Source organism: Zootoca vivipara, chromosome 4, assembly GCF_963506605.1.
Source record: "Zootoca vivipara chromosome 4, rZooViv1.1, whole genome shotgun sequence".
Lineage (NCBI taxonomy): Eukaryota > Metazoa > Chordata > Lepidosauria > Squamata > Lacertidae > Zootoca > Zootoca vivipara.
Window position 1 is genome coordinate 89,186,498 of NC_083279.1, and position 107,044 is coordinate 89,293,541.

The 107,044-nt window shown below is 46.5% G+C and overlaps 1 protein-coding gene across 2 annotated transcripts; it reads left to right on the forward strand.

Moving 5' to 3' along the window:
• Positions 1 to 10,051: 10,051 nt before the first annotated feature.
• On the forward strand, positions 10,052 to 98,454 carry NOX4 (NADPH oxidase 4). Of its 2 annotated transcripts, none has more exons than XM_035116490.2 (18): positions 10,052 to 10,155; positions 14,185 to 14,280; positions 22,111 to 22,221; positions 24,315 to 24,399; positions 25,822 to 25,919; positions 27,013 to 27,040; positions 28,635 to 28,707; positions 29,888 to 29,968; positions 38,174 to 38,396; positions 39,403 to 39,570; positions 41,843 to 41,905; positions 52,721 to 52,781; positions 68,470 to 68,551; positions 85,807 to 85,926; positions 87,524 to 87,632; positions 88,725 to 88,793; positions 90,285 to 90,385; positions 97,047 to 98,454. In XM_035116490.2, the coding sequence occupies exons 1-18, from the start codon at positions 10,099 to 10,101 to the stop codon at positions 97,165 to 97,167; spliced, it is 1,746 nt and encodes a 581-aa protein (XP_034972381.2). In that variant the 5' UTR covers positions 10,052 to 10,098; the 3' UTR covers positions 97,168 to 98,454. The 2 variants fall into 2 exon arrangements, with proteins under 2 accessions (XP_034972381.2, XP_060129869.1); XM_060273886.1 differs by having other exon boundaries at positions 22,115 to 22,221.
• The last annotated feature ends 8,590 nt before the right edge of the window (positions 98,455 to 107,044 follow it).

Sequence of the window (107,044 nt, forward strand, 5' to 3'; positions counted from 1 at the left end):
TCTCCTGGAAACAAACACATAGCTGCCAAGTCTCCCGTATTCCCCGGGAAACCCCCATTTTTCCAGCCGTTTCCCGCTGGCAGCCCAGATTTTAAAAAGCCCCGTAAATCCCCCGGATTCTTACCGGCCTGGGGAGGCTCCTTCTGCGCATGTCTGGAGTCTCTAGACATACACAGAAGCGATTTCTGACACTGCAGCCATTTTGGAAATGGGCAGAGCATGCGTAGAAGCAACTTCCAGTGCTGCTCTGCCCAGTTCCAAAATGGCCGCAGTGCGACTTCCGCTGTCACGCCGCAGCCGATCCCGGATTTTTCAATCTGGGAGTTGGCACCTATGAACAAACAATACAGCTGCGTCCTATTCTTCCCTTTTGTTCTCATCCTTAAGCAACAGGAGAATGTTAGCTTGTTTGGATAAGGAGGATTTGAAGGGATGGAAGGTACTTGTCAGGAATGCAACGGGCAATCTGCTGCATTGTCCAAAGCCATTCCAAATGGTTGCCTTTGGATTGACCTTTGATGGTGAAGCATCCTTGCAAGTTTAAGCCCGGAGAGACACTTTTTGAACCCTTTGATCTAGAGCATAGATTAATGATTCTAGACACCTTGAGCCCCAAAGATGTGTCAAATGCCCTCTTTGGCTGTGCAGTTTTGCATGCTGAACACATTCTTGTTTAGATCATAGAAATATGTTGGAAGATTACATTGCTCCAACAGCTCTTACCGACTACTCCTGTAGGAAGCTCAGTGGGAAACTCAAGATGTACTCAACCCTCCCAATTAACTAAAAAGGAAAGCCTAGATGAGGAAGCATCTAAATGACAAGAGTCTAAATCTCATGGGTATTCTTGGCCATGCTTTGTCTAGTGATACCTGAGCAAGCTCTTCCTGCTTGCTTTTAAGGGTGTATTATTATCTGCACTGCCACTTATATCAGTTTGATACCAGCTTGTCATGGCTTTGCCTCCAAAGAATCCAGTGGACATGCTGATAATTATCTGTTAAAGGTGACTTGCCCTCCTCAGTGAACTACGGAGTGATGTTAAAACTACTTTAAACAAAGTAGGAATGCCCCATCAGAAGACACTTAAGTTACAGCAAAGAGGCATAGCTTCTCCACCCCCCACCCATCTTATCGGATCTGCCCAGGATATTTTTTCGCTTTTGGCATTTTAGACCCAGACCAGAGATTCCCCATCCTTTCGGGATCTGGGGGGATTCGGGTGCAGGCCAGGATCAAAGCGAATGAACCACAAGGAGGGAGAGCAGGGATCCTGAAGTTGCCAGTTAACACTTAGCTCTCGGACAGCAGTTTGATCACTTTGCTGAGTTGTGTTTTATTTATATTTAAGGCTTAATCATCATTTTTTAATTTTGCATATATGCATATAAATCAGCAAATGAAAATTCAATTCAAATCAATATCCTGTTTTGTGCTCTTTTTGGGTGCCAGGGCTAAGAATAGAATCCGAGAGTTGGGAGGGACAGTGCAGGAATCACAGCAAATGAATCCCATCTAACCTCTGAGAGCCAGTGTGGTGTAGTGGTTAAGAGTGGTAGACTCATAATCTGGGGAGCTGGGTTCGCGTCTCCGCTCCTCCACATGCAGCTGCTGGGTGACCTTGGGCTAGTCACACGTCTCTGAAGTCTCTCAGCCCCACTCACCTCACAGAGTGTTTGTTGTGGGGGAGGAAGGGAAAGGAGAATGTTAGCCGCTTTGAGACTCCTTCGGGTAGTGATAAAGCGGGATATCAAATCCAAACTACTACTACTCCTCCTCCTCCTCTTCTTCTTCTTCTTCTTCTTCTTCTTCTTCTTCTTCTTCTTCTTCTTCTTCTTCTTCTTCTTCTTCTTCTTCTTCTTCTTCTTCTCTTCTCTGTTATTAGAAACCTCTAATAAAGGAGAGCCCCACACCTTCCGAAGTAGTCCATTCCATTGTCAAACAGCTCTTACTGTCAGACACGGGTGGCGCTGTGTTCTAAACCACTGAGCCTCTTGGGCTTGGCAATCAGAAGGTTGACGGTTTGAATCCCCGCAATGGAGGCAGTGGCGGAGAGCAGGTGCGCTGCCCCCAGTGACGTGGCGTGCATTTTGGGGCAGGGCGGGCAGTGGCGATGGCGCCCCTGGGATCGCGTTGCTCGGGCTGCACCGCCCCCACCACCCCTATCTTCCTACGCCCCTGGGAGTGAGCTCCCATTGCTCTACTAGCTCCTGCCAACCTAGCAGTTTGAAAGCACACCAGTGCAAGTAGATAAATAGGTACCACTGTGGCAGAAAGGTAAACGGCGTTTCCATGCGATCTGGCACTCGTCACGGTCCTCTGTGTGCCAGTAGCGGTTTAAGTCATGCTGGCCACATGACCCGGAAAGCTGTCTGCAGACAAATGCCAGCTCCCTCGACCTGAAAGCGAGATGAGCACTGTACCCCATAGTCGCCCTTGACTGGACTTAACCATCCAGGGGTCCTTTACTTTTACCTTTTTTACTGTCTGAAAGTTCTTTCTGATGTTTAGCCAGAATATCCTTTCTTGTCATTTGGATCCATGGGTTTGAGTCCTTACCTCTGGAGCAGCGGAGAACAAGCTTGCTTCATCTTCTACATGACCAGCCTTTTAGATATGGTATTTGAAGATGATGTCACTTCTCAAACTTCTCTTTACTAGGCTAAACATACTCAGCTCCTTCAGTGTGCGTAGCTACACAGTACTATCCAGAAACCAGACCCCACCCAAATAATCCTTTTAGCACATGCTCAGAGTCCCTCTTTCCCCCTTTTTACATTGCTTAAGCTGTTCCAGAGTTGTGCTTGGGCAGCAGGAACCCAACTTCCAGACCTGACCTGTGGCTCAAATTCAGGTTTGGAATTGCGTAACAATGATCAACAAAAGATAACATGCAAAACAAAACCATAACAAGAGGCCACGGTAATGGAGAAATTAATGTCATTTCCTGGCTATTCTAGTTTACACAGCATTCATAATATCTTAGAGAAAGAAGCGTGAGCAATAGGGTAGGAATTTTTATTTTGGAAGCGGACGCAACAGTTTGCACCAACCTCCTCTCCAAGGCCATATAATTATGATTCTTCCCCTCCAATGAAATGAAAACAGGAATAAGTGATTTATAATTCATGGTAGATTTTTATGAGTTCAGAAATCAGCCCTGCTGTTTATAGGTAGTTGCCAGGGAGATGTTTGGAGTTCTGAGCAATATTATGAAGGCAGAGTGGCAAGTGTGCAATAAGTGTGCATTATTCGAGGCCAGGGGTGCAGCCCAGGGGACCCTAATGTCATCTAGACCCTAAAAGCCTAGGTGAGAATAGCAGAAAGGAATTCGGAGAGAGAATTGTCCAATATGCCCATGTTTGGCTCTGAATCTCCCCACCCACTGTCAGCTTGTGGCCCCCAACAGATTGTCTCTGAAGGAACGTGTCCCTCAACAAAACAAAAAGGTTTCACACTCCAGTTTTTAGGCTAGAATCTTGACATAGAGATAGGGGAAATAGGGCAATAGCAGTGATAGCAGCTGGTAGGATGAAAGGCAGGGAGCTGAACAGTAGGTGGCGCTAGTGCCAGTGACAAGCAGAGCCAACAATATCTAATTTAGTCCCCCCCCCCTCCTCCTCCCTGTTGCGTTCTACAAGGGCAAGACCTGAGACTAAAGAGGAAGGGAGCTGGCAGGCAGTGCACTGGTTGTAAGTAGGAGGAAAGGCAAGTGGTTGCAGGCTGAGGGCAGAATGAGGTTGATGGGACAGTGCCCCATTTGCCATAATGGACCAGCCTCCACTGGACTGAGTTAATGACTGGAGATGAAGGACATCCTCTGATGGCTCTAGAACTCTTGAAGAGAATGAGGTGATGGAGATGGAATGTACCACTTCAGGCTGAAGGTGGGGGACTCCCCTTTTCGGAGTCTTTCCCCATTGTGAGAATGTATGCAAGGGTGAGAAAAAGCTGCCACTCGGCGCTTTCACCCTGCATGCATGTATACATGGGACTATGCACAAACAAGGGAGGACTTCATACTATTATGGATACCGTGTTAACTCTGAGAAGGCACACATCTAATTTTGGGTCCAGGGATATGGTGAAGGTGTGGAACCAGAGCGGTAATGAGCCAGGAAAATTGGGAAGGGGGAAGTCAGGAGAAGAATAGAGGTCGTAGTGATTGTTGCTTCGTTTTGGTAGTTTTCTCCACTGGAAATTTGGGGGAATGCTGATGGAAAAACCCTCAGCTGTCAGGGCACAGAACAGTGTGCAAAGAGTTCTGTTGCGCTCAGGTCCTGCTGCCACTCTTTGCACATTTATTTGGGAGTGAGGCCCATTGAATAAATTGAAATTGTTGTGTGAATATGCAAAGGACTGCATTTTGATGGGCATGATTTTCTCTTTGGAAAGAGCTATTTTTTCAGTGTCCCCCCCCCCACTCCTCAGCTTTCATTCTGGCACAATTCCTTCTCCCGACTTGCTTCCCTGCTCCTGTTATTGCTTTGTTGTAACTTAACGTGATCGTTTTCCTTTCCTGGTGATGTGAGACTCTTCCTGTGTTTTGCAATTAATTTAATTATTTTGAGCATTTGTACTCCACTCCTCAGCGAAAGGGCTCCCATACAATCAATTAAAACAATACAATCCCTGCCTGCAGGCAAACAATCTTAAATAGCAACAGCAGCAGCAGCAGCAGCAACAGCAACAGCAACAACAACAGCACAACACACAAGGGGAAAGGGACAGGGAGGGAAGAGGAAAAAGAAATCAAACTCAGGCACAGAGTTTTATAGTACTGTTACTGTTATAGTACTGTTACTTAGGGACCCAGGTGGCGCTGTGGTTAAACCACTGAGCCTAGGGCTTGCTGATCAGAAGGTCAGCGGTTCGAATCCCTGTGACGGGGTGAGCTCCCGTTGCTTGGTCCCAGCTCCTGCCAACCTAGCAGTTCGAAAGCACGTCAAAATGCAAGTAGATAAATAGGAACCGCTACAGCGGGAAGGTAAACGACGTTTCCATGTGCTGCTCTGGTTTGCCAGAAGCGGCTTTGTCATGCTGGCCACATGACCTGGAAGCTGTACGCCGGCTCCCTCGGCCAATAATGCAAGATGAGCGCGCAACCCCAGAGTCGGTCACGACTGGACCTAATGGTCAGGGGTCCCTTTACCTTTACCGTTATAGTAACTACCAGCTTGTGTAGCTCAGTGGTAAGAGTTTCCCAATAGAACTGTCACACCAAAGCTAAAGGAGTGTTGTTGTTGTTGTTGTTAATTAATTATTTATACCCCACCCACTCTGGGCGGCTCCCAACAGAATATTTAAAATATGATAACGAGCTCTGCTTTCCATCTCTCCCACTGACAGTTGAGAGAGAGGAGACATCAACTGATGGGCTACATGTATTTATTTTTCTTTTTTTAAAAAAATTTTTTTTCTTTTTTTAAAAAAAACCCAATAAAAATAGTTGGGGTGGAGCGTAACCAGTCTTGGAAGTGACTGTGACTATAAGCAGCAAGGCAGAGAAGAATGTTCTTTTCCTATTTCTACCTTTGGGGGTGGGGGAATCTGTCTACATTTATGTGATCTGGACGAGAACATGTCAGAACAGAAGGTTAATTGCATCTCCTAATGTTTCCCCAGAGGAAGAATGTGCACATTTGAAATGTGTTGCAAATCAGCTAAGCAATAAATTATTTTCTGCACCCCACATGAGCCTTGTGCATGGATCTATGATGGCCAGCTTGCAAACTGCATATTCCAGTTCATTTCATCACAGCAGCTTATAGACGAGTTGACTAGGGCTCAGCGATAGAGCTCCAGGTTCCATCACTGGCACCTGCAGCTAAAATATTATTATTATTATTATTATTATTATTATTATTATTATTATTATTATTTTACACCCTGCCCATCTGGCTGGGTTTCCCCAGCCACTCTGGGCAGCTCCCAACAGAATATTTAAAAAATATGATAAAACATCAAACATTAAAAACTTAAACCCTAAACAGGGTTGCTGTCAGATGTCTTCTAAAAGTCACATAGTTGTGCATTTGCTTGACATCTGATGGGAGGGTATTCTACAGGGTGGGCGCCACTCCTGAGAAGGCCCTCTGCCTGGGTCCCTGTAACCTCACTTCTTGCAGGGAGGGAACCACCAGAAGGCCCTCAGAGCTGGACCTTGGTGTCCGAGCAGAACGATGGGGGTGGAGACACTCCTTCAGGTATACTGGGCCGAGGCTGTTTAGGGCTTTAAAGGTCAGCACCAACATTTTGAATTGTGCTTGGAAACATACTGAAAGGATTGGAGAGCAGGGAATGATGGGAATGGCCCCAGCCAGAGTCTGTGGAGAGCTGCCATCAGTCAGGGAAGACAACAGTGGTGGCTGCTGCCCATTGAGACTGGTGGGGCAGAAGGACCAACCGTACGTAGGTGAAGCCAGAACCAATGGCAGGTGGAGGCAACTTCAGTCTTGCCCGCATCCTCTTCTTGGAAACAAAGTGAATCTGGTCCTACATGGAAGGCTACCAAAGGACCATCTACATATAAGCTGGTTTTTGGTCCTGGGAAGAAGAGGCCATCCTCTGTGCAACTCAAACACTGTCGTTGCACATTTGACTCAGGGGGTAAAGGTAAAGGTAAAGGTAAAGGGACCCCTGACCGTTAGGTCCAGTCGCGGATGACTCTGGGGTTGCGGCGCTCATCTCACCCTATAGGCCGAGGGAGCCGGCGTTTGTCCACAGACAGTTTTCCGGGTCATGTGGCCAGCATGACAAAGCCGCTTCTGGCGAACCAGAGCAGCACACGGAAACGCCGTTTACCTTCCCGCCGGAGTGGTACCTATTTATCTACTTGCACTTTGAGGTGCTTTCGAACTGCTAGGTTGGCAGGAGCAGGGACTGAGCAACGGGAGCTCACCCCGTCACAGGGATTCGAACTGTCGACCTTCTGATCAGCAAGCCCTAGGCTCTGTGGTTTAGACCACAACGCCACCCACGTCCCTAAGCAATCCATAAGAATAATTGTGTTTAATGTCAGACCCTCCAAATGTCCCTGTTTTCCAGGGACAGTCCCGGATTTACAGAATCCCAGTTTCTGATTTGATCCTGGAACGTCCCGCTTTTCCTTCGGACATCCCTATTTTCATTGGCGAAATGTTGGAGGGTATGTAATGTTCATTTCTTATATAATGTGTTGGGGGGGTCTGTGTTGATTTCCTAAAGCTATACGCTGGGAACTGAGATGAAATGTAATATCACCCGGACAGCAGGACCAAATAGATCCAGTTGATTCTTTTTAGCCATTTGTCCTGGCTTGCTGATGTCATGTTGTTCCCACGCACACATGCTCCTTGCATTCCCATCCCACTCTGTTTACATTTGCCAGCCCTGCTGCCATGCATGGCAGCCACTGCCTCCTCGCTTTTCATTTTCCTTTAAGGTAGGAATGTTTGGGAGGGGTTATTTGAGGACATCGCTCTGGGTGACCTTATGTTATATTTTGAATGGAACTCTGGCGAGGGAAATTGGCCTTCATGCTTCAAAGAGGAAGGGAGGGAAATGAAACTCCTGGGGTGTGGAATCCGGGGGCTGGAGTTTCACACTCTCCTGCTGGTGAATTCAGATACTGCAAAATATACAACAGAAGATTTCGGCCAATTTTTTTTTGACTCGGTATATAACATTTTTTTGCCTATCCCTCCTCCACATTTATTGGCCTAAGATCAGGGAAACACCTTAGAGCAAAGGCCAGTTCGGGCCCTTATTTGTTTGAGTGCATTAGACTGGGGAAAATAATATATATTAATTGCTTGATGGGTACTGTTCTCTCTTCACTTTTGAAAATGATAATGTTCTTGGGAGAACGATTCAAACTGAATTTAAGCAGAGTGGCAGACTAGAAAAAACTTCAGACAAGAAGCTTGGACTCTCATTTTATCCCACTTAATTCCATTTGACCCTTGTTTTTTCCTTAAAAGCACTCAGTTACCCACCCAGCTTTCTGCTCAGATGTTAAAATGTGGCAGTATATCTCTGGTCTCGTTGCTTCAAGCACTGTTACTAAAAACAGAACTTATCAGATGATAAGAGTTACATTTTCATCCATGCTTGCATGGGTTTCTGCTATTGCACAGTATTGTTATGGTACCACCCTCATTTATGATGTCTTTACACCGCCCGAGAAAGCTGAAAGCAAGCTCACCTTTTCTTTTAGGCTGTGAAGATGTTTTGGTCATTCTCCTCATTTTCAGTCTTTCAAATCAGCATGTGTGGAATGCACTTGTCCCTCACCCTTAAGGAACTACAGTCATACCTTGGGTTAAGTACGCTTCAGGTTGAGTACTTTCAGGTTAAGTACTCCACGGACCAGGAAGTGTTTACTTCCGGGTTCTGCTGCACGCACATGCGCAGAAGCGTTCTGCTCACTTTGTGCATGTGCAGAAGCGCTCTATCGGCACTTCGCGCACGTGCCCTATTGCCGCTCGGGTTAAGTACTTTTCGGGGTGCGAATGGCACCCTGGAAACAATTAAGTACTTAACCTGAGGTACCACTGTAAATCTTCATTTTTAAAATCTACAATACTGTTTTATTCATTTTATAGTACAGTACATTGATTGTTGCCTTCATTTTATGGATCAATGGTCTCATTAGGCAGTAAAATTTGTGTTAAATTGCTGTTTTAGGGGGTGTTTTTCATTGTCTGGAATGGATTAATCCACTTTCCATTGCTTTCAATGGGAAAGTTCGCTTCAGGTTAAGTATGCTTCAGGTTAAGTACGGACTTCCGGAACCAATTAAGTACTTAACCTGAGGTACCGCTGTACAGTCATAGAATTGTAGAATTGCAGAGTTGGAAGGGGTCCCTGAGGGTCATCTTACAGGGTGGGAAATGGGGCAGGGGCTTCTCAGGGGTGACACCCTTTTAAATGGTACTCTCTTCCTAATGAGAGATTCATCTGTTTCCCATACTAGATACACTCAAGGATTTGAGATGTAAACAACACTTCTGTAGACTTGGCTGTTGTTCTTCATCACCATTGCCGTGTTGTGGTATTATAGCTAAGAGCTGCCTTATTACTTTTTCAGTTTTTTCACTAGATTCTTTCTATTGCAAGGTACTCCGTACTCCCCATGAGGTGCAAGAAAAGCATGAGACTATTAATCTCTGGGTCATCACTTCAAGCCCCAGATTGGGCGGAAAAAAAATATGCTGCTTTGCAGGGCATTGGACTAGAAAGATGATCCTCTATCATTTTAAGAACAATTAATTAATTAAGCAGTCGATCAATTAAATAAAATCTATTGACTATGCTTGGAGAAACTGCGGCTGGTGTGATTACAAAACAAAACTGAGCCAAATGCAATTTCTTTCTTTTCCTTGAAACAGAGGTCCTACTGCTTCTCTTTCTTCTTTAAAAAAATAGTTGGATTGCAAGCCTAGGCAACCAACTGGGAGAGCTTTTCGCAAGTCTGGAGATAGAGGCGCTTTGCAGTGCAAGACGGTAAGAGCTTCACCTGCTGAACTTCTTTTTCTTTGTGTTGCAACTGTTTAAAAAAACAAAACAAAAAAACCCTGTTGAAGCTGTTCTTGTTGTTCGAAGTAAAATCACAACTTCGCACTCTGGCATCAAACTACTAATAAAGTTCCAGGGTGATGGGACGGGTGTGCAAAAACACAGGGAAAACGTTGCACGCGCAAAGAGGGCCCCCCCCCCACATCAAAGAGCGAGCGAGCGAACGGTGAATTCATCGAAGCACAGGAGACCCCCCAACTCCAAGCGCGGAGCAAACTCGCTCCTCCTTGTCCCAGACAAAGGAGCCCGTCGGCGCCATCCTGGAGCTGTATGCTAGGCGCAGGGAAGGTGGGGAGGGAAGGAAGAGGGAGGGAGGGAGAAGCGACTAGATTTCTTCCCCCGGGGCAGGAGGGGAGGAGGGGAGGGGGTCCAGGGAAGAGGAGAGAAGGAGGGAGGGGGGGAGGCCGGAAAGAGGGGAGGGGGGAGGCTTGGCTTTCCAGCGGCTGAAAAGGAAGCCAAGCCTCTCCCTCCGGCCTCCCCCAAAGTACAAAAGCAGAGAGAGAGAGAGCCGGTGGCGGGACTCCTTCATCGGCCGGGACCATGGCTGCCTCCTGCCAGAGCTGGCTCGCCAACGAGGGCAGCAAACACCTCCTTTTGGTAAGAGAGACCTTTGCCTTTCGGGGGTGCGCGCAGCCTTGCCGCCTCCATCGCAAGGATGTTGCTCTCGCTGCGCTTGCGCGCGTGAGATGCTCAGAACCTGCCCATGCTCAGGAGCGCTCTTGCCCGCAGGGTTCCCCGCAGGGTTGGGTCTCTAAGCCTTGCTCGGGAACGCCGAGCTTGGAGCCGTCCTGTGGGAAAAGGCCAGGAAGAAGAGGAAGGGGAGAGGACGGAGAGAGCGCTCCTGAGCATGGGCAGGTTCTGAGCATTACGCGCAGGGTCACAGGGTGAGGATCAATTCTTTTGATTCAGATATACAGTAATGGAGCAAACCATATTTGCCTCCATTCTGGAAGGCTCATAGCTCAGTGGCAGAGCAGTTGCTTGGCATGTAGAAGGCCCCAGATTCATCTCCAAGTAGGGCTGGGAAAGACTTCTGAAACTTTGGAGAAATTCTGCCAGCCATGATATTGAGCTAGATGAGCCAAGACCTTACTGGATATAAGATATGTGTTTATTTCCCCACATAAATCAGCTTGCATTATTCCCACAACAGCCCTGCAAGGTAGGTCAGCGTTACTGCCCCTCACATTTCCTCCCTTTTTACCCTGGTCTTTGACACCGGAAATGTCTGTTTTTAGGACCCACCCTGTAAGTTGTTTAAAACTGTCTTTAACATTGTATCTCTTTTTTATTGTCATCTGCCCTCAGACCTTAGGGTGAAGGGAGGTTATTAATAAAGTAAAATCATCACCATCCTAATTGCGATGTCAGAATGACAGGCTTGCCTAACAACACAGTCCTAGACAGGGCTGCTCAGAAGTAAGTCAGTGGGCTCATTGGGGTCTACTCTCAGATGCGAGTGTAGGTTTGAAGCCTAAGTAGTGATTTTGTGACAGATTTGCTGTGTCAATTACAGTGCTCTGTTTGGGAGGTGGCACGAAATGCGAGGTTCGCGGCACAAAACTAGCACTAAACTTTGGCATCAGGTTTTTTTTGGGGGGGGAATCCAAAATTTTGGGGTCACACATTAATGGAAGCTTGGAATTTGAGACAGAGGTTCCTGTTAACTGTCTCCTTTGTTGAACTGCGCTGGCTTTTGCTACAGAGAAACCCACATCAACCGGACGACCTCACTCACCTAGTGGCTGGGGTGAATTTCACCCTGTGCCCTGCTGATGCTGTCAGCAGGCCCTGCGCCCCTCTGCAACATCTGACAGCCCTGATCTACTAGGTGTTGTGGTGGATTGCACCCTGTGCCTTGCAGAGTCAGGCCCAAGCTGCCACCGGCCCCAGCACTGGCAGCAGCAACAAGCAGCTCTGGCTTACCCAGCCCTATCCATTGCCACCCCACCACCGCACTTACATGACTTGGGGTTCTGATTGTGGGCTCTACTGGTCAAAACGGGAGTCTCAGTGATGGCCCTCTGCTGCTGGAAAGAAACCAGGACTGTTCAAAAAAAAGCACATGTGCCAAAAATGGTGGGTCACCTCCTCCTTACCCGATTGTGATTGGCCAAGTGGTTGGGCAGCCAATCAGGATTTTTTAAAAAAATTATCCCCCCCCCCGCTCACTTCTCACTTCCCTCTGTGGCCCCCTAGCCTCATGCTGTGGCCCCCCATTTATGCAATTTTTATCTGTGGTCCCCTTGGAATATCCTGGGGGCCGCAGTGGGCCATATGACCCCCAGTTTGGAAACACTGGGCTAGACCTTTGATCTTATCATAAGAACCAAAGAAGAGCCTTTCAGAGCAGGCTAATGGCCATCTAGTCCATTGTTCTCACAGTGGTTAAACAGATACTTGGGGATGCAGGTGGCACTGTGGTCTAAACCACTGAGCCTCTTGGGCTTGCTGATCAGAAGGTCGGCAGTTCGAATCCCTGCGATGGGGTGAGCTCCCGTTGCTCTGTCCAAGCTCCTGCCAACCTAGCAGTTCGAAAACATACCACCATTACCTTGTTTCCTCTGAAGATTTTCCCATATCTGGCAATGGCAATTTTCCCAGAGCAATTAATTCCGAGCTCTCGCTCTAACCTGTGGAAATCTATGCTTCCATAGTTCACGTAAACCAGATCTCCCTGGGGTGTAAGAACAAAAGAACGTAAGAAGAGCGCTCAATAGCAGAGGTTTAGTGCTCAATTCTGTATTACTTGCACAGATCAGAAGGTCAGCAGTTCGAATCCGTGCGACTGAGTGAACTCCTGTTGCTCTGTCCCACCTAGCAGTTCGAAAGCACACCAGTGCAAGTAGATAAATAGGCACCACTGCAGCGGGAAGGTTAACGGCGTTTCTGTGTGCTCTGGTTTCCGTCACGGTTTCCTGTTGCACCATGAACGGTTTAGTCATGCTGTTGACATGACCCGGAAAGCTGTCTGTGGACAAGACGCTGGCTCCCTCGACCTGAAAAGTGAGATGAGCGCCGCAACCCCATAGTCGCCTTTGACTGGACTTAATCATCCAACCTTTACCTTTTACCTAAATAGATAGTTATGGGATGCCTGCAAGCAGTGCCTGAGGGAATTGCACTCCCTCCCTTTGTGGCTCTCAGCAGCTGGCATTCAAGGGCATATGTCCTTTTGACAGTGGAGGGAGAACACAGCCATTATGACAACTTCCTATCAGGTCTCCTCTTAGTTATCCACACACACACACACACACTCCAGCCAAAACTTGAAGATCTTGCCTAAGGGTGCATTCTTGGGATGGCTGAGACTGCATGATTGCCCTGTTATCATGTATTGCAGCTGGCAGGTCCATTTAGAGCCACCTGAGCTCATCATGTTTGCTAGCCTCAGCGCCAAAAGCGATCTCTTATCATTTTTAATTACAGACCCCACTGAAACAAGTTGCTTGGGACAATATGCTTGCTCCCCCCTCCCACTCCCCGCCATCGTGGCTCCTTATTTGTAAATTCTGTTGGGTTGAATACACACTGAACTAGCTGCACTTAGTTCCCACTGACATCTATACCCCTTAAGCCATGACTACGTTGGGGTGAAAACTAAAGCGCGAACCTCTGCCTGGAAAGAGCGAGGTGAAAGCTAAGTGTGGATAAGCCCTTAGTTGCACTTAGTGTCCACTGAACTCAACGGGACGTACGCTGCTATTGTCTCATTGCTTTCCGTGGGACCAAAGTGTGGCCGATCCAACCTGGATCCAACCCTATATTTGTGGTGGGAGTCCAGTGTGTATTGGGGATTCTCAGTCACACAGGATGGTTCTTCCAGACAACCCATTTACTGAGCATTCATTTTGATTTGTTAGACAGTGTTGGTTATTTATTGAATAATCATTGTGAACACACACACACACACACACACACACACACACACACACACACACACAGACCTCTGAGGATTGATGACTTTCCATCAAGAGAGTTATCCCCCACTTTCCAGTGCATTTTCCTGTCCCTTTCCTTATTGCAAAAAGCCTGATTATTTTGAGAGGGGGGTGGGGAGGGGAGTGGCTTTATTGCACAAGAGCTCCCAATCAGCTGAAATTGAGAGAGGCAGGGTGGTGCAGTGGTTAGAGTGTCGGCCTGGGAGACCAGGCTTCAAAACGTCCCTTGGCCCCATGACTGGGTGACCTTGGCCCAGTTGCTGCCTCTCAGCCTAACCTACCTCGCAGGGTTGTTGTGGGTGTTAAAGGAGGATCATGTACACATTGGGGGGCGGGGGAGATAGAATTTAATCTGAATTCTCTGATATGTGAGAGAATCCCACCAGAAAATAGGGAGAGTCTGAAAGCATCCCGTGTTACAGTGAGATCATCGCTGTTGGAAACCTTCCAAAAACACAGCTGGTGGGGCCCAACTACCCCCCCATTTTATTTCTTAAAAGCCTTTGTCTCGTTTTCTCACTCAGCTTTTGAGCCTCCCCCTGCCCCGAGAGTTTGTTGCCTGTGTCTTCTCTCTGACGGAGAGAGTTCTGGTTTTGCACATGCCGTTTCTACATGTAATAAAAGTAATAACTTCTTCCTTGTTCTCTCTCTCTCTCCCCCCCCCCGCCTGTTTTACTTCCTTCAGCTGCTCTGGCTGTCTCTCAACGTGGGGCTGTTTTGGAAAACCTTCCGGATGTATTATCGGGGGCCTCAGTATTACTATCTGCATCAGATGCTGGGGGTAAGTGGTAGATGCTTGCTTCTCCCCGCTCCCTTCCTCTCCCCTGCTGTCTTTCCTTGGGGCTCTGGGAACAAGAAGGAAATGGAAAGTTTTGGCTAACCGGGCAGATTCGAGGCTTCTTGGTGACTCATGAGAAGGAGAAGGGGTGAATGGGTTTTTTTGGGGGGGGGTAGAAGAGGGGTTATGTAAGGGCAGGGATGGATGGGAGGGAAAGGAATAGGCTGGAGACTCTGTTTCTGTGTCTGAATGAAGGGAATGACTCTGTCCAGGGTCTGGGAAAAGAGAGATCCCGGTTTGTCCGTTCTTCCCCAGCTCCCAGCTGCAGGCATCATTTTTGGACTCTGGCATGTGAACCCCACTCAGCGGATGGCTGGGCTTGCAACTGTTAGTCATGGTAACTTTAACCAACCTCGTGGGCCTGTTCCGGCGAGCGCTTACATGCCAGCTTTTCCTGATGTGCATTTCTCAAGGGAAGGGATTTTCTTTTCTTTTCTTGGAATAAAATGAACCTTCCCGTCCTTTCCATCGTACTCTCGTGAGTCCTGGTGCGGTTTTCTTTCGGAAAACTCTGTCAGCCAAAAGAAAAAAAATTGGGGGAAGGGGAGAGTCTACCCAGGATGTTTTAGCTAAAGGTGGGGAAGAATTTTGACACAGCTTACATTTAAAGGTGGATGCACACTTTTCTGAAACAACAATAATAGGGCAACATTATTCCCATTCTGCAGTCGGAATCAAGACCGAGAGACGGCTATTTGCACCCCAGGCAAGATTCTCCCCTGATTGCTGTTTTTGCGTGTGTGTTTTGCAAGGAAACCTAGATGTTCAAATGTGCACGTGTTATTTGTGCTGTGCATGTGTTTTACACTTCAAAGTCTCTTTGTTTATTGCACCTGTATTGAATAAAGCAGCGAAGGCATTGCTCGCTCAGTTTCAAACTCATCCTTTCACCCATTGGGTGATGCCTTCTTTTCAATTGCAATGTTCCTTTAAAACCTCCAGGGCAGGCAGAAATCCAGGAAGAACAGCTATTTCTTATGTGGAGGTATAATAATGACAGCATCTTCACATGCTGGTTTTCTCCCTGTCGCAAGGTGGCTCAAGACACTTAAAAAAAACACCCTGCCTTTAAAATGCAATGGCCGCCCATGTCATCGTAAGGTCTAGAAAGTTGATTTCTGTTTTTAATAATGGAAGTAAAAGTTCTGATGCATTTGTTGCACTCTGCAGCTTTTATGAGGCACAGATAACAAGGATAGGGGAATGTATCCTGTAATATTCAGATGCAGAAAATGTTTCTGGTTTTTGTTTTTCTTTCTCATTGTGGATTTGTCTCTGGGGAAATGATGCTTTAGCCTCAGCGGCTAAGGTGCTCTGCTATACATGCTTGCTTTGGAATCCACTGTGTGACTTACTTCTGAGCAAACACTCCTAGGAGCGGGTTACACTTCTCCCTTTCTTTAGGAAGCGAATAATTGCCCCTGTTTTGATTTCAGGCATTCCAAAACCTTCTGAAATTCAAAGAGCCATTTCTGTTGTCATCCCTTGTGGGGGGTTGAGGGGAGAAGAAGGCAGGGGGCACTCTTTTTAATGTATGTTGGGATTTCTGTTCAAAACAGGTTGTCTAAAGTAATAAAAATTAAAATGGGATGGAGGGCTTCCTATTCAGATCAAGCTGGTTTATAACTGAGGGTGCTTTTGGACTGTATTTCCGGCAAGCTCCGGTTGTGCAATTATAGAATTAAAGAATTGTAGAATTGGAAGGGTTGCAAAAGGTCGTCTAGTCCAACCTCCTGCAATGCAGGAATCACACATAAAGAATCTGTGATGGCGGCTGTCCGCATTTGCAATCGCGTTACATGAGATGGGAAAGGTGAAAAGCAGCTCAGCTTTTCTTTTAGGTTGTGATGATGTCCCTTTCCTTTTCCCACTTTTTTTGGTCTGATGATGATGCTGATGGCAATAATAATAATAATAATAATAATAATAATAATAATAATAATAAATTTATTTATAACCTGCCCATCTGTCTGGGTTTCCCCAGCCACTCTCGGCGGCTCCCAACAGATATATTAAACAGAATAAAACTTCCCTAAACAGGGCTGCCTTCAGATGTCTTCTGAAGAAGACATCTGAAGTCAGGTAGTTGTTTATTTCCTTGACATCTGATGGGAGGGTGTTCCACAGGGTGGGTGCCACTTCCGAGAAGGCCCTCTGCCTGGTTCCCTGTAACCTCGCAGTGAGGGAACCATCAGAAGGCCCTTGGAGCTGGACCTCGGTGTCTGGGCTGAACGATGGGGGTGGAGACACTCCTTCAGGTATACTGGGCTAAATCAGCATGTGTGGAATGCACTTGTCCTTCAACTCTAGGGAGATAAAGTCCTAGAGTTACAGAACTGTAGAGTAGGAAGGGACCCCAATGGTCATATTGTTCAACCCCCTGCAATGCAGTAATCACAGTTGAACCTCTCTTTTAAAATCTCCAATGAAGGAGAGCCCACCAACACACAAGGTGATCTTTTTCCACTGTCAAACAGCTCTGACCATCAGAAAGTTCTTCCTGATGTTTCGCTGGAATTTCCTTTATCATTATTAGAATCTGTTGGTTCAGGTCCTGCTCTCTGGAGCAGGAGAAAACAAGCTTGCTTCATCTTCCTTTAGATCAGTGGTTCCCAATTGGTGGTCCACAGAGCCCAGGGGGTCTACGTAACACACCCAGGGGTCCGTGGCACCGTTCACATAACAAACACTATTACAGAGATATCAAAATTTTCAAAAGTTAGGGGCTCCATGGCTTGGCTTTTTGAAAAACAGGGGTCTAATTGGGAACCATTGCTTTAGATATTTGAAGATGGCTACGCTATAACTATAGCTGTGGTCTTGTGCAGCAAGCCAACTTCGCCGAAAGATCAGGCATTGTGCAATAAGGACAGTTATGGGAGAAAATGTGCTTGCTGTGATATAATGTCATCGAACCTCCCTGAAAACAAATAAAAATGAATGCTCATGGAATAGCCAAGAGGGAAGAGGGATCAGTTATTAGACCACTCTGGGAATTGTAGCTCTTCGAGAGGAATATGGGGTCTTCTAATAACTCTTAGCAGCCCAAGCAAACTACACTTCCCGGAATTCTTTGGACAAAGCCATGGCTGTTTAAGGCCACATCATAGTGCTTTATCAAAGTGGCCATTGATGTAGCAACATGTAAAAGAAGACCGGGAGACAGTCCTTTGGCTGAGGACAGTGGGATAGTCAAAGTCTGAGGAAGGAGGTTTCTCCTTCAAAAGGGGCAGGAAAAGCAGCAAGAATCTTGTCTTTCGTTCTGGGTTCAGCTCAACTGCATTTGCTTGTGTGTGATTTTCCTGTACAAGCTGAAGAACAGACTTGGCTTGGCGGGTAGAGAGCATAGGTTTGCAGTAGAGCCTTTTCCTTAGAGGCAAAAGGCAGTGAGAAAGAATGAACCAATTTGCTGGGTTTTCTCTTATTTATTTTTAGCCATGCTGGCTGGGGGCTGATGGGAGCATCTGGAGGGCAACAGATTCCTCCACCCTCCCTTTACAGGGTCCTCAAGCACATACCGGGGATAGCTCAGTCAGCAGAGCATGAGACTCTTTTGGGTTGGACTGGATGGCCCTTGTGGTCTCTTCCAACTCTATGATTCTATGATTCTATGATCTCAGGGTCATGGGTTTGAGCCCCACGTTGGGCAAAAAGATTGCTGCATTGCAGAGGGTTGTGCTAGATGACCCTCATGGTCCCTTCCTATTCTATGATGAAATATAATCTCAAATAAATAATCCTATTTCAGATGCTAATGGAGGGAATTACCTGCTTTGCTTCAAACCCTCATTGCATGCCGGAAGGACACTTTTCAGGAAGCGATGGCACATATAGCTCTGCAGTTAGGAATGAAAGACCTTCCTTTGTTTACACCACTGTCTTGCCGCTTCTCTGGAGAAAGCTTTCTCATTGCGTCACAATTGCATCCTTTATAATTTTCTCGCCTGCAATATGGCCCAGATGTCCCATCAGTTTGCTGCCGCTTGATGGGATAGATAATAAGGAGGCCTCTGTACGTCCTTTGCTCCAACACGAGAGGAGACTCAATCTTCTCTGAGACCTCCACATCATGGTAGTGGAGGGGGGGTATAAATGCTTTGTTCCTTGGTCCCTGTAGTACAAGGCTGGCTTTTGAAACAGTGGGGTGAAGGAGCGCAGACCTAGACCCTCCCTCATTCTGCCAAATGAAGATAGGGACCTGCTTGCACTGCCCAGATTCTCACACCGAGAGAAACACTCTCACACTGCAGAGTCATAGACTAGTGTTGTAGAGTTGGAAGGGTTCCCAAGGGTCATCTAGCTCAACAATCTGCAATGCAAGGAATCTCAGCTAAAGCATCCATGACAGATGACCCTCCAACCTCTGCTTAAAAACCTCCAAGGAAGGAGAGTCCACCCCCTTCCGAGGGAGACCATTCCGCTGCCGGACAACTCTTACTATCAGAAAGTTCTTCCTGATGTTGAGTCGGAATCTCCTTCCTTGGGGCTTGGAACCATTGGTTCGAGTCCTATCCTCCAGAGAAGCGGAGAACAAGTTTGCTTCATCCTCCATGTGACAGCCCTTGAGATATTTGAAGGTGGCTATCATATCTCCTCTCAGTCTCCTCTTTCCCAGGCTGAAAGACTCTACTCCAGTAGTCTTTGACCTTTGCAGACCCGAGAGCCACTTTTAGCCCCAACATGAATGGTGGGACCAACTTCCTAATTTGTTACTGTATGTGTGATGGTAAAGCCATTGGGATAACCCACCACAGTTCGGACTCTGAGGCAGATGCGTGTTTGGACCCACCAATTGTAGACTAATGCTCGCTCTCCTCTTTCTGTTTCTGGAGGGCAAGCCATGCAGCAAAAATAACAGAGCCTCGTGGCACCTTAAAGATTAGCACAGTTGTGAACATTAGAAAGGCCCTGCTATAGCAGCCCAAAGGTCCATTCGAGTAAGGTCTGTAGCTTAGTGGTAGAGCATCTGCTTTGCATGCAGAAGGTCCCAGGTTCAATCCCAGGCAACCCCCTGGGTTTTAAAAACAGACATCAATTAACCATTGTGGAAGGATATATTCTTAATTGCCTGTATGTGCCCTCGGATGATTGACAGGTGGGTGACCCTGCAGATAGAAAGTCAATGTTTCAGGGGAGAGGTCCTTCTTCCTGACATAATGCTTTTCTGTCTGCACGGATTGCTATGTAAAGCCGTCAGTCAGGCAACCAGCAGCCCCTCCCCACTTCACAGTCTGAAATAACACAGCCAAGCTGGTTGCATTGCAGGATTCTGCCGAGTGCGTGTTTCGGCTCCGAATCTCCGAGAGGGTTGCATGCCTGCTGAACTTCTCCCGTTGATGTTGGGAGCAGAGAGCGGCTGCAAATGCCATTTGGAGGTCCCTGGAAAGCGGATACGCAGGATCGCTTGTGGGTGGTGCAGACATGTGCTCGGACGCTGGGAATGCAAACATCCACGCGGAGCCTTCAGAGCAACAGTTTCCAGAGGAGGAACGAGCTTTGCCATTTGGCTTTCGGGCTCCTCCAGGCAGCAGCTGTCCGTGGGATGCCGCGTGATCTCCCTTGGCCTCTGTAGACCATGCTCTGAAGTACAGGAAGTTGGGCCACTGCTGTGTGTGCCCTAGGACCTCTCCCTGAGATTTTAGCATTCATTAAGAAAAAAAGAGAAAAAGATTAAGCCTCTGTAGCCCTTTTGCTTTCCAGCGATCTATGGCAGGAATGGGGAACCTAGCGGATCAGATTATGAATGGCTTCTAGCTGTGCTTTGCTTCTATAGTTAGAGGTAGTTGTTGTTGGCTTCTGTCCATCTCGAGATATAATGGAGTGCACCTCTGGGGGTGAAGTCAAACCGTTGTGTTAGCAAGACCAAAGTGACCTCCCCTGGGCGCAAGCCTAGGCAGTGTGTATGGAGGTCCTGGGCTGCCCAGACAACAAGACCCCCCTCTCGGCCTCGCTGATATGGTCCAAAAGAAAGCAGAGCAATACGTTTGGCACCAGCCTCACTGCAGGAGTTGCTGGAATGAGGCATACAAGATGATATCCAACCTTCTAAGGGACTCCACTCTGGATTTGTGTACGATTTATTCCTTAGCCCGAGGTAGTCATGCTTCTGAATTCCAGTTGCTGGGAATCAGAAGCAGAGAGAGTGCCATTGAGCTCAGATCCTGCTTGCAGGCTTCCCACAGGCTGGCCACTGTAAGAACAGGATGCTGCACCTGATGCGTCATTGGCCTGATCCAGCAGGCTCTTCTTGTGCTCTTATTAGATTCCTATTTAAGTATCAGCTCTTATGTAGGCACCGACTAATGATGGGTACATAATAATAATAATAATAATAATAATAATAATAATAATAATAATTTATTATTTATACCCCGCCCATCCAGCTAGGCCTACCCAGCCACTCTGGGCAGCCTCCAACAAAGATTAAAATACATCCTGGAGGGTTAAGTCCAGTCAAGGGCAGCTATGGGGTTGTGGCACTCATCTTGCTTTCAGGCCAAGGGAGCTGGTGTTTGTCCACAGACAGCTTTCCGGGTCATTTGGCCAGCAGGATTAAACTGCTTCTGGTGCAACGGGACACCGTGACAGAAACCAGAGTGCACTGAAACACCGTTTACCTTCCTGCCACAGCAGTACCTATTTATCTACTTGCACTGGTGTGCTTTCGAACTGCTAGGTTGGCAGGAGCTGGGATAGAGCAACCGGAGCTAACTCCGTTGCAGAGATTCGAACCACCGACCTTCCGATCGGCAAGCCCAGGAGGCTCAGCGGAGTAGACCATAGCGCCACCCGCGTCCCTTAACAGAACATAGTGTGAGTTAGTCCCATATGGGGATTGAGCCCATGTGCTGCTGGCTGAGAGCCAACAGACAGTAAAATACATGAAGAGAACAGCATCAAGAGAGCAAAATGGCTGCAGGAGAGCAGCATGGCATCAAGAGAAAGATGGCTGTGCGACCTGGCTCTTTTGTGGAGTCAGCCAGAGCCATGCCCATCTCCCAGATCACATGCAGGGGGAAAAATTCTCCAGACCAATGGAACAGGAAGTTACCTGCCTGTGCCCACTCTAGGGAAATAAGGAATGTTGTATTTGACTGCTCCAGTGGATTACACCCCACAATTTCTGACTATGGGCCTGATGCAAAAGGCCCCAGAAAAAAGCCAGAACTGTCCTTCATCCTATCCCATAATGCAAGCTCCCTTCGTACTGGAACAGGCCTATAAAAAGCATGAGCTACCCAGCTGAATGCAGCTCACTTACTGTATATGGCAGCTCACTCCCCCTCCCCTGTTAGGCGGGGGCTGCAATAACAGAGGTATTGCCAAGCATGGTTACAAAGGAAACTGTCTAACTCAAGCTGAAACTGTTTTGTCCACCCAGTCCAGTATTTTCCTCTGTTGTGTGAATGACAGCAGCTCTCCAGGGTCTTGGGCAGGGAAGTGTCTATTCTAGGGGTGAGAAAGCTGCTGCTGCTGCTGCTGGACTTCCAACTACCATCAACTCCACCCAGCATGCAGAATGGTGAGAGGTGAGGGGAGCTGGATTCTGGCAACATCTGTAGGACCATAGGTCCCTCACCCCTGGTCTGTTTCATCACCTGCTACCCTGAGTAACTGGAAATGGCTGGGATTGAACCTGCACCTTCTGCATGCAAGACAGATGTTCTGCCCCTGAGCTGCGGTCTCTCCACAGGTCCCAAGATGGGCTCTTTTCAGCTTGGTGGCTTGGGAGCCTGAGCAGGCCTGCTTCTAACCCTTGCTGTTTTTGTTTAGCTAGGATTGTGCCTCAGCAGAGCTTCTGCGTCGGTCCTGAACCTTAACTGCAGCCTAGTCCTCTTGCCCATGTGCCGGATTCTCCTCTCCTTCCTCCGAGGATCTCGGAAGGTAAGAAAGAACTGTGCAGGTGTGGCCAGTGAGCTAGCACAAAGCCAATGGGAGGCTGCAGGCGACAAGCTCCCCTTCTGACCTTTGCTTTCAGTTCCTTGTGGGGTGGCAGGAAGGTTGTATCACCACATTTAATGACAGGTAGGTAGCTGTGTTAGTCTGACGTAGTCGAAACAAAAAAAAAATCCTTCCAGTAGCACCCTAGAGACCAACTAAGTTTGTCCTTGGTATGAGCTTTTGTATGCATGCACACTGTGTATGTGAAGAAGTGTGCATTAGGGTGGGTCATAAAAAAAACTTTTTTTGGAAAATGTTTCCTCCCTTGTTCTTATATCAGGAGTTTGGTATAAACATAGTCAAATTTCAAATTTGGGACAAATCGGTTAATATTTAGACCCTGCTCCTACAGACTGAAATTTATACCTAAGTAATTAAGTATAATGTGATGTTTTGATGCAACACATAATATGAGTGGTGTTTTATTGTTTAATGTTTATATTTACTTGTTTAGTACACCGTTTGCTTAATTGTTCCATATAATTTGTTCAAAACCATTGGTTTTTCATGTAAATTATCAACATGTTTTATCTTAATTAAATAAATATTGCAGAAAATAATAGTATGCAACTATTATTGCTCTACATAAAATCTAAAATTTATGTTTATTAGTTCACAATTTAACATACTGAGAATAAATGAGTCAAATTCCTATGTTTTCATCACTTGTAGTGAGGCAAAATTTCAATCTGTAGGAACAGGGTCTAAATATTAACCGATTTGTCCCAAATTTGAAATTTGACTATGTTTATACCATACGCCTGATATAAGATCAAGGGAGGAAACATTTTCCAAAAAAAGTTTTTTTATGACCCACCCTAGTGTGCATGCACACGAAACCTCATACCAATAACAAACTTAGTTGGTCTCTAAGGTGCTACTGGAAGGAATTTTTTAATTTTTTATTTTGTTTCCACATTTAATGAGTCACTTTAATTGCAGTCGTATCCCATCCCTCCTCCAAGACACAATTTATGAGACACCTGAATACCCAAGGCTGAAGATGCTATGTGTGAGCTAATTGGAGATTAAAGACACACTCAGAGGGCAGGGATGGGGTTCCTGTATCCCCCCCCAAAAAATATCCCTGGACTCCAGTTCTAATCAGCTACAGCCAGGAAGGCTAATGATCAGGGAAGAGCTTTTCTGACAATGATCTCTGTGGTGGGGAACTGGTGATCCTCTTGAGCAGAGCTGGGGGACCTTTGGCCCTCCAAATGTTCTCCAACTGTCTCCATCCTTGACCATTGGGTCTGCTGGTGGGGCTGATGGGAGTTGGAGTCCAGCCTTGCTCCAGAGCAGTGTCCCTCAACCATTAGTCCTCAGATGTGTTTTGACTACAACTCTCATCATCCACAAACAACTTAGCTAGTGGTCAAAGAGGATAGGAGTTGTAGTCCAACAACACCTGCAGTCCCAAGATTGGAAGACTCTGCTCTTAGAGCAAGGTTGGGGAACCTTTGGCCATCCAGATGTCATTGGAATACAGTTCTCATAATCCCCATCCAATGTAGCCACTGGTCTACAGCTGACAGAAGCTGTAGTTCAACAGGGAGCAGGGATGTGGCCTTCCAGATGTTGTTGGACTCATCCCTGACCCTTGGTCTTTCTTGTTTATACTGATGGGATCTGTTTAGTCCAGCATCTGGAGAGCCACAGGTTAGACCAAGAGTGTGTGGGCTTCAGACTCGTTTTGTCCAAGAGCCTTGGGATCCACCAGCGAGAGACATACACTGAGAATTCACTGTGCCCATGAATTCCTTTTGAGCACCAGAGCTGAAGAGAACTCACAGCCCTCCTGTAAAAATAAAATAAACCCAAGCTTCCTTTGCTTCATCAATATAATTTAAGGTGCAGTGGTGGGGATTCGTTTTTTATTGTTGCTTTAGTTGCACAACCGGGACTCAGAAATCCTTGCCGATCTACTGCAAATCACTCAGTATTTACCAGGAGAGCTGGGTCTGTCTTCTTCCCACAAACTGCTGATTCACTTTGAGGCGAGAACCACTGGCTCACTTGCGGACTTCTTTTTCCAGGTGGCAAGCCGAAAAACCAGGAGGCTTCTGGACAAAAGCAAAACGTTCCATGTGACATGTGGTGTGACGATATGCGTCTTTTCAAGTAGGTTCCTCCGTTGACATAAGCAGCAAGTGCTCTGTGGCTTTTCTTCAGATGTACACAATGCGGTGGCCTCTTTCCACACTTCTTCTTACCCACCTGTGAGAGTTTTCTCAGATTTGTCAGTGTCTCGGAGGAGGAGTAGGAGGTCTACGCTTGGGTGCATGGGGAGTCCAAGCTCTGCAGAGTTGTCTTTGATACTGCACATGAAATCCCGCTGAAAGCTTGCTGGTGTAGAACGGATATCAGGTTGAGCGTGCATCCAATTTAAATCATGCAGCGTGGATGCCGGTTCACTTTCGAATCGAGGACGGACAGCTCTTCAAAATCGTGGACCAAAGTAGGAGACACGGTTACCCTCCCTGATAGGCCAGGGGTGGGGGACCTCAGCCCTGGGAGAGCCCCAGTTTCCGAGCCCAGTTCAAAGTGCTGGTGCTGGAGCCTTACACGGCTCAAGACCTCAATACCTTAAGGATCACCTCTCCCCATACAAACCGACCCAGTCCCTGTGCTTGTCGTCTGAGGCCCTTCCCTATGCCCCCTATCCCTGAGAGTTTCAGAGGGTGGCAAGATGAGCATGGGCCCTTTTGGTGGTGGCTCCCTGACTGTGGAATGCTCTCCCCAGAGAAGCTCCCCTGGTGCCATCATTACATGTCTTTAGGTGGCAGGTGAAAACATTCCTTTGGCCTTTGGCCATTAAATAATCTATGACCTGTTAAAGCTAGGGTGGGGGGCTGTTGCTATGATTGTTTTATTATTATGCTGCCTATAACTATGCTTTTATTATGTTTTTATCATTGTGCTCCATAAAATGTGTTCTTAATGTTGGATCTTTTGATAAAGGGCAGTACAGTGGTACCTCGCAAGACGAATGCCCTGCAAGATGAATTTTTCGCAAGACGAATGCGTTTTGTGATCTGATGGTGATCTGATGGTGACTCGCAAGACGAATTCGTTTTGCGAAAAATTCGTCTTGCGAATTGCGGTTTCCCATAGGAATGCATTGAAATTTAATTAATGCGTTCCTATGGGCAAAAAAAGAAATGTCAATGCATTCCTATGGGAAACCGCGATTCGCAAGACGAATTTTTCGCAAAACAAATTGACTCGTGGAACGAATTAATTTCGTCTTGCGAGGCACCACTGTATATAAACTTAATAGATGGTGATGGTGGTGATGATGATGAATAGAGGGAGGATGGTGGAGTGTATGAGAGAGAGAGTATGCAGAAACTATCCAGGTAAAATGTGCATGTGTTGTTCCGCCCACTTCTGCCTCTGGCCCCGCCCACTGCTGGCAGGTGTCCCACAAAAGGTTGCCCAGAGGGAAACGTGGACACGAAAGAAAGGTTCCCCTACCCGTGCTTCAGGGGATGAAACCTTCCGAGAGCATTTTGATGAGCTGAGCTGTCCTCTCTTTTCTAGTGATCCACGTTGCTGCTCACCTGGTGAATGCTCTGAACTTCTCTGTGAACTACAACGAAGAGTTCCTGGCACTCAATGCAGCCAGCTACCATGGCGAGGTGGGTGGGCAGGACTTCTTCTTTCCTCCCTGAAATTGCTGCCTTTCATTCTGCCATCATTAGGTGGCGCTTTGAAGCAGTGAGCTCAGGTGGTCGGTGGAGCAGGCTTTGTGGCATCTGGCACAAAGGTCAAGCTGGAGACTGCTTCCTTCTAGCTAAGGAAGGAGGCACAAATTGGATGGTGTCCGTTCCCCATTCATTGGCCACCTTTGCACCAGGGTCACACTACTGACATAGCTCACTTATGTGTCGTCGATCGCAATGCCAGTATGACCACAATAGGGGGATTGGAAGGGGCTGAGCCGTAGCTACTGGGTTTTTGCCCTGATTGAAGCCCCCAGAAGGGCACCATTGAGAAGGGCTCCTCGCCTGTGTGTGTGTCTGTGCTAATGTGTGCAAAGCGCATGCCCAACTGAGTCTTTGACCCAGGTGAAATAAAATAGGAACAAGTTTCTATTTAGGTTTTAAGTGGCTTTTGTTTGTTTTGTTCCGGCACAGTGGCAAAAAAACATTTTTTCATGTTCCTGTGTCGGGATATAAATCAGGCATAGGCCCTCGAGATATTTTGGGACTACAATTCCCATCATCCCTGACCGCTGGTCCTGTTAGCTAGGGATAATGGGAGTTGTAGTCCCAAAACATCTGGAGGGCCGAGTTTGCCTATGCCTGATATAAATGAAAAGCTTTTGGGGACCAGTGCTATGGATCCGACACGAATTCTAAGAAAGCGTGGGAGAAACGAATGTGTGGACAGGCCCCCACTTTTCTTTCTCATCCCGGATAACCCATCTTTCCTAACTGACTTTCCTCATTGCCCTTGCCCAGCCTTTGCTCCCTGTTTGGCTGGGGATGCTGCGAGTTGTAGTCCAAAATATCTGGAGGGCACCAGGTTGGCAAAGACTGCTGTGGTCTATCACACACACACAGAGAGAGAGAGAGTGTGCTCCTGATCAGCATTCTGAAAGTGCTTGGATGTTACATATGATTTGAGGAAGTCAGCATTTCAAAGTACCAGCTCTTTCTCAGAATACAGATTAAGTTATCCCTGGGTAAATTTGCTAAATAATTCATACTGTCTGTCTCTGGTTTCTAGGATCCCAGGAAACTCCTTTTTGCTACAGGTAAGTCAGCAAAAGCTACTGCAGGATTGTGTTGAATCAGCTAACTTTCCAGGCTACGCTTTGAAAAACAGAAATGGACTAGTATTATAAATTACTAGATATTGCAGCAGCATCGCTGTTCTTAGCTGGAACAAAGAATAGAATTTCTTTGTTGAAATGAGCAGCGACGTCTTGTCTTGTCTTTGTAACTTTGATTTTTTTAAAATAAAATAAAAAAATCACAGTAACATTTGTTCCATTCCAAAGATGTGACACATAATTGCTCCGTACAGAAGATGGATTCACAGTGTCTTTTTGCTATAATCTTCACTCTGTTGAATGGTCATGGACCATTCCTAGACATTCCTAGTTACTTGGAAGAAAGTCCCCCTGGGTTCACTATAACTTGCTCTCAGGGTTTAGTTACATAGGATTACATAGGATTGCAGGCCTGTCCACACACACGCAGGCAGGCAGGCAGGCAGGCAGGCAGGCAGGCAGGCAGGCAGGCAGGCAGGCAAAAACTTAAATTTAACTAATGCAGTAAATAATAATACTGCTGGTTTTCCCAATACCTGCCCTCCTTATTTTGGGAATTAGACTTTTGTTCCCATTTGCAGAGTATGTGGAAGACAGCCTTTCGTTCTCCTTCGCCTCATATAAAAACTACGCAAGACACTCTCATTCTTTAGTTTAAAGAATATATAGCTTTTTCTTAATGTACTTGCAGTTGCAGATTAATCTTCCTTGGAAGTTTTTAAGCAGAGGTTGGATGGCCATCTTGGATGCTTTAGCTGATGTTCCTGCATTGTAGGGGGTTGGACTAGATGAACCTTGGGGTCCCTTCCAACTCTAAAATTCTATGATTTGATGATACAATGCAGGTGGATCTTTCTCTTACATAGGTAAAACTGTTACAGGCTAACATTTACAGGCTGACTAAGGCTGGATCTAGACATGTAAAAAAAAGCATTTCAGGAAAATGCGTTATTAACTTCATAATGGGAAATTAGCTTCCCGTAAGACAGAACTCTATATCGCCATCTGGTGTCACTGTGTTAGAATTAATTTAAAATGCTTTTAAAATAATGATAATAATTTTTTTTACTAGTTGTTGGGTTACTAATGCAGCACAACACAAAATACGCCTGCTGTTCTAGCTGTTAAAACTCACAAGACTGTTAATCACTGAACTGTCTGAAATAGCTACCCCAGAGTGTTTGACCTCACAGGGTTCTACAGCCCTTTCAAACACTAACCTTTCACAAATGCATTTTGGATGCTAACATCCCACACTGATAAAATTCTGACCACTCTTGCAGTAGAATTACTGCCAGTTTTTATCCTGGTAGATAGATACCCCAACCAGAACAGCATAAACTGACTAGGACCGATTGCAACCAAGAAAACTTATAATACCTCCATGGGGAGAGAACATTCTGTAAGCAGGGAGCCACCACTGAAAAGGCCCTTTTTCGTGTCCACACCCTCCACAAAGAGTGTACACAGAGAAGAGTCTGAGATGATGAATTTTGTTTTTGTTTTTAAGCAGTGCTAAGACTGGTGTACTTTCCCCCAATACAACCTATGACCACCGTTCTTATTTCTTTTTCAGTTCCTGGATTAACTGGGGTTCTTATGGTGTTGGTGCTCTTCCTAATGTCTACAGCCTCTACTTATGCCATTAGGTAATTTTTATTTTTATTTTATTTAATCTGACCAAATGACTCTTAGTGAAGTGAGTACGGCTGTGTACACGCAACATTATTTTCTGCGTTCATTCCACACGGAGATCTCGCTTTTATTTTCCTACCGAGCCCACCCACAATCTGGACCTGTTTCATATTTTATACCCCTGAAAAGCGCCTTTTCCCAAACAAGTTTCACGCCGGAAAGGAAAGCTCAGTACAGATTGAGCCTGCATTTCCACCCCCGGCGCGTCCTTTTGAAAATGGATGGAGGCGGTAGGTCCCAGCGCTGAAAGGTTTATCCACACCTGCAGAACTGCATATCCCATAATATCGCAATTGCCACTTCCTTCTTCCTTCAGCTGGGACATGTGCTGGGCGGAAAAGGCATGGGTAAGCAGGGGTAGCCTGGCCTGTTTCGCCCCCTGAGGGGAAACAGGAAGGTGCCATCCTGCACTCATGCCACCCCTGCTGAAGCATCACTTACCAGGATTGTGTGACTGCGACTTCCGGGTTTTGTTCAGATTGTATGAGAGCCCTGTGAGATTGTGAGGAGCCCTCAGATCTTGCAGGGCCATAGCGAGTCCTTGTCGAAACTGGAAGCCACCACAACCATTTCCCCTTGCTTCTCTCTCTGTGTGTGACACTCTGGGCAGCTCCCAATAGAATATTAAAAACACAATAAAGAAACCAGACATTAAAAGGGCTGCCTTCAGATGTCTTCTAAAAGTCAGAGAGCTGTTTATTTTCTTGATGGGAGGGCGTTCCACAAGGCGGGCGCCACCACCGAGAAGGCCCTCTGCCTGGTTCCCTGTAACCTCACTTCTCACAGGGAGGGAACCGCCAGAAGGCCCTCGGAGCTGGACCTTGGGGGTGGAGACGCTCCTTCAGGTATACTGGGCTGAGGCCTTCTTCCTTTCTTTCTCAGTCCTTCTTCCTTTTCCTCTCCTGGTCCAGTCCTTCAGCGATCCAGATCATGCTCACTCCCCATCCCCAATCTCCCCTGGGAGTCAACCAAATCTGTTTTTGCTTGCTCCAGATTTAAAAATAAAAATCTAGGATGTATCCAGATTTAAGTTGAGCAGCAACTACTTGGAATATGGCCTCCTCAGCATAAGTTACTTCAACAATGCAAAATGCTTTGATTGCCTAACATTTAACTGTACTTTGTTCCTTTCAGGGTTTCTGATTATGACATCTTCTGGTACACCCACAACCTCTTTTTTGTCTTCTACTTTCTGCTGATGCTGCATGTTTCTGGGTAAGTTATTGCCCCTTTTGATGAAGCCTAGCCACAGAAGCATGCCATAAAAACTGAAGCACGACAGGGCAGGACAGACAAAGCTCTGGAGCTGCGTGGATTTAGCAGATTTCAAAGGAAAGTTTTGAAATGAAAGATGAGTTCAGTACCCATGCTAGGGGCATTGCTGCTGGGATTTTACTACTGGTTTTAAGACACAATGTTGGTTGGTTTTAATGAGGAAACAAGCTGGGAGAGACGGCTTGAACGCAAGTGGAGGAAAGATCTGAATGAATGCAACCGAAACCTGGTAAGGGCTCATTATTGAGCCTACTTAGTGGCAGTGAAGGCAGCAAAGAAGACATACTTTGCTACCTACATTGCATCCTCATTATGTCGTCTAGCAGAGCTTTTCCAGATTGTACGGGGCCTTTTACAGGCTGTCCCAAAGGAGGTGATAGAACCAACAGTAGCTCGCTGTGACTTGTTTGCAAAGCATTTTGAGGATAAAATTGCTTTCATCCACCAAGACCTTGACTCAGCTGCTTTGTTGTTTAGTTGTTTAGTCGTATCCGACTCTTCGTGACCCCATGGACCATAGCACGCCAGGCACTCCTGTCTTCCACTGCCTCCCGCAGTTTGGTCAAACTCATGTTCATAGCTTCGAGAACACTGTCCAGCCATCTCGTCCTCTGTCGTCCCCTTCTCCTTGCGCCCTCCATCTTTCCCAACATCAGGGTCTTTTTCCAGGGAGTCTTCTCTTCTCATGAGGTGGCCAAAGTATTGGAGCCTCAGCTTCAGGATCTGTCCTTCCAGTGAGCACCCGGGGCTGATTTCCTTCAGAATGGATAGGTTTGATCTTCTTGCAGTCCATGGGACTCTCAAGAGTCTCCTCCAGCACCATAATTCAAAAGCATCAATTCTTTGGTGATCAGCCTTCTTTATGGTCGAGCTCTCACTTCCATACATCACTACTGGGAAAACCATACCCAGCTGTTATAGCTGTTGAATCTCATGGGGTGTCCAGAGCACAGTCTAGTCCTGTTGTGTTGGATGAGTTTCAGTTGGTAAGGCTTGAGGATGTGGACAAGGTGCTCGGATCAGTCAGGGTGACCACTTGGCCTCTAGACCAGGCATCCCCAAACTTTGGCCCTCCAGATGTTTTGGACTACAATTTCCATCTTCCCCGACCACTGGTCCTGTTACCTAAGGATCATGGGAGTTGTACGCCAAAACATTTGGAGGGCCGCAGTTTGGGGATGCATGCTCTAGACCATTGCCCCTCTTGGCTGATAAAAAACAGCAAGGAGGGAACAGCTGGCTGGGCCAGGGAGGTGATCAATGCCTCTTTATGAGAGGGGGTGGTCTGTGCCTGTTTGAAGGAGGCGGTTTGAGCATATTACACCAATTTTGGTCCCACTGCACTGGGTATCAGTTAGTTTCCAGGCCCAATTCAAAGTGCTGGTTTTGACCTATAAAGCCTGAAACAGCTCAGGACCACAATACCTCAAGGACTGCCTCTTTCCATATGGACCTACTTGGACCCAGAAATCATCTTCTAAGTCCCTTCTCAGTGTGCCTCCTCTTAGCAGGAGAGTCATAGCAGGATCTGGGTGCAAACTAAGGGTAAATAGTAATAGTAATAGTAGTAGTAGTAGTAGTAGTAGTAGTACTGTAGTAGTAGTAGTAATTTATTATTTATACCCTGCCCATCTGGCTGGGTTTCCCCAGGTTCTTTGGGCGGCTTCCAACAAGATATTAAAATACAATAGTCCGTCAAACATTAAAAGCTTCCCTAAACATATTATTATTAATAATAATTTTTTATTTATACCCCGCCCTCCCCAGCCAAGTCCGAGCTCAGAGCGGCTAACACCAAATATAAAACTAACTAGTTAAAATACAATTCAACAACAAGACTAAATACAATTAAAATTAAAAATTTAAAAACTGAAAATTGAAAATTAAAAATGCAGCCTCATACAAAAGGGGAAAAGAAAGGGGAAATGGGGGAGGGGATCAGGTTGGCTCCAGGCCAAATGCCACGCGGAACAACTCTGTGTTACAGGCCCTGCGGAAAGAAATCAGGTCCCGCAGGGCCCTGGTCTCAGGAGACAGAGCGTTCTACCAGGTCGGGGCCAGTGTTGAGAAGGCCCTGGTTCTAGTTGAGGATAATCTGATTTCCTTCGGGCCCGGGACCTCTAAGGTGTTACTATTTATGGACACAGGTAGGTAGCCGTGTTGGTCTGGATCGAAGTAAAATAAAAAAAATTCCTTCAGTAGCACCTTAAAGACCAACTAAGTTTTTATTTTATTTTTATTTTATTTTATTTTGTTGGTCTTTAAGGTGCTACTGAAGGAATTTTTTTTATTTTACTATTTATGGACCTTAAGGTCCTCCGTGGGGCATACCAGGAGAGACAGTCCCGTAAGTACGAGGGTCCTAGGCATAGCTGTCAAGTTTTCCCTTTTCTCACGAGGAAGCCTTTTCAGCATAAGGGAATTTCCCTTAAAAAAGGGGAGAACTTGACAGCTATGGTCCTAGGCCTGCATTTCAAGGAATGATTCCTGACATACAAGCTAAGGAGGGTCATTTTTGTATTATTTGTCCATGTATGTCTTGTCCAAAATATTATTAATAATTATAAAGAGTATCTATGTATTTTTCAGGGCGAGTTTCTAGTCCTTAAGGCTATAAAGTTATGCCTCAAAACTTGCGATCATTTCGAGTGAAATCTCCCAAACTAGCAGGATTTTCAGTGGATGGGGCTCTCTGCATAGTTCTTTGCCTCCCCCACCCCCATGGCTAAGAAGAGCACAATGAATTGATGTGCAAATAAACAGATTACATGGGTTTACACAATGTAGGCCACATGCAAAACATTAGTTCCGCCCCCCCCCCATCCGAGCTTAGTACATGTAGCTCCATCAAGACTTGACTCCACTTGTTCTCCCTGACCTCTTTTTTTGGCTGTTTGAAAGCATCCTTCAACTTGGCCGCCTATGTCATGCATTCCATCCCCTTTTGATATTTTTGCAGTTTGCCTCTGGGTCTTCTGAACCCTGGAATGGTAAACCCCCCCCCCAAATGCTCCTATGTTCTCTCACTCCGCTGTTTCAGTTTCTGAAAAAGAAAAAAAGTGCAATGGGTGACTAATGTTTGGTCGAGCCTAAACTGGCTCCTCCTCTGAGTTTAGCCAACAATAGCCAAGCTGGCCAGGGCCCAAACACATGCTCTCAATCAATGACATAGCAGACGTTGGACTTATGGGAGCCTCTGGGACCACGTCCTCAGCTGGTGTTAATCACCTTTGTTCTCTTTGGTGCGATGGAGTTTTGCCAGTTGCCAGTTTCTCTGCCTGGATAAATGGCCTATACGTTGATGGCTGAGTCATTGCCACAACGAGAGCCAGATGGGCAAAACACTTCCTAAGACTTCATCTGCTCTGGCTTTGATCTAGTCCAGAACCGCCGGAGGAAAATGAATACTTGGACATCGAGAGTGTGGAAGGGGAGCAATTAGTGGATCTGCAATAAAGTTGGGATGGGGAGCAAGTTCGTAACAATACTTCCCCCTCCTTCCTCCCCATGGAGAAGCAAGTTGATTTCTTCAGTTCAGGTTGGGGAAATGTGTAAGCCCATGTGAGATCAGGGATCTGTCCTATACTCAGACCATTGAGCCATCTAGCCAAGAAGAAAGGGCAACCAAGACTCCTCCCTGTGAGGAGAGGTTGCAGTGTTTCAGTTTAGAGAACAGGTGACATGATAAAGGTAAAGGGATCCCTGACCGTTAGGTCCAGTTGTGACCGACTCTGGGGTTGCGCGCTCATCTCGCATTATTGGCCGAGGGAGCCAGCGTATAGCTTCCAGGTCATGTGGGCAGCATGACAAAGCTGCTTCTGGCAAACCAGAGCAGCACATGGAAACGCCGTTTACCTTCCCGCTGTAGCGGTACCTATTTATCTACTTGCACTTTGCCGTGTTTTCAAATTGCTAGGTTGGCAGGAGCTGGGACCGAGCAACGGGAGCTCACCCCGTCCCTAAATGATACTAATTCATAAAATTATTCATTTATAAAATTATTCATGGTGTGAATCTCACAAAGCACTGGAACTGATGGACCATGAGTGAAGCTGAATTTTGAAAGATTCAGGACAGGGTGGGGGGAGAAGTACTTCTTCACATAGCACATAGTTAAACTATGGGCATAGCTGCCAAGTTCTCCCTTTTTTAAAGGGAAATTCCCTTATGCTGAATAGGCTTCCTCGTGAGAAAAGGGAAAACTTGGCAGCTATGACTATGGGACTCTCTCGCACAAGGGGCAGTGATGGCCACCAACTTGGAAGGTTAGACAAATTCATGGAGGAGAGGGCTACCAATGGACGCTTGCCATGATGGCTCTGCTCTGGCTTCACGGTTGGAGGCCGTATGCCTCTGAACGGCAGTCTGTAGAAGCCACAGGGAGGGATTGTGCTCTGGTTCTCAGGTCTTGCTTGCAGGTTTCCGAAGGATATTTGATTGGTCACTGTGAGAAGACAATACTGAATTAGATCCAGCAGGCTCTTCTTGTGTTCTTAGGGACGTGGGTGGCGCTGTGGTCTAAACCACCGAGCCTCTTGGGCTTGCCGATCAGAAGGTCGGCAGTTCCATTCCACAGGACAGGGTGAGCTCCTGTTGCTCTGGCCCAGCTCCTGCCAACCTAGCAGTTTGAAAGCATGCCAGTGCAAGTAGATAAATAGGTACCGCTGCGGCAGGAAGGTAAACAGCGTTTCTGTGTGCTCTGGTTTCCGTCATGGTGTTCCGTTGTCCCCAGCCTTGCAAAAGCTTAAAAATGAATCAGATTTCCAATGCCTGAAAGCCTTGGTAGAAGACAAGGTCCCTGAAATCACTATCAATGCTGCCAAATTATGTGTTTCTGCTATCAGACGCAGGAAACAAGAGTTTTCCAATGTCAATGCGCAGGCGAATACGATTATCTAATTTTATCTTGGTCCATTATATTAAAGTGTGGTTTTGGCCAAATTGTATTGAATTTGTCTTCTGTTTATTTTTGTGCTATCCTTGTTGAATAGCTGTATGAGTTGATTTGGTCTATGACCGTAAATAAACTTTGATTTGGTGTTCCATTGTGCCAGAAGCGGTTTAGTCATGTTGGCCACCTGACCCAGAAAGCTGTCTGTGGACCAACGCTGGCTCCCTCGGCCTGAAAGCGAGATGAGCTCTGCAACCCCATAGTCGCCTTTACTGGACTGAATTGCCCAGGGATCCTTTACCTTTACTTTTTTTTACCTCTTGTGTTTTTATTGTCTTCACTCATTGGTCAAAGCTCTCCACGATTTCAGACAGTGGATATTCCAAGCCCTGCCTACAGATGACTGATGATTGAACCTGGGATTTGTATGCCTGTGTACCACCCCAAATTTGGTCTCTTTACTCTTGCAATTTTCAAGGTTAAGGAGGCTGCAAAGAGATCTTTTCCTGGAATCAAATAACACGGAAATATCCCGTTCCTGAAAGCACAAGGAGCAACTTCCATGCCTGCTCAATGGGGAACAAATCTTGTTTGCTAGAGGTGATCTGTGATATGAGTGGCTGCTGTATGCATGTGTTTGAGGTCAACAGCCAATATGTGTCGTTAAATCCTTAAATATAAACCCCAGCTTTCCTTCAATTGTTTTGCAAGTCGACTCATTCACACGGCCTGGATAATATGTGTGCACTTGAGTCCCTACATTCCTAAGATTTTGGGGAGGGCCATTGCTCAATGTTAAAGCACCTGACTTGAATACAGGCTGCCCCAGGTTCAATCCTTGGCAACTCCAAACAGGCCTAGCAGAGAACGTTGTCTGAAATCCTGGAGAACGACTGCCAATCATTGCTGGCCATTCTGAGCTAGATGGATCATTGGTCTGGCTTGGTTTAAGGCAGCTTCCTAGGTTCCTATCCCAAGCCCCCTCCTCACAATTCCGTCAATGTACACAAACTAACTAGAGTATCCTACTCACACCTCTGAGAAAATATATCCGTGATTACTTAGCATGGTTCTCACGGGTATTCTGGGGGAAACAAAATGGCACCCACAAGCCACGGAGCAAGAGGAGCGCCCATGAGTTTTGACCCCATGTCTCCCTCCTGATTTTGTGAATGGGGATGCAAAATTAGGCGAGGGATTTCAGCCCAGCACTAAGCAGAGCTACTGTATTTTTTGGCATTTTTAGGTATAGTCTCCTAAGTCAGCGCCGGCGATGAAAATGAATAATGTAGCACTGCTTCTGCTGTCAAGTGCTTTGTGCGTTTCTAAATTTGCAATAATAGATTGTATATCTTGGCAGAGGATCAGGGCATTAGTAGAATGATTCACTGCAACGTGTCCCTTTCAGGAGAGTATGTCTTGTGTATATACTCCTGCATCTGAAAAAGGTTTTCATTTTCCTCCTCTCCAGCATGTAAGGGTAAGGGTGGTCTATCTCCAAGAAGTCCCAAACCAGCTCCCCACCCCCTGAATAAATCACTAGCCAGAGTATCCCTCCTGATTGGTAGCAGATGAGCCCTGAGAAGCACCTCATACAGAGACAGAACAGGGAACCTCTTTGGCCAGGAATGTTGGGAGTTGTAACCCAGCAACAGCTGGAAGTCCTTGAATTAAATTCTCCCACCTGCCCAACCCATCTCCCGGGTTTCGAACATGCATTTTCCGTAGACCTGCAGATACCAGGGATTGCCTTCTGACTGCATATGCTACTGCTAAGTTGTAAACTGCCCTGAGATCTATGGATGAAACATAGGGTTGCCAGACTCAATAGAGGACAGGACTTCTGTGCCTTTAATTGCCCTGCTCTCTTTTGAGTCTGGAAACCTTAAAGAGAAACCAGCAGACCCTTTGTTTAATTTCTAAGCATAGGATCTGCTGGTTTCTCTTTAAGGTTTCCAGACTCAAAAGAGAGCAGGGCAATTAAAGGCACAGAAGTCCTGTCCTCTATTGAGTCTGGCAACCCTAATGAAACACGATGTACAAATTTAATAAATAATAGAATGGCTGTGGTCATTTAGCTTTCAAAAACAAATCAGGTAGTTTTAAGTCAGTTATTTCTTTTCCTTTGTTTTATTTTTATTGTGTTTACTCCAGCAAAACAGAAGTTAGAAAACTTATTTGATCGTACAAAACAGAAGCCAAACAGAGGAATATTTGCCTTTGAGTCATTCCCTCCCTCCTTAAGAGGGATAACACAGGATGTAGTTTATTACATTTTTCCAGTGTTGCTTCACATCTTCTTCAATGAAGAGTGTTGTTTATTATATGCAATAACATCTATTGGAAAAGGAGGGGAACCCAGAGGAATTTCTTACCTTGGCACCTTACTATTTTTAACTATTCATGTGTGTTTTATGGGCAGAACTGGATTTCCTTGTATTGCCCCCCCCCTTGATTCCTAACTGTGTCTTCAAATCCCCTTCATTTTAATATAAATGCAGGTCTGAAACCAGGGCTCTCAGGCATATTATTTCTGCAAAGGCCAATATTGGCCTTGTTTCAATAGAAGACAAGTTATTTCCCTTCCTTTCTCTCCCGCTGAAGCATAATATGCCGCTAACCATAAAATTAATAGGAGGACAGGATCGTTCCCTAAAGAATTGATACTATAAAGCTCTGCTCTGCGGTGGGTTCTGCTGATGGCTGATTTTCTGAGCTGAGGGCTTAGGTCAGGGGTCGGCAAACTAAGCCCTGGGGGCCGGATGCAGCCCACCCGGCTTGTTAATCCGGCCCGTGAACCTTGTGGACCCTGCTGCCCACTCGGTCAGTCCCCATGCTAAACCGGCGTGGCGTGGCGGCATTGCTGCGTGGGGACTGACTTCCACGATGCTGGCGCGGCTTCGGATTGGCCGCAGGAAGCTCCTCTGCAGCCAATCCGAAGCCGCGGGTGCCTCTGGGCAATGCCCCTCCCTTCCCGTTGAGACAGCTGCGTGTGGCCAAGAGCCAAGCGGGAGGAAGCAGCGGCAGCGAGGAGGCTGCCTCCGCCGCCCAGGCCAGCGGAGTGGGGAAAACAGGTGTAGAGTGTACTGAGGATCTGGCTCGCACAGGAAACTGCAAGATATGCATGGCTTATGATGATCAAGGTTGTGCATTTTGATCAGTTATTTTTTGCACATCAGAACTTCAGATGGAGAAAGTGCACATTTTTAAAAAGGAGAAGAAAACAAAACATTTCTCTCTTTGTATTTCTCTAGGGGAGTTCTGAAATACCAAACTAATCTAAAGGAGCACCCACCGGGGTGTTTGAACCCTAATGCAACAATTCAAGAGGAAACACAATTTGCGGCTGGTTTTGAAAAGCTGCCCCCTGAAAATGCCCTGGAGCCTCTCCCTGGAGGGTTGGTGGAGCTGGAACCGCTTCTTCAAAGCAGCTTTGTGTGCACCGAGGAACCGAAATTTCAAGCCCATTTCCCCGAGGTTTGTATGGACATCTTCGCTGTGTTTTGCTCGTGGTGGCGAAGAAACCAATTGGCTTTGCTGATGTGAAAGCACGGAATGCTCCTAAACATTCCAACTCCTGGGGGTGGGGGGAGCTGTTTCCAGATAAGTTTGAGGAAAGGAGAAATGGTCATTTAGGCCAATATTTCAAAATTCCGTATGTGTGCCTTTGTGGTTCTGTTTCACGTCTGAGGAGATGGTTCGGAAGATAAAGCAGAGGGACTAAGGGGCATACAAGCCGGAGGCAATCTGGCTAAACAGAAGTCTGCCGCAACGTTTAATCAGTGAATAGGGATTGCTGCAACTAAAACAGCTGACTAAAGGTTGTCAGTTAAACTAAAGGTTGCTGGACTACAGTGGTGCCTCGCTAGACGAATTTAATTCGTTCCACAGGTCTTTTCTTATAACGGGAAATTCGTCTAGCAAATCCCATAGGAATGCATTGATTGGGGGGGGATTTTGTTTTGCCCATAGAAACGCATTAATTGAATTTCAATGCATTCCTATGGGAAACCACGATTTGCTAGACAAATTTTTCATAAAACGAATTCGTCTAGCGAGGCAACCTCCGCTTGAAAAATCCTTTCGTTAAGCGGAAATTTCGTTAAGCCGGGCATTCGTTAAGCGAGGCACCACTGTAAATGTATTTTGTTAGCAGACTTTTTAAAGTTTTATTTTTAATGCAGGTATTTATAACAACTGCAAGTGCAAAGCACAATTCTAAATGGGGACTTCCCTCTTTTCTTGGCAAGAGATGGCAATGCCTCTTCTAAGATGAAGTGTTTTGCTGTAACTGCGGTGTAGTGCTTAGAGTGTCAGAGAAGGCCTGAGTGGACCCAGATTCAAATCTGTGACTCCATGGAAGCACATCCCGATAGTTTGTGGCTTCTCCTGTGGCCTACAGTAGTGAGCCTGGGTTTTGAATACTGGCTTACTAGCCGATGCTTTGGCTTAGAAGACTTTTGTCCTGTCCCCCACTTTTCAGACATGGCTCTGGATCTCTGGACCGTTGTGTTTGTACTGTGCCGAAAGGCTTTACCGCTACATCTGCAGTAGCAACAAACCTGTCACGATAACGGCGGCCATCAGCCACCCCTGCGATGTCCTTGAGGTGCGGATGGTGAAGGAGGACTTCAAAGCCAGACCTGGACAGGTGAGCTAATGGCCGGATGCTATTCCCGGCCACTGAACTCTTGTGTTCTGAACATCAGAAGAGCCTGCTAGATCAGGCCAGTGTTCTCACATGCGTCTGGGAAAGCAGCAAGCAGGACCTGAACTCGAGAGCATTTCCCCCCTCCTCTGGCTTCCAGGAACTGTATTCCAAAGTGTTGCTGCCTCCAACTGTGGAGGCAGAGAATGGCCATCATGGTTAGTAGGCATTGATTCCCTTATCTTCCTTGGATTTGTCTAATCTCCTTTGAAAGCCACCCACGTCAGTGACCGTCATTGGTTCCTGGAGGTGCAAGTTCCACAGTTTAGCACTGCACGGTGCGGAAAAAAATCACTTCGTTTTGCATCTTCTGAGTCTTGGTAGACCACAGACTTGACATGAGTCAACAGTGTGATGCAGCAGCTAAAAAAGCCAATGCAATTCTGGGCTGCATCAATAGGAGTATAGCATCTAGATCAAGGGAAGTAGTAGTACCACCACTGTATTCTGCTCTGGTCAGACCTCACCTGGAGTACTGTGTCCAGTTCTGGGCACCACAGTTCAAGAAGGATACTGACAAGCTGGAACGTGTCCAGAAGAGGGCAACCAAAATGGTCAAAGGCCTGGAAACGATGCCTTATGAGGAACAGCTTAGGGAGCTGGGTATGTTTAGCCTGGAGGAGAGAAGGTTAAGGGGTGATATGATAGCCATGTTGCAAAATATATAAAAGGGTGTCATATAGAGGAGGGAGAAAGGTTGTTTTCTGCTGCTCCAGAGAAGCGGACACGGAGCAATGGATTCAAACTACAAGAAGGAAGATTCCACCTAGACATTAGGAAGAACTTCCTGACAGTAAGAGCTGTTCAGCAGTGGAATTTGTTCCCAAGGAGTGTGGTGGAGTCTCTTTCTTTGGAGGTCTTTAAGCAGAGGTGTGACAGCCATCTGTCAGGAATGCTTTGATGGTGTTTCCTGCTTGGCAGGGGGTTGGACTGGATGGCCCTTGTGGTCTCTTCCAACTCTATGATTCTATGATTCTTCAGGCTTCATCTTTGTTAGATGTCCATGAGGTCTAGTATTACATATGAGTGAGAAGATGCAGGAGAGTGGGGTAGGAGCGGAAACTGGAATTAAGGTTAGGCTGCAAACCCAATCCATGTGTTCTCAGAGAGAGCCAAACTCAGTAAAAACTGAGTGTATAAGACCATAGCTGGATCAGGCCAGGGGTCCGTCTCAGCTAACCCCCTGCTTCCAAGAGTGCCAACCAGGGGCTTCTGGGAAGACAACAGGCAAGGCAAGAAGACCATCTCTTCCCAGCAACTAGTATTTGCTGGGTTGGGACCCATTTACACTATACATTTAAAGCGATATCATAGAATCATAGAGTTGGAAGGGATGCCAATGTTCCCAAGTGCAGGAATCTCAGCTAAAGCATCCATGACAGATGGCCACCCAACCTCTGCTTGTAAACCTCCAAGGTAGGAGAGTCCCCAACCTCCTGAGGGAGACCGTTCCACTGCTGAACATCTCTGTCTTGATGCAAATGCATCAGCAGAGCCAATTCCATACTCCTGCTCCAAAAAAACCAAATGCCACTTGGTGATCCCCCCAAGTATGGAGCAGATGAGCTTTTGTGGCTGAGCACTTCCAACATTTAAATCACATCTCTGAATAAATGCTGTTAAGCCTAGCTGTACCATAGCAGCAGTTTATACTGGGCTCCTTGTATTGATACTCAAAATGTGTTGGTTTTTTTGCCGCATATTTGGATAATACAATCCAATGGTAATCATGTTGCAAAGAAGAAAACAACTACCAGACTTTTAGAAGACATCTGAAGGCAGCCCTGTTCAGGGAGGCTTTTAATGTTTAATAGATTACTGTGTTTTATTTTTCTGTTGGAAGCCGCCCAGAGTGGCTGGGGAAACCCAGCCAGATGGGCGGGGTATAAATAATATATTATTATTATTATTATTATTATTATTATTATTATTATTATCCACCCCACAAACTCCAGTGCCAAATATCGCTAGAAACACCAGCCATCTAATAAAACAACAGCTTGAGAGAAAGCAATTGGAGTGGGCACATTATGTATGAATGCTTAAAAGGAACTATGCTGCAACAAAGCAATTTACAAATGAGGTCAGAGGAATAAAATCTGCAGAGCTAAAACAAACAGGGTTGGGGGATCTGATTGGGAGTCTAAGTTTCTGGAGGGAAGTGCTTAGTGCATATTAGAAGCAGCATCTCTAAGAGACATCTTTGCCATTTCAGTACATCATTCTGCATTGTCCCAGCGTGTCATCGGTAGAAAGCCACCCATTCACCCTAACTCTGGTAAGGAATAACTTTTAATATTTGTGCTATTGGTATTTGCTCTCTACGCATCTGTGGCAAACGAATGCGCCGATATTTTCCTTTGTCAAATTTGCTGGTTCGTTTTGTACCCCGTCACCAATTAGAACGTTGTTGCTCAGAGCTGTTCACATGCACCATCTTCTTGTGAGGTTCACAATAACCCTGTAAGGCAGGGCAGTATTTTCTCCCCACCCCCACTGGGAATGAGCCTGAGAGTGTGTGTCTCCTGTGAACTAACATGGTGGCTTTAGGAAATAGGTGAGATTGAACACGGATAAAACCTTGTTGTGTTACACCGGAATCATATCTAGGTATGCCCTACCTGAGTCCTGGGCAGGATCTATATAGATCTGCTTAATGTTATTAGAACAGTATTAGCTATATTGTTCTAAAACATCACAGGGCGTACTTGTAAAAATAAAGCTTTTTTTAAAACCTTTGTTTCTTTCGTCAAAATGCTGTCTCCCTACTGCCGGTTGCCGGTTGCTCTGCAGCAGCCTGTGGTGTCCCATTTTTATAATGCATTATGAACGTTAAAAGTAGGATGCCATGTGTCCATATGGTTATCGAAACCCTTTCTTAACCCTTCCTTAACGTTAAAAGCCATGAGTGGCACAATAGCAGTGTCCCAACTTACATGACATGGCTGTGATAGTTTGACGGCCCTGCAGGCAGTGGTGGAGGGTGTCCTTTGGGACTAATAATAATAATAATAATAATAATAATAATAACAACAACAACAACAATAATAGTGGCAGCAAATGTGACGGGAAGAGTTAGAGGCCAAACAAAACAAAAAAGTCCACAAGGAATGGAGAATATTTAAAGAATATTTGAAGAATCATGGTCCTGGCAGACCTAGACTGAGCCTTGTAGTATATAAAGGTAATTGACAATCTACATAGAAATACGATAAAAAATAGAAGAAAAAAGTTACTGTGCGGTAAAAGTGTATTTAACTGTTAACATATAATGAGAATGTTTGGAAGTCTTTTAAAACCTCAACTACTTTTTCTTCTTTATCTTTATCTTTTCTTTTCTTTCTTTCATTCTTTCCTTTTCTTTCTTTCCCCCCCTTTTCATAAATTGTAGTGCCATGTGTATTGTGAGTTATACAAAGTATCCTTGCTTCAGTTGCCATCATTTTCTTTTTTGTTACAAACAAAAACAGAGTGTTGTATAGACGTATATTTTTAAAAAATATAAAGATTGAAATGAATCTCACTAATAATAATAATAATAATAATAATAATAATAATAATATGCCACCCATCTGACTGGGTTGCCCCAGCCACTCTGGGTGTCCCCCAACAAATATTAAAAACACAATAAAACATCAACCATTTAAAGCTTCCCTGTACAGGGCTGCCTTCAGATGTCTTCTAAAAGTCATATATAGCTGTTTATTTGCTTGACATCTGACAGGAGGGTGTTCCACAGGGTGGGCATTAATACTGAGACGTCGCTCTGCCTGGTTTCCTGTAATCTCACTTCTCGCAGGGAGGGAACCGCCAGAAGGCCCTCTGAGCTGGACCTCCGTGTCTGGGCAGAACGATGGGGGTGGAGATGCTCCTTCAGGTATACAGGGCCAAAGAGATTCCATTTGGATAATTTGTACTTCTGTTCTTCAGCCAAAAAGTCCAATCAAAACGAGACAATCCTTAGCCACAGGCTCACAACCTAAAAAGGACACGTCCCTCGAGAGATGCAAGCCTTTGCCATTCCCTCTCCGAAGCTGGCTGGCAGATTCCCCAGTGCGTACCTTCTATGCCACTACAGTAGTAGGAGTCAGTGCTTGGGGAAGAGAAGCCTAAATGTGTCGCTGGAATTCTGACCTCCTGCTTTGTATTTCCGGCAGTACTGTGAGCCTCTTAATTGCATGTCTGCTACTTTTGAACAAAATACAATTTTGTTGTTGTTTTTAATGGCATTCCAATGACGGGTGAGACTTCAGAAACCTCTAACCCCTTTTTTTCTGCCCAGCCAAAGGAACGGACAGAAATTTTCCTCTAAAAAAAATCCTAGGTCGTGTTGTGCCTGGGGCTGCTCTTTTGCCTAGAGATGTGTATGTGTGAGTGCCCCCTGCTTTGAGTGTAATGCGAGACTTGGGGCTGCGCTCATAGAAAATGTAGGCAATATATTAATACTGTCGTCTGCCTCCCCTCCCACTCCTGTCTGACCTACTTGCGCTGACTAAGTAGCAACACTGGCAGCATGAGAATTTTTGCCAGCTTTCTCAGCATACTTTAGTTTCTCTTGTATCCCACTATTTCCCCCCGAAAAATGATGTGATGCTGACTCAGTCTCTCTGCCATCTCCAGCCTGGTGCTCTCTGGATGCTGCCTACAACTGATGGGATTTGTAGCCCCGAAACCTCTGGAGGGCACCAGGTTGGAGAATGTTGTGATAGAGGATGCAAGTTGGTAGCAAGGGTGGATAAGCACCACTGAAGATGGAGTTGTAGTCCTATCAGCCCTGCTGGCTGCAGCTGATGCAAGTTAGGAACATAGAACCATAGAATTGTACTCCCAAGAGCGGTACCATTTATTTATTTTTAAGTTGGCAATCCTGCTGCTGCCATGTAGTTTATATAAAGATGCCTCAGGTTATGCAGGTTATGCATTTGCAGTAATGTGTAGCATTGGGTTTGGTTTAGGTTGGTTTAGGTCAGGCATCCCCAAACTTCGGCCCTCCAGATGTTTTGGACTACATTTCCCATCTTCCTCGACCACTGGGTCTGTTAGCTAGGGATCATGGGAGTTGTAGGCCAAAACATCTGGAGGGCCGCAGTTTGGGGATGCCTGGTTTAGGTTGATCAAATTTATACACTGCTTCTTACTTAAAAAGAAGGAGCGCCAAAGTTATTTGCAACCCCCCAAAAACAAAAATACTGTACAATAATGCCACCATTTCTCCTCATAGGGCTCAGTGCCTTTCAGGACCCCTACGTATGATTCTCCCCAGCAAAGTATTTGATAAAATTACAAATACCTAAATATAGACGGGCATTTACCCTTGTATTGCCATCTGCCTTATTGCAGGGAAGATTCGCAGGTAAACCATATGCGGAACGAGTCTGCCCCTGCGGCCTGCCGGCGGTAGAATCTGCCTCTCACGTTTTTATAATGACATACGCTGGGCTTTCATTTACCCGGTTATACAAAATTCTTTAAATGAATTCCAATGTCTTAAACTCCTTGTAGAGGATACGGACCCTGAGATTACGCTAAAAGTGGCCAAATTCTGTGCAGCAGCCATGAAGCTCAGAGAACAAGCGGTGCTACCGCAATGAATAAGACCCCAAATGGTAATCTTTAGGCTATATTTTAGTGTCCTAGTTCCAATTTATACATTTTTAATGCTGCTGTGCTGTATACATATATATGTGTGTGCAGGCGCGATGCTAGGGCTTTTTGCGCCCTAAGCAAAACACTTTCTGGCGCCCCCCGGGCGCATGCATCATGACGCACGCACACACGCCGCTGATGCCCCTGTGTCCCCTCCATTGGTGGGAGGAGCACGGGCCAAGGGGGGAGCTCGGCGCCCTCCCGCCTGTGGCTTCTCAGCAGCGGCGGCTGCAGCAGCGCCCATAGCTGAAGGCTTCAGCTGCGGGCGCTGCTGCCGCTTGCTCACTGCAGCCTCTGGGGAGCTCACAGCATCCCCTCCGTGGGCAGGAGGGCACTGAGCTCTCCTTTTGGCTCACGCTCCTCCCGCCTATGGAGGGGACGCTGGGGGCTCCTCGGCGAGCGAGCGGGTGGGCGACGGCGGCAGCGCCCATAGCTGAAGGCTTCGGCTGCGGGCGCTTGCCGCCACTACCGCCGCCGCTCGCTCGCTGCGGCCTCCGCCGCTGGGGAGTTCTAGGTGTCTCCTCCATAGGCGGGAGGAGCACAAGTGCGCGCCTTGGGAGGGCGGCGGTGGCACGGGGGTTTTGCGGGGCAGGCTCGGCAGCGCCCCCTCCATTTTCGCGCCCTAAGCAATGTCCTAGTCCACCTAAATGGACGCACCGGGCCTGTATGTGTGCATTGTTCCTGTTGTGTAAATTTTAGTGTATTATCTTTGTGTTTTATGATTTTTATGATTCTTCTGATTTTGTAAGCTGGTCTGTGACCGTAAGAATAAATTCAATTCAATAAGCCTTTCAGGACCCCTATGTATGATGTATTTTCACTTCTTTTAGCTTCCATTCTGAAGTGACCATTAATGGCCCTCCAGATGTCGCTGAACTACAACTCCCATCATCCCTAGCCATGGCCCATGCTTACTAGTACTGATGGGAGTTGTAGTTCAGCACCATCTGGAGGGCCCAAGGCTTTCCATTCCTGCAGTAGTGCATGCATGAATAACTTGTTTCTGAGTACCAAATTATCTCCTAAGAAGTGGCTCTGAGATTCCCGAGTACCTTGTCCCCATTGGCAATTAGTGTGGTGATTCTTCCCACCCCAATTCCCCCATGCAGCGGCTGATAGTTCTCCAGCATTCATTTTCAGAAAGCAATCCTCTACTTACAGGCTTCCCCAACCTAGTGCCCTCTAAGCTGTTTTGGCCTGAAGCTTCATGGCTATGTTGTCTGGGGCTGATGGGAATTGTAGTTCAAAAATAATTGGAGAGTACTAGGTTGGGAAAGGCTGATCAGTTTTAACAGGTATCCAATAGAGCATCCTTTTTTAAAATATAAATAGCTTCAGCCTTATAGCCAGTGACAAAGTGCATATGACTCCCATCACAGCTGTGAGTTTTCTTTTGTGTGAACGTCAGGCTTGGCTGCTTGCTGGCTGTTTGGGCTCTGTGTGACCTCAGCAGTTGCTGTGAATCCTGAGAGTTATTTTAGTAACAAAGAAGCTCATTTTATATCATGGGAAATCTCTATATCTATATCTATATCTATAAAGGTAAAGGTAAAGGTACCCCTGACCATTAGGTCCAGTTGCGGACGGCTCTGGGGTTGTGGCGCTCATCTTGCACTATAGACCGAGGGAGCCGGTGTTTGTCCACAGACAGGTTCCAGGTCATGTGGCCAGCATGACTAAGCCACTTCTGGCGAACCAGAGCAGTGCACGGAAACGCCGTTTACCTTCCCCCCCAGAGCGGTACCTATTTATCTACTTGCACTTTGACGTGCTTTCAAACTGCTAAGTGGGCAGGAGCTGGGACAGAACAACAGGAGCTCACCCCTTCACGTGGATTTGAACCACCAACCTTCTGATCGGCAAGCCCTAGGCTCTGTGGTTTAGACCACAGCGCCACCTGCGTCCCTTCATCTATATTTATATCATCTATATCATCTATATCTATATATCGATGCATAAAAATCACCCCTGCCTTCATCCGGCTACCGGAGCAACAGATGGAAGGAATCAAGCACAAATTTTGTATAATCGAAGGGGCACACCAGATCAAGGTGAAGATGTTTGGTCCTTATTTGTGGTGTGCCTTGGTGGGAATGAAGTGCTTCTTCCCTCATCTTTTTCTGTCTGTTCTGTGACCTTCATAAGCAGAGTTAGTTGTAGAAAATGCAGGTGTTTGTACATCCCTTGTTTTCTGCTGCCCCAGAGGGGAAGGCCCTAACCAATGGATTCAAATTACAAGAAAGGAGATTCCAACTAAACATTAGGAAGAAGCTTTTAATGGTAAGATCTGCTTGACAGGGGAACAGACTACCTTGAAAGTGGTTGGCCCCTTCTTCACTGGAAGTTGGATGTCCATCTGTCTGGGATTCTTCAGGGGATCAGACTAGATTATTCTACAGTTTTATGATCTACAGTAGTTGGTGGGCTGCAGACTTCAGAGTTAGCTTGAATATTAGTTTTGCCACTCTCTTCCCTCATGATAGGCATTTGTTTGCAGGAGCTGCGTTAAACAAGTAATTTGGGATTAGTTTCTGAAACTAAACTCTATTATTTTTGTGTGTTGTTTATTTAGAATTGATATTACCTGACACTTGTTGGAGAACTGGCTGTGTGCATGTTTTATTGACAACGTTGCCAACTTATCAATTGGCCTCTGTAGCTGTGCTGCTAGTAGTAGCTTGACAAGTGTAAAGGTAAAAGGACCCCTGACCATTAGGTCCAGTCGTGACCGACTCTGGGGTTGCACGCTCATCTCGCATTATTGGCCGAGGGAGCTGGCGTATAGCTTCCAGGTCATGTGGCCAGCATGACAAAGCCGCTTCTGGCAAACCAGAGCAGCACATGGAAACGCCGTTTACCTTCCCGCTGTAGTGGTTCCTATTTATCTACTTGCATTTTTGACATGCTTTCGAACTGCTAGGCTGGCAGTAGCTGGGACCAAACAACGGGAGCTCACCCCGTCACAGGGATTCGAACCGCCGACCTTCTGATCAGCAAGCCCTAGGCTCAGTGGTTTAACCACAACGCCACCTGGGTCCCACAGCTTGACAAGTGACATTTAGCCAAAGTTGATCATGTTTATGGCTATACTGTCAACAGCTGATTCGTACACATCCAGCCGCTCTCTCACAAGCAACGAGAGCGGAACACGACCATTTTTGTGGCAAGAGGTGCGTGAAACTATCCTAAGACAGCATGTTTTGTTTTGTGGGCTTAAACAAATATAAAAATAAATCTTGGCCTGCATGGATCTTAAGGATTTCCATGGAAATTTGGCAGTGCAAGCTCTCTATAAACAGAGATGTGCCGTATATAAACACATAGCAGGTCTTTATACATTCACCAGCTGAAACCTTATTCCCTTCATAAATGAATATTCCCTGATTGCACAGAGACAGCCTGTGAATACAAATTATATGTGCATCAACTTTGTTCAGCAAGAACTATGGGTGAAAGTGAAGCATTCTGGCGGTGGGGCCAGAAGGCAAGAGCTCTTCCGCCCCCACTGGCCTGCTCCAAGCTTTCAGATTTATCAATATATTGACCTGGTTCAAAGCTATAGAGAATCTCTATAGCTCAACAGTGTAAGTGCAGGCTTTGAATGCAAAAGGTTCCTGGTTCAAGCCTACATCAAGCTTGCTAAAATGTAGAAGACTGAATCAGATAAGTGCTGGAGATACAAAGAGGTGAAGGGAACATTCTTTCATATGTGGTGGACTTGTAAATGGGCAAAAGCGTATTGGGAAATGATTCATAATGAATTGAAAAAAATGTTTAATAGTACTTTCCCCCCCAAAAACCCACAGAGTCCTTTCTGTTGAGGATAATTCAGACTGATATTTCGAGGTGTCAAAAAAAAAGGTTATTTTTGTATGCCACTACGCCGGCCTCTGTTTCGTTAGCCCCCAAATAGAAAACGAGCGAGGGCCCAACTAAAGAAGAGTGGCAACTTAAGCTCTCGCAGAATATGCACAGCTTGCAGACTTAGAATAAGATATCAGGAAGAACATATGTTTAGAGAAGATTGGAAAACGTTTTTTGAATATATGGGAAAAAATTGTGTACAGCTGAAAACGCTGGCAGCATTAAGATAAATTCAACAGTGTGAATAAGTTTTGATGGATGCAATAATGGAATGCTGAATGACATAGTTTTTTGTAAAATATGCAGGGATTTATGATATGTAAAATGAACCATGGAAAGAGGAAAGGGGAAATCACTGATTTCTTAAGGATGTAAAAATGAGCATTTTAAATTGTAAAACATAAAATTTAATAAAAAATAAAAATAATAATTTATATTATACACACACACACACACAAAAGTTCCTGGTTCAATCCCAGCCAGCTCCCTATAACAAATTTTAGAAAGGGACAAAGGAAGCTGTGTGTTCTCTTTGCTGTTTGGATTGCCTCGTGTGGTACAATGGATCAGTGTGTCTTGCTGTTAACCAGAAGGTTGGTTGTTTAAGCCCAACCAGGGACGGCTGTGGGCAGGACCACTGCATTGCAGGGGGTTGAGCTAGATGACCCATAGGGTCCCTTCCAACTCCTATGATTCTATGCTATAATGCTGAACTACTCTCATCCTCCTAATGTTAGAACCAATGTAAGCTTCCCTCCTGCATGCACACAAGGGGAATTTAAAGCTTTCCGCCACAGTTTCCTGTTACATCTAAATGCAGGAAACCGTGGTTGGTTTTAACCCTATTTAGTGTGAACGAACCAAGATCTAGCCAGGGTTTCTGATCTAACGGTTGGGAGATTCACAAAACACACCCCCAACACATATGTTAAATGGCTGCAATGGGGTTGTGTGGGGTAGCCTAACTTCAGCCAGTGGCACACACCTCCCAACATCCCACAGGGGAAATGTACCTGAATGGGTTACTTCCGGGTTTCGGCGCTCACACATGCGCAGAAGCACTAAATTGCACTTTGTGCATGCGCAGAAGCGCCGAATCACGACCCGTGCATGCGCAGATGCAGCGCTGCGGGTTGCGAACATTGCGGGTTGTGAACGTGACTCCCGTACGGATCATGTTTGCAACCTGAGCATCCACTGTATGGTATATATATCTTTGTGTTTTTATATTGCAAACTGCCCTGCAATCTTTGGGTGAAGGGCAGTATAGAAATGTAATCACTTGACGGGCTGGTGGCTGCAGTAGTCTTGATGGGACGCAGTTGGTACAGCATTACACAGATGAAAGATGCAAGAGAACATGGCACATGTGTGTGTATGTGTTTACACTGTATTAGCCAAAACTTGGATTCTCCCTGTCTAGTTTGTAGATGACATTTCCTTCTGCGGGATTTATCAGCAGAGCAAGGTATCCAAGAATCCCCGAAGGAGCCCTGAGGATCTGTAGACAGTGTTGAAATATGCTTCCTAAACTCCGAAGGGGAGAGGAGGGGAATCTGGCTTTTTACGAGTAATTTGTTAAAGTGATGCCACTGGAGTGTTCCGTGGGAATCGGGCAAGCAGGGTTAGTGTGGCGTGCATGTATTTCAATTAGCAATATCCTGCCTTAGAAAAAGCACTAAACTATGTCAAAAAATAACAATCAACATCTAAAAAAAAAGTGTTGATGGCAGACAAAGTGTTGAGAAAAAGGCTTATAAATGCTCAAATGCAGTCCTTGCAAACCATAAGCATAGCTGCCAAGTTATCCCTTTTTTACAGGGATTTTCCCTTATGCTGAATAGGCTTCCTCGCGAGAAAAGGGAAAACTTGGCAGCTATGACCATAAGAAAGGCAAGAGTTTGGCAAAAGGGGTGTTGGTGGTGGTTTCAACTAAGCTTTACATGTTGTAGACCCATTGGAAGTAATGAACCTGACCAAGTCCATTAATTTCAATGGGTTTACTTTGAGTAAAACATAGTTGAATTTCACCCAGGTTGTCTGGTACCTTTAGGTAAGCCACTGTTCTTTCAGCACCATCTCCCTCCCACCATTCGCAGTACTGAGGTTGATTATACTGGTCTACCTTACAGGGCTGTTGTACTTCTTACTATGTTTTATTATGTCTTTATCATTATTGTTCTGTAATATGGTTTTAATGCCCTGGGATCTTTTGATAAAGGGTGGTATATCAATCAATCAATAAAATCAACAAAATAAAAATATGATGATGATGATAATAATAATAATAATTGCTGAAATGGTTATAGCAATCTTAGTCAATTGGCCATGTGCTTTTGTCAACTGATAGCTCCATTAATTAAGTCTCCATTTATTGAATGATGATGATGATTGCTGAAGTGGTTATAGTACTGTAATCTTAGTCAATTGGTCATGTGCTTTTGTCAACTGATAGCTCCATTAATTAAATCTCCAGGCGAGAGAAGGAAGAATAAATAATAATAATTAGGAAAAAAATCACACCCGGTTTGCTTCTATATGATACATACAGAGGCATCCCCCCCATAGCTGCCAAGTTATCCTTTTTTAAAAGGGATTTTCCCTTATGCTGAATAGGCTTCCTCGCGAGAAAAGGGAAAACTTGGCAGCTATGATCCCCCCTCCTCTCTTTCCCAGGAGGGCTCTGTCTTTAAAATGAAAACAAGGGACTCTTAAGATAATTGATGCTATGTCCCAAAGGAAGCTACCTTACATTAATCAGGATGCTTGTCTATCTAGTCAGTGTAATCTGACTGATGACAGCTCTCCAGGGTCTCAGGAGAAGATAGATCTTTCCCATCACCTAGTACCTGTTGGTCGCTGTTTTTTATTGGGTACCTGGGACCTACGGTTCTTCCTCCCATACCAAATTCTGCATTTCTGCATAATTCTCTTTTCTGGCCAGGCAGCTCTGGTTTTTGTGGGCTCTTTCGTCTTGTGCCTTTTCAGGGGGATCTCTCTCTCTCTCTCTCTCTCTCTCTCTCTCTCTCTCTCTCTCTCTCTCTCTCTCTCTCTCTCTCTGTGTGTGTGTGTGTGTGTGTGTGTGTGTGTGTAACCAAGCATCCTCTCATTCATTCAAATAAATGTCCAGTATCCCATTTCCATTTTTTAAAAAGACCCTGTAATTTAGAGGAAATATTGTTTAACAGAAAGTAGAGTAGATAGTTCGTATTGATAGATGGTTTGAAGTAATATTTTCTTCTAGTGTGTGACCAGCAAATTAGAATAGAAATGATAGAATAGAAATCAGAAGTCTCTCTTTTGTAATTTTTTTGCTAATGTTTCTCTGTTTCTGCTTTGCTTCCCCCCATCTCTTTTTCTCTTTTCTCTCTCTTTTTCTCTATTATCTCTTTTCACTTTCGATTCTCTTTTGTTTTGTTTTGTCTCAGTTGTAATCTTATCTCGTATTACAGGGAAATCTAAATAAAAATCTTATTGCAAGAAAAGAAGAGGCCTTCACATGTTATTGATGTATTGCTAATTACTCCCCCCCCCAACAACTGCATATCAACATGCTTCATTTTATTCCCCCCTCCCCCCCCAGTGCCCAACAGCTTCCGAAGCAACTTTTGGAGTCCATGTTAAGGTCGTTGGCGACTGGACAGGTAGGTGAATGTTGGTTTAATCTCTCTCTTAACAGATGACTTTGACCTGAAACCCCCTTTCCTCAGCAGCTTCCATCTAGATGAGGAACGGCTTAGGGAGCTGGGTATGTTTAGCCTGGAGAAGAGAAGGTTAAGGGGTGATATGATAGCCATGTTCAAATATATAAAAGGATGTCATATAGAGGAGGGAGAAAGGTTGTTTTCTGCTGCTCCAGAGAAGCGGACACGGAGCAATGGATTCAAACTACAAGAAAGAAGATTCCACCTAAACATTAGGAAGAACTTCCTGACAGTAAGAGCTGTTCGGCAGTGGAATTTGCTCCCAAGGAGTGTGGTGGAGCCTCCTTCTTTGGAGGTCTTTAAGCAGAGGCTTGACAGGCATATGTCAAGAATGCTTTGATGGTGTTTCCTGCTTGGCAGGGGGTTGGACTGGATGGCCCTTGTGGCCTCTTCCAACTCTATGATTCTATGATTCTAGATGGCAATTCCAAATCATACACTGCTTAGAGCATGATTGCAAGGGGCTTGCCCCCCACCCCCCCGGGCAATTTCTATTGTGGTTGTGCTGATGGCTTCATTCAGCTGTGCTTATACATATCTCTTTGTTGTTGTTGTTGTTGTTTTGAGTCCTGGCGAATTGTTCTGATTGTCATGCTAATCGTTAATAATACGTCCATGTCTTGGATATTTTCTTTCTTCCTTTCAAAATATTATTTTCCGTGTGCAGCAACCTGCTTGCCTTTGGGCCACATGCGGTGGCTGCGGAAGTCATTGCTGAAATGTGCATTTGCTAGATAAGGGGATTTTTAATGCCAGCCGCTTGGTTGGCTTCCAGGTTAGTTAACACCTATGTCATGCTGAGATTACGGAGTTGCTTTCATGTTCCGATATGCTTCTCTCGGGCTGTGAGAACGTCACTGGGGTCCACTGGGCCTCTGCAGAAATTGAGGAATTTTCGTATAATCGTAGAGGTGGAAAGGACCCCAAGGGTCATCTAGCCCAACCCCCTGCAATGCAGGAATCTCAGCTAAGGCATCCATGACAGATGACCATCCAAACTCTGCTTAAAAGTATCCAAGGAAGGAGAGTCCACAACCTCCTGCGGGGAGGGGAATTCGAAAGGCTGGATAGCAAGGGGAGTATGAAATGAAATTTGCTCAAACTTGAGTCATGGGTGAGTGTGTGGTGGTGGTGGAGGAGGAGGATGAAATTGGGTGGTGGTGGGACCCACATATATAAATGGAGGCCAACAGCCTCAGTGGCTGATTGTATTCTCATTTTCCTTGGCTAAGATGATTACTATATTACCCAGGGGTCGGCAAGGTTTACCTTGGCTGGGCCGCATCACTCCAGCAGAGATCCCTCCATGGGCCAGATCGCACGCGCCCCCCCCCCCATGATTTTCAGTGCCTGCGTCTGCGCAGACGCAATTTCCGGTGCCGCGGAAGCAAGTCCCTGTTTAGCACAGTGTGCAGGGACTCACCGAGCGGGTGACTCAGTTCGGAGGCAACTCGTGGGCCAGTTAAACCACCTCCGCAGGCCGCTTGTGGTCCATGGGCCTTAGGTTGCCAACCCCTGTTATTACCGGTTGCAGTGAAGGGTCGGTTTGCACCCTTTCAAGCTCTAATTGAATTGTCATAAACTGTGCTTTTACGCTGCTGTTCAGAGTAGTGGGTGGAATTCAACACAAACCTGCCATCGGCAGAACCATCTCTGCTTGGTCAACAGCATGATCTCCCATTTTCTTCGCCTGCCTGCTGAACTGGGGGTTGTCCTGACCCTGCAGAGCCAATTTGGGGGAGCAGGGACATGGGGGGGGGGATGCACAGAGGGAAGGAGGGGGCAAGTCCTGTTGCACTAGCGGGACTCGTGCTGGCTCCCACTAGCACATCGACTTTGCTGTATCCAGCCCAATATTTATCTGTCTGTAGATGTATCTATCTAGTTTCTAGTTCAAGAAAAAGCTTACATCAGGTTTTGGGCAACCTGTGGCCCTCCAGATATTCCGGGCTCCAATTCCCATCATCCCCAGCCAGCTTGATCCATAGAAGCTGGAGTTCAACAACTTCTGGAGTTCTACAGAAAAAGGTCCCATTGAAGCAAAGTTCCCATTGATCAGGCCTGGCATGGGGAGCAAACAGATTAATATATGCATATTAGCACCACAGCATCTAGAGGTCCACAGTTTGCTCATTTCTGGCTTAGCACATGACACAATTCATTAGTCCTTAAGGTGACACAAATCTCTCTTTGTATCTTTTTGCTGCGGCAAACTCTGTGTGGGTAACCCTCTGTAAGGGTTGACAGAGGAGGGTGTTCAAATAACAGGTTTTACTTACCGGTAGGTCAGTTACTCTGGCTGTGTGATAGCCCTGAGGGCATGCACAGCACACACACCCTGACACACACAAACACACACAAATCATGCTTGCCATGTGACCAGGTCCTGCATCACTTTGATGAGATAGGCTCATGGGACCACTTGGATCAAGGTATTCCTACTCACCTGCCCTGCCTCCCAGTCTGGGGAGTGGTGTGGGCAGGAATGAGGATATGAAGAAGAGCCTCACAGGGCCTGATACCCCATAAATTGCTACAACAGCCTGGGAGCTGACTGCAAAACACATGTGGTTTGTGTACCATGAAGGTGCTAAGTACCATCATTGCATTCATGAACATGACCTGTGCTACTTTCTTCTGCCCATGAAAGCTGCTTCTTCTTCTTCTTCTTCTTCTTCTTCTTCTTCTTCTTCTTCTTCTTCTTCTTCTTCTTCTTCTTCTTCTTCTTCTTCTTCTTCTGTCGTTCAGTCGTGTCCGACTCTTTCTTCGTGAACCCCTGGACCAGAGCATGCCAGGCACTCCTGTCTTCCACTGCCTCCCGCAGTTTGGTCAGACTCATGTTGGTGGCTTCGAGAACACTCTCCAACCACCTCGTCCTCTGTCGTCCCCTTCTCCTTGTGCCCTCCATTTTTCCCAACATCAGGGTCTTTTCCAGGGAGTCTTCTCTTCTCATGAGGTGGCCAAAGTATTGGAGCCTCAGCTTCACGATCTGTCCTTCCAGTGAGCACTCAGGGCTGATTTCCTTCAGAATGGATAAGTTTGATCTTCTTGCAGTCCATGGGACTCTCAAGAGTCTCCTCCAGCACCATAATTCAAAAGCATCAATTCTTCGGCGATCAGACTTCTTTATGGTCCAGCTCTCACTTCCATACATCACTACTGGGAAAACCATAGCTTTAACTATACGTACCTTTGTTGGCAAGGTGATGTCTCTGCTTTTTAAGATGCTGTCTAGGTTTGTTATTGCTTTTCTCCCAAGAAGCAGGCATCTTTTAATTTCATGACTGCTTAGCTGTGGTAAATATTTTGTAGATAACGTCACTTGTTTCCAACTCATTTTGCACCTTTATTTGATCTGCATCCCTTTGCGGCACCTTTTAGTACCATGTAATGTTTGTTTTAAGGCTGGCATCCTTAGAAGACAGCTGTGGCCAGAGGGCTTGTCTTTACTTTCCAAGAATGCAACAGCCAGGAAAACACTACATAAAAAAGCATTCTGCAAATCTGAGCAATATTCTAACCTCCCTCCTGCTTCCTTTTCTAAATATATTTCAGGCTGACATTAATACTATAAGGTATGTTTGTACGACATTGCACAGTCTACTACAATAGAAACTATATAGTACACAGAATAATTAGGATGGGTGCTAATCTGATAGTTTTGCTTGCAAGACTCGCTTCATGCTGCGTGGAATAATTCCCCAGGTCCTTCCCTATGTAACACATATGTTCACAGCAAAATTTGTGCCTGGGGTCAGCATCTGAGCTGTGTGTGAGAGCACGAGTTTGTGCTGCAGCTTAGTCCTGGGACATCAACAAATGTTCCTCAACTGAGCATGTGCAGAGTGCACTTCTAATAGCAACAAATAACTGCAACTGGGACCAGTAGACTCTGGAGGAGGGCTTCTAGGCTATAGGAGTTTAAACCCTACTACCCATTTTAAAAAAACAAACAAATCTTGCTAGTCATGTATCATGCTACTCCTACTCAGAGTAAACCCACTGAAATTGGTAGGCATAACTAACTTAGGGCCATTTATTCCAATGAGTCAACTCTAGCTGGGTACAGCCCTGAAAGATTGCCAATATATGAGGCAGAGTGGCAGAGCACAGATTTTACATCTAGAAGTTTTCTTGCCAATTGAAAGTGTGGTACACCTTAATACTGAATACTGAATCAGCCATTCATTTGCTTAGCCCACTCTTCTCTCTCTGTCTCAACTGATGGCAACTCTCCAAATCACGGACGTTTCCCAGTTCTGGCTGCTGACTAGCACCTCTGAACCATCAATGACAGAACTTGGCGTCTACCATCTGAATTTCCCACAATGCACTTCTCTGGAAGTGCCAGAGTTCTGGTGCATTGTGGGTAAAAAAACCACCCCAACAACAGCAAGCATCTGCCACAAATCACGGTGGCCAACAGTGGCCAGTACCTTTCTGAGGGACCCCTCAACCCTGGGGCTGGCTGGCCCTACTGAGTAGGGGCTGTGCTTGGAAGGCTACTGAGGTCCTTTGCTGCTTGCACTGATTTAGCGATAAAAAGTCAGAGCTGTTCGCTGAGCAATGCATCATCCTCCGCAACCCAAGAGATGTGATTAGAGCTGCTGAAGAACTGAAGCACGTAATCGATAGTGACCACAGTTTGACAGCGTTGGGATCCAAGCTGGTGGGGGTCCAGGAGTTAGTGGGCGGGCAGGGGGTCCGAGAAATAAGACTGTGGCTTCAGAATGAGGCCTGCTCATTAGCCAACTTTCATTAATTGCTTGTGATTTTTTAAAGGAGAAAAAAAACTTCTAATGAACGGTGGTAAACAAACACAGATCAAGCAATTATCACCTTAATCTGTCTTCGAGCTTCCTTCTGCAAGAGCTTCATTTTTCTTTCAGTGTTAAAAACAAAACAAAACAACTTTACAGGAGTTACTCCCAGAGAGGGAGAAGAATAGAGTAAGAGGCATAAATAAATAATTGTATCTCTGTTGTTTATTGTCAATAATAATAATAATAATATCATTGTGAGAAGTGAGGTTACAGGGAACCAGGCAGAGGGCCTTCTCGGTAGTGGCACCCGCCCTGTGGAACACCCTCCCAGCAGATGTCAAGGCAATAAGCAACTATTTTACTTTTAGAAGACAACTGAAGGCGCCCCTGTTTAGGGAAGTTTTAAATGTTTGATGCTGTACTGTTTTTAATATTCGGTTGGAAGCCGCCCAGAGTGGCTGGGGAAACCCAGCCAGATGGGCGGGGTATAAATAATCAATTACTACTACTACTACTACTAGTAGTAGTAGTAGTATTTATATCCCATCTTTTTCTCTAAGCTCAAGGTGGTGTACCTGGTGCACTCACTCCCAGGGCCGGCTCGTCGTAGACCCCCGGTGGCGCAGGGCACCATGGCGCCGGCCTGCCAGGAGGGCGCCGTGAGCTGCGCCCGCCCGCTGGCCGGCTGGTCCGCCGGTCCGCTGCGCAGCTGCGGGCGGCGCCCACCTGCCCACCGCGCTGGGAAACGGGGCGGGAGGGCGCCGGAGAGATCGCGCTGTGCCTCCCCGCCCGCCCGCCGCGCACACCCGCCCACAGCGCTGGGAAACAGAGCGGAAGGGTGCCAGAGAGATCCGGCGCACCATGGCGACAGGGGCGTTTAGGACGGCGCTGCTCGCTCCTCATTTAATCCCCAAAACAACCCTGTGAGGTAGGTTAAGCTGAGAGGCAGTGACGGTCAAAGGTCACCCAGTGAGCTTCATGGCCGAGTGGGTCAGCTTGTTTTCACAACGAGGAGCCATGAGTTACGGAAGTGCAGAGGGTAAAATGCATGGCGCCCGTCCTGGTGGCCTATTTTCCCATTGCGGTGCCTCTGGAATGACAGGGTGTCCCCAAGCATTGCTCAAGGGGGATTGTGCCGGGGCAATGTAAACAACGGGTTAGATTGCACAGTGCTCGGTCTCGTGTCTTGAGCAGCACATCCCCCATGTCTGGATGCTCTGAGATAAGGGTGCCAGGTGCACTGGGTTACCCACCCATTGGTTCAGGAATGTTGGTTCAGCAGAAAAACCTATATAGGAAAGCTTGTCTAGACAAAACTGTTTTAACCAGAATGATGGAACGCAGGGAAGGGGAGGGGTTCGACAAGCCTCTTGTCAAAGATTCACCATGGAATGACTCATGTGATTATGCAGTTATATTTTATGGGTATTTGGGAGAGGGGAGGAAATGGGGGGTGGCAGCTCCGAACAACTGTTTCAGCTGCTGTAAGAAACAAACAAACAAACAGTGGAACATTTGCAACTCCTGGTTTGAGGCTTGAGCATTTGCTTTGCATGCAGAAGGTTCCAGGTTCAATTCTTGGCATTCCCAGGTAAGTCTGGGAAAGACCCCTGCTTGAGTCCCTGGATAGCTGCTGCCAGCTAGTGCAGGCAATATTGAGTTAGATGGACCAGTGACCAATGTGGGAGGCCCCAGGTTTAGTCCCAGGCATCTCCAGTTTCCAAATGGATCAGGTAACAGGTAATACCCCAAATTTAAAGAAGAATGGAAGGTGTTTATTGTATATATACAAAAGCATTGTACGCAGCTTAATACATTAGCAGGGTTTTAAGATTACTTGTAATTTTGTTATGAATGGATAACAGACAATTTAAACAGGTTTTAAATTTAATAATGGGCATGCAGTAAGTTGGTAAATAATAGAACCAAGGAAGGGACTAGAGGGAAGTCATTCTGTTTTGTTTTGTTTTTGTATTGTTTTTATTTTTTGGAAAAATCAAAACAATGTTATTAAAAAAAAGGTAGCAGGTGATATCAAAGGTCTCTGCCAGAGACAAGGCAGAGCAGGCAAGTAAAGGCTCTTTGGAACGATAACTTGACTCTGTATAAAGCAGCTTCCAGTTTTCTGTTTGCACCTCCTTCCCCCCAACAGCATTCATGTAGAGCAGGGGTCCCCAGACTTACCGGCGTTTGGGCCGGTTCCCACCGCGCCGATCGCGCGGCGGGCCGGAGGGCGGGGGGAGTGCGCTTCCAGGGTGGAAAAAGCGCCGAAAATCCGTGGTGCACATGCGTATGGGCCTCCCCCGACCCGGAAGTGCACCAGAAATGACCTCTTCCGGGTCGGGAGAGGCCCATACGCATGCGCACAAAGGATTTTCGGCGCTTTTTTCCTGACCCGGAAGAGCGCTGCCGCGCCGCGCGCCATAAGAGCGGGCGGCGGGGGGGCGGCGGGGGTCCTCGCGAGCCGGATTGGCAGGCCAATTGGGCCGCATCCGGCCCCCGGGCCGTAGTCTGGAGACCCCTGATGTAGAGGGTTCACTTTCCTATTTTTGGATCTTAAGTTTAGTTTTCCACATTTCCACATAAATTTGTGGGTGTTTTTTTTTAAGTCCTCTTGAAAATTCATCAGTATTTTGGATGATCATTTCTCCTAATACTGTCATTTTTGTATGCACTCTTGCCTAAAATGCTCATTTCTTGCAAAGCAGTTTTCACTAATGAGATGTATACTTGCACGCTGTTTTCACTAAGATACGAATTTCTATGCACACTTAACCCTGGTATATGCAATTTTGTACCCTCTTCTTGGCCGGCCGGCTGCATTGCAGCATCATAGCTTCCAAGTTCCGGCCTGAGAAATAAGGGACTGGACCAGAAGTAGCAGACCGGAAGTAGCGCTGCCGCCATTTTGGAACTGGGCGGAGCATGTTCAGAAGCTACTTTTGATGCTGCTCTGCCCTGTTCCAAAATGGCCACCACACCAGAAGTCACGCTGCAGCCATTGTGGAACTGGGCAAAGCAGCATCAAAAGTCGCTTCTGAGCATGCTCCGCCCAGTTCCAAAATGGCCGCCGCGCCAGAATAAACCGGGGAAAAACAAAAAAAAATCCGTTTTTTCGGCTGGGGACAGCCGGAAAAACGGGCGTTTCCCGGGGAATACGGGAGACTTGGCAGGTATGTGCAGCATCCAGAGAAGTGCTGATTGCGAAGGATGGCTGCGAATTCCAAAGGATGGCAGTTGGCAGATGGTTTCAGAAAGTGCAAATTAAATAGGTTCACCTTTGAATGCAAATTGAATCGATCCCCCCACTCCCCAATCCCAATGCTCGGAGAATGAGAAATGTAACACACACCCATAGCTGAGGTGGATCTGCAAGCAGTGAATTCTCCCCCCTCTGTGTGGCAGATGCCTCTTTGCATATTTACACCTGTGGGATGGCAGCCCGGTGGCCCCCTTGTGCCTTTCATGTCCTCATCTTGGACCTTGCCAGCGCCCTAAAGACATGAGCAATCCCACACACTGATGCCCTTCAGAAATAAGGCATTGGAAGGCAGCCTCGCGACAGGAAGGGAGAATGGCAGAAAGGTGGGCTTAGGTGCTGCTGAATCCAAACATGGAAAGGGTTTGCTGTGTGTGGCTGCCAGCTGGGCCACCCCTGCTGCTTATTAGTGCCGCTGCGCCTCCTGGCACATCTACTAAAGGAGCTCTGCAGGGTGGCACAGTTCTGCTGCGATTCCACCAGATTAGCCAGAAAAGCTTTGCGCTCTTTTGTTATGGCACTGTGGGAGGACTGAGAAGTTGGGGTTTCCAGCCTCTCAATCACCCCAACTTCTCGATATCCCACCTTTTTTTATTCTTTCTTTCTCTTCTTTTTCTCCTTCCCTTCCTTCCTTATGTCTCCTGTCTTTGTTCCCACCCCGCTTTGGAGTCCTATGTCTGGGGTCTGTTTTAAGGTTCAGGGATCACATACTCCTGCGGGTGGTCGGTGGTTGATGGAGAGCACTGGACGGGAGACAGGGAAATGTTGATCTCCCTGGGTGAGAGGCTGGGAGGAGAAAGGAAAGGAGGAGCTACGATCTTCTGTGGGTGGTAAGGGCTAAGAAGTCCCTTTAAGAGAGGACTCTATATGCTACTCAGTTTATTTGTGTGTTTTTTTGTATTTATTTGTATTTTGTGGCAGTTGTTAGCTTATTATATTATGAAAAACTTTAATAAATATCCTATTACAAAATAAAATAGGAGCTGGGTTTTCCAAGCATGGGGCAGCTCTTTGGAATGGCCTCTCTCTGTGATGGCATCCTTGGTCACAAGTTATGGTCCCTGCAAGAAATCTTCATGTCTTCCACTTCAACCATGGTTCCAGGCTCCAATAGATATTCCCCCCATGCATAAAGTGTTGGCTCATTAACATTCCCTCAGCAACCCTTCACAGTGGTGGTCCTCTGCCCCAATAAGGTGCACTGGCCCTTGGTTGAGAAAAGTTTCTGCTTTGGCTGATGGGAATTGTAGTTCGGTTGCACCAGGCAGGTCAAAGGCCCTGCACACCTCTGCTAATGGAAGGGCCAAAGCTCTATGGTGTCAGTGTTTCTCAAACTTGGGTCTCCAGGTGTTGTTGGACTACAACTCCCATCAGCCCTAGCTAGCAGGACCAGTGGTCAGGGGTGATGGGAGTTGTAGTCCAACAACAACAACTGTTTTCGCAGTAGTGATGTATGGAAGTGAGAGCTGGACCATAAAGAAGGCTGATCGCCGAAGAATTGATGCTTTTGAATTATGGTGCTGGAGGAGACTCCTGAGAGTCCCATGGACTGCAAGAAGATCAAACATATCCATTCTTAAGGAAATCAGCCCTGAGTGCTCACTGGAAGGACAGATCGTGAAGCTGAGGCTCCAATACTTTGGCCACCTCATGAGAAGAGAAGACTCCCTGGAAAAGACCCTGATGCTGAGAAAGATGGAGGGCACTAGGAGAAGGGGACGACAGAGGAGGAGATGGTTGGGCAGTGTTCTCGAAGTTACTAACATGAGTTTGACCAAACTGCGGGAGGCAGTGGAAGACAGGAGTGCCTGGCGTGCTCTGCTCCATGGGGTCACGAAGAGTCAGACATGACTAAACGACTAAACAACAACAATAGGTTCTGCTTTGCATGCAGAAGGTTCCCCTCACTGTCCTCGTAACTGTCCTGGATAGTACTAGCTACCTCCAAAATAGAGGAAGGAAGTGGAGAATGTTGCATGCCTCTTGACTTTGTGCTAGATTGGTCAGCTAGTTGCCATCTGCCTTTTTACTCCCTGCCTCCATCTGGTTTTGTTCCTTCACTGATCCTGCACTGGTTCCCAGTGGGGCTTCTTCCAAGGTGTACACTCAAAAAGCAATTATCTTTTTAAAAAGGAATGCAATTCTCTGTGCCAGCCACAACATAAATCCCAAACACACTTCTTTCATGGGAATAGATGTCGTTTTGTGCTTACAACACAAGATTCAAGCCCCAGAGGTATGCAAATCTCTGCTTGGCCACATGCCCACTCACAGATCTGTAGCTGCTGTGTAGGGAATTTCTAAGAAAACCATGCAAGCCAAGTAAGTATTCTTTGTTGTTGTTTAGTCGTTTAGTTGTGTCCAACTCTTCGTGACCCCATGGACCAGAGCACGCCAGGCACTCCTGTCTTAAGTTCTTCCTGGTGTTGAGTTGGAATCAACAATGGGCCTTTCAAATAAGGTAGGAAGAGCTGGAGAAGGCACAAAATGGACAATGAAAGCTGCAAACCGAAAGCCACTTTCCTGGGACCAAGCCTCACTGAACTGAGTAGGATTTACCTAAAAACTCAAGAGCCCTGCAGAATCAGACCCAAGGCTCACCTAAATCTAGCATCCTGTTTTCACAGCGGCCAACAAGGCAAACTTTTTTCATCATGGCATGACAGCCTTATTCCCCATGGATGTCTAACCCTCTTCTAAAGCCATCCAAGTTTCTGACTGTCTTGAAGGAGCGAATTCCATCTCTTAACCATGTGCCTGGTGAAGAAGTACTTATCTGCCTTGACTCTTTCTTTTTAAATATATATATATTTCCATTTTTAACAGTATCCTTATACAATTAAATCATTTTCAATTTTTTATACATCTGAGATTACTTGAATCCCCAGGTCCCGGTCCCTAGTTTCCAATGTTTCTCTATTTCTTTCTACTGCATCTAATTACATTCTTCAAATTTGTTTTATATCCATTTTCAATTTTAGCCTTGTCACATTTTAAGTGTTATAACAATCCTGCTAATGTTTCTAAATTTCTACGGTGATCTCACTCTTTACTAAATTTCTTGTCATCTTGGTGTTTGATCTTCTCGGTCATTTTTGCCATTTCGGCACAGTCCATCATCTTGATTATGTTGGATATTCATTCCCCGTGTTTGCATTCATGGGATTGTTGTCTATCACATGATGGTATATGTTTACATTCCACAGAGTCAGAAGTGACGGAAACAGGATGTTGCTGTGTTTCTTGAAGTGGGACTAATGTCCTTTGTTCTTTCTCTTTGCTGTCTGATGCTAGAGAGAGAGAGAGGGAGCCATGTTGCAGTGCTCCGTGTGTGTTTATATGTAAATAAACATAGATTAGCCAAATGCTGAGCTACTGAGTTCTGTTACGCAATTGCGCAAACTCTGCAGATCTGTAAGTGTGCTGATGTCAGTTGGCATCAGTCGCTATGATGTTAGGGCTGAAGAAAGCTTTTGAAGCTCCCGAACGATCGACCAGGAGGGAGAGAACATGCCAGCTGGCCATGTGTCTCTGCTACTTGCGAGTAACAGATCCTAAGAGATCATCCATTCTTCTTTTGTTGATACTTTCTCTTCCTTCCATTTCTGGGCAGAAAGCATTCTTGCAGCTTTTGACGCATACATAAATAATCTTTTCAAGATGAAATACCAAAGGACTGACCTGACTCTCCCAATATCCAGCTTCCTTGGATGGCCCTGATTTCTGCTTTTACGAGAGAAGAAAAACTTTTCACTATCTACGATGGGCAGCCTCCTCAAGGAGGGGAATCTGCCGAGGTAATTCATCAAAGGGCTCTTCTCCCTAGACAGAACATTTCCTGCTTCTCTTGCCCAGAGGGGGCTGGGAGAAGGTTCATTCCGTTTTGTTTTCTTTGTTAGGAGAAAGAGTTTCCCACAACAAACGATTCTCAAGGATTTCAGCATTGCACTCCAGTCAGCTGTTAGCAGGAAATGGAACCTCCAAAGAGACCAGGTCTTGGGAAAATGCATGACCACCCATCCCAGCAGACTCTCCAAGTTAATGTGAACAGGAAGTTTAATTGGAATCCAGCTGGGGTCTGATGCTTGTACACACTGCCCCGTTCGCTTCAAAGCAGCTGCTGAATGAAAGCATTTAAAGAGAGACTTTTCAGCTTTTCCAGCCAGACAGGTCCACTGAACAGTGAATGGGAGCCTTCCTCTTCCTCAAAGCTTTCTTGCAACTTCTTGCAGCTTGAACTGTCCCTAGAAAGCATGGTTCTCTGCAGGTTTTCCTCTTGCCCCACTCCTCCCCAAGGGAAAACCCATTCTTTGGTGATGAATCGGAACAGAGGGAAATCCGGGGGAAACTCAAATCGCTGTTTACTCCAATCTAGCAAATAATAAAATTTAATTATTATTGAGTGCTGTGGAGCTGTTTTCCCCTGGGGGGGGGGGAATTCTACGGGACAAGGGGAATTGTGGATAAGCTCTCAGATATCTCTCTTATCCACTCTATTTCTCCATCCTTCTTCCGCTAAATATCAGACTGCCTATCTCAAAATACAAACGGGAAGAAGTCATGCAAGATTCTCCCCCTCCCTCTGCCGCTTGCCCCGATTTGAAGCTGCAATCCAGGAAGATGAAACTGAAGGAGTTTTCAAAGTGCTTTTGGTGGTGGTGGTGGTGGTGGTGGTGGTGTGTGTGTGTGTGTGTGTGTGTGTGTGTGTGTGTGTTTCAGCTCAGGGAATTGCTCAGAGAATATTGACTCCAGGCTGTGTGCTGATCAGCTGCAAAGCTGTGGATCATATCTGGTGTCTGCAAGGTCTCAAGTTTTAATAGTGTGACTCTAGAGTAAGCAATTTGGGAATAATATGAGCCATTGTTTCTTTTCCATTTGTTACACAGGTGACTGTTTTTATTTTGGTGGAAGGGTTGCATCCCCACGTTGAAACCACATAGAAACCCAGAGACAGAAACAGTCCAGAACACACACACACACACACACACACACACACACACACACACACACACAATGGAATTTGTTCTTGCAAAGGAAGACTCGATGTCCCCCAATTTGGATGGCTTTAAAAGAGGATTTGGCAAATCAATGGAGGATGAGGCTAACTATGAAGGCTATGTTCTATTTCCACTCTCAGTGCCAACAGGTCTCTGAATAGCAGTTGTGGAAAATCATAGGTAAGGAGAAAGATGTTGCACTCAGGTTCTGCTTGCAAGTTTCCCGTGGACATCTGCTTGTGAGAACTGAAGGCTAATGAAAAAAAACCTCACAGCTAGAAGTGTCTAGGGGCCAAATTTCTCAAGACTGCTAATTTGCCGTTTGGTCTAATTTTATTTTATCAATGGCTCAGGAGTGTCAGGTACCACAACTCTATGGGAGTGTCTGGATTTAGTGCAGCTCAATATTGTTTTTAATCCCCCCCCCGGTAAATATGCAGATCAGCAGAAGTTGTGGCGAGGGGGGAGAGTATTTTCTTCACCAGTGTGGCGCTGAGCTGGGAGGGGAGGGAGACCATACCTGCCAAGTCTCCCGCTGAAAAATGCGAGATCAGCAGCGGCACAGCTCTGGAAGTTGCGTAGAAGCAACTTCCGGGGCCGCTCTTCCCATGTGTGGGCACCGGAAATCGGGCAGAGCGGCACCGGAAGTCGCTTCTACGCATGCCCGGCAGCAATCTTGGTGGTGGCTGCATGTTGGCTGCCATCTTGGTGGTGGAGGTTCTTGGTGGTGGAGGTGGCGGCCATCTTGGTGATGGAGGTTCTTTGGGTAGGTGGGTCCACAAGTTGCCTGTTCTGGATGGGGTTGCTCTCCTTCCGAAGGCGCAAGCGTGTGGTTTGGGGGTACTCCTGGATACTGGTCTTTGTCACTGGTGGCCCAAGTGTCCTCTGTGGCAAGCAGTGCCATTTCCTAGCTTCTGTTTCTCCAGCTACAACAGTTCCTGGACAGGAATAGCCTGGCTGCTGTAAAAACTTTGTCATTGTTTACTGACATTTTGGTTGGTATTGCCCAACTGTGGATTTTTGTGTTTTTCTTCTTCTTATGTACCGGCATGCAGGCCTGGGGTGGCATCCAAGAAACTCATCCCATCAACACAAGGAATTACGCTTCCTCAACAAAACTTCCCCCATCTCCCCCCCCCCACCCAAACCTCTGGAGCTGGTTTTTTTATATAAAAAATTCATTTTTATTTGGTTTTACGAATACAGTGGTACCTAGGTGTAAGGGGGAGGGCTTATAGAGAACCCCCCTTTCATCCGAAGCAGCCCATCTCCAAGCAGTCATGAAAGTGAAGGGACGGATGAGGAAAGTCAGGAGACGGAAAGGGAGTGCCAGACCTCTGGCAACATCCAGGAGCCCCTGCTCCACAGGCAGGAAGAGAGGAAGAGGGGAAGAGAGGAGAGGACACAGGCAGAACGCAGACCCTTCCCCCCGACACCGGAATTGAGGAGGAGGAGAAAGGGGAGGAGATTCACTGTCCCGAGGCTTTTATGTTGGTCCAAATCACGGAAGGGGGCAGTGCCGGATTCTGATTCGGAATGAGGAGACATGAAACCGACCGCTCACTACACTGTAAATACTGTGCACTAATAAAGACCTTTGAAAGACAAGCATGTGGAAGGTCGTTACTCAGGAGTAGTCGCAATAATCCCTGACACTAGGTTTAAGAACAGCTTAGTTTATGAACAACTTCTATTAAGAACGCTGCAAAACACCCCTGAAGTAAGTGTTTTGGTTTGGGATTTCTGCCTTGGAAGCAGAACATGTTTCTCTTCCTGTTGAGTGTGTTCCATTTGTAAACCGAGTCCCCCGCTGCTATGGGAAAGCACGCTGCTATGGGAAATCCTTGGTTTAGGAACGCTTTGGTTTCAGAACAGACTTCCGGAATGGATTAAGTTCGTAAACCAAGGTACCACTGTACAGAGTTACAGTATAAACAAAGAATCGAAAATTATATCCACATAGAGAGATTCCTCCGAATCTCAGGACTTTCCCCCAACCCCCTCCATGGGGTCCCATTTTCAACATTTAATACTACATATTCTTCCATGCTCCAGTTTTTATATCAAGCCATATTATCCATGGTAATTGTTACACTACGAGCGAAATAACAATCCTGCTACCGGTAATGTTTCCATCTGCTTACAGTGGTCTCCTAAATAACTTATAATTCCCCTCCCCTCCCCCCATTCTTTTATAATGTTTTCTGTCCTCTTGGGTTCTGAGTTTTCCAGTCAGTTTTGCCATCTCGGCATAGCCCATCAGCTTGGTTTGTCACTCCTCTCTGGTAGGGACTTCATCTTCCTTCCATCTCTGGGCTAGTAGCATCCGGGCGGCTGTTGTTGCATACATAAAAAGTCTTTTCTGTTCCTTTGGGATGCTGGTACCTATAATTCCTAATAAAAAAACCTTCTGGTTCCTTAACAAAGGTTATTTCAAGCATTTCTTTTTCATTTCATTGTATATCATCTCCCAGAAAGCTTTTATTACCTTACAAGTCCACCACATATGATAAAAGCCTTGCACCGATGCAGTTGAGCTAGTTGGATACAGCCCATGACCTTCTGCAACAAAACGCTGCATCATTTTTGTTGTTATTGCTGTTTGACAGAGAGGTTTCGGGACCTGCTGTTCCTACATTCCACCTGGGATGCTGAGATCCTGCCGGTCTTCCAGCAGAGGCATTATCCTAAGTAAGTAAACGTTACCTTCTCCTTCGGAAGAATTAGATAAGTAAAAAAGGCACGTTTTGTCCTGTGGTTTCCCGTGGTGCAAAAGAGATTGGTCTCTGCGCTCCCAGACTGATGGATAAGCCACTGATCTCGGCGTCTGGACTGCATCTTGCTTTGCTTGACGTTGTGCATCGACACAGGGAAGGGTCTAGTTAGGTTAATCCCTCTGCGTATCTTTTGGTATTCCTTCTCTCGTGATGATAGACACTCCTGGATTTTTAACAAGGCATCCTAGGTAGGTGCCGCACGCACGCACACAGACATCACAGCCTGCTACAACGATTGAAACATGCAAGCCGACTGAATCAGGAACCTGGTTTTTGCGGCAGCCAAGTCGTAAACAGAGACACCTTCTAATGAGAGCTTGCTTGTTTTCAGAAGAAAGAGAGGTAAGACAGAGATAGGTGAGAGTGCACCCGTAATTAGAACGCGCCCATCAGAATCAGATGCCACTTTTATTGTTAATTAACAAGGTGTCCGTCATTATCAAGGGCTGTGGGGGAGGGGGCTTCACATGCTGCAAAGATCTTGAGGTTTTTTTTCCTATCAGGCAAGGCATGCATGATGTCTTTGGGTCACACTGTCAGTGATGGAGGTTCGGTTTTGACCTCAGCGTAGCAGTATCCCAAAATGGAGTGGTTTTTATTTTATTTTTCCCCATACAGAAATACATCCTTTGAGGAATGGGGGCTAAATCTGCCCCCTGCCCCTGGCGACCTATAGCCTTTGATAAGGAAGCCTCATCTCATCCGCATAGCTCCATTTTCTCATCTGCATAACCCCATTCCAGGTTCTGCACTTGGGACTCAGCTACACTAGTAAAAAAACCCCAGTGTTTTAAATGTGTTATAAACATGCGGCACCAGATGGCGCTGTAGAGCACAAAACTTTTCTATGTGATTTTACATTGCGGTTTTTCCTATTTTGTTATAACGATTTAATTTATAACTTATTTATAGCATATTTCTCCCTGTATGAAGATCCACCCTCTGGCATGCTTGAGACCTGGCTTTCTCTATACCTACTCTGTATTTCAGTTCCAAACGATCTCTCTGTGTGCTGCCCCTTAGGTAGCCAAAATGGCAACTGCCATGCTCACTAAGAGGTAGCACAGATATGGGGTAACAGGACCCTGCTTTTCTTGTATCTTCTCTTGGTTTACTTGGTCTACATCGATCTGTGTATTTATATAGTCGGAGGCCACCAACATGTTTGGGCTGGTGGATCTATCTGGATTTTTGTGAAAGTGCCATGAGCTCTAGTCGCAAGATGGCTGCCATGGGAGCATGGCATAGCACAAAATGGCTGCCACATCTAAAAGACCTGAAAAGGAGATAGGATTGCAAAATGGTCTTTCAGCGCCTCTCCTCAGCTACTGCCACACTGTCTCTCAGAGAGAAGCTCTTTGCACCTCCCTTGTGTTTAGAACAGAAGGTGTCTATTACTGCCATTCAATGATATTTAGCCATGTTTGTGGGTTGGGTGTTCAATGAAGGAGAGGTTGAGCCGCTGCAAGCAGGAAGTGAGCCTGGAACAGCAAAGAAATCCTCATGCATTTTATAGAATATATAGTGCTGATGAACATTTACTAGAAGTGTGACTTCAGTCCTATGCATGCTCAAAAGGAAGTCCCATTGAACCAACTGAGTGGACATAGGATGGTTCTGCTTGAGAGCCAGTGTGGTGTAGTGGTTAAGAGTGGCAGACTCATAATCTGGTGAACCGGGTTCCCGACTCCGCTGCTCCACATGCAGCTGCTGGGTGACCTTGGGCTAGTCACACTTCTTTGAAGTCTCTCAGCCGCACTCACCTCACAGAGTGTTTGTTGTGGGGGAGGAAGAGAAAGGAGAATGTTAGCAGCTTTGAGATTCCTTCAGGTAGTGATAAAGTGGGATATCAAATCCAAACTCCTCCTCCTCCTCCTCCTCCTCCTCCTCCTCCTCCTCCTCCTCCTCCTCCTTCTCTGATGATGTTTTAGTATCATCATCATCATCATCATCATCATCATCATCATCTGTAGTACTTCATGTAGTCAGTATGCTTTATCAACTGCATTGTGTTTGTCCTCACAGCAGCCTTTATTGCTGCTATTCAACTGTGTGAATATTTCTTTTTTTCGCACGTTGAGTTTAGTTAAAATACACCGAGGTTGGATTTAAAAAAACAAAAAACTGAAATGAAGAAAGCTGAAGGGGGAAGGGAGAGGGCATTTTTTGCCACAAATTTGAGATGAAACAGTGCAGTGGGAAGATGTGAGGAGGTTGTTCCAGGTGGCATGAGATGAAGGGGAGAAGGTTCTCTGGAACACAGCAGGGCCAGATTGAGCGGAGGATCAAGACCAGGGAAGCCGAGCATTGGAAGAATACAGAAGGAAGAGGGATTGGGCCAAAGAGAGAGAGAAAGATTTCATCAAAACAGATAGATGACTGCCAAGAATGGCTTCAAAAACCAACAGGGCAACTGTTCTTAACTGGCTCCAGAAGCAGAGATAGAAACAGCAGAGCTGTTGGCTCTGAGAAGGAAGCCCTCACAGCATTCTGAATTGAAATGTTTCCCTGGTTCATTCAAACACATGCCAGGACTAGGCACATCCACACACACACACCTGATCTGACTCAGGTCGACCCAGAAAACAGCCAACCCAATCCCAGCCCCAGAGCAATCCATGTCTGTCACCACCTGATTCAGCCAGAGCCTGGATCTTCCCTGAATCAGCTCAATTTGGTCCAGGCTTTGGCCAAATCCAGTGCACAGACCTGCCACATACTTTAAAAACTGAATAATGAACGATCCCTTAGGTTGTGGCCTGGAACATTGCAGAGGGAAGTTAATAATCTGTTCCAGATTAGGATTGTAAGGGCTGTAACTCAGCGGTGGAGCTTCTGCCTGGCGTGCAACATGTCCCAGATGTCTCTAGGTAGGGCTGGGGAAAGCTGCTGCTGCCTGAAACCCCGGAGAGCCACTGCCAGTCAAAGTAGACAATACTGCAATAGATGGACCAACAGTCTGATTCGGTGTACATAATGCATATATGTTTCTGCATTTGGATATTTGAGAAATAATACTCTTAAGGGGGAAAATTGCAACTGTATTACCAATTGAACATTTCATTGCCAAATTCATCTCTGGCGTGGACTGTATAAACTGATTGCTTTACCATTTACTCTTCCAGCACGTTGAATGCTGTGCCAATGAAATGCTGGGTGCCCTGGGAACAGCATTTCCCAAGGCTCCTTGTGCCCAGGATGGTGCCAAGCATCCTCATGAGCTTTGGGGCATATAATTTTCTGGATTTCTGAGATCCATACTAAAAAAATGATGTGGCCTGGAATCAGAGAATTCAGCCCCTGAGCTAAAGTATCCTCAGCTGATAGATGATAGATAGATAGATAGATAGATAGATAGATAGATAGATAGATAGATAGAAGATTATAGATAGCCTCTCCTTGAGGACCTCCAGGGAGGTGGAAATCTCCCTAACCCCAATAATTGGTTCCATTGTCAGGTGGCTCCTACCATCAGTAAGGTAAAGGGACCCCTGACCATTAAGTCCAGTCACAGGCGACTCTGGGTTTGCGGCATTCATCTCACTTTACTGGCCAAGGGAGCCGGCATACAGCTTCCGGGTCATGTAGCCAGCATTACTAAGCCGTTTCTGGCAAACCAGAGCAGCGCACAGAAAAGCCCTACCATCGGTAAATGTAAATGTAAAGGGACCCCTGATGATTAGGTCCAGTCGTGACTGACTCTGGGGTTGCGCTGCTCATCTCGCTTTATTGGCCGAGGGAGCCAGCGTACAGCTTCTGGGTCATGTGGCCAGCATGACTAAGCCGCTTCTGGCGTACCAGAGCAGCGCACGGAACTGCTAGGTTGGCAGGAGCAGGGACCGAGCAATGAGAGCTCACCCCGTCACGGGGATTTGAACTGCCGACCTTCTGATTGGCAAGCCCTAGGCTCTGTGGTTTAACCCACAGCGCCACCCACGTCCCCCTACCATCAGTACATTTCCTCTAATGTTCAGCCAAGATATAGGCTTCTGTATGTTAAGTCCATTAGATTGGGGGCTGTGGATGACTAATCTATGTGGCTCTCCTCGAAGTTTTGGAAAAGTGTGATCATCATGTCCATCTGTATTCTTCTCTCCTTGCAGTGTTTGGGGAAAGAGGGAGGGCTCTGATTCCAAGCTAGAAAGAAACTTTGCTTGAAAATGCTGCTCAGTCTGTAACCTAGCCAAGCTTTGCAAGCTGGACGAGTTTGCATTTCAAGCCAGGTAATTACAAACCTCTGTGACAACTTTCAACCAGAGCTTTAAGGTGATGCAGAAGGTGACAGTCCACCTGCATGAGTAACATTTCACTGGTGCTAATCAACTGATGTTGAATTTTCCCAGTGGGTTTGCAAGTGTCAATCTGGTTTCATGAGTAGTTTGGTGCACAGGAATAGAGTATGCCTAATTTGAATAAAGAAAAAGCTTGGGGATTTTTGGAATTGCATGCAAAGTAGCGTTGGCCTATGAAACAGCAAAATATGAGAACCTTAAGTCGCTCTTGTGTCTTAAGCAGGAAATTGATGTGTATAGAAAAGGCACAGCAGTGGGTGGCAGTTGAAAAGTTGGCAACACTAAAGCGGTCAATGTGTGTTCATTTGCAATGCAAAAAAGGAATGGGTCCAGACAGATCAAGCTTAGGTGCATAGCCAGCGATCCGGAAGCATGTTGAACCACTCATAAGACATTCTCAGTATGTTCAAATTCATTGAAAATACCAACATAGGCCAATGTAAGGTGTGGCAGAGATCCCTTATGAATGCATTCGCCTTCCAGGTATTAAGAAATTGCTTTGCTCATTTGCCCCCCCCCCAAAAAAAAAACACACATTTTTTTAAAAAAAGAAGAAATGGCGGCTCATTTTTACTGGTGAATTTCAAATATTGGGATAGATTTGCCAGCCTCCAAATCTATGTGTGTGCATGTGTGTTTTTAAAAAATTAGAGTTGTGGTGTGTGTGTGTGTGTGTGTGTGTGTGTGTGTGTATTTGTCATATAATCAGATGCAAGGAGCAGATTCCTGCTGTTACTGCTTGAGGTCTTGAGTCTCCTGGCAGCTAATGGTGAGATCTGCTGAACATTTTCAACTCCTTGTTCATTTCCACAGAAGCAGTGGGTACTCTCCCTCTCTTAAAACCACAAACTCTTTGAACCATCATCTCATGCTGCTTAGATTATTGAGCTGTAGCACTCTTTGAAATGATAATGATGGTCCTTCATTATAGCTCAGCAACAGGATTGGCTGAAACGGTGCCCTTCCCGGAGAAGAATAAGGACTGGTTGCCTTCCCTTCTCCTTCCCTTTCTTTTGCTTCGTTTTGTTCTGTGTTTTCCACACAGGGAGAGTCAGCCACACTTAGGCAGCTCATTAAAAGAGAAATCTTTACATATGTTATTTTGAGCCATTGGCTGCCGTTTATAATATAATTAATCTTTTGCAATAAATTGTATGCTCATTACAGGAAATGGTTCGTTGGCATCACAGCTCATTAGCAAACAAGCTGAGGACTATATATAACTACACCCTATAGAGTAGGCATCCCCAAACTTCGGCCCTCCAGATGTTTTGGACTACAATTCCCATCTTCCCCAACCACTGGTCCTGTTAGCTAGGGATCATGGGAGTTGTAGGCCAAAGCATCTGGAGGGCCGCAGTTTGGGGATGCCTGCTATAGAGAGAGAGTCTACAAACACAGCCATGCTAATATTGAAGAAATTTATGAAACCTATGAAAAACAGAGTTTGAATTAAAAATTAGGGCTGAGCTGAAAGTTGCTCTTGTTTTAATGTATTACCTGCCCTTCACCCTAAAGTCCCAGGGACTTTACAATACTAAAAGCAAACTACAAGAAAGAATATTCCACCTAAACATTAGGAAGAACTTCCTGACAGTAAGAGCTGTTCGACGGTGGAATTTGCTGCCAAGAAGTGTGGTGGAGTCTCCTTCTTTGGAGGTCTTTAAGTAGAGGCTTGACAGCCATATGTCAAGAATGCTTTGATGGTGTTTCCTGCTTGGCAGGGGGTTGGACTGGATAGCCCTTGTGGTCTCTTCCAACTCTATGATTCTATGATTCTATGAAAAGCAGCTTAAGACAACCATAGAAATAATGTGGGTCCTGAGAACATACAATTCAAGTGCGTCCTCAGCATTCTCCAAAATAATGGAGGTGCCAGACACAACTCTGTGGGGAGGGAGATCCACACTTTAAGCCAGGGTATGTAAATGCCCCCCCCCCAATACTCTGCCAGGGTCATGTGTTTTGCCAAGTGCAGTGGATTTTTTAATGGATTTGATGGCATTAAGCATGCTTGTGGTGAAGATGGATGCTTCAACCACTCTGGAAAGTCCCCAGGTTTCTTTAGGGAGAAGCCATGACTGATTAAAGTGGTATGATACTGCATTAAATGTACAATGTGGACACTTACAATGTGACATTGTTCTTCGCACCTAAGATCAATGTTTTTCCATCCTCTTCTTTTCTTCCCCCCTCTTTTCTTACTTCTTCTCTCTCTTTTTGAGCAGAGAACACAGATTGAAAACCAGCTCTGACATGACTCAATATCCTTTCTCATTTCGGAGATAGCTGCCATTTTAAAAAGTAACACCAAAAAAGAGCAGCACTTCAGTGATCTGAAAGTGTTGACATCAGCCGTAAAAAGAAAAGGTTTCGAAAAGGAGAGGGAGATGTTCATTTATCAAGCTGTCAGTCTCTGACGCTCAGTGATTCGTGTAGAGGTGCCAGTTTAGTTACGGACTATGAGAAGTCTTGCTCTACTTTTGTTAAAGCTGGATCTCTGTGACACCATGGCTGTGCACAAATGTGTGTGTCTTCTGCAAGCTGCATGGACTGACCCAAGTCTAGTGCAAACTTTCCAACTAAATGAGGTCTAGCCTCATGTACTAGACTTGGAGAATTATGTGTCCGTTGCTTTATGTGGAGCCAGAGGGTAAAAGATACAGCACCATTGACTACACCTGCTGAATTGCTCCCGTGCTTAGGCAACAAACCTATGAGCAGCAGCACATGCTATGCCAGAGCCAGGACTGGTGCTAGCAGTTGACATCCTTGGGTTTTTTTTTGCCAGAGCCCCAATGATCTGGCAGGACCCACAGCAGATGCCTGTCCTGGGCGCCCTGGTGCTCTGAGCAGAATTTTCTCCCTCCCCCAGTGGCTGCAAGGAGCAGAGAAAAACAGAGCGTTCTTACTAATGAGTTTATTCAATCATTACAGTGAGGGACAAGGTATGCAGTCTGCCTCCCATTAATGGCGTTGCTCCAACTGAGCTCCTCCTGCCTCCCTTCCTGGTAACAACACTTTCCCTTACGGTGGCCACCAGGGGCTAATTGTCTCTGAGTCCTTTGCTCTTGCACCCTCAATGAACACCGAGTTCTGGGAGAATTGGGGAGGGGGGGTCAGAAATACTCTCCAGTGATAACGTGTCAGCTGGCTGCTCTGTCTCTGGCTCCCTTCTCCCGACACCTTCCAACTCTTCTGTTCGCCTGTCTCTGAGCTGTGACCTTCCTCAAACCACTGCTGTAATTCAATACTGCCTTCCTCTTCTCTTGAAGCTCCTGGAGAAGGGAGGGGAGGGAGAGATGACCACCATTCCTCCTCAATCTTGTCCTCTTCAGTCCAGTCCCTGAAGCTTCTTCCTACATATTGCAAAACTGTCCCGTTTTAAGCGGGACACCCCAGATTTACAGAAGCCACCCCGGCTTCCAACCCCAAATCTGGATGTCTCGTTTTGGCTACTGCCAAAAGACCAAGCGTTATTTGGTCCCGCGCTGTGGCACAAGTCAGTTGGTTCACAGCAGAACGCAGGACCAAAGAACAGAACTGAAAGATGTGCCAACTTACATTGCCCCCGTGCATCTCCCACTCTTCTTCTTCCCCCTTCTGCCATCCCTTTTCAGTGGATATACTTCCCAAAGCTGGCATTGCAGTTCCAGAAACAGTGCCAGCTTCTGGAAGTACAGTGGTGTCAGGGGCTAAGCTAATGAGGAGGAGTGGGGGGGGGGGAGAGAGAGACCTCCACCTCAAGAGGAAGGTGACGATAGTATGGACCCAGGTTTGTGCTGGTGGCAAACAGGACACACCTCAGGAGAAGAAGCAAAGAGCTGGGAAATAGTAGAGGATGAGGAACAGGAGCAAGCTAGCAGATGCCGCAGTCCTGAACTGAGACAGGAATCAGAAGTGGGAGAAACAGTCCAGCAGACAGTGGACATTATGTGACTTGAAAGCCTGGTAGAACCTCCTCCTTCTCTGAGGATCAGGCGATCCCTTTGTATCTTAGAGCGCAGAGCCAAACAGAAACAGAAAGATTCGGTTGCCAGCCACCATAGGAGTAAGGAAGGGTTTGGAAGCTAGGTTTGGAAACAAGGTTTAGTGGGTGGAACAGACGCTCTGAGCAACGCCTTGAGACCAAAGGGAGCATAATTCATGGCCTCTCTGTTTAGTCTGTTGATGTAAATAAAAGAACTGAAAGAAGCTCTCCACATCAATGTCAATGTCAATGTGGTGTCCCCAGGATATTACTGGAGTCTTGTGCCCCCCGGACATTGGCGCTGTTGCCTGGGGCTTTGGGGAGTTCTAGTCCAGCCACATCTGAAGGGCACAATCTCAGCTGCCCTTGCTTTACAGCATCTTCTTGTGGGTGAGGGGAGAATGCTCCATCAAGCCTCCTTTTCAGGGACCTTTCTCAGTGAGGTACGTTGTCGGCGACAGGTTTTTCATGCTGTGTTTTCTCATTACCGTGGAGCTGGCACAAGATGAGAGGCTGCAAGCACCTCTCTGAGGAGCATTTAAATGAAATACTCTTAGGCCTCTCCTCCAGGCATCCCCTCTCCCTGCCGCTTCTCATTTGGCATTCTTGTGACATTTCCCAATCTCCATGCTCAGCTTTCCTGTGGGAAGCTTTTCTGTTTGAATTGTGCCATGAGCCGCTGGAATATTGACCACCTCTGTGCTCAGTTGCATCTGCTTCTTGGCCTCAAAGGGATCTCAGTGTGGGTTGTTTAGAAATGAAGCATGGCACACTGCAACTTTAGAGACCAAGCTCTTCAAGACTGAAACTTTGAAATGGTGGTTCTCTCAGACAGGGGTTGGGGAAAGACGGAAGGATGAAGTGGCAGTTGAATCTTAAGAGTCATAGACTTGCAGAGTCTAAGGGTCATCTTGTCCAATCACCTGCATTGGTGGAATCTCAACTAAATGAAAAAGTTCCAAGAGCTCTGGCCAGGTAGTAGATTAATTTTTAGAAAGTTTTAAGTAGAGAATAATAAGACAAATTCCAGTGGCAATCCAGTTTTTAGAAATCCAGGACAAGTTTTAAGTAGAGAATAATAAGACAAATTCCAGTGGCAATCCAGTTTTTTAGAAATCCAGGACAAGGCCCTGTTTCGGTTCATTCTTCATCAGCTGGCCACTTCAGATGCGGAGGATGCAATGTATGCAAATATTCTTTATAGGTGAGGGAGTTTTCTGATGCCTTATCTAAGTTCAAGTTTACTTTAAGACACTTCAGTAACTGTAACACTAAAAATTGCATGTATGCATGGATTTGTCCATGCCAAAAAATGTACATTGGCAAATGTTCCAGACCCATAAAACTTAGCGAACACCGCTTAAGGATTCGTAATCAGATCATGGAGGCACCATTGGTTGAACATTACACCCAACACAAACACAGAGAGAATGATTTTTTTTTTGTTCTTCGTAATATGGAAACTATCTCCAGCCCGCTTTCACTGGAAGAACAACGACAGACTTCTCCTTCAACAACTTTCTTAAAACTTTCTAAAAATTAATCTACTACCTGGCCAGGGCTCTTGGAACTTTTTCATTTGATTTCCTCTACTCTCCAAGGACTCCAATTTATTTAGTATTTGGAATCTCAACTAAAGCATCCATGACAGATGGCCATCCAACATCTGCTTTAAAATCTCCAGGGAAAGGAGAGTCCACAACCTCTCGAGGGAGTCTGTTCCACTGTCGAACAGCTCTTGCTGTCAGAAAGTTCTTCCTGATGTTTAGTCGGAATCTCCTTACTTGTTTGGGGTCCTACCCTCCAGAGCAGGAGTAAACAAGCTTGCTCCATCTTCCATGTGACATCTCTTGGGATATTTGAAGGTGGCTATCATATCTATCTCCTCTTTACAGGCTAAACATCCATGGCTCCTTCAACCTTTCCTGTTAGGCTTGCTTTCCAGATCCGTGGTCACCTTGGTTGCCCTCCTCTGCACACGTTCCAGCTTGTCAACATCCTTCTTAAATTGTGGCACCCAAAATTGGACACTGTATGCCTGGCGTGGTCTGGCCAAAGCAGAACAGAGTGGGAGTATTACTTTCCTTGTACTTTTGTTGATGCAGCCTAGAATAGCATTACCTTTTTTTGCTGCTGCGTCATACTATTGACTCATGTTCAGATTGTGGTCTACTAAGACACTTAAAGGTAAAGGTAAAGGGACCCCTGACCATTAGGTCCAGTCGTGACCGACTCTGGGGTTGCACGCTCATCTCGCATTATTGGCCGAGGGAGCCGGCGTATAGCTTCCAGGTCATGTGGCCAGCATGACAAAGCCGCTTCTGGCAAACCAGAGCAGCACATGGAAACGACGTTTACCTTCCCGCTGTAGCGGTTCCTATTTATCTACTTGCATTTTGACGTGCTTTCGAACTGCTAGGTTGGCAGGAGCTGGGACCAAGCAACGGGAGCTCACCCCGTCACAGGGATTTGAACCGCCGACCTTCTGATCAGCAAGCCCTAGGCTCAGTGGTTTAACCACAGCGCCACCTGGGTTTTTAAAAAGCTCTAGCTCAGTCCTGTCAACACTGAATGGCAGTAACTCTCCAGGGTTTCAGTCAGGGGTCTCTCTCAGCCCTCCCTGGAGAAGCCAAGGGTTGAATGTGGGACATTTTGCTTGTCCTACCACTGAGTGACAGGGGGCCTTCTAGAGGAAAAGCAGTGAAAGATGCAAGCAAGGAAATATGCAATGTGTGTAATATGAATTTGCAGAGCCCTTTGTTACCCTCCTGCTTCTCCAGTTCACTCCAGAGCTCAAGCATTGATGGCATCTTCCAGCAACCTAGTTGTTTTGTCCCCAATCAAAAATCAGATGCGCTGCAGAATAGCTGGACAGCTAGCAGCTGGGGAATGTGGCTAGCAGCCACAGAACAGCAGTAGCAGCCAATGAAATTAGGTGCCAAAGCTATTGCAAGTGGTGTCTAACCAGCTAGCTGGAGCTGCTTTGTGCTGAGATCAAAAGGCGCAGAAGCTGTCAGGGTGAAAGGGTTGGGGTTTTGTTCTTCTTCTTTTTTGCATTGAGGGTGTGGGTATCAGTAGGGTGAGGGGTCAGGCTATAGGCCTGTTGGTAGCAATGCAGAATTGAGTGGGATTTCCTCCAATATTTTTATTTTGGGCTGCTACTTTAAAAAGAAAAGAAAATTGAAGTATAGCACAGAATACAACCTTCCTTCCTTCCTTCCTTCCTTCCTTCCTTCCTTCCTTCCTTCCTTCCTTCCTTCCTTCCTTCCTTCCTTCCTTCCTTCCTTCCCTCTCTTCTTCTCTCTCTTATTTCTTCCCCTCCCTCCCTCCCTCCCTCCCTCCCTCCCTCCCTCCCTCCCTCCCTTCCTTCTTCTCTTCTCTTCTCTTCTCTTCTCTTCTCTTCTCTTCTCTTCTCTTCTCTTCTCTTCTCTCTCTCTCCTTCCTTCTCTCTTCTTTCTCTTTCTCTTTCTTTTGTTCTTTCTTTCTTGGTGCCATCTAAGGACATCGCATTTACAGAGTACCTTGATCCAAAATATATGCACAAAGACCTCAGCTGAGTGATAGACCATCTGCTCTGCACACAGAAGGTCCCTAAATCAATGCCTGGTATCTCTATGTAGAGCTGGAAGAAATTATAGCGAGTCCCTGTCAGTCTGTGTAAACAGTACTCACCTTGATGCACCAATGACCTGAGCTTCCTATGTTTCTGCTCCATGAAGCTGAGGACTATTTTCTAATGTTATGGGGAAGAGTGGGGAGAGAGCTTCCATGGGCTCCTTTGCTTTTCCTCCTCTCTCATAACACTCGAACCTGTGGGCATCCAATGAAGCTAAGTGTCGGAGGATTCAGAACAAATCAAAGGAAGTCCTTCTTCATGCAATGAATAAACTATGCAACTTGTGCCCACAGGAGGCAACAATGGCCACCCACCTAGATGGCTTCAAAAGAAGATTAGGTAAATTCACGGAGGACAGAGGTAGCTACTAGACTGTGCTCTGGCACCATAGTTGGAGGCAGCAATGCTACTGAATTTCGGTTTCTGGAAGCCACAGTAGGGGAGAGCTCTGTTGCGCTCAAGTCCTGCTTGCATCTGGTTGGCCACTGTGTGAAAAGGATGCTGGACCAGATGGGTTGTTGAGCTGATCTCGCAGGCTCTCCTTATGTTCTCAGGTTCAGGCTCTGTCGTTGCTGGTGCACGCTCTTGCTGTAACCTCCAGAACCTGCGGTTAAAGTAGTCCTCACAATTTGTGATCTCCTACTCTGGAGGGTAGGACTCAAACCAATGGCTTCAAGTTACAGGAAAGGAGATTCTGATCAGGGGCGTCTTAGCCATAGAGGCTACTGGCGCAAAGCGCCACGGCAGCAAGTTCTGGAGGGCACTGGAGGGCGCCTCCGCCTTGCCGTGCCGCGCCCAGAGCCTCCTCCCTGCTGGAGGAGCCGCCTCAATTCCTGCTGGCAGCGCTGCCCTCGCCCGCCTCTTCTTGGACTGTGGGCGCTGTTGCGGGGAAGCTGGTCGCGAGCCTACCATCGGAGCGGCAGCAAAGGCTCCCTGAACGGCAGCACCGGGCAGCCACTTCTGCCGAGCAGGCAGAGATGGAGGCAGAGCACAGTTGGCAGCATCCCTGCCCGTCGGGCCACCCCCTCCAGCGGCCCGCCGTGCTTGGCCCTGCCCAGCGGAGCGCGAGGCTGCCGTCGGTCCTGCCCATGGCAGACAAGAAGCAGAAGGCGTGCCTTGCCGGCATGGGGGGGGAGCAAGGTGGGCTGCAGAGGGGCCCGAAGGAGAGGTGCTGCCCACCCAGAGGGAAATGTGGGGGTGGGGGGCGCCTGAGGGATCCCTGTACCATGGCGCCAGATAACCTTAAGACGCCCCTGGTTCTGATGAAACATCAGGAAGAAGGTTCTGACATTAAGAGATGTTTGACAGTGGAAAAGGTTGTGGACTCTCCTTCCTTTGAGGTTTTTAAGCAGACGTTGGATGGCCGCCTGTCATGGATGCCTTAGCTGGCTGAGATTCCTGCATTGCAGGGGGTTGGACTAGATGACCCTTGGGTTCCCTTCCAACTCTACAGTTTATGATTCTAGGCATGGCCTGTCGCCCATGCATTAGGGCCATCCAGGTGCTCAGTAACCATCACCACCTTCATCTGTCCTTCTAGCCAGGCATCTGTCCTTTCAAGCCCTTGAATAGGCCTTCGTGAAATGGCTAGTGGGCTTCAAGTTGTCAGGCCTGTCTTCGCTTGGCCTCTTGCGGACAGTGCTCTGTAACCCTGACCACTTAGCAGTTGCCTTTTCCAGCTCCTCTCCGTCTGCCTTTGACAGGGTGGCTTGAACTCTACACTAATTGTCGACCTGAGTCTTTTGCTCAGTGAAGAGATAAAAGAAACAGTCTACTCAGGCGAGGTCTTCTGCCTCCAGGCACACAGCGAGGCCCAGTTTGTAGAGCAATAGCAGCCGACCTGAAGCTTGGGTCACCAGCTACAATATCTCTCAAGTAAAGAAGGAGAAGGAAAAGTCTGCCTGGCTTTCTGTGGAGCTGGAGGAAGGAAGCATTCTTCACCCGTGCAGTAATCATTGCAAGCTGGCCTCTGGGCTGACCTTGGCTTGTTGGAAAATGAAATGTAGGGGGGGAAGCTTCCTTGGGCTAATGGAGCCTTGACCTTTGGGCTGTGAACCTCAGAAGCAGCGCTGGCGTTTGGCTAATGCCAAACATCTCCCAATTTATTTTGGAGGAAGGCGGTTGAATAGTGCAGAAAGTACTGGCAACAGAAGTAGGGAAGGGTCCAAAGTGGCCCATTTCACTTTAAACAGTCGTGGCTTCCTTCCAAAGAACTCTGGGAACTGTAGTTTTCTAAGAGTGCTGACAGCTCATAGCTGACCCCTATTCCCTACACAAATCTACAGCTTCCAGAGTTCCCTTTGAAGAGGGAGGGGAATAGAGATCTCCTCACAGCTCTGGGAACCCTTAAGAAACAACCGCTCCCAAGATGCTTTGGGGGGAGACATGGCTGTTTAAAGTAATATACTGCAATTATCGTGAATCATGACATGTGTTAGGGCTGAATGATATATCACCTGAAACCGGTTTGAAGCCCTTGTTGTGATATCAGTTTCATATTTTTTTTGACCTGGCATATATGGTGAATCATTATATGTGTGTATGTGCAAAAATCACAATCAGGAAAAACTATGAAGCCAGCCAATGCCTCAACATAGCTCCATTCTTATTTTAGACATTGTGATATATCGGTATACAGTGGAACCTCGGTTTACGAACACCTCGGTTTATGAATTTTCGGTTTACGAACGCCGCAGACCCATCTGGAATGGATTAATTCACTTTCCATTACTTTCAATGGGAACGTTCGTTTCAGTTTATGAACGCTTCAGTTTATGAACAGACTTCCAATTACACCCATGCTTCGGGTTAAGTACGCTTCAGGTTGAGTACTCCGTGGACCCGTCTGGAACGGATTAATCCACTTTCCATTACTTTCAATGGGAAAGTTCGCTTCAGTTTATGAACGCTTCAGTTTAAGTACTCCGTGGACCGTCTGGAACAGATTAATCCACTTTCCATTACTTTCAATGGGAAAGTTCGCTTCAGTTTATGAACGCTTCAGTTTATGAACAGACTTCCGGAACCAATTGTGTTCATAAACCGAGGTACAACTGTATCACAAAGTATAGCTGGTGATATATCACACAATGTTGAAAAACAGCCCTTTTCACCAACACCTAGAGGGCCACAGGCTCCTCAACCCTGCTATAAATGCAGTGGTGTTGCACATTTATTTATCTCTACAAGAAACAAACAAAAAGAGAGAAATCCCTAAATAGCTTTTTTCTTTTTAATCCTGATGACTGATTTCTGAAGGGAGCAAATCCTTATTTTCCTCTTGCAAATTTAAAAGCAAGCAGAACATCTTACAAACAGACCTGATTCTGTCCAAAAGAAATAAAAGGAGATTATGAACTCCTTGGGCAAAAAGGGTGCGTTTTTCACCCCGGATGAGGAAATTGCCGCCTTTGCCTCTGAGACTGCCTCCTCCAGAGAAAAGAAATCAACATCTAAAAAAAAAGCAGTAAAATATATCACCCATACATATGAAAATAAAGTCTGAAGCAAACTGATTCAAGTGGGTTTTATGCTTCGCTGTAAGTTAGACATTGTGCCGATAAATACCTTAAATTCGCTGAGATTTATAAAAGAAGGAAAGCCTACCAATGAGTAGAAAGCCCTGCGGGCTCTCCTTTGCCTTGAAAGAAGACGTTCAAAGGAAACAATTTGTACACTCGATTAGTTTGTAGTAAAGCTGGAGCCAGCAGGAATAGCGTGACAATCATGCTTTGGTGGAAGTGATGCAGGAAGCTACGAAACCTACTGGGTGTCAAAAAAATAACTACCCAATCCCCACCTTCATAGCAGACCTTTCCCATCCTGAAAGCATCACCCTTCACAATGTTGGAGATGGAGCGGAGATTTTCTGAGCTCACACCCAAGATTCCCATACACCCTCCATGTTATGTACCACTCTGGTGAGACAGTGGCCAGGCAAGTAGGGTATCAGCTGGTCTTAAAGGTTCCCAAAGCATGTGACAGAACAGAAGAGGTTCTGGTCTCACTGAGGCTGCATTCATGCTGTGCATTTAAAGAAATACCATGCCACTGTATAAACAGTCATGGCTTCCCCCCCCCAAAGAATTCTGGGAGGTCTGGTTTCTTAAGGGTGTTGAGAGCAATGTTGTTGTTGTTTAGTCGTTTAGTCGTGTCCGACTCTTCATGACCCCATGGACCAGAGCACGCCAGGCACTCCCGTCTTCCACTGCCTCCCGCAGTTTGGTCATACTCATGTTGGTAGGCTCGAGAACACTGTCCAACCATCTCGTCCTCTGTCGTCCCCTTCTCCTTGTGCCCTCCATCTTTCCCAACATCAGGGTCTTTTCCAGGGAGTCTTCTCTTCTCATGAGGTGGCCAAAGTATTGGAGCCTCAGCTTCACGATCTGTCCTTCCAGTGAGCACTCAGGGCTGATTTCCTTCAGAATGGATAGGTTTGATCTTCTTGCAGTCCATGGGACTCTCAAGAGTCTCCTCCAGTACCATAATTCAAAAGCATCAATTCTTTGGCAATCAGCCTTCTTTATGGTCCAGCTCTGACTTCCATACATCACTAATGGGAAAACCAAAGCTTTAACTATACGGACCTTTGTTGGCAAGGTGATGTCTCTGCTTTTTAAGATGTTGTCTAGGTTTGTCATTGCTTTTCTCCCAAGAAACAGGCGTCTTTTAATTTCGTGACTGCTGTCACCATCTGCAGTGATCAAGGAGCCCAGGAAAGTAAAATCTCTCACTGCCTCCATTTCTTCCCCTTCTATTTGCCAGGAGGTGATGGGACCAGTGCCCATGATCTTAGTTTTTTTGATGTTGAGCTTCAGGCCATATTTTGCGCTCTCCTCTTTCACCCTCATTAAAAGGTTCTTTAATTCCTCCTCACTTTCTGCCATCAAGAGAGCAATGAGGAGCTTCCTATTCCCCTCCCAGAACTACAATTCCCAGACTTCCCTGGGGAGAGGGATTGATCGTCAAACCGGTCTGGACACAAGGTGTTAGAAAAGATTCCATTTAAGCCACACCATAATTGGAATGTGCCCCTTGTCGTTACTGTTTATTGTGTTCATTCATTGCTTTCCTCTCCCCCCAAAATGTCTCAAAGATGTAAAATATCAACCGGCTCTCCAGCCTTTTATAAAACCAGGTACACAGAATAAACATAGAAATCTCTAAAGGAGCTCATACAACCAAAGCAGGAATTAAATGGGGGAATATCCCTATGATATATTATGATATCTTTTGAACAGGATGGTGGTGGTGTTAATTTTCAAAACCCCGTTTTCCTCATTCTTCTGCAGGCTGTATGTGGACGGTCCCTTCGGAAGCCCTTTTGAGGAGTCCTTCCATTACGAGGTTAGCCTCTGTGTGGCTGGAGGCATCGGAGTGACTCCCTTTGCGTCGATCCTCAACACCCTGCTGTATGTAAGCCTCGTCGCACTAAAGCCTTCCTCTCTCCCACCTGCTGCAGGAGTTACTAGAATTTGCCTCCTAGATACACCCCCCTAGCAACAGGCAAGTCCAAGTCCCTAGAATTTCAAAACGATGAGTTAGGGCAGGCACCCCCAAACTGCGGCCCTCCAGATGTTTTGGCCTACAACTCCCATGATCCCTAGCTAGCAGGACCAATGGTCAGGGAAGATGGGAATTGTAGTCCCAAAACATCTGGAGGGCCGAAGTTTGGGGTGCCTGAGTTAGGGTTTTTAAAAAATAAAACAGAATGGGGCTTTTCAGGAGGGGCAGTGCAGAAGGAAATGGGTGCAAAGGAGCCAAAGGTGAGAGAGCTGAGTGCAGGGTGGGGACCAAAGGTGAACAAACAGTCATAGAAGGAATAATTCTATATAATAATGTGCAAGTGTCTCTGCGTCCAGATTCACTGTGTCCGCGCTACTGCGCATGTGCCCCACGGACACAGGGACTGTACGAAGAGACTGCACGCGCGTGCACTCCCCCTCCCTTTGCCTCCTCCAACCGCTGCTCCCGGCTGGACACCGCCTCACTGCAGGGCACGTCGGGGAAGCGAGGGTGGAGGCCGGCGGAGGTGAATGGGGGGAGGAAGGGCGCTTTTGAGGAACCTAGTCCGGCTCCCGCTGCCGCCGCAGCCCCGGAGCCCAATGCCGCCAGGGCGGGGAAGGAGCCTCTCCTCCCCGGCGTAGGTCCCGGGGTTCGGAGAAGCGCTGCGCAAGCACTTCTCTGAACTCCGGGATGTCTCCTTCCTGTCGGCGGCTGGGGGAGAGGAAGGAGGAGAAGGGCTGCTTTCTCCTCCTTCCTTCCTGTCCCCCTGCCGCCGACAGCAAGGACAGGTCCTGGGGTTTGGAGAAGCGCTGTGCAAGCGCTTCTCTGAACCCCGGGATATCACCTTCCTGTCGGCGGCTGGGGGAGAGGAAGGAAGGAGGAGAAAGCAGCCCTTTCTCCTCCTTCGTTCCTGTCCCCCTGCCGCCGACAGCAAGGACAGGTCCCAGGGTTCGGAGAAGCGCTGTGCAAGCGCTTCTCCGAACCCTGAGATGTCTCCTTCCTGTCGGCGGCTGGGGGAGAGGAAGGAAGGAGGAGAAAGGGCTGCTTTCTCCTCCTTCCTTCCTGTCCCCCTGCCGCTGACAGCAAGGACAAGCACTGCTCCCAACAGAATATTAAGGGAAGAAAGAAGGAGAATATGGGATGGTAATGCACAACTGCTGTTGCATCTGCTTTGGTCCTGCCACTTTCAAGACCTCAACTGCCTTGTGGTTTCCGGTCTGCCCTTCCTTGGCAGCGAACCTCATCATCAGTGGCGGCTTCCCCTAACATTTCAATAGATAGCCTCTGTCTCCTGCATGCACAGGTGAGTCATACAACCCCACACCGTAGGAATGCAAGTCCCATTTGAGATGCAGAGCGGTCCATATTAGTTCTGTGCATCCTCCGGTTGAACTGCAGCAACTGAAACCGTGTGCCATAAACATGATGCCTCTCAAAGCTTGTACACCTTTCTGAAATGGCAATTTCTTCCTTCCTCCCTGAAACATGGCCTTTGCATAAAAGTGACGGCTGGGAACGCTACAAGCTCAGAAGGCTCTACTTCATATGGGTGTGCAGGGACATTGCGTCATTCCACTGGTTTGCTGATCTGCTCTGCAGGCTGCATAACAAGGTAAGAGGAATAAAAATATTTCCCTGGGCTTGGTTTTGAAGGAAACCTCAATCCTGTCTTTGAAAGCACGCTTGTTCTTGAGATAGCCTGTTGAGTGTTGGGTATTGAATTTAAGTGAGACTTGGCAATTAAGCATGTATTTTAAAAAAGCCATGCAGACATTGGTGGTTTGCAGTATGTGGGCGTGATTTTGTGTGTACACAGCAACATGCATTACATGCTTAGTTCCTGTGTGCACATACACTCATCCACAGGGTGTGTGTTCATGCATGTGTGTATGCACACATAGGTATGGCGGGTGGCACTGTGGTGTAAACCACTGAGCCTTGGCCTTGCCGGTTGGAAGGTCAGCGGTTCAAATCCCCGCGACGGGGTGAGCTCCCGTTGTTCGGTCCCAGCTGCTGCCAACCTAGCAGTTCAGAAGCATGCCAAAAAGTGCAAGTAGATAAAATAGGTACCACTCTGGCGGGAAGGTAAACGATGTTTCTGTGTGCTGCTCTGGTTTCAGTGTTCCGTTGTGCCAGAAGCATATTAGTCATGCTGGCTACATGATCTGGAAAAACTGTCTGCGTACAAACGTCAGCTCCCTCGGCCAGTAAAATGAGATAAGTGAAGCAAGCCCAGAGTCGTTCACGACTGGACTTAACTGTCAGGAGTTCTTTACCTTTACCTTTATGCACACAAACACACTTGGACCAAAAATACAGTGGTACCTTGGTTTTCGAACATAATCCATTCTGGAAGGCCATTCACCTTCTGAGGTGCATTCGAAAATGGAAGCATTGTTTGGCTTCCGAGACGTTCAAAAACCGAGGTACCACTCTACTGTCATTATCCTTATCAACATATTCATCATTATCATTTATGAGATTTCAACGAATCTTTGAATTTAAACTTAATGTCCAAGGGCGTTTTGGCCCAGCTTAGCTGCACACCACCCAACATGTGGCACAGAGAAATGATGGGTTAAATATTTGTCTCTGTTGGGGATTTGGCAAGAGAATCTTTGTTTCTGCTTAAGAGGAAATGTGCAAATTCACTTAATGTCTCCCCTCCGCACAGACACTTTACTCTTTTTTCTTACCGTTTCAGCTCTGGCAAGAAAATCGACCAGACTTTGTAAACATTCAACTGTACCTCAGTCGAACAGATGGGATGCAGGTATGCCCAGCTGCAGAGGGGCCTTGGGGAGACAACTGGAAACTAAGCTGGTCATAAAAGAGACTCTTGCCGCAGGGCTAGAGCACTGTGGCTCTGTTGCTACTGGGGAGATGAGAGTTCCCAACCCAACCCACCACACTTTGCTCTGTCGAAAAATGAATGGTCTGCTAATGGAAATCCTTCAACTGTTCCTCATACGGCTTGGTTTCCAGAAACTTGATCATCTTGATCGCCCTCCTCTGCACACCTTCCAGCTTGTCAATATCCTCCTTAAAAAAGCCAATGCAATTCTGGGCTGCATCAATAGGAGTATAGCATCTAGATCTAGGGAAGTAATAGTACCACTGTATTCTGCTCTGGTCAGACCTCACCTGGAGTACTGTGTCCAGTTCTGGGCACCACAGTTCAAGAAGGATACTGACGAACTGGAACGTGTCCAGAGGAGGGCAACCAAAATGGTCAAAGGCCTGGAAACGATGCCTTATGAGGAACGGCTTAGGGAGATGGGTATGTTTAGCCTGGAGAAGAGAAGGTTAAGGGGTGATATGATAGCCATGTTCAAATATATGGAATGATGTCATATGGAGGAGGGAGAAAGATTGTTTTCTGCTGCTCCAGAGAAGCGGACACGGAGCAATGGATTCAAACTACAAGAAAGAAGATTGCACCTAAACATTAGGAAGAACTTCCTGACAGTAAGAGCTGTTTGGCAGTGGAATTTGCTGCCAAGGAGCGTGGTGGAGTCTCATTCTTTGGAGGTCTTTAAGCAGAAGCTTGACAGGCATATGTCAAGAATGCTTTGATGGCGTTTCCTGCTTGGCAGGGGGTTGGACTGGATGGCCCTTGTGGTCTCTTCCAACTCTATGATTCTATGATTCCTTAAATTGTGGTGCCAAGAACTGGACACAATATTCCAGGTGTTGTCTGACCAAGGCAGAATAGAGTGGTACTTTTAATTCCCTTGATCTCGACACTAGACCTCTGTTGATGCAGCTTAGAAAAGCATTAGCTTTGTTTGCTGCTGCATCACACTGTGGGCTCACGTTAAGCCTGTGGTCCACTAAGACCCCTAGATCCTTTTCACATACAACTCCGGCAAGCCAGGTGTCCCCCATCTTAGAATTGTGCAACTGGTACTTCCTGCCAGAGTGTCGAACCTTACATTTGTCCCTATTGAAATCCATAAAAGTGTTAGACTCTTATTCCATTATGGGGCCAGAGGCTGTTTGTTAGAGGGTGGGTCCCAGGGCAGGTTTCCGCAGTCGGCCCTGCCAGGGCACAGGGGTGCTGGTCCCCTGCAGACTTCCCATAGCAATCCTTTTGCATGTACCAATGCATGCCTTCAAATCCGACCGCGCCAGTGCAGGTGTTAGCAATGGATCGAGCTGCCTAGCAGGCCATCCTTGTATGCTGACGCACAAAGTGGCCTGTGATTGATTTGCAGCACAAGTCATGTGAGGCGCACCAAAGGGGATGTCTTGTTTCTTGCAGAAAATAATTGGCGAGAAATACCAAGTGCTGAACCGCCGGCTTTTGATTGGTCGGCCTCGCTGGAAACTCCTGTTTAATGAAATCGCCAAGTGCAACCGACAGTAAGTGAGATTCCTAACCCGGCTCCCGCAGCATCTCGGAGAAAGGGAAATCGGGCGAGTTTAATAAACTGTATTTGCATGGAAATGACTTAATGCGCCCAAGCGCCTGGTGGTTTGGCGTTATCAAATATGTCGCATCTGAGAAATGGGGCCTTAACAAAAGAACTGTCAGTTTCCACAATCGGAACAGTTCGTCTTCTGGAAAACTACTGGGGCCGGTGGAAGCTTTATACGTTTTCATAACATGCATAGGGATTTTGTGTATCGCTCCATTCTTCCATATTGAAATGCCTTATCCGGCAATTATAGGTTGGTTCTGCGCTGCCAGATGGTTTGTCCCAAATTGTTTTAGGGTGCATTGCACTGGGAATTTCCCTTGCACGAGGCTCCCATAGATTTCAGTAGGGCTTGCACCGGAGGACCGCTAAGCGATCTGGCCATATTTTCCCTGGCAAACAGTGCTGTCCTCTATTTTAACAGCTCAGGACTGCAGTAACTCAAGGACTGCCTCTCCCCATATAAAAAGTTAAAGGACCCCTGGATGGTTAAGTCCAGTCAAAGGTGACCATGAGGTTGCGGCGCTCATCTCGCTTTCAGGCCGAGGGAGGCAGCGTTTGTCCACAGACAGATTTCTGGGTCATGTGGCCAGCATGACTAAACTGCTACTGGCGCACGGAGGACTGTGACGAGTGCCAGAGCAGTGCATGGAAACAAACGCCTTTTACCTTCCTGCCGCTGTGGTACCTATTTATCTACTTACACTGGCATGCTTTCAAACTGCTAGGTTGGCAGGAGCTGGGGCAGAGCAACAGGAGCTCGCTCCGTCGTGGGGATTTGAACCACCGACCTTCCGATCAGCGAGCCCAAGAGGCTCAGTGGTTTAGACCACAGTGCCACCCACATCCCTTCTCCCCATATAAACCACCCCAGACTCTGCATTCATAATCTGAGTCCCTTCTTTGTATGCCTCCTCTATGAGAGGTCTGGAGGGTGGCAACACAAGAACAGGCCTTCTCTGTGGTGGCTCCCTGTTTCTGGAATGCTCTCCCCAGGTGAAGATCGCCTGGCACCTTCCTCATATATTTTTAGGCACCAGGCAAAAACATTCCTCTTCAACCAGGCCTTTGGCTGATTAATATTCTACAGCCTTTTAAGTGTGTCTGTGTGAAGGGGGTATTGTTTTGCTGTTTATTTTATCATTATTTACTTGTTTTTATCTTGTACTTTATTCTGTGAAGTGCCCTGAGATCTTATGATGAAGGGCGGAATAATAATAATAATAATAATAATAATAATAATAATAATAATAATAATAATATACCAAAGAAAGAAAGAACATGTGCTATTTTTCTTTTCAAGGAATAATTTTGCCTTAATGAAAATTCTGAGAATTCTGAAGATAGCAGCTGCTTCTAAACTGAGTTTTTAATGTAGAAAAGCCACATTTTACATGGTGCTGTGGTCAAAATGCCCTCCCTCCCATCTTCTTACTGTCCAGCTTCCCTTCCTGCCCCCTAAAACTTAGAAAATCCAACTTGTTTTAATACAATGGAACAGCGGTGCAATTCTCCAAGGGCAAATGTTCCCTTGCACAGCTGTTCAGTAGGCTGTTTGTCCCTTTGTGACCTGCATAGCTTGTACTAGCACTTCCTCTACAGTCCATCTCTGCTCTCTAGGAATCAACTGCTTTAACACTTTCCTTTCCAAATAACACAATCCCTATATCCATTTCTTTCCCTCTCCTCCTTACCAGGTGGGCAGTAAGAATTGAGATTGTAGCAAGAGACGGGTGCCATATTGGAAAGCCTTGCACCCCACACCATGGTCTCAGTGGAAATCACCCACCTTCAACATTTAGGGCTGTAGAAAGAGGAGCTACCTACCTGTATGCAAGAGAGTAGCATCCTGTGGACTAGAGCTCCCACCTGACCTCACCGACGGCCATGCTGGCTGGGACCGATGGGCCTTTTTTTAGTCCAAAATTTCTGGAGGGCGCCATGCTGGCTGCCTCTGATGTTATTGGCACTCTAGAAGTCTGGAAGCAGAGTTGGTCTCCCAATTCCAGCTTAGAGCGGCAATGATAAAGGTAAAGGTAAAGGGACCCCTGACCATTAGGTCCAGTCGTGACCGACTCTGGAGTTGCGCGCTCATCTCGCATTATTGGCCGAGGGAGCCGGCATACAGCTTCCAGGTCATGTGACCAGCATGACAAAGCCGCTTCTGGCGAACCAGAGCAGCACATGGAAACGCTGTTTACCTTCCCGCTATAGCGGTTCCTATTTATCTACTTGCATTTTGACGTGCTTTCGAACTGCTAGGTTGGCAGGAGCTGGGACCAAGCAACGGGAGCTCACCCCGTCACAGGGATTCAAACCGCCGACCTTCTGATCAGCAAGCCCTAGGCTCAGTGGTTTAACCCACAGCGCCACCTGGATACAGGGCTGCTAAATTGTCTGCTCCTAGAAGCACACATAGACCCTTCATGGGAGTATAAGAAGGGCCCTGGGGGCCAGAACAAGGGCCAAACTCAAGACAGTGCCTTGTTTCAAACAATGGCAAAAAAAAAGATGGTTCTGGGAAGCCCACTGTTAATGCCTTTCTCTGCTGTTGACTCCCAGTTACTAGGGCTAAATTGCATCCTTCTTCTGAACCTGGAGTCTCTCTATAAATACCACGGCTAAAAGCTACTCGACCCCTTCCCATCTCGGTGGATTTGCCCAATCCCCTTTAAAAGCCATCTAAGCTATTGGCCACGATCCCATCTTGTGGCAAGGAGTTCCACGGGTCCATTATGTGGTGTTTTAAGAGGTAATTTGTTTTGCCTGCCCTGAATCCACCACCAATCCATTTCACCAGATGATTTTTATCTCCTCCGTGATGTACACCTCTTGCTGTCTCTTTCGCCGGCACAAAAATGTAACACTTTTAAGGATGTGGGGACCGCAGTTCAGCCACCTCTAGGAACCCAGCTAGCTCATTGTACAAGAGATCCATGTCCACAGCTACCCTAGGGATAAATTCTTGCCACATTGCATCACAAGGAACGAAGAATCTTGCGACTCCATCAGAGCCAGCAAATGAAATGTGGTACGAACTTTCACAGCCTATTCCTTCGGATGCCTTCATTATTTTAGCAGGACTTTGCACCTTCGTTCTTCACTTGAACAGTGCTGAGCAAAAGTGTGCCATCTACTGGCGACAAGCTAGCATGCACCTTTAACATTCAAGGTACCTCTGCAAACCGTGGGGTTCCCACAAGCCTGCAAAGACCTCTCTCTTGTGTGTCAGTAGCAACATTTGGGTTACCTAAGGAACAGCCCTTGCAGAATGAGTTGGCTTATTAGTATATTGGATGCTTTACATACAGACGGTCCCAGGTACAGTTTTGCTTTTCAAGATAATAGGAACATGGGCTGCTAGGGAGGAAAGGCCTTGGCTGATCATAGGGATGGATGGGTCTGTTAATTGCAATTGTACTCATTATTTCACTCTTAATTCAGTAATCTGCATTTCCTGCAGCAATTTGTGATATTTTTTTAAATTAAAAAATCCTGACGAGCATTCATCCCTTTTTTAGCACAGATTTTGCCTAACAAAAACATGTCCGTGCAACGTTTGGGCTAAAGTACACATTTCTGCAAGCAATATAATGCATTTTTGGGTGTTATTTTACTACTATCTTCCTTTTTATGCACACTTTCTCCTGACGCAGGTATTTTTGTGAACGTTGTCTGGTTGGAGAATTTGGTTGTGAAATTTGGGCAAGAGTGAATTTCAAAGGATAGCTGTCCTTCGGTTCATGTGTTGTTTCGGAAAGCACAAAACTGATACATTCTCCTTCAAATGTGGGCTGAATCAGCTTCCTCCCCCATCCCTGGCTGCTAATCAGGGGAGACAATTTTGGATTAGATGAACAAAGAGTCTGATTTAGTAGATAGCACCTAAGTTCATAAGCTTGAACTTCATTGGTACAATGTTGTCATAGGGCAGCTATCACGACAGGAAAAATCTCAAGGCAACAATTGCTGTAGGGCTATAGTTGAATGGTAGTGTCTGCTTTGTATGTCGAAGACATACCTGCCAAGTTCCAGCCTGAGAAATAAGGGACTGGACCGGAAGTAGCAGACCAGAAGTAGCGCTGCCGCCATTTTGGAACTGGGCGGAGCATGCTCAGAAGCGACTTTTGATGCTGCTCTGCCCTGTTCCAAAATGGCCACCGCACCAGAAGTCGTGCTGCAGCCATTTTGGAACTGGGCAAAGCAGCATCAAAAGTCGCTTCTGAGAATGCTCCGCCCAGTTCCAAAATGGCTGCCACGCCAGAATAAACCGGGGGGGGGGGAATTGGTTTTTTTCGGCTGGGAACAGCTGGAAAAACGGGGGTTTCCCGGGGAATACGGGAGACTTGGCAGCTATGGTCGAAGATCCTGCGTTTAATCCCTGCCATCTGTAGATTAGGCTGGTAGAGATCCCAGTCCTAAAGTGTGGAGAGCCACTGCCAGTCACTATGAAGCTAGGCCACATTCACATTTAAATCACTGTGGTACCACTTTAATCAGCCGCGACTTCCCTCAAAGCATTCTGGGAGCTATAGTTTGTTCAGGACGCAGAGAGTTGTTAGGAGAACCCTATTCCCTTCAGAGAGCTACAATTCTCAGAGTTCCCTGGGAAGAGGGGTTGATCAATAAACCCCTCTAGGGTCTCTCAGTTGGCTGAATAATGTTGATATAGAATAACTCAGAACGTTGGCAAAGAACAAGAGCTATATGGTGCCCAAACCTTTAAAAACAAAAGAAAAACCAACCACTTTTATTGAAGCATTCAGCAAAATATAACAACAGAAAGAAATGCAAACTGTGATTCAAAAACTAACTAATCAGTCTGCATCTTTGGGTAGAATTAATTTGCAAAAAAGGATGTTGGTGAGGCTTTTTTTAATTTTAGTCTTCTTTGAAAAATGACATTAATGCCTGGGAAGTGATTAGAACATCTGGCATCATACATATCTGGGCCGTCACATATGAAGTGGCCCTGGCAGTGTTGAAAGAATGGTTAATTGTGACTTTCTCACAGGAGATTATGGGCGGGAGACCCTTGGTGGGCCCTGTCAATCCGGGATCAGCTTCTTCGGGCACCAGACCAATTAAACTAATTACAGCCTCCCCTTGGGATGCTGGAAGCCTTGTGCCTTACGAAGATGGACAGATGCCAATGAATTTGTGCATCCTGCCATTGGCCCCGTAGAGGTCTGTCTGGGCAGGTTTGGTGAAGTGTGAAAGCCACCTGGCTTGTCTTAAAAACAAACCCTCTGAACTGAGATAAGAGATTTGGGGGCTGCGGGGAGGATAACTCGGTGAAAACCTTGATTCAGTATGCAGTACCTATGAGAAAGGCGGATTTCATGCTAGAGATTGTTAGGAACGAAGAAAATAAAGCTGTCCGTATCACTTGGAATAGTGAGCATTGTCCTCATCAAAAGAGATATGACAGGGAAGGGAAATGTGCAGAAAAGGGAATCAGGTTTTATATATATATATATATAATAAAAATAAGATACAGTCATACCTTGGATCTCAAATGCCTTGGCTCCCAAACAAACCGGTTCCCGAACAATCAAAACCTGGAAGTGAGTGTTCCGGTTTTCGAACATTCTTTTAGAAGCCGAACATCCAATGGGGCTTCCGCAGCTTCCAATTGGCTTCAGGAGAAGCTCCTGCCAGCGGCGGAGGCATCCCACCGCCATCCGTCCGGTGCTCAGGCGGCACCGGTGGCAAACCGCTATGTACAGCACATGTGCGGAGTCCCTACGTACAGTGCATGCGTGCAACACCAGACATGCGTTGTACATAGCGGTTTGCCGCCGGCGTCGCCCGAGAGCCGTATGGACGGTGGCGGGATCCTCTGCGAACGGCTGCAGCTGCGAACGGCGGATCCTCCACATGCGGCTGCGACGGTGCAATGGCTGCTCGCACCCCCGGGCCAGGGCGAAAGGGCAAGCTCCCCACAGGGTGCCTTCTTGTCACCCTCCCAGACATGGAACCCGGGGCACACCACCCCCACCTTGTGACACCACTGCTATCATGGCTGGGGGAAATAGCAGCAATCTCCAGCTCTTGCAAAGTTTCTTTTCACTCTTACTGTGCTTCCTTTGGAAACAGAAAGCTGTACACAGCTGCATAGAAGAATAATGGAAGTATGCAACAAACTTGTTCCATCAATCCAAGGATATACTTGTGCAAATGAATTCCCCCCTCCTCTTTCACCATGTGCCCCATGCCTTCTTAAAACTCTGCTCTGGAGGGCCGGTGGGGGAACCTAAAACAGATTTAGGGGCCACATAGGAGGAGGAGATGGGCAAGTTCCATTTTAATCATAACCATAATAATTTGTGCAAGTGGAAATCCTTGCTCTGATGGAATGAGTTACATTGCACTACATTGGATACAAGCCAATGAAATTTATTTTGTCAAGCAAAAAAACCACCTGTCAAAGTTGGCCAGTGGTGAGATAAGGATCTGGTCCTCATTGGGCCAAAATGGTTCCTGACCTCTGTTTTAAGGTCTTCTAGCTCGGGGAGGAGAGGGAATCTGGGCTCTGCTTCAGGCATACAAATGTATTGAGCGATCATGGATGAGTTGGGTGACCCTGTTTTCGATCTCCACAGGAAGACGGTTGGCGTTTTCTGTTGCGGACCCAGTGGAATCTCGAAAGCCCTCCACAAGCTGAGCAACAGCAGCAACCCCTATGGGACGAGGTTTGAATACAACAAAGAGTCCTTTAGCTGAAGGCTCCTGGGGCTTAATAGGGACTGTTTGGAAGACCTGAGTGCAATTGAAAAGACTTCGAAAACGAGCAGCGGCGTCAGCCTGACGTCGCGTACCAAAGAGTAGCCAAAGACTTTCGTATGTGCATTTGTATTTGTGTGTGTGTGTGTAATTTATAACTATTTAAAACTCTAGAAAGGCAAAGAAACAAAACGAAATACGCTCTAGCACGAAAGCCAGAATACCTTAGGAGTTGGCCGTTCATCTTTACAGAGGGCCTGAATTAGCTGAAGACGATTAGAGACGCATAGGGTGGCTTATATGGCTGGCTTTAAGATCAATCTGTGCATTATTTGAAGTTTCTCCACCTCAGGGCAGCAGATTGATCAGGCTGAGGGGGTGGGGGAAATGTATTGGAAGCAAAATGCTGCTCTGCGCTGGCAAATAAATAAAGCGATTTTGAAACGGAAAGGCTTTGAGCAAAATTGTTGCAGGATTAATACAGATGGGAAAGGTTCTGCAAGGTCCTATGGGGGAATCCCCCTCCTGCATATAGTTTGTAGGGAACAGATCAGACCTGCTATATATGCAGACACTCGCTCCAATACCGTGTTTACTCTGCGTTCCACGAGACTGAAGACCTCTTTACACATTATGCTTTTCCACGTCTACTGAGGTTTGAATGTCCACCTGTATCACATGAGATCCGCTGATAAGGATCAATATTAATGGCTGAAACGGCCAAGGCGGGCACCTCGAGGGGAAGGAAGACCCTAGCAAAGGGATTTCCAGTGGGTCCCTATGCGAGGGTTTTCGTACATAAGGCAAATTAAATCACAGTCGCAAAAATTGCAATCTAACAGTTAACTAACAGGAGCACGGTCCCCTCACCCAAATTCTGTCTCTTAAACTGGCCCTGGCAGGGTCTTCCCCAAGACCTCGTTTCCAATGTGCTGTTCCAAGAAAAGTAATTGCAAGCCCTTATAAACCACAGAAACACCATAAAGAGACAGAGGAATGACACACGTCATTTGAGGAATGACACACATCGTTTCAAATGCATACACAAAATAGCGTCACCCCCCATCCTGTTTCAAAGTGTTTGGGGCCTGCAGAAAGGAGAAAACAAGCACCACCCCAACTGTGATGAGGTTATGGTAAAGGTAAAAAAGGTCAAGGACCCCTGGACGGTTAAGTCCAGTGAAAGGCAACTAAGAGGTGTGGCGTTCATATCCCTTTCAGGCCGACAGAGCCGGCGTTTGTCCACAGACAGCTTTCCGGGTCATGTAGCCAACAGGACTAAACTGCTTCTGGTGCAACGGAACACTGTGACTGAAACCAGAGCGCACGGAAACACCGTTTACCTTCCCACCGCAGTGGTACCTATCTACATGCACTGGCGTGCTTTTGAACTGCTAGGTTGGCAGGAGATTGGACAGAGTAACGGGAGCTCACTCTGTCACGGGGATTCGAACCACTGACCTTCTGATCGGCAAGCCCAAGAGGCTCAGTGGTTTAGACCACAGCACCACCCGCATCCCCTCGATGAGGTCATATAAGCTGCTTTCCCATAACGGTCGCTTTCCCACTGAACATGTGCAGCATTATTAAAGTAAGCCAGTCGGGTGCAGTGGTTTGAATATCAGAGCAGGACCTGGGAGACCAGGGCGCAAATCCCCACTTGGCCATCCCCTGGGTGACCCTGGACCCGCTGATGATTCTCAAGCTAACTTGCCTCACAGTGTTGTTGTGGGGATTCAATGAGGAAGAGAAGAGCTATGTACCCCACTTGGAGCTCCTTGGAGATAAAAGTGGGGTTTAAGTTCAATAAATGAATGAATGCCGCAGTACACTACATGGGGCACCCAGGAAGGCTGAAGTGATGAGATGATATATAGGAGAGAATAAAGGATGCTGACAAACACCTATTGGCCATTTCAAAAGTAAGGTAAGCAAATAATAATAATAATAATAATAATAATAATAATAATAATAATAATAATGTGTTCCCACCTTATGAGAATTTCAGGGGGGGGAAATCTCTTTGATATATTTTTTGCATGCATTTTTAAACATATTGATAAATGCAAGCGTCGCTGCACGCAATGACATTCAATGCTTTGTAGATTCCGTCCATATTGGGGGAAATGTAATTACATTCCAGTGTTCCTGTTGTAAAAAAACAACTTTCCCACCTTTAGTTCTTAAATCTACACCTTTTGCCTGGTGATTTGTATTATTCCTGCTGGGGAGAGAAACCATGGAGAGGTCCTGGAGCGGCAGGTAAATTGTGTCATATAACACATTTATCAAATGACAAAAGAAGTCGCAGAAGAATTCAGGAAGTCAGAAAAGGATAGGAGGATGTTAATATTGATCAATATACTGCTGAATGGGAAGAGAGGCCTCCTGATTTATCATCTGTGCTTGTGTAAGAAATGCAAGAGGGGGAGGGTGTGTTTTTAACAGAACAGCCAGGGCTTTGAACAGACACCACAAGTGGTCTGACCTCAGAGCGTCAGGGACACTTCAGTTGTTCGAAGAGTTCTGCATCCCTGACTTTCCAGGAGTGGTACCGGTACTTCTTCACACTGAACGCTGTTAAACTCTGGCATCCGCAGCCACAATATATACTGATGCAAATCAATGTGGATGGCTAAATCCTAGCTCAGTTGGTTAGAGCATGGTGCTGATAATGCCAAGGTTGCAGGTTCGATCCCCATATGAGACAGTTGCATATTTCTGTATTGGAGGGGTTTGCACTAGAATGATCCTCAGGGTCCTTTCCAATGCTACAATTCTATGGTTCTATAAATGGAGGTTAAACAAATCATTGGAGGATAAGGCTCTCAGTGGCTGTTAAACAAGATGGCTATGTAGTACCTCCACTGTCAGAGACAGTATACCTTACTATACCAGTTGCTGGAAATCATGGGAAGAGGACTGTTGCATCTGGTTGGGCACTGTGAGAATCAATGACTTCCCTTCTTCTCTTTCCATGGTTCATTTTGCATAACATAAATCCCTGCATATTTTATATAAACTGAACCATTCAGTAATTCCATTGTTACTTCCATCAAAACTTGTTTACACTGTTGAATTTATCTTAATGCTGCCAACATTTCCAAGTGTGCACAATTATCCCCCATATATTCAATAAACATTTTCCAATCTTCTTTAAACGAATGTTCTCCTTGTTCTCTTATGCTACAAGTTAGATCCGCAAGCAGTGCATATTCCAATAGTTTGAGTTGTCATTCTTCTTTGGTTGGGGCCTCGCTTGTTTTCCTTTCCAGCAGACTCATCTTATGAACTTAGGTTCATTGATCTCATCTCCTGGACCAACCTTACCTGTGGTAGGTCCAAGACCAAGGACTGGACCAATACCTGAGGATGGAAAGAACTCAGCAGAACTCCAGAAAGAATTCTGGAGAGCCAGCGAAAAGCCCATAAGCAGCGCCTGAGCACAACAGAACTTTGCCCTCCTGTTGTTCCCAGAAAGTGGCATTCAGAAGCAGACTGCCCCTGACAGTGGAGGTAAAACACAACCACCAGGGTTAGCAGCTACTGATAAGTCTTTGCATGCACATCTAACCGCGTTCAACACGGACTGAATGAGCATCATGATGTGCCTCTGTGTTGCATCGACTGGTGCACACTTTGCTGGGCTGGGTGTGAGGTGAATAAACTATCTGGCAAAGAACATCACCGAGGCCAATGCGCGTGTGCCTGCTGCCTGCATTAAGCATCTGCATTTGGCTTTTGAATGTCACTGCCTTCTTAACTCCTTTGTCACCAGTTATGTAAAGCAGTTCTCTGAGTGTAAGCAGACCTGACGGTTTGATAAATAAATATTGGGCTATTTGTTTGCTGACCCCAGGTAAGGACAAGTTGGAAGGCGAGAAGTGGAGTTACATAAATGTCTGGTGTACATTGGAGCACAAGGAGGAGAGAGAGAGGCAGAGAGAGAGAGAGAGAGAGAGAGAGAGAGAGAGAGAAGGCTGGCAGGCTGCTGCTGCTGCATTGCTTCAGTCGCACGGGCCACACATTAAAATTCTGTCATTGCAAGGTCATTGCGCCAGTCTTCCGATCCTCGTCTGCCCTCCTCCCTTTGGGCACAGAACTTGGGCATGAAAATGAGAAGGCAAGCCTCCCCCTGCTGACAAATGGAGCGATGCATCTTCAATCTGTCGCAGGGCATCGCTGGCCCTAGATGTCCCTTTGGGGAAGATTGCATCATGATAAATTCTGTTGTCCAATTTGTCATTCTCACCCACCCACCCCGTTGCAAGGAAGAGGGTGTTTGAACTCTGAGCGATTCAGCCTTGATCTGCAGCCTTGATCTGTAGAGGGTGAATACCCCAGTCCTGGCATTAATAATCCTAGTGATACGTAGCCTCCCGGCAGCCTCTTCCGGTGAGAATGTGTGCACTCACAATGAATACTGTGTGTGTGTGTGTGTGTGTGTGTGAGAGAGAGAGAGAGAGAGAGAGAGAGAGAGAGAGAGAGAGAGAGAGAGAGAGAGAGAGAGAGAGAGAGAGAGAGAGAGAGATTAGGGATGCTGTGCGGTGCTCTCCTGAAACTCCTGGGAAGAAGCCACTAGAGACAGAAGAAAATAGACGCAATGGGGAGAAGCACAGAAGCCCTGGGATGATCTTATGGGATTATTGGCAACCAATAATGATCAGTTAGCCTATGTTGTGTGTATGTCTATATGTCTACCATATATGCTGGCTGTGCAGAGATTGGTTGCCCATGGGCTTGTTACATTTGCAAGCAATTGGTTCCAATAACACGGCACCTCTAGGTGAATTTCACATGGTCAATGTGAGCATGACCCTCACGTCATCCGTGTACCCCATTTCAGGGGTGTACCCAGGATCAAAACTGGGGGGGGGGGCAAGCCATGGTCATTCAGGGGTGGGGCCAAGGCACGGGAGGGGAGGGGCCATGAAGTGGGAATGTGGGCGGGGCTACGGAGCCCAGGTGAAACTGACACCGGGAAGAAGTTTCATCCTGGGCGCCGCCCCGGGGGAGAGCATGCGTGTGCGGCGGTTTCTGTTCCCGAATGCCTCGGGCGTGCAGAGCCGCGGCGGGCCTGGGGAGGAGATACGCTTGGCGAGGTGGAGCATGGCTGGATGGAGGAGGAAGCAGCAGCAGCAGCAGCAGCGAGAGCTGTGCGCGCTGGGCCCGTGGAGGTGATCTGTGCGCCCGGGATTTTGAGGTCATCATGGCCAAAGAGCTGAGCCCAAGGGAGAGGAGCAGCTTTGCCAAGGCTGCTGCCTGCAACTCGAGCCACTGACTTGCAGAATTCAGCTGGGGAGGGAGGGGGAGGGGGAGCCGCTTTGCAGGGAGCTGGCAGGACTCACTGGGGCACCCCCTAGAGGCCAGGCGCCCTGGTAACCCCAAAGGAAAGGACGGCTCTGCGACGCATGTCCAGCTCAGCTGCAGCGCCGCCGAGAGCTCTTCAAGGGCTTCGTCAACTCCGTGGCCACCATGAAGCAGGACGATTGTAAAAATATTTTTGCTTCTGGGGGGGCAGCTGCCCCCTGCCCCTCGCTGGGTACGCCCATGTCCCATTTCTTTATGACCATGTTTAAAAAAACCAGGAGTTTATGCAACTGTTCGCTTTGCAATGATAAACTGCATGCCCTGATACCTCTCTGTGCCTGCAGAGGCCACTGTTTCGGGAGGTAAAATGAGAAAGTACTGGCTTACAACACCACTCAGTTTTTCAAGCTGAAGGTGCTGCTTCTTGAAAGGTGGCTGCCATTGTAGGTGTAGCAGCTGCCGAATGTTGTTTTGCTTGCACTGGGGTTTTGCAAGCAGGGGTGGTGGTGGTGGAGGGGAGGATTGTTAGAGGCAGCAATTTGGAGGGAAGTAATTGTGGGCAGAGAAGAGGGTACAATATCGCAAGTGGTTTAGAACCACTTACGATCGCAATCCTGTTGCCCTCATGAAATTGTCAGTAGCCATCCAAAATTGTAACTGAACACCAGAATTTGTTTCCTGCGATATAACAGAATCCACCCTGCCGTTGCTTTCCTGTCATCACTTGCCAAAGCGTCATTTTTCCATAGAAACTACTACAGCATTGTAGTTTGGTCAAAGGACATGACTTCTTTTAAAACACACACACACACACACACACACACACACACACACACACCAGTTTAGAAGTGAAGTCACATTCTCCAGGAAAATTTACAGTACCATTGATTGCCTGAGAGTCTCTGCCTCACTGTTTTCTTGTAAATTTACCACCAGGCAATTAGAATGGGCAGGTCAATTTCTCCTGCACCCTCAAGAGAGAATATTTCTTACACACACTTTAAAGGCTTCTGAAACAAGGCTGATTTGAGGACCATGTTTTCAGGAGGTAAAATGGTGGGGTGGATAAATTCAGTTCAGAATTTGTAGCAAGTGGGGGTTGATGTTGTTGTTGCTGCCGCTGCTGTTATTTTGCAAATCTGTGATGTGTAGAGCACGCCCCCCCCAAAAAAAAACTATAAAAAGGTCCCAAATACCTGAAAAGCAGCTGCCCTTAATAACAATTTCTCTTGGATGTTCTGATCAGCAGAAGGGTTGTCTTGGTAGTTCTGCCACCCTCAGAAGTGGCCCAGGAGATGCCTTTCTCTGTGGCAGATCATAAACTATGGAACCCCCTCCTCAAAGAGGTATGTCCAACATCTTCCTTGTACAGTGGTACCTCGGGTAACAGGCGCTTCAGGTTACAGACTCCGCTAACCCAGCAATAGTACCTCAGGTTAAGAACTTTGCTTCAGGATGAGAACAGAAACCGTGCTCTGGCAGCGCAGTGGCAGCAGGAAGCCCCATTAGCTAAAGTGGTACCTCAGGTTAAGAATAGTTTCAGGTTAAGAATGGACCTCCAGAACGAATTAAGTTCTTAACCAGAGATACCACTGTACAGTGGTACCTCGGTTTATGAACACAATTGGTTCCGGAAGTCTGTTCATAAACTGAAGCGTTCATAAACTGAAGCGAACTTTCCCATTGAAAGTAATGGAAAGTGGATTAATTTGTTCCAGACAATCCGCGGAGTACTTAAACTGAAGCGTTCATAAGCTGAAGCGAACTTTCCCATTGAAAGTAATGGAAAGTGGATTAATCTGTTCCAGAAGGGTCCACGGAGTACTCAACCTGAAGCATACTTAACCCAAAGCATGGGTGTAATTGGTTCTGGAAGTCTGTTCATAAACTGAAGCGTTCATAAACTGAAGCGAACTTTCCCATTGAAAGTAATGGAAAGTGGATTAATCTGTTCCAGATGGGTCCGCGGAGTAATTGAAGCGTTCATAAACTGAAGCGAACTTTCCCATTGAAAGTAATGGAAAGTGAATTAATCCGTTCCAGATGGATCCGCGGCGTTCGTAAACCGAAAATTCGTAAACTGAGGTGCTCATAAACCGAGGTTCCACTGTATAGTTTTCCCAGCATGTTGAAGATGCTTTTCTTTACCTTGGCATTTCACAGTTTAGGTGTTTTGTTTTGTGGGACTTGCTTTGCGTAAGACTTGGGTGTTTAATAATAATAATAATAATAATAATAATAATAATAATATTCATACCTTGCCCATCTGGATGGGTTTCCCCAGCCACTGTGGGTGTCTCCCAACAGGATATTAAAACACAATAAAAGATCAAGCATTAAAAACTTCCCTAAACAGGGCTGCCGTCAGATGTCTTCTAAAAGTCAGATACTGTAGTTATTTATTTCCTTGCCATCTGGTGGGAGGCCGTTCCACTACTGAGAAAGCCCTCTGCCTGGTTCCCTGTAACCTCACTTTTCACAGTGAGGGAACTGCTGGAAGGCCCTTAGAGCTGGACCTCAGTGTCCGGGCCGAATGATGAGGGTGGAGACGCTCCTTCAGGTCTACTGGGCCAAGGCTGTTTAGGGCTTTAAAAGTCAGTACCAACACTTTTTAATAAGTGCAACTGTTTTGTCTGTTCTTATGACTGTCTGTCTTGTTTTTAAAATAAAAAAATTCCTTCAGTAGCACCTTAAAGACCAACTAAGTTTTTATTTTGGTATGAGCTTTCGTGTGCATGCACACTTCTTCAGATACAGTGAAATGGAAGTTTCCAGGCACTTATGTAGAGAAGGGGTGGGGAGGGGTGGGGATGGGGAGGGGGGATCACTCAGAAGGGTGGTGGAAATGGGTGATTGACTGACTGATAGCTGTTGATGACCGCAAACGACTGCAAATGGTTTTGCATGAAAAAGCAAGGGTTGAGATGGCTGAAGATCGCTTATCATGTATAATGAGATAAGAACCCGATATCTCTGTTCAAACCAGGTCCCTCCATGGTTTTGAGCTTGGTGATAAGTTGCAATTCAGCAACTTCTCTTTCCAGTCTATTTCTGAAATTCTTTTGTTACAGTGATTGGAGAGGAAGAAATCTCACTGGTAAAATAAATACAAATAAACGATATATGTACCTTGGAAAATGTTGGGAACAAGTTAAACACACCAGTCGTGGCTGGTGGGCCGGAAAGGAGGGAGACCAACAGTAGGTGGCGCAAGAGCAGAGCCAACTCATTCCTGCCCCCCCCCCCATTTTCCTTTCTGTTGAGACTAAAGTGGAAGAACCTCGCTGTTGGCGAATGTGGCTATAAGTACGAAGGGAAGGTTGGCTAAGGGCAGGCTGAGGTTGATGGGGAAGAGCCACATTTTCCCTTATGGACCAGCCGTCATTGCAACCAGATCTGGGACCACACTGTGCGATGCATTGCATCTTCCCATCCAAGCCTGCCTGAGCATTAGCTTATTCATCTGAGGTTTTTATCAAGCTACTCTTACTTACGAGGTAAGCTGAGTGGCTGCAAGGACAGGGATATTTACATGGTTGTCCCTCTGTTAGCAGAACTCCCTATCTGGCAGGGTTTCGGGGGGGGGGGGGAGTGCTGGGAAGGTGCCCTCTAGGAAGCCCTTCTCCTATATCACTGGACTTTCCTGGTGGTGGCAGCAGCAGCAGCAGCAGAAACACCAGCCATCATTGGGCAGCTGGATCTGGGACCCACCAATTTCCCACAATGCCTCAGAGTGATGCAACATTGGGGGCATTGTGCGGCATTGAAATGGGAGGTGCCAAGCCACCAATTGACCTGCACTGATCAGAAAGCTGCAAGAAACTGGCCGAAAAGAAGCCATGAGCATATATGTGGGCCTGCTGAGTACTGGGACTCCAGCAGAAGTACTAGGAAGTCCCCTTCCTAGGGACATGCTTTGGTGTCTTCTCAATGTCTAGTAAAAACCGGCATGTCCGCTCAGACATTAGATGGCATTTAATTCTTCCAACTTTATCCTCCATTTGTGGGATTTTATCTGCTCTGCTGTGTTTTGCAATTTTATGCAATTGGTTTTAATTACTGCCATTGTGGAAATCGTAAGTTGTTTTGATATTGGGAGCTGCCTAGCAAGGTTGAATGCTTTCCCCAAAAATGTTTTTCAGAAACACCCTAGGACTTTATCCAGAAAATGCCAGTATTTCTCAAAGTCTCTTTTCCTCTGCTCCAAGTTACACACTGCAGTCATTTATTTTCTTCCCTGCTCGTATCTTTTGGTTCAGAGATGCCTTTGGCACACTGATTTACACACACACACACACACACACACACACACACACACACACACACACAAACCAGCTCACCCCTTTGCCATTTCCCACTGAATTACTGGTTTAGCCTGCCAACACAATGGTTTCAAGGTGTGGATTTTACTGTGCCTCCCTATTAACAGTCTGTGAAGTTAAGGAAAACTTTCTGCGTGGCTCGGCCGCTGAGATTAAAAGGTTCCGCAGCCACCTGCTTTTACTCATATTGATTGCAGCAGTTGCCAGGAGTGGGCTTGGCAGAGAGCTGCAGCACTATGAAAATG

Bases quoted from the DNA above. Each gene is read 5' to 3' on its own strand.
- NOX4 (XM_035116490.2), top strand. From the start codon at position 10,099: ATGGCTGCCTCCTGCCAGAGCTGGCTCGCCAACGAGGGCAGCAAACAC. The intron at 29,969-38,173 runs GTAAGTTATTGC...GTATTTCTCTAG, and splicing joins CTGATGCTGCATGTTTCTGG to GGGAGTTCTGAAATACCAAA. The intron at 38,397-39,402 runs GTTTGTATGGAC...CCCACTTTTCAG, and splicing joins TTCAAGCCCATTTCCCCGAG to ACATGGCTCTGGATCTCTGG.